Below are 121,896 nucleotides of genomic sequence, written 5' to 3'. Positions count from 1 at the left end.
ATCGGAGTTCCAAAATTGAAGCGCTTATCTTGTGACAAATTGTACTAGTTTCATTTAGTCGCACCTGGGCAAGCGAGAAATGTGCACATGTTAACGAGCTCCCGGAAAGAGAAAGAGGCAAGTTCATGTTTAACGACAAAGATGAATGGAATGCGAATATTAATCAAAAATAACAGATTTCTTTGTAGGTATAGAAATAAATAGGGAAGTATTTTTTGTGCTCCTTATGTATGAGTATAACTTATCTATAGTAAGATAGTGTTATGATTGCTAACTAGTCTCTTATGATATGTTGACATTTATTTACTGTGTGTATAAAATGCGACACAATTTTGCACGCCAATAAATGGCTGAATGTAAATGGAAACCCGAATAATCACCCTAACATCTTGTAACCTATGTACCTACATTCTTGCAAATAAACATTTATCTTATCTTATCTTATCTTATCTAGTTATCTTATGTTATCAGCTGTCAAAGTTGACCCGGGTATAGGTGAAGAAAATTTAAAAATAATTTATTGTCATAAAAGTTAATAATTATTGATAAGGTTTGCGTTTGATTTAGAAGCATTCTACTAAGTAAAACATACTGCCTACAATCGTTATATCTCTTTGACAGCCCGAAACCATTAAAAAAACGGATTGCAGAGGTTTTGTTCCGCAAAAGAGAATCGTCAGAATTTTGCCAATTTTCCCGCAACCCGGAAATATTGATGGTAATGATGATATATAGTTTATACTGCGGTTACGTGCAGGGATATCAAATTATCAACGTAACCCCCCCCCCGTAAATGTTGACGTTTTGTGTATGCACCATGGGTTCCAACGAAAAGAAGGAAGGACTCGAGAAATCTTTAGCGCTTTAGTTGGTGTTTTTATGTCTGTATTTTATCTAGTTGGTCGTGCCTCATTATTTTATTTGCCCTGTCAAACTAAGTAGGCAAAATAAAAGGTACAATGTTTGCAAGGAGTAAAAATGATTCTTATATGGGAAAAAGAAACGAACATCAATCAAAATCCAAGTTTTGGAAGACATATAGCGACTACAGGCTTATTCTGTGGATGTGGATGCTAGGAGACACAGCGGTGATGTGGGCACCAGCCGAGCTGGCCCACAACGGATTCTATCTACATTCGATAATGTACTTATTAGTTATTATCGTCGTCGCTACGCCCCTGCTTTTCTCCGAAATCTGCTTGGCCCAATATACTAACTGTGATGTAATCACAATATGGAATTTTCTCCCCCTTTTTCGGTGCTTTGGCTACGGTACTATTTACCTGGTGACGATGAAAGTTGTGTACATGCTGGTGCTTACTTCGTGGTCACTCGTGTATGCGGTGCACTCGGCTATGTCACCCGCGCCCTGGAACACCTGCGATGATTACGATGGAAATTCAACAACGAAATTCTGTATGGTTAAACGAAAGAACACTTCGGTTTTTCAAAACTGTCTCGAAGCTCAAAGCATGTACGGAGGAGATTGTGGTATGAAAACGGCTAGTCGCTGTTTTTTCGAAGTTCAAATCGGAAATTACGTGACATCGGCGGTGTGGCCCTATTGCACTCCGCACTATAAAGAAAATATAGCTCTATGGTGCATTGCATTCGCTTTGTTTGTTTTGACATTAAAACGAAAGTTCCTGAGAATAGGTGTAAAACTGGCGCTGGGTTACGTGGGACTGGGAACGTTTGTGCTGGTATGTATAGCGCTGGGAACGGGAGGCACATGGTTCTCGTCGAGTGTGTCGTTGGGGTGGGCAAGCATATACAGTATGGATTGGACTGTACTGGACGCACAGTGGTGTGTAGTGCTGCGAAAGGCCTTCCTAGCTGTGGGCGCGGGTTGTGGCATGGCAAGCGGCTGGACAAGCGGCGCGGAGTTCCGTAGTCCTGCCTGCATGACAGCCGTGGCCGCGCCACTGCTCGCCGTACTAGCCTCATTAATGCTTAGCCTTGTCACCCACAGCGGTATCAAAACAATGTCTTTCTACCACGGCGATGAGGAAAACATCGTTGAGCTAGGCAACAACTTCTTTTTTACCCCGTTTGCCTCGATGACAGAAACTCTTAGCTATTTCGACGAATATAACCTTTCAGGATTTATTTGGTTCTCAGTAACATTTGTTTGTATGTTTGTGAATACCTGGCTCTTGTTTAGTTATTTGAAGGACTATCTGATAAATAACTTGACCTTCGCCCGGAGACACCACAAGAGTAGCTCCATGTCCCTTGTGGTATCGCTGGTGCTGCTGTCGTACCCGTGCTTCTGCTCGGATCTGACACCTGCACTGCTGGATGCGGCTGAAACAGTGCAGATTTTCACTAGTTTAATATTCTCAATAACCATTTATTGGATTTACGGCTATTATAATCACAGTGTAGACATTATTTTTATGATCGGTGTAAAGACTAGTTACTTTTGGAAGTTTTGTTGGGTTTTAAACCCAGTATTTATTTGTTTTATATTGGTCACAAAATGCACATACTTAGCACTTAGCGAACATGGAGAAAACTCACATGAAATTGAATCACTCGGAACAACTGTTGATTTCTTGCTATATATAGTTTTACTAGGAATTTATGCTCTTATTTTACTTTTCCCACTTGTCGTACAGTTACTAATATACATAGCAAATGGAGATTGGAAAGGTCTGTTTACACCATGCGGTGACTGGGGACCAAAGGATGATATTTTGTTCAAAAGTCGAAAAATGTTTGTGCCCGAAATTATGACAACTGAGTTTTTGTACCGGCAAGTTAAAAAACATGGATACAGCAAGAGGAAAAATGTTAATGTAAAGAAGGAGCTTTCCATAGAATCTGAAGCGAGTCACTGCCTGCAGCCCACGGAGTGGAGCGTACTGACATCGAATTAAGCTTGATTTTTTATATAAAATTAAATTAAACCTTGATTCGTCCTTTTTTTTTTTATTTCCACGCCAAAAAGAACCGTATCAATAATTAAAAAAAAATATTTAATAAAAAAATATTTGAATAATTTATGTATTTTATATTGTAACTAATAATAAAATATACATTATAATTAGCATCATGCATGATTTTTTAATTTTTTTAAAGTCTTTATTTATATCGGTTGAAATATTTTGAGCGGTTGAAACGCTCAAAATTTTTGACGCGAATTCTACAGTGCCGATGACGTCACAGTTCGGACACTCCGGACACAACTGACGTTTGTTACTAATGTTGTTCGTGTATTTCAGCTACTCGACACTAATAATTCGTTTTATTATTTTTAAATACCATGGATGAACCTGATAACCATTCTATAGGCATTATCTATTACCAAAGCATACAAAGAAATACAAGTGCAGCACTCAATATTTTTTCCAATAAAAATTAAATCGAAGTATACAAGAGTAAACTAATTTTGTTCGTAGATGTCAATCGATCTGGTAACAAACTACTTCTTACCTATTGGGCTGGACCATAAGTTATTAGTAGGTGAAGCCTGTATATCCATTTATTTTAAGCAATTAAATGATAACTTTATAACGGAAATTATTTTGTACCTAACATCCTATAACGATAACACTCTTCCGAATAAAAATTATTTGGTTCAATTTTAATCATCATGCATGAGGCTAATTAAATATAGGCTAACTAAATTAACTCTGATAAAATAAGATAAGAAAAGAAGGAAAAAATACCCACCTACGAAAGGTCCCCCAAGGTCTCCTCCCCAAGGATTCCCCGGACTACACACTCATGAGGCTGGCTACATTCCCCCACTGGAAGGCTATGTCACCCATTGACATAGATGTACTACGTACTAGACACGCTATCGAGAACAACTTGTGTCCGCCATTTTCGGCGTTTGACGTCTGTTACTAAGCTTAAGAATAATAGCTAGTCAGAAGCGAAACTGTTATGACAACTTTTCATTTTCTGCCTAAATACGTACTGTAAAGAAACCAGATAATATTTATTTATTTTCATTAAAGTGTACTGATTTTTGTTTCTTTTGTGACGCCGATATTAAAATTTACAAAAATAGTCTTAAAACCTTTTGTATTTGATTCTCGTACTCGTAGCAATTTTGATAAAATCGCGCTTATAATATTTTCTTTAAATATAATAAAAAGACTTCAAAAAATTACAAGATAACAATTAATTTATCATTTTTGTGGATATATTCTACAAACAATAAGGTAGATTATCATTAGTACCTCCATGTTATATCTGCGAAATGTAATCTATGCGCCAAAGAAAATTGCGTACCACTCCGAGTGTTTAAAGTGACGTTTAAAACTAATCAAAATAAGCTTAAAACAAAACATTTTACGCAGTGGATTGTTATTATATTGCTTTTATTATGTTTCTAGATATTATTAGAATACATTTTCATAAGGCATAAAGGCATTTTCGTATTTTTATTATTTTTAAAAAATTTCGTTTCATGTGTGGCATCTCGCCAGTAGTCGGAGTCAATGAGGCGTGGAATCATTTTGTTGGAGATGCCGACTCTATACTGTACCTGAATGATGTCACCCAACGTCTCACGTAGTTTTTGTATTGTATTTTAAGATTGATTTGATTTTTTTTTTACTGTGGGACTTAGTCAATTTGTGTAATAATGTCCTATAATATTTATTTATTTATTTATTTTATTTATTTGAATATTTTTCTGCTATGCTATCAATGCTTATTGTGTTAATTATTAAGTGTCTAAATAGAGGCAGTGACTTTATAGATAACATCTAGAAATTATTTAAATAATTATAGTACATTGTGCAACGAGTAGGGTAAGTGAAATTTTGCAAACGAGGTATTTAGATGCACGATAGCCCCAAGCTGGAGTGCATTAAAGACTCGAGTTCTTTTCTTACCCCCGGAGTTGCATTGCGCACAATGTTTTTCATCACACTTGCGAAAAAAAAAATTCAAGGGAAATAATTGTTCATATTATTATTTTTTTATTAGGAAATAAATGACTGAATACTGAATACATTTCAAACATCATTCATCCGATATATTGTCTTTCTTTGACAGGTTAGGCGTCGAAGGCACAGACCTATCCGGCATTGAGCCACGATTCAAAATTCTGTAAAAATATTTTAAACAGCTTTTAAATTGTACAAATTAAATATTTTGTAATATAAAAAAAATATATAAACATCAGTATTTAAATATACTACACTGTACCAAAGGCGAACTTAATGCTATAAGGCATTCTGTGCCAATCAATCTTTATGCAATGCAGATAAGTTATTATTTGCCTTCCTAAGTATCGGTTGTATGGTTCGCGAGGCATCCATTTATTTTCGACGTGACGTTGGCTCATCAATTTCACTTTTGCCCTCCCACGCTCGGCTGGGAATGAACGTCTGTATTGTAAGTTCAAAGATCTGAGTCCGTTTTGACATTCAATGCGTAGCTATTATTGGAATACGTTATTAATAATGGATTACGAATTTCATCAATGTTGTATTAATTAAATTCTATAATTTAAATTGTATTGCACCAACGACAAATATGCGACGAATTTTTGACCCCATGGGTGACTGGTACAGAATGACAGAGGCCAGGATTCTCGTGGTAGTTTGAATTTTTTATTAAGAACTTCTCATTTATCGACTTTCATCAATATACCTATATTTTGAGTAGTTCAAAATGCAGAATAGAGATGTTTATTTAATATTAGTTTGGTACATTGTTTTGTAAAATTCAAATTAAATAAATATTGTCTGAAATATTTAATTTTTGGCTCTAATTAGTACCTGCGGAGTGACGATTGCCAAAAACTCATTATGTTGATTAAATGAAAAACCTATGTGATAGGTGAGCTAATTATAGCTAACCTATCACATTGTTCATTAACCATAATGTATCAAGTAGTAATGACAATTTAATTACATCAAAATATCTCATAGCTTGGATCATTATTTTTCTTCCATTCCCTCAAAACCTCCGCTTCTCTCGCTACCCTAAATTTCTAAAATGGAAAACAGCGAGACGACCGCCCGCCAAAACTTTCCTCCGTAACTGTCAAACTTGGCGCGCTGAAGCCTCCCTGGCCTGCTATTCTTACTACCTACCGAATTCCTCTGCCCCGATTGGCCATTAAAACCAGTATAACGCACTCTTCCTTGGTAAGAAACTGAAGGTCACAGCTACTCTAGCGTTCAAGTCGCCTGTGTTCGGTGAGCTAAGACAATGAGAATTATGCGCGCGCATTATCTCTCCTCTCTTTTGCTCACACGTTATGAGGTATCTATCGTCTCGTTCTGTTTCTGCGGGTCGCGGCTAACCCTCGGCGCGAGGTCTGCGGCGGCAAAAATGTGTGTTTTGGTGTGCCGATAGCGGGGCGCCGCAGCCCTCAGCCCCGCCTCTGCTAACGCGTCTTCGGCCACTTAGTCGCTAAGACGTCGCGCACACTGCGAACTTTCAGCGTCTTTGTTCTTTGACTTGCTTAGGAATGATGTGGGATTAAATATTTTGGTGTATCTACTAGAATTTATGTTTACGCTTTACAGATTGACTTGGAAGGATATTTTAGATTCTGATATGGCTAGGTGGATGTTCCTTATGGACTTTGGGCTATTTTATATTCTGTTGAGGGCTTAATGTTTAAAACGGTTTTAACCTTTGGGACACTTCTTAGAAGTTATTGTGAGATGTTCACATATTTCTGTATTTTTAATTTATGTTGCTGATTTCTTGTTTTTGGTTAGCTATGTTAGATTATTTTTCTGGAGATGTTTGAGGCTTTGAGGTATACATAGGTTTAATATTTTAGAAACGGATTTTTGGTGTATCTTTTCCAAGGCAATTTAGAAAATCATCAACTGCCAAGCTACGGGGATAGCACTACGTCGTAGGTGATTCGTAGGTTTGCTGATGTGTACCGAAAATGCTTCGTAGAGATGATGACGAACGATAAAGTCCAGAGGAACGTGTGTGGAAGTGTTTAAGTTAGTAGAGGCAGTAATCAAAAAGCAATAAATTACGTTGTATTTGAACTAAGTATCTGTGAACGCTGTCTTATTTTCCGGCCAGATATGGAGCCGCGAGCTGTCAAAATGGAGTGGGAAAAAAGGCGGGAATGTGGCTCCGCTTTATGTGAAGCTCGTCATTGCGGGATAGAGAGAGTTGCAGGCCAGGCGCCAAGTTAGAGCGGGACGTCGAACACAACGTGGTTTATAAGAAAACCCAAGACGTTGGGCGTGTTTGGCGGGTGGGCGTGTGGTTCCTCGCGCCTGTGTGTGTAATGTAATCATTTGCGGTGGAGGTGTGGGTGAGGTGGGCTCGCTCATCCTTTTGTCAACGATACAGCGCTATATCGGCTTGGCTTTAGTTATTAAAGTGCGCACTTAAATTTTATGACGGTATAAAATTTCCATTTTCGGGTTTTAGGGGTTGTAAAGTTTTTTTCATAACGTGGAAACACTCGAGTTTGGGATTGGGCGTTTTAAATTTTGAATGACTTCTGCTCGTGCCTTCTAATAGATTAAAGAAGTAAATATTTATATATCTGTATAATTCACATTGAGGAAACGTGGGAGAAATTTGTCTATGGATATCTTCAGTGACTACTAAACGGTGTTCTTGTTAACTACCACGAATATAGGTATTATTAAATAAGTTGCAAATTTCATTTAGCGTTAGAACTTCTGACGAGTTTCTTTTTTCCAAGACATTCCCCGACAAAGAAATGGTTATTTATGAGTTTAGTTATTAGATATATTTAGAGGCATTGATTATTTTTTGTTATTAAAATTATTATTTTTTTCACGAAATAATGTAAGTGTTAGACTTACACCACAAACCACGTTTTCTTATTTATCTTTAATTAAATACGTGATCTGTGAACGTTGGATTTTACAAACATATTCACATATTTTGCAATAGTATATGTTTAATAAATTTATTTTATTTTATTGTACATTAAAATTGCTATCAGTATCGACTTCTTTCTAAATATTGCATATCATATAATTTTCATAGTTATAATACGTCACATTTATAAAACATACGAAAATTGTAGGTTAAAAGATAATTATCATCCGGTTAACCGGTTGTAAGCGAGAGCGTAACCGCAAAGGTCGGGTGTAGCCGCGCGTAGCTCTTACCGCTACAGACCCGCTACGACGAGCTACGCCAAGGAAATACTGTTTAGGAATTTTGAGATAGTTTTAGACATTGAGAAATATTTTATGAATGTCTTGTAGAAAGTTATTTGGAATAGAAATATGATGAGAATGGTTTTTTGAGTTGCATTTATTTTTAAAATTGTTGAATGTTTCGTTATGAAAAGTATTTATTTCAACATTTTTGCTTTGTTTCTATTTTGGAATATTATTTTACGTTATGTTATGTAAAATACTTATTTCTTAAAAAAATTAAACAGTGCTCTAATTGGTAACTATGTAGGTACTCTTAAAGACGGATATTCTAAACGCCAATATTAATAGGTTTTGGTATTAATTTGGATTTTGATCTATGAAACTCAAATTTTCAGTTTTTTATTTTAATGTTATAAAGTCAAATAAAACATTATGCTGATTTTGTTTACTCTAATATTTTTTAGTTGTTATTGGCTCAAATGATCTGCATTTACCCCAGCCATATCATTAACAATGAACTAACCATTTTAACTAATAGAACATGAGCCCAATTCTAATTCTGAATTCTTATTCTGAAACGGTTATGGATTTGATCTGTCGTTTCTGGTCTAGAATAAAATTAGTCTAAAATAACATTTCTAGACGAGGAATGTCACTGTTGACCGCTGACAGATCAAATCCAATACTGTTTCAGAAAAATAAATTTGAATCTAAATGATTTATACAGTTCTGGCAACTCGTAGAAATAAACTGCCCGATTCGAAGAATGAGATACGATAACGATAAATTCTGGTTTAGATAAGTTCTTATTTAGATATCGTTTGCGTGTCGTATAATTGACAGAAGAATGAGATATGATAACGATAAGTTCTGATTTAGATAAGTTCTCATTTAGATATCGTTTGTATGTCGTATAATTGACAGAAGCAGCTCGATTCGGGCAATCAATCTCACGTTAACGTTAGGAATATCGTAGATAGATCCTATTGGGATCACTTAAATCGTTATCGATCTTTCCAACATCATAATCGTGTCTTAATCATTGTTCGACTCGGGCCGAAAGGCAAAAACGCAAAGCCAAGACAACCGTAGCTATGTGGCGTAACCAGCTACGAACTCGCTACGACTTTCAACTATGCGGGAGGAAATTGAATTTAGATGAATTGGTGAATATTAGCGTTTGTTCCATATTGTGTTGTCACCATTGCGCTAAAATATGTTAGTATAGCACACAATATACAAGATGCTCTAGTCTAGAATTTATTTGTGAAATAAGTAGGGTTAACTTATAACTAATGCTTTTCCTAAATAATTTGCTCTTTCAATCTTGTTTCCTCTTCTTGTGTAATTCCAGGCCAAAAACTGTACTTTTTAAACTGTAGTTTACCCATCTTGTTTTTATAATTAACTGTAAATATTAGATTAGAGCCAGTAACTAAATATTGGCTTACGGCCCGATTCGAACTTTAAGATGCGTCAAATATTAGGTCTGGTTACGATATGGATTGGATATGTCAGTGTCGAAAGTGACTTTTGTTTGGATAAACGTCACTTTTGAAAGTAATTGACGTATTTTAAATTTCAAATCGGGCCGTGAATCATCCTTTAAAGTTGGTTTTTATCCCGTTACGCGGGTGTTATTGTGCCGTAAGTTTAAATAATTCTTTTGAGTTACTACGTAGTTTCAAAGCAAAATCTTCGAAATAATTAGGTATTCCAATTTAACGATTTTTAATGGATTAGTCATCAAATTATTAAATTATATACCGGGTGTGGCCTGTAACAGGAGCAAAAAATTTAACTGTAGGCAGTACCCCTCAAACTGACCAACATTTGTTCAGCGACTTTTAAAAATGCACTTTTATTTTGATTTTTAGAACACTTTAAAGTTTATTCTGAGACGCAATGTATTGCGAATTTTGCTATGTTTAAAGCGTGACAATCAACGTCAATTACACTGATGATAGCTTACATTTAAGATAATATTTAATTAGTATGAAAAATGGGAAGTTAAAAGACCTCATAATTTTCAAAAATCGCTGAACAAATGTTGGTAAGTTTGAGGAGTACAGCCTACACTTAAACTTATTGCTCGTGTTACAGCCACACCCGGGACAAATTATTATTTTGATCTGGATTTGTTATTGATATGATCTGTCAGTATCAGTAACGTTTCTGTAAAAAAAATGTCACTTTGACAAGGACACACCATATCCAATACAAATCCAGATCAAAATCATAACCTGTTATTATAATCAGAATATGCCTCACGTAGACATTAAGACATCATCATATAGTTCGTGTCATCCACGACGACGCACAGATTTGTCAAATCTAACCTTTAATTACATGACTATGCTAGTCAAGGCACGCGTCTTCGTGAATGACACGATCTATAGCAACTGGCGATTTTAGAGAGTGAACAGAGGCTTATCGCATTTATTGCATGGTCTCTCTTCTCTTCGCCTCTTTCTCCGTTTTTTTCTAAAGGTGCATTCACAACGCAGTTAACCTTTGTAGAGTAACATCGTGTAACATTAGGCAGTTTACCTAGTTACGTACTTACTGCTCCACCGTGTTGCTCCAAAATTGCTCCACAAAAAAAAATGCGGTGTGGATTCACTTTTACTATATGATTCTGAACTACGTCATAACATGTGCTTGATAAAAAGTATATACGCTGCAGGCGTACAGGGAAGTTTTCGTATTTATTTTTTATTTTCCTTTTTAGTGTTTTTTTCTATAAGTATAATAGTATTTTTACTGTCCAATGTCATTTTATATATTTGGAGCTATTACATTTAGTCGTAATAAACCGATATTTTTTTGAAAATTTCTATGCAATTGGAAGTTATATCAAAATTTACTTTTATACTACTTCTTTACTACTAACGTTCGTTAGTTTAAAAAAAAAAGATCTAAAATATTAAAAGCAATTACGAACTTGATTATTTTCAGTGTTCCTTTGATAACGTACGTACAGTCAACGTCATAAGTATCAGTACTTGTGTAATTTATTCATAGTGAAGTTCCTAAAGTGTATAGATATCTATGCTACCAAGTGTACGCACGGCATCATGTGCAAGGTACGTCTTGCCCAACTATCTCTTTTAATACTTATTTCTATCCTACCCCACGCACACAGGCGCACCGTCCCCCCGTCTTGCCGTGTACACTACGTCTGTGTGGGTGGACTTCTTTCGGGGTGGCTCTGTGTGCGAATTTCTTTCGAGACGTAATAAGGGGACCGTTTCTTTCCCGCTAAGGTTTTAATGTCGACCACGGTTCGGCGGCGGACGCGCGCCTTCGCGGTTGCAACCTTTTTGCAGTGCTTGTGTTTTGTGGCTAAGGATTTTCTGATCCAGGTAAATTAAAATTAAAAAAAAGTTTTAAAATACATGTTTTCTTGTAAGTTGTGTTCGACTGTAAGAGTATTAATTGTAAAGTTTGCAAGTGTTGGAAGTTGGGTAAGGCGCGCGACCGCAGGCTCATTAGCCCGGGCGCACACTGGCGATTAAACTTCGCAGATAAGGCACACGTGATAAACCACTTTCTCTAAGTAATTACAACTTTAATTTGTAAGTGATTATGTTTAATTTTACTTTAAGTGTATTTTAATGAGTAGTGTTGTGTAATAAATCTAAATCGGATTTATAAAATAACTTTTCTAGTTTTTTTGGATGTATGAAATTGATGATATTGACTTATTATTATTTATTATTATGAGCTCATATTGTCCCACTGCTGGGCAAAGGCCTCCCTCTTATTCTTCCACGTGATATTGAATTGTTCTATTTTAAATTTTTATTAAGTTAATAGTTATGAATCTTTATGACTGCTTACAGACTTAAACCAAATTCTTATATTATTTAAACACCCTTAAAAGTGTACTATGAGTTTTAAATATTTAATTCATTTTACTTGTGAAAAAAAGTTTAATGCCTATTAAGAATTTAAAATGGTTCATCTTTCTGATTAAACTAAGAAATCTATAAATTTGCATGCAAATCCTGGCCGAATCTCTCTAATTAAAAAAAACATACTTTTATATAAAAGTCGTAAACGCAAATATTAAGTAACAAGGTTGAAAACAAATCGTAACTCAGAAAACAGCTCCACGGAGCGGACCTTGGCGGGAAGTTGTTAAAAAGCGACACAACTGCCATTAAGGGCAACTTTACCTGTAATTGTCGCGAAACAATGTGGGCGCCGCTTAAAACGACGAAGAAAATGTTCTTGGTTTATACGATAAAAATAGAATAATAAATTATTATACTACTATGATATAAAAAAACTGTTTAATAAATATAATGTATATCAATTTATAATTAATTTTACAGTTCAATATTTGTGTGATATTTTTATATGCAGGTATTGATAATCGATTATGTCATTATTGTAAAAATAGTTTAATTATAATAAATTTAAAAAATCTTACTTGTAGTAATATAATTTTGAAAACCAAGCCATCGATATACTTTGTTTCATTAATTAATGTAAAAAATGGTATATTTAACATTTTATTACCTATATGTAAAACCTAAGCTTTAAACAACTCTAAAAATATGTATTAAACATTGACGATTTCGCTAACATCATATACAATTCAGGAAACACAACAAGTCATGCAACACTAATAATAAACCTGTCAATCCGATCTAAAATCAATAACGCGATTTAATTTTAATTCGCACTGTGATAACGACGGAGGGGAGGCCGTGTAAGATAATTCCTTCATCGGGTTCACATTTTACCGTTTCAACTGTATCTGCCTTAAGTACACTTGAAAAATCATTTAATTATACACCTTATACTATGAAAATACGGTGCGTAATTAAATGGTTTAACAAGAGGCCGTTATTACAAATTTGATTCGCGCGGCAGCATTGTTCAGGCGCCCCGACTTGTTTTCGCGACGTTTGAATTTCGAACATTCAATGTTTTGAATTTGGAAGTCAGTAGAAGATAAATGAAGAAGCTGATGTCTACACACCTTTATTTATAGGTACAGTCATACGAAAAACACGAGCAAAAGGACTTTGAAACTTAGCCTAGAGTGTTAAATTTTAGCAGTAAATATCATGATCCAATAAAATAAGCTTTCGTGAAAAAATAATGTTTAACCCATTCAGCGCTAACCACGACACGTTGTCGTTTTGTTTCTACGAAGCATTTTCGCTATATACCGGGAATACCATGTTATCGGCTACGACGCAGCGCTACGACCGTAGTTCAGCGGTGAATATGTTAACACAGTAGGTCTTATTGCTGACTTTATCCATTCAAATACTAACAAGTACCTCGCCTGTCAGCGTATTGTCAGCGAAAGTTTCAAGATCCTTGGTATAGTTATCGTTAATATTAAAACACAAATATACAATTTTAAACATCACGTACTTAGACCCCGCGTGTGTTTAAGAGTGCTTTACCCTAATGCAGTGTTATTAACTATTAAACTGAAATGCAAAGACCTGCATGTACTGAACTAATATTTAGAGTTCACTTTTATCAGAATTCAAGACCGTTCAAACTAAAACGTCATTATTTATACATATAGGTATTTTATAAATTATTAATATTTATGAGGCCTCCTTTGAAACGTTTTTTAATGTTGTAGTCTGTAATTTATTTACTTTCAAACATTATCTCGTCTAACTTAACTCGTATAGCGCCAATCACGACACGTTGTCGATTTGACACAGTGGGGTCGCGAAATGCATCGCAGCTATAGTGTGTGTTTTAGTTTTTAAGATATATTTTATAATATGGATGCTAGTTTTGAGGTATTTATCTATGGGCCCATAGTTTCCTGAAAATAAAAGATTATTCATTTATTTGCCTTTATTAAGTATTTTCGCTACCTACACACTGAAAAAATATCGCGGTATTTTATTTATTCGGGTATTTTTTTTGTATTAATTAACCCTTTTCCAGGCATAGTACAATTTTTGGAATATATTTGGAGTTTTTGAGAAAACATTGTAGATTGGTGCGGCCTGGAAAAGGGTTAAGGTTATACTTCTTGTAGTTGATAGTATCATAAAATTGAATAATTGTGTTGCTTAATCCAAAAAATAATGAGGTAAGTGTTTATCCCATTGTCGGTCTAGGTGTGAGACTGTGTTAATAAATACGTACCGAGAATGCCCTTAAACGAATTAGGTACCTACTAGTATTTTTGGTACATCACATACTTTATTATTAAGATATAAAAATAAATAACAAAAAGTAACAAAACTGAAATGCTAAAGTTAAGCAAAGAGACCATCTAATCGGGCCATGGCAAGAATAGTTACCACACAGTCAAACTCTAGCCAGGCAATGAGATAGCGTCATACCACATCCTAATTCTGGTCATATTATAAGGATGCAGGAGTATTTGGCAAAATATCTGATTACATTACATTACAACAATTAAAATAATGAAAATATCAAAAAATGCTTCGATATACCTGCTTGTATTTTTCTGAAATTTAGTGTAGTGTTCGGATTTGTAAACAAACCACTAACATTACTGGTCAAGTGGATTTAAACGGCTGCCAAAGATACATTATTGGATTTAGAAGCGTGCCGTCAATGAAGATCATAAAATAATGTTTTCAGGGATTGATATAATGTTTCGTAGGAGATATGGAGTTAAAACTTGACTATGATAACCTATATAAGATGTGGGAGGAATATATCCCTTCGCCTGATCAAAAATATAATAACACAAAATCGAGTTCATTACTTAGACAGGCGATGGGATCACCGTAGCCCACATTTTTATTTCTGGTTTAAAGGAACATCTCCGACTTTCGTAAATACATTTTTTACACATGGTTCTTCACGGCCTGGTAAAAGGTTAAAATCAGAATACGGCTGTGTTAAAGTGACAGCACCATATTATCTAAGTTTGAATGGCAATGTTATCTGTAGTACCTAGTTGTACATATACTGATGTCGTTGCGCGTTAGCAGATTTATGCGTATTATGAAGATGCGCTTTACGGGCTTATAGCGGCAGTGGAAGGGTTAGGGGAGCTGGGATGTGCTTTTTATACCTCTACTTTAATTATGTTGATGGCTTATGTTTTTAATTGGCTAATTGATATCGTTTAGAAGAGGAAGTCTTCTACTGAATTTATCATTTTAGTGGATATAGTAGTCACGTACCTACTCAATTAAAGTAAGTTTTATTTATTTAATTGATTGGATGACGTTTTGATAAATTTATATTAATGGTCAATAGAAAGTTGCGTATAGTGTAGCACGAGAAATGTTATATTAACATCTACCTACTGTATTTTGGCAAATATTTACATATAAAGATTGTTTTGAAAAAAGTTTTATATTACTAATTACAAATATGGAAGAGCACTAAATAGTAGATTGTTAACCAAGAGATGAAAGGCACCCATCTCTGTCGAGGTAGCTTGGCGCTTGAGAGCGCCAATAGTTCGAGACTGAAGACCCGAGTGAAACACCCTACTTTTCATTTTGAATACGAGGCAAGTAAAATACATGTGCATAAAAAAAAAACACAGCTATAGACTTCAGTAGTATTTCTTAAAAGTACGTTCAATTAACAATTTAGGTAAAATATCATTATTTATAGAATGGGGAGTGAATCAAAAGAATGGAAATTGTACAACAAATCCATTTAAAACCAAAATTTTAATGCTTATCGTAAAAACAAGACAACTTAGAAAGTACAGTGTTCTAGAGCAGTAACGTATTATTTTCTGCACACTTTTTAGAACAACAACGACCTACTTTCAGAGCATGAGAAATGAAAAAGTAATAAAACGCACATCCTTATATTTTGAAAGTCGGTTGATGAAGTGTTTTAGCAAATTGTAATTATGGCTTTGGGTTCTAAATGACAAAAGCCAAAATTTCAAGATAGGTAGTACCATGCGACACTGTAAATATGAGAGTTAATTTATGTTATCATCATTAAAGATAAGTTTCCTCTAAAAACTTCGTTGTTCATCACTTTGGATGGTTTCAGCCAGCAGTTACAGCGAAATGTTGTTGAGTGTTTCCATTTCTTCTGTGATGCTTTATTTGAGGGATCCTCTAAAATTTTGGTACCAGGCCTATCCGCTATCAATATTCCTGCGTGTTTGCTTCACTGTCACTTGCCCTAGGCGAACACTCGCAGTGATGAGAATACTTCCTGAAATGTAAAACCACTAGCTTCGGGTAGGGTAGCTTCTAATAAATGACGTCGCCCGCATTCCTTGCATTCTTATTTAACTGGCTGATTGTGCGATCTTGTTTATGTGTCGGGGTGTTTTTAAGATTAAAAGTTTTAATCTATGGTTAGGGGAGTGCCTTATTGTTTTTTATACGGTCGATTAAATAAATCCACCAGTAAACTGGTATCCATAGGAATGGAATTTTTCAACGAAAACGTTAAGTACCACAAACTTTTCAATTCAATTCGATTCAAATGATTTATTTGTAAACATAGGAAACAGTGTTGGTAAGTACAAAAAGTACGTGTGAACGCTTTATTTCGCCGACAGGCATACAAATTTGAAATTAAGTATACACCATACACCATACCAATTAAAATACATTGTTGCATGCAATTATACTTAACTAAATAAAAAATATATATTAATCAATTTTACAATAATATTCATAATTGTGAAACGTAGTTGTATACTTAGTTCATAATTGCGCGTATTACAAATTCATAATTATTTATTAAATTTTATTCATATTTTTATGTCAATAAGACATGCATAATATATACAATACAATTACTTACAGGCTAATTTAAAGTGTCAACGAATAACTCTGGCAACGAATAATAGCACTGAGAAAATAATAATTTATTTAAGTCATTTTTAAACAGGTACAATGGTTTCATTCTTAGAGCTATAGGAATTTTGTTAAAAATCTTACTCGCCAGACAAAGGTTGTGAGCGCGGTTAAGAGGTCTGTTAAGAGGTCTCTTTTTGGGAGGTTTATTGCTTATACCGTGTATGATACACGACTTTAGCAAAGTTCTACTCGGTAATACCTAATTTCACAATATGTCACGTCTTCAAACAAAAGATACTACATTGTCGCATGCTATAAGGACGCGCTGACGGGTTATTCGTTTAAAGATATAAGCAAATTTCGTCCTTAAGCGACAATTTTCATTAAGAATGTCACATTATTATTTAAAAAATATATTATGAGGCAAGTTACATAACCACATAACCTGGACAGCCTAGTCTATGCTGCACTAAGCCTGCAGTTGGCTGCAGTTTTATCCTGATACACAGTTCTCCCCTATTTCCTCAGATAAAGTAACCAGCCCTACGCGGCGTCAAGCACACTCCGAATTCAGATCGTGTCCCACAATCAGGACATCCGGCGTCCGTCTTGTGTCCAAGACGCCATTTGAATATCACCTAGGGTCGGACGGTCGGATATTACATTTGCTAACCCATTTGTAACCGTCACTGGCCGTACGATCATTATCCTTGTATCCCTGGGGACGAGGCCCTTAGGAATTTGTCCCTTTGCACCATTGATTCCCTTCTCTTTAAAATTGGTCCGATAATCGATGTTATTGGGAATGGCAGGGCGGAATTTTTTATTAGTCGTGCAGATGTGACGCGAATGTGTGATTGACTAAATCAGGGGCTCACGATGTATTTTGAGTCGAGCCTTCATTGAAAAATATTGGTATTCTCTTTAATTCTTCTGGTGGTACAATCCCAAGAAAATCTGCAACTCTTTTTTACTTATAAGGGACTATGCCTTGCCATCTCAGAATTTCAACCTTGGGGGCATTTTAGAAAGCGAGTGAGTCGTGAAATTGGTTTTGAAGAATCAAACCTTCTCAAAGGCCTAAAGTTACAAGTACTAGATATAATAATATACGTTTTCACTTCACCTATTCGGAAAAGGACTTTCTTCCCTGCTAGGAGGGATCAAAATGGCACTTTTTTCCCTGCTAGGAGGGATCAAAATGACAATTTTCTGTTCTAGGACACTATTTTACTTTTTTCATAGAGTTTTTGTTAAGCTTAAAATATTATCGCTGCGCGCGTGGTTCATTTATAAAATCCTTTGATTCGTTCACGAAATGTACGCCTACGCAGTAAATATATCATTTTGGTCCCTTGTGACACAATCTACTATTTCTATCTTCATGGTTTGAAGCAAAACGAAGTTGTTATTGTTTATTCTATTTCTCATTATTAAGTTTAGTGCGAATCTTTACTTTTTTGAACCAGTTGTTGTATTGGTTATCTAATCGAATTTCCGTTTTATCAGAAAGAGTACTTTCATCAAAACCCCGATCTACTCAACTGTACGGACATCAAGACAGACATGTAACAGCCAGTAAAGGGTGTAACGAGCTCTTGTACTCGCACGATGGCAACCCCGCAACCCTACAAGCTTTATTATTTACGACTGAGCCCTTTATATGTTTTACGCTAAGATTTTATTGCGATCGTATTCATGAGCCCAATGTTCACCGGAATCACGACTGTGTTTTGTTTTTGAATTGTTTTGATTTTCTAAATGTTGTAGGGATGTGAAAAGTTTAATTTTGGTGTTAGGCATATATACTAACGTAACTGTCAATATATGTAAAATTAATTATAGCTACGGGAATCATCGGTTTAGAGTATTCTACTTAAATATGTACGCAGTAAAAAAACCGGACAAGTGCGAGTCGGACTCGCCCAACGAGGGTTCCGTACTTTTTAGTTGTTATAGCGGCAACAGAAATATATCATCTGTGAAAATTTCAACTGCTAGACAGTTCATGAGATACAACCTGGTGACAGACAGACAGCCAGACTGGCAGCGAAGTACGGAACCCTACAAAACATCACTGCTGTCAGATAACATATAATTATATAAACCAAAAACCTGTAGGTTTATGTAGACAATAACAAAAATCAGTAAAATAAAAAATAAAAACAGTTAAAATATTTGTTGCAACGTAACAGTCGTGACTTCATAACCCGTCTGTAGCTAAGATTAAAATCTCCCTCATAACTTATCAATAAAAACGGCGGCATTATAAACAAATTGTCTATACATTTACGACAAAGAGTAACCACGGCGACATGTTACCCTGGCGGAATTAGGTTTAACATCACGATCGACATATCGACAACCACTATTACAAAACGTCTTATCCTCTAAATATGATGCTATTGTTCCTATACTTATGTTGCTTCGCTTCAGAAACACCAGCATAGATGTGGCGTAGGGATCTGCAACAACAATGGATATTCAGAGATCACTTATAAAATGGTTAGAATAAGACTGTAGTCGCTTGCGTTAGACGCTTTGGGAACTTAAGACATTCTCAAAAGGAGTATGTTATCGACAACTGCATTTGAAAGAGGAAGTGCCTATAAAGTGGGTTGTGGGGAGTTACGGCGTTTTAGATGCGAGAGATAAAGCGCTGTAACGGCCTATTTGCGCCCCCGGCAAGGGGTGTAAGTATTATCGCCGGTGTGTTAACCTTAGTCTTAGGAAATACGAGTACGTATCCATTTTATTTGGACTTGTGAGAATGAGTTATTTACGTTTATTTTTTTGGCCTCAATGCAAAAAGTAAATAGAACCACTAGGAGTGTTTTTTTTTCATTTTTTTTCTGTCTAATTTTAAATTTCGATTGTTAAATGTACAGTAAAGATATCAATGCGCACAATTTGGCAATAAGGCCGTGTATTTATACATGTTTGTGCCAAATTTTTCGCATTTATATTCTAGACTATGAATATAGTGAGTGCGGCAGACAGTTTAGGGGATGATGATGAATATGACCGCCAATATACACCGTGTTGTTTTTTGATTTCCATTAATTACAAGGGCGCATTCCTGAGTTTAAATTAAGTAACTTTCTCAAAGACACCGGTATTCTAATTAACTCCATTTCGGATATAATCAATAATTTATTTTTATCTTATGTTTACTCTATTATTGTGAATTATTGAATTTTAGTAAGGAAAACGTATTTTTATTACAACATGACTTTATTGACTGACGTTTTATATTTCATCAAATAAACCAAAGAGTACATTTGACATATAACTTCAAAGAGGCTGAACATACCGCCCACCAAAATACTTATTTTATACTACCTATCTATGCTTGACTGTAACAAAAAATACATTAACATAAAAATGGCAACTGTTGTCACAAATCCTAATTTAATAAAATATTAAACGTAACACACATTACATGCACAATAACAGCATTTATAATATCATTATTTACTAATATCACTGTTCAATATTAGTCAGCAAACACAAATAAAGTACCTAACTTAAGTGAAATATAATTCAATCAGCCTGTCAAACGAAAACAATAAATACCTTCCTGTGACATTGCAAAGTTAACCGCCCACCATGAACCTATAGCGCTCTATGTCATTTTACTTGGCAATAAAATTAATTTGGATAATGGTCTTTTAATGACATTATCACCCTTACACTGAAGAGTAACAACTCGGACTAAATTGTCCGCCCCGGGATGTAGCTCCTTAATTTTACCCAATAGCCATTTGGTTGGAGGCATGTCATCTTCTTTGACAATAACAATATCTCCAATACAGGGAGACTTCACAGTGTCGTGCCACTTATATCGTTGTTGTAAAGTGTTAAGATACTCCACTTTCCACCTACGCCAGAAATCTTGCATTCTATTTTGTATGAACTGCCATCTAGTAAGCAAATTCACATTTCTTTCTTCATAGTTTATCTCAGGAACGTTGATTAAGGGTTCGCCAATTAGAAAATGACCAGGTGTTAATGGACTTAACGTTGCTAATGTTTCGTCCATTTTACACAAAGGTCGAGAATTTAAGCACGCTTCAATTTGAGCCAATAATGTCGATATTTCTTCATATGTCATTTTTGTATTACTACTTACTCTACTTACTTTTTTCATTGATCGCACACCAGCCTCCCACAAACCACCAAAATTTGGTGCTCTTGGTGGAATGAAGTGCCAGGTAGTTCCATCGTTAGCTAGTAGCTCTGCTATTTCACTCGCTATGTTTATTTTACCTTTGGAAAACATGTCCTTTAATTCTTTGGCCGCTCCTGTAAAATTTGTACCGTTATCGCTCCAAAGGTGAGCACAATGACCTCGCCTGGCAACAAACCTTCTAAATGCTGCAATAAATCCTTGTGCTGTAAGATCTGTAACCGCTTCTAAATGAATAGCTCTCGTGGACATACAAACGAATAGGCAGATGTATCCTTTCGTAGTCTTATAACCTCTCCCTTTGGAAGTCTTCAACTGTATAGGTCCAGCGTAGTCGACACCACTATTCAAGAAGGCGCGATGAGATGTAACCCTTGAAGCAGGAAGCTGGCCCATTAATTGTTGTTGTGTTCTTGCTTTGTCTATTATACAGATTTTGCAATTTCTTGTTACTTGTCTGACAGCTGATTTCAAACTTATTATCCAGTACTTGCTGCGAACGTATGTCATCATCTGTTGTATGTCACCATGTAATGTTTTTATGTGAGCTTCATTTACTAATAATCTTGTAATGTGTTGTTTGCAAGGAATAATGATAGGGTGCTTCTCATCTTCTGATATTTGTGCATTACTAAGCCGCCCTCCAACTCTTAATAAGTTATTTTCGTCTAAATAAGGTCCAAGACTAATCAAGGAGCTCTTGTTCTTTATTTTACCGTTTTCTTTCAGATCTTCTATTTCTTGGTCATAAACCAGGCATTGATAATATTGGATGCATCTGTTTTCGATGTTATTGAGTTCCGCTGCTGTTAAATACCTTTCTCTATTTGAGTTACCAGTATGATTTCGAAATCTAAAACACCATGCTAAGACTCTCTTCAATTTGGACATAGATGAGAATGTTTCCCAAACTGGATTATCATCTAATCTTACATGAAATATCTTCTTTATCTCGAGGTCAGTGTATGGTATTTTGGTTCTTTCAAAATCTATTTTTTCACATTTAAGCCATTTAGGTCCCGTCCACCATATATCACTGTCGGCCATGTCTCTTGAACTTACACCCCTTGAAGCGAGATCCGCTGGGTTGTCTGTTGACGGAACATGTCTCCATTTGTCGTGGTCGATGAGTTGGATGATGTCTGATACTCTATTACCGACAAACAACTGCCATCGACTTGGTTGAGACTGTAGCCAAGACAACACTACCATTGAATCCGTCCAAGCATATATATTGTCCATCGAAACCTGTAACAAATCTGACATTTCTCTTAGAAGTTTCGCTGTCAATACTGCAGCACATAACTCTAATCTCGGTATAGTCAATTGTTTCAAAGGTGCTACCTTTGTTTTTGCTGCAAGCATACTAATATGTACAGTATCATTTTCATCTATCACTCGAAGGTAGACTACACCTGCATATGCAACAGAAGATGCATCCGCAAAACCATGAAGTTGAATATTCTTGCTACGAGAAGTTATTTTGATCCAGCGTGGTATCTGTATTGATTGAAGTTCGTTTAACTTTTCACGGTAATTTCGCCACTCCTCGACAACTTCAGGTGGCAGTTGATCATCCCAGCTCAGATTATATAGCCATAGTCGTTGAATCATCACCTTAGCTGTTATTATTACAGGAGCTAACCATCCGAATGGGTCGAAGAGACTTGCGACTTCTGATATTATCTGTCTTTTCGTTGTCGGGATTCTAGATTGTGGTAAGTTTACTGTAATTTTGAAAACATCTTTCTTTCTGTCCCACGTAAGTCCCAATATCTTTATAACCCTGTCTAATTTAATTTCAATTTTGTTTTCAGGTTCTTCACATGTTCTCCCTTGTTGGAGAAACTCGAGGAGCTCTTCAGAGTTACTTGACCATTTCTGCATTTCAAACCCGCCTGCCTTTAACAGACAGTTAATCTCTTGGCAAAGTTTCTTAATTTCAAACTTATCCTCATGTCCGGTCATCAAATCGTCCATGTAGAAACTGTTTTTTACTACCGATGCCGCACTTGGGTAAGTGTGTGCTTCATCCTCGGCCAATTGATTGAGTGTCCGAACAGCGAGATAAGGTGCAGCAGCAGTTCCAAATGTAACAGTAAGTAATTTGTAGCTCTCCATTTTTTCGGAAGGTGTATCTCTCCAAACGATCCGCTGTAAGTCTGTGTGTTTGTCCGTCATCCACACCTGTCGATACATCTTAACAATGTCTCCAATTACACATATTCTATGAGCTCTCCAGCGAATTACTAGACTTCGTAAGCCCGGCTGCAGTGTGGGCCCTATCATCATAGCGTTGTTTAATGAGACGCCATGAGAACCTTTTGCTGAAGCGTCAAAAACAACACGAACCTTCGTAGTGTCTCTAGTCTCCTTGATAACAGCATGATGTGGAAGGTACACTGCTGCATCATCGTCTTCCACTTCAGTTCTCTTCATGTGACCTAATTCCAGGTACTCATGTATGACTTTTGCGTATTCCTTCTTCAAATGATCATTTTTCTCAAACTTCCTTTCCAGCTGTTTGAATCTCAAGGTTGCTTGCTGTTTGGTCTCTCCGCATGACTTCACAGTATCCTCCACGCTTTCTTTCAACGGTAGGTGTACTATATATCTTCCAGTGTCATCTCTTTTTGTAGTTGTTTTGTAAATATCTTCGCATAATTCTTCTTCCTTTGACCATCCCTTCATGTTTGTATAACCTTCTGTTTCAACCTCCCAAAATTTCTTCAAAAGATTGTTGTCTTCCTCTACTTGGCGGAGAACATGAAAGCTCGCGTGTTTGTTAGGTCTGGAAGAAGTTGTATTAGTGTCCCCTGTCACAATCCAACCTAAGCGTGTATATTGTGCTACTAAATAGCCCGATCCCTTCATTAGCCCAGATTCCAGAATTTTGCCATAGACCTCTGCACCGAGAAGAATATCAACTCTACCCGGAATATTAAAGGTGGGGTCAGCTAACTTTAACTTTGCATCATCAAGTTGAGGCCACGGTTTACAATTTACTTCCCTAGCTGGTAAGCTACGAGTAATAGATTTTAGTACATATGCATTTACCTTGACGACGAAATCGGGCTCATACCTCGACGAGATTTGTAGTTCCACCTTATTTTTTATGCACACGTTACCTTCTTCAATTCCTGAGACTACTCCGCTAATTGTCGTTTTCTTCAAGTTTAACATCTCGACAACTCGAGCTGTGACGAAGGATATTTCAGATCCCGGGTCAATGAACGCTCGACACACTTGCGACGGTCCACACTTCGATGCTACATCTACTAACGCTGTAGCTAACATAATGTTTTTCTCAGTTGCTTCTTTATTTGGTCTAACGTGCGCAACTACCTTTGAGTCATCTAAGGTCATGTCAACTTTATTGTTTTCTTGCATTTCTTCAGCCGGTTTTGAATCTCGATGCAGTAATGAATGGTGACGTCTCTTGCACACTTGGCACGATGACTTCTGTCTACATCGCCACACTGCATGATTGGGTATGAGGCAGTTAAAGCAGAGATTGTTTTCTCGAACAAAGTTGTATCTGTCATCTAATGGTTGCTTCGCGAATTGTTTACAGTTGAAAATGTAGTGATCTTCTTTACAAAATGCACATTGTATCTCTAAACAAGCATCATTGGCTGTGACATGGAACGTCCTTGAGGCGGCTGGTTTCCAACTCTTATTATCTGGTTCTACCATTTCTAAAGTTCTGAACCGAGTTTCTAGGAAAGACTTCAATCTTTCGAAAGTTGGAAATATTGATGAATCTTCTCCATTTATTAACTCTTCCCAATATTTATGGCTATCAGTATCCAATTTTGAAACAATGATGTAAATTACAATGGCATCCCATTGAGATATGGGTAAACCGAGATTTTTGAGAGAGTTCAGACATTCGACAGACGTGTCGAGCAGTTGTTTCAAAGCGGTGGCTGATTCTTTGACAATTGTCTTCTGGCCAAAAAACCTTTTAAAATGGCAATTTGCGATGTACCTTTTATTATCGTACCTTTTCTTCAAAATAGTCCATGCTTGTTTGTAATTTTCGGCGGTAATTGAAAATTGTCTTAATAGGTATTCCGCGTCACCTTTCAGGTTAACTTTGAGGTAGTGCATGCGTTGCACATCATCTAGCGAGTTATTTTTATGAATTAAGGTGTTAAACAAATCGTGGAAGGATTGCCACTCCGTGTACTCACCGCTGAAAGTCGGAATAGTAATACGGGGTAATTTTATATCACTGCTTGACGCTTGATTGCCTGAACTATTTTCTGTAATTTGGCTGTCTCTTGTTTCGGCATTAAACTTCAGCAAAACTGTCTTTAATTCACCCTTATATATATAATAACGTTCTTCAAACGTGTCGTATAGATCTTCCGTAAAATAGGATAATTTGCATTTATCTTCCTTTGAAACGGCGGTTATCAACTTTTGATGGATGGATTTGAATTCCTTGTAGTTATTTTCCAATGTTTCTAGCCGCCCTTGTACGTATCCTACAGTAATTCTTTCCTTTGGCGACTTTTTGAAATTAACGTGGGCCTTTTCTGTTGTTTCTAAGCTGTCTTGTTGAAGTGTTATAAGACTTATAAGTTTCTCGGCTGTTGACATATTCAATATGAATTTCGAAAATTTTATCTAAAGTACGTAAATGTAACGTGCACTCTTTTTACACAACTTTACTATTCTGTTTATTTCAACTATCCGGTTCGGTTTTGGACCATGTTTACTCTATTATTGTGAATTATTGAATTTTAGTAAGGAAAACGTATTTTTATTACAACATGACTTTATTGACTGACGTTTTATATTTCATCAAATAAACCAAAGAGTACATTTGACATATAACTTCAAAGAGGCTGAACATCTTATAAGGCTCCAACGAGCGTGTACACTTGCCTTAGGGCCTGTTTACATATTGATTAGTGTTTAGTACGAGTGTGTACATTTGCTACTAAACGTAAGTAGTATCTCGGACGCTTGATGTTCGAAATGACATTGATATATCACAGTTTTCAATTGTTTGGTTGAATTAAATGTAATAGCCGTGTTACAACAACGCTATATGCTACATTTAATTACTTTTTATAAAAAAAAGAAAAAAAAACTATACCATTTAGTTTCCTTAAACGTACTTACCCATACCCCGGAGTTAACGGAATTCAATAAAAACAAGGTGTATAGGTATTTTTCTATAATTTTGATTTATCTTAAAACAGACAAACATCAAAGAGGCATATAGAATAAAGTTTCACCTAACCAACCGTGGCGAAGGGAGCACTACTTATTTCCATAAACGACTGAAATGCGTCGAGTAAACTTAAATTGGTACAAAAGGTTGTCGATACATGTTATTCATGTATGATGTCTCGTACATACATTCGTTGCTATTTTTTTTCAAATCTATAAAAGAGAAAAACGAAGCATGTGTACAAGTACTTACAATACGACGTATTAATCTACATACTACTTAAATCTAAAAACACACTCAGACCATTATAATCATTTTTGTTACTTATTTCTGCTGAGTGTACAACTACTTCATATAAATATTTCTAGACTAGAATTAAGAATTTTCCTAAATAGGCTTTCAGATTTCAGATTTCAGATTTTTATTCATAAAACATAGTATTTTACATGTCAAAATTAGGTTGGTACATAAAACAATTTCTTTACAGAAAATTAGACACATAAGTTAAGTAGGCGTTTAACAGGTACATACATATTATTTTTAATGCCTGCAAGTATTATTTTCTAAGTATTAGGTACAAAAAAAAAACAGGTTTAGTTTAAAATTTATAATTTCGGGTCGCTACACGTCTCGACAAATTCGTCAATAGTATAGCAAGCAAGATTTGTTAATAACGTTTTTAGACGATTTGCAAACGAGATATCGCTTCGTACTAGTTTTAACTCGACTGGTAGTGAGTTATATAATTTTGCACCCATGACACCAAGCGACCCTCGAGTCTTTGCGAATCTGCAACGCGGCACGATTAAAAAATTACTTCGACGGGTACTGGAGTGAGTGGTGTATGTGTTCAGGTTTGCTCTCACATATTTGCAGGCGTTTAATATATATACGCTAGGCAGGGTGATGATCTTCGACTCCTTAAACAGATCCTTAGCGGGAATGTCGTACGCCTTTCTCATTATAATTCGAACAGCTCGTTTCTGCATTCTAAAGGCCCTGTCTCGATCGGCCGCGGTGGCCCATAAGTCGACACCTTGGATTAGTAAAGCATGGAAATATCCATAGTATGCCTTTTTAATATTTTTGAATGACAAACTTGGTGCAAGTCTCGAGAGCGCATAGCATGCTGACGATAACTTTTCACATAAGAGGTCAATGTGAGAGGACCATTTTAGTCCGGAATCTATAGTGAAGCCTAAATATTTTGCCGTATCAACCTGAGGTACGCTGGTATTGCTGGGTTCCGGGGCTGCGATCGCTTTACCAGTAAAAAAAACAAGTACTTTCATAAAATAACGTGCTTTTCATATTCTCTTTCCCTACTAGTATGTAGGTAAGCAAATAATGCGTATAGATATTGCGTACTGTGTATACAGTAACAATCCCGCGCGGAAGTGGGCCCGGCTAGTTCGATTGTCAAAGCAAATTGCGCTTCAAAACGCGTTCACTTTCATGTTTTCCCTTTTTCATGCGATGTCTGTGAAAAATGGAATAGTTAGGGACGTATGCGACCGGGAGGAATGCAGCATTGTTTAAGTAACACGTTTTTAGACACCATGTCACAAAATGTGCTTCGTTTTTTAACTTGAAACTATCAATAAATAAACTTACCCTGTATAGTACATACATATTTCATTCAGTTTTCATTTTCATATCTAAATATACATGGTGTTACATGAGGAAACCGAAAGATTTTAAACACGCACTTCTAGAGGCCAAAAGAAGGAAAAAATTTTATATGAGTTTAAGTGAATTGGGCCTCAGAAGTGCGTGGTTAAAATCTTTCGGGTTTCTCGTGTTACACCGTGTATACATTTTGCTTATATATAGTCTAACGTTACATGCTATGGTAACCACTTACAATTCAGATGAAAACATCGAATATTAGCTAAAGGTATATGATATAGAATATTTTACTTTAGGCATCTCCCGATATATCCCATCTCATATATCCTTAGTATAACTAATTTAGACATAGCGTTTTCCTCATTTCTGATAATAAATTCTAATTCAAGACATTTTATTACAGGTCTGGCCATTTAAAATGTCTGCGTCATCGATACTACACCGGCAAACTGAAGCCGAATTCAGCACGAGGTTTTTTACATCGGACATGTGACAGACCATGTGTTCATAGACAAGTGAATGTGCAGAACAATAAAGTGTTTAGACGATGCATTTATCGAGTGAAGTGACGTCGACTACAAGCGGGTTGGGGCATGAAGCGCCGTCGTCTAGTTATGGGGCGTTACCAAGCCAGCCGTTGACGGCTGAGCTGCTAGCTGAGCGGACTCTGGAAGGCCTGCTGGCTGATCATCCAGGCGAGCTGGTTAAAACTGGCAGTCCACATGTGGTAAGTTATGTGACATCCTGTGCTTAGATTATTAATTTATGAAGCAAAGTGATGTCGAAGATGCTGGTTAGGGCATATGTAAGGCGCCATTTTCTAGTTATGGGGCATTACCGAGTGGGCAGTTGTGATAGCTGAGCTGCTAGCTGACCGGACGCTGGAAGGCCTGCTGTCTGATCATCCAGGTGAGCTGGTCAAGACTGGAAGTCCACATGTGGTAAGTTCTGTAGCTAGGCAATTAATTTAAGGAAGCAAATTGATGTTGAAGAAGGTCTGGTTGGGGCTTAAGGCGTCATCTTCTAGTTATGGTGCGTTACCGATGCAGCAGTTGAAAGCTGAGCTACTAGCTGAGCGGGAGTTTGCTTGCTGTCCATCCAGGCCAATCCACAAAATATTGAAAGCACTTTTTGATTTATCCTTTATGGGTTTGTTAAGCGAATTGGGTTACTTATCTTGCTTTTCAGTGGGATTTAAAAAGAAAATGAATACAAATGTAATAAGTACCTGACTGAATGTCTACTTAAATATTCTATTGTCAATCTATGTAAGAACACTGAGAACCCTTGTGTGATAAGCGCAATAAGCGCATGCTCTATGCCTCTTCTGATGTTTTACTAACTTACCATTCTCTTTTCCCAGGTTTGCACAGTCCTACCTCCACACTGGCGCTCCAACAAGACCCTCCCCGTAGCCTTCAAGGTAGTGGCCCTTGGCGACGTGGGCGACGGCACCCTGGTCACAGTACGAGCAGGGAACGATGAGAACTGCTCCGCGGAGCTGCGGAACTGCACTGCGGTGATGAAGAACCAGGTCGCCAAGTTTAATGACCTGAGGTTCGTTGGGAGGAGTGGGAGGGGTGAGTCAGAATATGTTTATTGTGTACTAGAAGCATTATTATTTTTACTGACCATTTTTCATATCCATAATGACAAAATAAAAACAGTAGACATTTTCGCAAAATGCTTCAGTAGTAGTTTTGTTAGTGAGCCCTTGAGATGGCGACGGTATCATGAAGACAGTGCAAACTATTAGAACTGCTTCGCAGCTGGACGAGGAACTATGGCATGGCAGTTATATGCACCTAGTCGCTAAGTTCTCAATAATCAGAATGATTGGAATGGTAGTCGCGAGCTAGACTTACTTTAGTGATTTATCTAATGAGTCAACCGCGGAAGAAAAGTCGTGTATGATTTGCAGGTATATTTATTTGTTTGAAAAATGGTTTCTTATTTTAACCAAGGTTAAAAAGGTTTAGCGACAAATAACCTCGTAGGCACTTTGTTTGGCATACCGAATTTAAAATCCTCTTATATCATAAAGGAAGCTATGGCACACCTGTTATAAATAATTACCTACTTACTCTTTGAGCAACCTCATCCATCAAGCTCTTTACAGATTTATCTCAGATCAATTACCCCATTGACTTAATATCGCGCAAAGAGAGCCCGTTCAAATATTCACCAGCCTGGCGCTCCGGGCTTTGTCTTGAGTGCTTACTTAGGGGAGGTTTTTTATGAGTATGTCTGAATTATCGTAAACATTCATATTTGTTTGTATAGGAACCGGGTTTAAGATGTGGAAAAGTCTCTTGTGTTTAAAATAGTTGAATTTACTGGAAACTTCGTTAACATTAAATAAGTAGTTAAACTTAGTAGTTTCTCCAAAGCTCTATAATTTATGAATGACATATATGTAAGTAAAAAGTTATTATTTTGCTTCTCTTTTTATATATATTTGATCTTCGAGGTCAAGATGCTGAACTTCAGTTTCAAAATTAACGAATCTTTTATGAATAATCTTAAAATATTAGGAAAGTGCAGAAAAATAAAATAACGGAGGAGATGGCTACTTACAGTAATAATATATACTAATCTATGACTGCCGTTTTTATGTAAGTTTTCTAGACAAATGTATCATCTTGGTTGGCTTGGTACTTAGGTTGTCAATAATTATGATTTCTAAACGATAGTGTAGTATATTTTGACATAGGTTCAACAGCAACACTCATTTCTGATTATTGGTGGACCTTATGTTTTTACTATAAGCCTTACGAATTGTCAGTTCAAAGCATAGAGAACTCTTATAAAACTATTCTATGTCAATTACTGCCTTCGGAAAGTTACCAAAACTGTGATATTTCCACATGAAAAATCAGAAACTTCTCTCATTTTTGGATTGGATTTGAAATTTTCCATTACCAAAATGAAAGTTTGCCTTATTTCCTGTGAAATTTTCCAAAAAATTCCGGGATACTTCTAGCTTTTTGGAAACTTCCCGCGACTTACACATCTGTAATGTCAATGGTTCACAGTCTAGGCGATACCTCTACCTACCAGCTAATATACTGTGACACAATGCCTTGGGGTTAATGCGCGGTCAACCGCCCCGGCGTGACGCGAGTCGCGGCACTTCTAGTGATTCCCGACGGCTAAGACTTGGAGACAGCTACCGTTTAACTCATTGCTCTAAGACACGTCAACAATTTTCTAAAGATACGAAACTGATTGTCAAATGTGAAGACGTTTTTGATTGTAGAAACATCAGTTTGGACACTGACATATCTAATCCATATCGTATCATTAGAATCTTTAGCTAATGTTTGATGTATCTTGAAGTTCGAATCCAGTCGTTAAACATTAGGTAGTTGGGGCAGGTTTTCTAGTTGAAGATTGGTACTAAATCTAGTTTAAAATTTGACCCCCGTATTCATAAAACTTTACAAGCCTCAATTACCTAAATTAGGTTTTATGTCTTTCTTAAAAACACATTGTCAAAATGACAGAAAGGGAGCGTGCATGAACTGTAGGAGGCAGCACAGGAGCCGTCAGATTTTTGGCGCGAGGCGTAAATATGATGTTTATTGTTCCGATGTAGCCCACAAGATGGCAGAACCTACTATGCACAAGAAAACACTTGACGTGTAAATGTACATGTTTTTGGTTCCGATTCAGGCCACAAGATGGCAGACCCTCCAATGCGCACGGTCCCTATAAATAACGCCAAAATAGTAATGTTTACTGCAACTGGGAAAATAGAATTGAATGCAGCCGAAACTCAAACCATATGAACATTATGAACTTCTTGGTTCTCACCAACACTCCTCGAATTGAATGGTATACTTACCTAATAATTCTTTGTACATAATTATGGGTCCCAAATTATTAAAGATGCTTCGATTTAGTGCTCTCAACTATTTTGTCTATTTTTTACTTCTTATGGCTTCTCTTTCTCTTTTAAACTTATATTTGTTCAATTCTACAAATAGAAGAGATTAATTCATACAGAAATTAGACTAGTATAAAACTCAAAGTCTGAACGATTTAACCAGCGAATTGTGAGGTTTGATTAATTTCGGATGCCACTCAAGAAAAATATTAATGTCTTTAAGGGTTCCGTACCTCAAAAGGAAAACACGGAATCATTATAGGATCACTCGTGTGTCTGTCTGTCAGTCCGTCGTCTATTCCAGCCGATTTGCTCCAAAACTACGTGTAGGACTTTAAATTATGTATCAACATCAGTCGGTGACCCAAAAACAAGCGAGTAATGTAAATCATGAATTTTAAACATGGCGACCATTTGCTGAGAATAAGTAAATAAAAAGTTTGAGTCGAAAAATAAAATACATTTAGAAAAAGTCCGGTGCTGGTTGGGCTACCCTTTGCTATACGCACTGATATGTGTAATGTTGCTAACCGTTGTGCAATTGGTATAATCGCCATAATCGGTTGAGTCGAGTGAAGTGCGGTCAATTGCCCCTTGCATTTGTACTGCTTCGCAGACGGATCACTATATACGACTGTAAGCCGTGCCTACTTTAGCGACAAATTTATTACTGTTATATTATAAGTATACGCAATGTTTTAAAGCCAGGCATACTGGTAAGTATGGTTAGGCTTGTCGCATCGATAACGACGATAGAATTTGTGACAAAGCGAAACAGTAACAGAAGTGTGTCATTTAGATTTCTTTATCAGTAAATCTTAGAGCGTTTTCAAGGTGTTATCCTATATCGGACGTATGATTGTAGTACATCCATATCAGCTGCGGGGGGGGGGGGGGGGGGGGGTCTGAAATTATCGGAAGTGTCTGTCTGATATCGGATGTCGGAAGGTCCATATGCGAAAGACAGATGTGAGAGTGCCCAGTGGTCAGTCTTTTATGAGTGGACATATTTGTTTGCCATGCACACACACAGATTTCTTAAATAAATACAGAAAAAAACATACGTTATACATTTTACTTCTATCCGATATCGGACCGGAAAATATAAAAACTTTGATAGGATGTGCAACCGGCACTATGGCACGACACAATTAATCTTGAACAAAATTGAGTCGATCCGCATTAAATAAAAGATTTCAGGGTCAACTCATATTTGACTAAAACTGACCACATTACCAAGATTGTTGTCACAGAGAAAGGGGTTATATAGGGGCACGTAGGTTTTCGTAATGTTCAGTAATGTTTGCAAATAAACCAATAAATTTTCGAGTTGTCAGAATAAGCCTCTTCGAGTGCGATGGGTATACGATTCAAAAACAGTTTCCCTGCATTCAATAATTTAGAATAGAATAGAAAAACGTTTATTGCAAAACCATCTACAAACAGCACCACATTAGTAAAAAAAAAAGCGAAAGAACGAAGATCTAATACTCTAAACAGTTATAACTACTTGTAACATAGGTTAGTATAGACTAACATGCAATAGTTACAGTGATGATGCTGCAATAGAGGCTACAAATGGACACCACTCAGCATATGCTCTAACATATATATGCTTCAGCGCTGGTCTTCCGTGGAGCCCAGGGCAAGAAGATAGCTCAGAACAGTAAAGGCAGTATCAGACAGTGATTTAGCAAGTAATATTTAATACAAGTTAGAAACTAATGCATGGAAAAAATTCAAAGCGGAAGTGAGTGGTTTGGAGCAGAATTACGGAGATTTTCGCAGTGTCCTAATACTTAACAAAACGCTGTGTAACTCGGTAGAAATAAGAAACTCTTGTTTCAGCCGAGATAATTCTCTCACTACGACTAGCATTACCTCGTCGCGCCCATCGATCAATCCAGAACAACGGAAAGCGCAAACTGAAACTTTAGGGTCGCAAACAGCCGAACTCATATTCAAATAGTGCACTAACGAAGGGGCAAGTTGTAAGAAATACTCAGATGGGGGCAGGTTGTCTGTTATTACAAGCTAGCGAGCGTGGGTGTGGGTAATACCAGAGTATTGTGATCTTGAAAGACACGGTGATTTCAGTGATTTGATTATGTTTGACCATTCTGTTAGGGGTGAATATGTAGATCATACTGATTTTTAGGGTTCCGTAGCCAAATGGCAAAAAACGGAACCCTTATAGATTCGTCATGTCCGTCTGTCTGTCCGATTATGTCACAGCCACTTTTTTCCGAAACTATAAGAGCTATACTGTTAAAACTTGGTAAGTAGATGTATTCTATGAACCGCATTAAGATTTTTACACAAAAATAAAAATAAAATAAATAAATTTTGGGGGTTCCCCATACTTAGAACTGAAACTCAAATTTTTTTTTTCATCAAACCCATACGTGTGGGGTATCTATGGGTAGGTCTTCAAAAATGATATTTAGGTTCCTAATATCATTTTTTTCTAAACTGAATAGTTTGCGCGAGAGACACTTCCAAAGTGAAAAAAATTGTGTCCCCCCCCCTGTAACTTCTAAAATAACAGAATGAAAAATCTAAAAAAAATATATGATTACCATGCAAACTTCCACCGAAAATTGGTTTGAACGAGATCTAGTAAGTAGTTTTTTTTAATACGTCATAAATGGTACGGAACCCTTCATGGGCGAGTCCGACTCGCACTTGGCCGCTTTTTTTTTACTGTAGGGCCAAAAATCGCAATAAATAAAGCTGGTGTAAAAATACAAAACGTTGAGATGGTACCATTTCGGTGTTGGCCCCATAGTAAAGTTGTTCAGTATGACCTATATATCCACCCCTCAGAATATGGTCAAATTTAACAAAAGCAGCCGTATCACTCACTTCGGCCACCATCATCAACCTTGTCGAGGGCGTCCTCTGATGACCTTAGTATTCTTGCATCTCATTCCGAGCGGGTTTAACTACTATGCTGGGTTTTGCTTGTCGCTTGTGACTTATCCCTACTTTTAGTTCGAAGATCAGCATAGTTGGTGATGCTATGCCGTTGAATATAGTTTTTTGTTAGACAATTGAACGTATATGTAGGTATTAGTTGCAGTGACTGCAATCAGAGAGCGCACTTACGCTGTACCGTCTGTAGATCTGGAGATTCACCCAACATCCCTGGTCGCTCGCCCCAATATACGAGTATAATTATGTACAGTCGCCATCAGATAAATCGGAGCGGCCGAGGTGCTCAAAAATATCTACACACGCACTCTAACGCCTTGACAATAGAGGGGTGTTCAGATATTTGTGAGCATCTTGGCCGCTCTGATATATCTGATGGCGACTGTTCAAATGAGATGCACTGCGAATGATAATAATAAAAATTCATTTGTTAAGTTGATCCATAGAGAAATAAGTAGTGCTCACTCCATGCATCAGTTTCCTTAATAAATAAATTGTATGGGATGCATTGTAAAGCATATTTATTAAAGAAGTTTAAAATTCGCTTATTTTTTATACTTATTAAGCTTAAATCTTTTTACAAATAAGGTTTGACAAATCTAGCTACATAAATGCAATTAATAGCAAAAGTAAAAGAAAAGCTTCTGAATAAAAGTTATATTCTCATATATTTAGATGATAAGTTTTAAGTGACATACAATATTGGTAGCTATGCCCTTGTTGGGGCATGAGGATGTTTGATTTATATGTTATTTAAAACCTATATTGTACAACATGAATGCAAATAAAGAAATTTGAACTTTGAGCTTACTTAAAACTTATTACAAATGGGTTCTTATCTATGTATGGCATGAGCACTCTAAGCTTACTAATATCTCTATGGTTGGGTTAATCCCTCCACTCCTGAGTTCTCGGTAAGCATTTGGAATGTCACCCAAAATGTTAGTTTAGGCGTGCTATCACAATTAGGGATCTCGTCAGTTTAACTTGTAATCTTAAGTGATGTACGCAGTTATGTAAAGTGGGATTGCTGTTTTGTTGAAATTAGAAACTAAGTTTATCCTATTGAAAAATTGTAGCCAAAGAATAGCTGCTGATTTCATGAGAAATTAAAAATAGGTTAGACATATTTTACAAATGAGAACGCATGTCAGTTAATGACCACATTTGTTAGGTATCTCTGACAGATGAGTCAGATGACATACCCACGTGTAGGTATATATTTTTTATCACGGTGTATTTACAGTCAAGTGTAAATATATGAGTCTACACATCTTACTCAAAAATATGTCCCATAGCATCTTATTCCATTGTAATAAGAGCGTAGTACCATATTTATGAGACGACTCTCTCGATACATATTTATGCAGCTGACTGTACTGCCATTACTTTTTAGCTCCCAATCACGATCTTCTAACATAGGCGATACCACGTTACAGTTATTGTATTTCGAAATTCTCCAGTTGGATTTTAAATTATTCTCACGTCTTACTTCAATTTCATTAATTTTTTGGCTCTCTGTGAAACACGAGACTTGAAAGAAACTGGTGAGAGTGCACAAAAAATGTTTAATTGTGATCGACACGTGCCAGAAAAAACACCGGCTCCCCAGGCAACATAATAAAAATGCTCATTAACATTTCCTTAAACAAACAAAAGCTTTCTGGTAGCACACGGAAAAAACCAATATAGCCCAGAGCGGCTAAAGTGGAAAAGAAGTTAAGAGGTGTCTATTTGTCACGTTCCTTCCTGAATAACGCTCTGCTTTCCAATTAAGGGTAAGCGCTCTCTTTGTTTATCTTAAATTGCGAGAAAATCTCACTCAAATTATCGAGTGAAAAGACAAAGGGGAGATCGGTGCCCCGCGAACATAACTTTTGTTTCGTTCCGGGATAAAAAGTTGGCTATCTGATGCCGAGGGACGGGGCGCGGGGAATTTTTAATAAGCGAAAAATTTAATGAGGGCCCCCAACGTTTTTTGCTCCGGTTTGCCGTGTCAGCGGGGAGCGGGCAGCCTTCACTTTCATTTAGCTAGGAATTATTAATTACAGAAAAGTTTCCATTGTAACAAACCGAATTGATGATTTAAAATAATAGGCTAAGTTGGGGCAAGTTCAAGGGAAAATTTATTTTATCTTTTCTTAAACGCGAGTAATTTTTTTTTCGTATTGTCGAATGATTGAAAATTCGCTTTTAATTCATTAGATGCAAGTTGCTCGTAGGTACTTTAATTTAAGTAACAAGTATGTAAAAATATCCTAAACTAGAGAGACTTGATTACTCAATCAATGTGGAATTCTACAAAACTCGTAATATTATACGTCGTCACTGTCATTCCAGTTTTGTCCATTACACGACCTAATAAAAATTCCAAATACCTATTCAATTGAATGAATCAAAGATTGAAAATTTAATTTCGCATTTAACTAACGATCCATCCTGCCTTATTATGCCTCCGTGCAGTAAGAGCCCAATTTACCGCACCAGTAGTCAAGGAGTGACATCTGCTAATCGATTGATTGACCCCCGCCTTCGAGTCGCGATAAAAAATACACCCTCACTCTGCCCCCACACGCGCGTCTTTAATTGGCTGACATTCAATTTAAAGTGTACTTTTTAATGTTTCTTAAAACTCTACATGTATGCAATAAATGACAATAAACATCACATATCAAGGTCGCGTTTTATGTAGCTAAGGCATCGTCCTAATACAACGCGACTACACGATTATCGGAAGTTCGCGCGAATTTTACGCGATCAAACATATTTATCTTGAATAGGTGTCCTAATTGGTCGCGCGATTGTCAATTCGGACACCTATTCGAGTTCAATAATGTTTGATCGCGCGTTCGCACGAGTAATCTTTGTGCGAACTTGCGATATTTGCGTAGTCGCGTTGTATTAGGACGACACCTAACAATAAAATAATGTTTTCAAGTGTAAAATGTATTTTAACACGCTTTTAGCTAAGGTTGCTGCGGCTTTAGACTGATTTTGCTGACTTTTTTATGGCTTGTGGCTCGGAGATTATCAACCTGTACACATACTTACTGCTGTTATTAAGGTTGGTCATTGTTTTATGCATATCCTACATAAACCAATTAAACATACTTCAAACTCTTGGAGCAAAGATTAAGTTGTAACACCTTTATGATACCTGCGCTAAACTAGACGTATCCGGTGATAAAAAGTTATAAGATTTTCTTTTAACTTCGCCTACAGTTTTCTATTCACTACCTATAGTTTTATCTAGTTATTAGTACCTAGTTGTTACTTGGTAACTCTTTGCATGTGAAAAAACGGGTTATTACTTTTTGTATTACTTGTGAAATCAAAGATTTTATAAAAATCTTCACTACATTTTACACGCATCGTCTAAAACCAGCACAATACCTCCTCTACGTATTTTTAAAGATATGAAGCTGCTTACCAAATACATCATACACCTCAACGCTCCTTATTTGTAAAGGCGGAGAGTTCAAAACTCTTTAGTTTACGTGCAATTTGCATCTGTGTCTGTGCCCTCCCTTGAAGGTGAAATTATTTTTGTAAAAGCCGTGGCGAAAAAGATCTCCGCCTCACCTTTCGTTATTAACTGGAGCCCCTTTGATACAGTTCACTCGGCCCTTCGCTCAACTAATGATTTTAAATTAGCCTTGTTATTTCAAAACATCTCGGCGGATATGTTGTGGGGTGTTTTTGTACTTTTGGAAGCTATTATATTGAGAGATGTTATATTGTTATACTTATTTGATAACTTTTTCATTTAAAAAGCTAGATTATACATTAACTCCACTCAGACGCTTCCTAGAACTATTGTATTTTTTTAATACTACGTCGGTAGCAAACAAGCATACAGCCCGCCCGATGGTAAGCAGTCTCCGTAGCCTATGTACGCCTGCAACTCCGGAGGAGTTACATACGCGTTGCCGACCCTAAACCTGATGTAAGTTTTCGATCTCTCTTACTTTCATGCCTGGGCCACACTAGCTGGGAACACCGTTGATTATCGCGATAACCCCAGTATGGCCGTATGAAAAACGTCCATTATCGTGATAATCAACGGTGTTTCTCGTTAGTGAGGCTCCGGTATCAGAGTAGATATCTAATAGTCGATTTGTAAATAACTATTGCTGGTTTCAATACAGTTTTGGTATTTTAAGCGAAAGAAATTAGCGATGAATGTAAATTATAGAAAACATTGCTGGTGACTGGTGCAAGATCAGACGATGTGATCTGCTTTGCGTCTATCCGCCTATTTATATAAGATATACCTACCTACTTTTCTTTAAAGCGGAAGACAGGCCAAAACATTCATTACAATTTTAATAAATTTAAAAGAGGAACTATGGGGGTGCAAAAATTCATAAGGCAAATTGAGATGAGCGAAACGGAAGCACTCACTTAGCCAACATCAGAGAGGGACAAACTCACTTTCTTTACAGTTTAGCTCGTCTTTTTCGGGTTGTTCTCTTTCCGTTTTTAATTATTGAACCACTCATTCCTAATTATTGTTATTAGCGCTAGGGAGAGTGGCGAAAATTGAGGGTCTCGGTAATATTGACCGCTTGGCTTGAGGTGCTTCCCTGGAGACGTTATTAATTGCGCTCGCTTTTGACTTTCTTGTTCTTTTGACGCGTCAATAAACTTGGATTTTATGACGCTGCTTGTATTGGCCACGTTTTATTGTGGAGGGGACTTTAGGCTGAAAATTGCGCGTATGTGTGAGTCATATGCGCATGTGTAGTCAATTGGTTAATATCCCTAATGCGTATCGGGCTGTTTTATATCCAAATTGGCGCTCTCGCAAATCCCCAATAAGCCCGTGAAACCCAGATCAAAGGAGCTGGCAGCCATTACGATTGCGGCTCATTTTTTATTTAGCGGACGGGACTCTTATCTTAACGCTCCTCCTGCTTTATGATGGCATAAAGCTGATTTTTAATCTGACGCACCCACCCGGAAACTCTTGAGAATAATGTGTTTTCTTTTCACTGGCGTAATTATATCTTTTTATAAATTTAGACCAAGTAATTTTTGATTTTGATAGCAGTTGATGATGAACACTTTTAAGAAGTATGTGTACTTATTTGCAATTCCGTTCAGTTAGTTACAATTAAATAAAAAATAGTTACATGACGGATTCACTGCAGGTTTTTGTTTTTTGATTGGCTTTTTTATAAAAAAATCGGTTTAACATTTTTTTTTACCTATTCATTTAAATGTAGGATATTAAAAAATATTAAAAACCGTTCAATAATTAACGACGATGCGTTTAGAACTGAAACCACCTCTCTTAACGCTCTTCAAAACTTATTAGTTCCACATGCGCTTGCTAGATGGCGCCACGCGTCCCATTATGAGCAAAATTCACTCAAACAGAACTAAGCAATAACTGCAACTTATTTATTCAGTCACAATATTTGTATGAGCCCGTGTAGGTACATTGTGGCGCCCCCTAGGGGATCAATATCAGCAGTTTATGAAGTATGTCGCACGTGCAAACTGCAATATGTTCGCGAGGGGGCAGACGAAAGCCTTTTTATGAATAACTCAGTGATTTATGTAGAAGGCGGCGAATGCCTTCATTTTTTCCCTTAACGTTCCCTTTGACATGTATGGGTTGGTAGAGCATATTATATTTGCTATCTACATATCTGTAGTATATAAGTACCCATAAGTGAAGTGTTTATATGTATATAGTATGCTTCGCGTATTGTAGCGTTCCGATATCTTTAGGTATGTGTTTTCAAAGGCATCTTAAACATATCTTCCTAATGCTAGCTTAAGTACCTAATAGGTACGTAGAAGCTTTACGTTACCGTAAATATTGCCGCGCTGTCCCTATAGGCTATAGTTGCCACCTTCATTTTAATTGCAAGGAATAGGGGCTTTTGACGCGCTGCTGTCAACTATTACAATTAGGTTGTTAAAAGACTAGGACAACAATATCATTAACTTTATCTTATTTATATAGGTAGTCTAAGAGTCCTCTTCAAAAAAACGTTTGTATTTTTACTGACTGTTCTGAAAATGCTATTTTCATCTTTAAACCCTGATTAAGATTTTATTTGTCTTCATGTAATAAAAATTGTATTAAGAGAGAGAAAGATTCCGATCCATTGCAAACTACTGTATAACACAAGTTTGGGAGCATACATTCGATGTGTATTATATGACCTGTTTTTTTTTTTTTAATTCTTTCAAATATTTTTTTAGGTAATGAATATTATTAGGTATGTAGATAGACGATATTATATGTACACCAAAGCATTTAACAAAGGTAGGTACATATATATAAGAAAATGGAGACCAAACAAGAAGAGTCGACAAGACTGCCTCATTCCCCGCAACTCACGAAATTGCTTATTTTGGCGAAAATTGGAGCTGAAAAACAATTTCTTGGTCTCTCTTAAGTTCGCGTTCACTTTATGTGGGTTTTATGAAAATAAGTGGGAGGCCGCTCATTTCGGGTCGGAGGGGGGTTGGGTGCGGTCGGAGGGGGGGTGTTTATGTCGTTTTCATGGCCCGAAGGACCACGGCTGCTGGCATACAGCCAGACGCTGGGAATGTAACACCCTCCTTTGTTTTGAACGCTTTGCGGAATTTTTATCTTGCGATTCGTTCAGACGTAATTAGGATTCGAATGTGTTCAATGTTGTAGTAATTAGTTATAGCAAGATTAGTTATTAACAGTGCCAACTTTGCGCTAGTACCTAGGTATTATTCCGTTTTTCTAGACATAAAAATAATCTGTGCAATCTGAAGGCGCTTATTTTGCAAAACTTTAACAAGTTACACCTACTTTTCCCTATCCGTTTTCAACGCACTTAGGGAGGCTTTCTCAGAAAAGACATAAGTTGTAAATGTATGATTGTGGCCAAAGGCAGCCAAGGGAAATATGATATATTTACTATATATTATATAGTCGCATCGGGCGTTGGGGCAGACCGCGCGACCCGCACTCGCGGTATCTTGAGCCCGCAAGAAAATTATACTCTCATTTCATATTATAACAGAGATGTGCCTAATTACTGCTTAAAATTTACTACTATCATGACACATTTTCGGTTGTCAATAAAGCGATAAATAATACTGTGCAAATTAAAAATCGTCATCAGTCCGACATTTGGATAGATTGTACATAGGTACATACATTTTATTGAAACCATCACAATTAGAAAAACGTTAATAAAAATTGTGACACTCTCACATTTGCACCGGCAATCCTCTTGTTGTTGGGTTGCGTTGCGTTATTTACTTCTATCTCACCAATTAATATATCAATCGAAAGTGACACAGCATCTAGCTTGGCTATCGCTTAATCATAGCATTTAGGTATCTGTTACAAAGCGCTGTAAAAGAGACGAATGTCGTATAGACACGATTGTGGCCAAACTCAGCAAACCGAGCAATGGGAGCGCGTTGGGGTCAGGGTAGACCACGCAACCCGCCGCCGCGCTCGCGGTGTGTCTTGTGCCCGCAAATGTTATTATTTCATATTCCTTACATAAATGTGTTTTATTACACCGTAAAATGACAAATGAAAAAAAAAAACGTTTTCCTCTAATGAATATGGACCGGTAAATTTTGAATTATGGAAAATTCTAAGATACTTATTACAAGCTGAAGGCCACACGTCTTATCGCTAACCTTATTTTTTTAATTATACATTGTTTAATGTATTACATAATTTATATGTTTTATTTGTTGTATGTTCTGAGTCATGGGTGTTTTCTATGTATTTAAGTATTTATAAATATTTATATATTATATATATCGTTGTCTAAGTACCCTCAACACAAGCCTTATTGAGCTTACTGTGGGACTTAGTCAATTTGTGTAATAATGTCCTATAATATTTATTTATTTATTCAAATGTTATAAGGGGCTGGGCATGTGGTTGAATATTTTTCACAACTACTACGCAAATTAAGTTACGGGTGCAGGATCCACGATGACCCCCAGACTTGTCAAATCTGACCTTTAATAACACGGCATTACGAGTCAAGGCACGTGTCTTCGTGATTGACACAGGCACACGTGATTGAATACAACCTCAAGGTCGATAAGTGAAACATTCCGCATGTTAGTGGGCTGCGTGGTTTGTGGCGCGGTTCGTTATAAGTACTCGTACTTTGGCACCGTTATTGGTGGGTTTTATAGCATTGCACCGTGAAATGCAATAGGTATCGGTTACCAATTGTTCTTAATTAAATAAATTGATTGGGTTTAGCAGTAGTAATAAGTGAACAATGTGTTTGCGGACTGTGGTTGCTCGTGGGTCGTGACATAGTGGCACGCGGTTTATTATACTTGTTATTTTTAACCCTTAGGTATTAATAATGGAATTATGGAATAACAGTGTATTTTAAAAGTGGCACATTGAAAACTTACAACGACATTTTAGTAGGTATCGATTAGCATTTGTAAACATATATAGATTAACAAATTCACAAGTAAAATATCTACCTATTTTGAATCACAGTAACATGCCAGAGTGAAGCAAAACAACTGTTTTATCAACGGTTCAGCGCTTCTAAAGTCAAATTTTGCTACAAAAACGACTCTGTCTTATAGGTTAATTATTTAACGGAACGGAAGTATTCAAACCCGAGAGTAGACGGAAAAATCAAATTATCTTACCGCCTAGCAAGTTTGTCATGGTTAAAAATGGTCCCTTCTATCGATATGTCCAAATAATGCAAAAAATTCCCGATACTGTTAAACAATTCAGCGACATTAAGTTATTTAAAAATAAATTAAGGAGGATACTTATTGAGAAATGTTATTATACCATAGACGAATTTTTTAAGGATCAATCTTTAGCGAACATGACATAAAACATTTAATTTTATATTTACTGAGAATGAATTGAATTTATCTACATATTTTCTCTAATGTAAAACATTGGCATATACGTAATTATGTTGACATGCACGACTTGTTATAATTATAAACTAACCTACTAAATTGCTCTCATGTTTAAATTTAGTTTAAACCAAGTGTTGCATGATAATTTTATTAGTGTAATTTTTATTTAGGATTAAGTAACATGTCCCATATTGTATGCCCTAACAGGGTATCATGTACCTACTAAGTCTAAAAATAAGATCTTTATGTACTGATGAACATGATAAAACAATGGATTAAATGAAATGAAAAATGAAAAAAGGTATGAACTTATAGTATAACCAAAGGTATAATCTTTATATTGCACTGAAACAATCCCACAACCCTTTCCGCAAGGGGTCACGTAGCTGCGCGCAACCACGTCGCGAGATCATCTCGCACCGAAGCTGTCGGCGGCTGATTTGTGGTGCGGCCCGCGTGCCAACGCGACCCAGTCGATTGACACGACAAAATGTTTACTTCCACTTTTAAATCCTGTAGTAATTTTTTAACCCTTAGGGTGGTAGCATTCGCAGACTTTTTGTAACCATTAAGTAGTGATGCAGAATCGTGTTTACGTGTGCGAGGGATTCCCTTTAATGTAATTTACATTGACATATGATCAACAGCATCGCGACTGGCTCTCATCTTACTCATCGAATATAGAACGGTAGAAAGTGGTAGAAACGTGAAATAACAACTTATCATTTCATTAGAATCATCATCAAGACGTATCGAATAACTCCTTTTACTTTACAACCCCTTAAGCCGTTTATGTTACATAACGTGCAAAAAAATAGACATTCAAATAACTAGACTTGTATTTTGGGCTTTCGCCAATAGGTTCCAATTTCAAAGTCGTTTTTACTGTACTGTTCTCGTCTAATAAGTATGTAACATACTTACCCGAATCTCCAGACTATGGTACTTAATAAATTAACAACGTTTGTAATTTGTACTACGTTTGTATTGTGTTTGATAAAATAATACGTCATGGTGTATGCTAGGCGGCTAGATTATTTGCCATCTTGCGCCTAACAGCTCTCGTAAATTTACTGGCGATTTTATAATTTGCCCAAGGAGTTATGTATATAACACTGCGTCAAACAAAACTACCGGCCCGATTCGAAGAATGATTAAAACAAGTTTAAGATCTTGGAGAGATCTTAGAAGATCGATAACTAAAGGACATGTCAAAATTGACGTTTATTTCGATTCCGCTGTGATCCCAATAAGATCTATCTACTATATTTCTAACGTCAAAGTGACCTTGGTTGGCTGAATCGAGCTGCTTCTGTCAATTATACGACATATAAACGATATCTAAATGAGAACTTATCTAAACCAGAACTTATGTTTATCGTATCTCATTCTTCGAATCGGGATACGTCTTTGCATACGAGTTTTCAACGTAGGTAGTTATGACGTAAATAGCAACTGTTTTAATGTCAATATCTTTGCAGGTAAATCCTTCACGCTGACAATAATGCTGGCTACGTCACCGCCGCAAGTGGTGACGTATCAGAAAGCCATCAAGGTGACGGTCGACGGGCCGCGTGAGCCGCGATCCAAGACCCGCCATCATGGCTTCCATCCCTTCCACTTCGGGCCGCGGTTCGCTCCGGACCCACTGATGGGATCACTACCGTTCAAACTATCAGGTAACTAGGTTTGTCTCCTTTACTTATTGGTGATACTTACTATGACGCCATCATAACTGACGGACAAAAAGTTTCCAAATGTCGCAACTCGGAACACATCTTTTTTTATATGGTAACAAAGGTGTGTTACGATGTATTTAGCCACTTTCATTGTCACTATTTATTAGATGCTAATAGCGAGTTCTAAGACCCGTCATATTGACTTATAGCTCTTCCATCTTGGCTCGTGGTTCGCGGCACCACAAGTTCAGAAAGCCATCATTTAATTGCCTAAGTATTTATGAGCAAAGTGATTCGTTCTCACATCAACGTTTAAAGAGAATCGACTGACATAAAAAGACATTGCTTGTAACAGCCACATAATCTTGGTTAAGCCGTACCGCATCAGTAAAGTCCAACACACTGCAGTAACATAGTATAACTTATAACTTCACAGTAAGGTTTAATTTCATTTATGATACAGCACACATAGCTACAGAGGTGAGAATAGGTGTGCAGCGTTGCAGGCGCGAAGTTAGTCACGGAGACGGCTCCCCGTTGCGTCGCTTTGCAAATGATAAACAAGTGACAAGCGACTAGCGGTTTTTTTGAAGTTGATGGTTGTTGTCTTAGAACTTGAAGGCCTTTTACAGTAGTTCCATGGAACTTATTATTTTTATTCTAAAATACAACATCTTTATTTTGAAGGAGTTTAGAGTTTTTAATGGCTAAACAGGCCGCTTTTAATGATTAAAGATAATTAAGGACGGATGAAATGTATGAAATGTAAAGTTTTCAGAACTTCTTTCTATTCGGTCATCAAACACTTCTATAAGAGGTATTCAAAAATATAAATATGGTATGTTAGCATAACCATTTAAGTAGTTTATATAGTTCACAAGATAAAAGGTTGAATCCGCTGAATATGGTTATATGTAGTAATAATAAGTTTTTGGTAAAAAAATAATTTTTGGTACAAGCTTTTATCGCTGACTGTACTTTTCTTTCCACAGGACACTAATACTCATCGAGCCAATTCTAAAAACCCCAATCACAATTAGGTTGCGTTGTTTTATCACAGAGTTCATATGCCCACCTCCTGTTTCCATCATCAAATCAGCTCGATGGTACCATAATATTGCATTGTCATATGTACATATGTATGCAAATTTTTAGCTTCATCGGAAACCTTAAAGTTGGTCAAATTTAACGTGCAAGATTTGACCCGTACATACATAGGTACATTGCAATGCAAGTTAATAAAAAGCTTGTAAAATTAGTACTGTATGTTTCCCCTCATTTTTCGGCTCGTATAATAAATAGTAAAAGAGGTTAAATGAGTCATGAATTGTGATAAGGACCCCGCTACATTATGCTTTAATAAATCGGACCACTAACCAAATCGGCTTGGCACGTAGTGTTATGCGACTATTGGGGAATACACCATTTTATGCTACGCACTTTGTGCTATTGTGCATATGAAAGTAGTCAGGAAAGTCAGATTTAAAGTTTAGAAACCATAAATAGCACTAGGTGATAGATTTTAAAGGTAAAATAATAATAAAATGGCTCCCTCAACGAATACGGTATGGCCGTCTTGAATATTTACTAGTTTCTGCCGCTACCGCATATGCCTTAGACCGTCACAAACGTAGGACGAGGCAGGGTCGACGTTTCTATCCGGCAGATATTAAATTGTCACCGTGGACCTTTGTCAGTCCGCGGCGTCCGACGCCTCAAAAGGGATTTAATTTGCTCCAGAAGTTTTGCGAAACAATTAATTATCAATTTGGAACCCTTCTTTTGACACCAGACTGCCTCATTATTTTACCTTTGTGAAGTTTGTTATACAGCTATTTCTATAAATATATAGGGTCTGATGGACTGCGGCTTTTCTGTGGTTTCATATTGTCATCTAGATACTAGATATTGCTGTACTTAGTTAGGTAATGAAGTCATTTCACAGAAAAACAAAAGTTGCCTTCGATATTAACTATGTGAACTATGTTGTATAGCGATATTAACGACTCCAGGAATACCTACCTACCAGTGGCGGATCGTTCAAAGAACTCGATTCCCACCGGCTTGTCTAATTTCAGCCCGTTGAATACTTTCACGATCGGTTCATGGAGAAAAGGAAAGCAAAATTAGCTTCGGATTCCCTACGAATATCGCCACTGATCATCCATCGGATTGCCTACACAGTTATGGCCGGTTTTATTAGTTTAGTAGCCAGTTGATTCACCGCAAATTTTGGGAACACAGAATATAAATTAAAATGTAATATTCCATTCTTACGTAAGTATACTACGCTTAAGTTTACGTAACTCTGTTATTTTTTTTCCCTGGGCTCTTCATCCTCACATATTGATATCAAGAGAAGAACAAGCTCAGACTACAGGTAGAGTTAGTGCTACACGTATAGTTGCTACCCGGAAATCCCTGGCAAATTAATCGGCGTAATAAGTGGCGACGCGCGTGGGGCGTCGCTAGGCACCTGGTTTTTCGCTTGCAAGCGGATTCTCGTATTACCACCTACCTATATTTAGGTAGCATAGGGTGTTAAATTTCAATAAAGTATGGCATTGCTATTAGGACTTTTCATTTTAAACTGTAGACAATTAGACATGTGTATTACGCATACATACCGTCAGCGCTATCATTACCATAAAAGAGTTAAAAGAGAGTCTCTTACTACATGTATACTTCCTTCCAAAGTACCTAATGGCCTTCTGACCTTAAGCTACAACCGCATATTGAAAGTGAAATAAACTGAAAGGTGATGAAAATCTTAATATTCGTAATTATGTGTCAAACCTACTAAAAATCCACCTGCACATAAGTTTCTGAAAGCAATTCCATTATCTTTTCTTTCCATTAGATTTATCAAACGAAATATCCACCTGTCCATAAGCATTGGTCTTAAGCTGTACCCACACAAACCATAGTCAAACTACCGTTGCCTTTGTATTGCGCAGAGGCGAGGCAAACCTCGTTAAGGCGGGTGTCAAAGGGCCCTAACCTAATTACACACCTCGCGCTCCTGCGCCCAAGATCCTGCCGGAATTAATGCATGCTAATATACTTTAGCTTTTAAGCTGGACGTATATTGAGTTTGGAATAAGTTTTGTTTCGAAGGGTTTCGGCGAAGCGATAATTATGTTTGGAAGTTGGAAAGAAGTAAATGAGTGACTTATTTCACGAGATACGTAATGCAATATGGTGTTTGAATTGAAGTTTATTTCACAAACCTACAAAGTAAGCTTATAAGGATAATTAGATAGCATTGTTTGAATAATTTATTTTTTATATAAGTATACTGCAGTAGGGTTAAATAATATGCATATAACATTTAGTTAACCCCTTTTTATTTGCACAAAATTATGGTCTTACAAGAAAACAAAAAATTAAAATAGCTACACCCAGATGATTCATTTGAAGACGAGTCACTTTGCGAGAATTTTAATTGTAATGATATGTATGTACGTATGTAGCTGATAATTCTTACAATTCCTCTAAAATAAATTAAAATAAATTATTAACTAAACGGGAGTGCTAAAATAATTGACCCATTAGTAATGATAGGCACTTTTTTGTCCTAATCGGACTTAAAGTGTTATTAAATTAGTAATTAATTACCGATACTGACCTGTTTTGTGGATTTGAATTAGGTCGAATTAAAATCATGTTAACCGTCCATAGCTTTTATTCTATAGCGTACGTGTATTTGTAAACATCTCCCGTCAACTACCAACAAACAAGCTACAAGTAGCTCCCTCCGAGTCTTCTTTCAACGCTCTCATTCGCTTTGTTCCTCAGAAACAATTTAGCCCACTTCAATATGTAAATTCCCAAACACCGTCTCTGCCCTCTTAACTGTAGTAACCCCGTAATTATAAACAGGTCTTATGTGCTGTTCCATTGCCTACACCGTTAACTGTCAACTCGTAAACCTTATTGCGATGGGATAAGGTCCATCTAGGGTCAGGTAAGAGTGTTGGTGTTAGTACAGTTGTACCGTTCACTTACGGCGTTTGAGCGTGGAGCGGTATTGAAACACCAATAACCCCGCGAAATCATGATAAATTATCCACATTCGCACGGCAACTTCAACATGGAAAGGTGTGGATGAGGCATCATAATTGCTTTGCTAATTGACGAGCACTTCAATGAAATGTTAAAAGGAAAATGTCTTCTGTTAAAATTCTTTCATAATATCATCCAAAGGCAGATTTGCTGAAGATACATTTCTTATAATCTTCGCAAAAAAATTCTGTGGCTCATAACTAAAGAACTCAAGATGTTTTTTATTGTTGATTAGGATAGTCTTAGAGGATGAAGGATAAGTATAAAAGTGTCTATTTAACGTCAGAGACATTAAATACCACCAAATTATTAGGTACCTAAATTAACAAACGTTCTTTAACTCCTCTAAAGTTGGACTTATTATTTTGCAGATAAACTGCCTAGAAAATATTTTTTAGTACCTTTTAAACATAATGTTTGTGAATTTAATTATTGAGGGATTATTTCTTAACATTCGAAAATGTATCTTCATGAACTTGAGTATACATATCTAAATTAATTAAGACCTGGTTTCACGACCAGTATCAAGCCTAGCTCCAAGAAGACAAAACTTAAACAATTACACAGCTGAATTACAGCACCTGTCACCTCAAAATTACCTTAATTACCAATTTATACCCGAATTAATGCACGTCACTCAGTACGCCGCGGTACGTTTCTTCCACGCGGCCGTATGAGCACCACTTTAAGTCGCAGCTCGCATTATTAATGAGGGAGCCTTAGAGAAAATTAAATATAGCATTAGGCCCGGAAGCCCCGGATCGTGGGGGAGGGGGGAAGAAAGGTTAGGGGGTTAACCCTTCCGCCGCCCGCTCGCGACAATGCGGGTGCATAATTACGCATTTGTAAATTTTAAATGTTCCACCCACCTCATACAGCCTTTTGTATGGCGCGATTCGAGCTTTTACTGCGCATTCGAATAAATTCGAGATGATGACGCGGGCCCCATTAACTGGTAATGCGCGTAATTTTCATATGTCTATAGGCACATGTATGTGTGTGAAAAGGTGTGTAGTAATCCATTAATCCTTTCAGAAACATAAGTTCTCGTTGATTTAAATATTGTATTGTACGAATGCATGGAATTCTGTTTCGAAGATATTGTATGTCATATCATATGCATTTTCCATTCATACATAGTTAAAAAAATACGTATTTGATAATTGTCTTATGCCGTAGTTCGTAGCCCGTTACAGTACGCATGTAGTGATAATCATCCGTAGGTATACCTAGTAGTACATGTTTATCTATAATATCGAATATTTTCTATGATAAGCGTTGCGTATGCAGAAAAAAGTTCTATCAATTTTTCCCTATAAATTTCGCGTTCTATAAAGTTCGGTTTATTATATTGATTAAAGGTTGGATTAACTCGTTTTACAGTCCAGCGAAATTGCACAAAATGAACGAACGCTCCCATAAAGATCACTATTTCATTAGATGCATCTGGAGACGCAAACTTTTTACTTAAGGCGAATTAGCATTTTAGATACCATTCGGATAACGTGGATGGTGAAAGTGTTAGACAAAAGCTTATAAAAATAAACAACCATAGTTAAGCACAATAAGTATAAAGTTAACCTTCAGTCTCCCTTGTTCAAAACCAAAGGTTAATTAAGCAAAACAAAAAGGGGTTAAACAAAATCAATAGACACAAATTCATTAAGCGCTAAGTAGATTGAAATCCAACATGGCTGCCAAAGATGGCGGCGGGCGGGTTAAGGCGCGTTGACAAAGCGTAGTCGTTAGTTCGCGAGCCCTCTTATTAACCTTATGATGTACGGGGGATATCCGTCTTGTTAGCCCATGCTGTGACGTAGCCGCCACTAATGCTGAACAACTCAGTGTATGGTGATTGGCGAGCATTGTTACCATGCTTGAACGTTTTTCTTTATGTCTTGTAGTACTTAGCCTCGAATTTGAACTTTATTGTAAGTATTTATTACGCGTTCTCCTTTTTCAGATTTTCCTCGAAATCAGGACTAAATAAATCTCGTAGTTGCTAAGAACAGTTCGTTGTATGCATACCTATATAGCTTTTGCTATTATGTCGGACTGTTCCCTGAATGATTACTTTCAATTTATAATAGGCAAGGGTTTCCGTTGCCGAATCAAACTCCTGTCAAGGCGCATGTGCCCATCATTTCTCATAAGTTTCTACCATTACTCCAACCACCGACTTTGAAACGAATGTTGTAATTGCCACGCGTGACGCCTAAGAACTTTACGAAAATTAATTAAACTTATAAACTTATGCTCAGAAATAATTAAATGTTAACACTTTAGCAACTAGCGCACTCGAGCCCTGACTCGTCTTTTGAGAGTAAATATTTGCTAAATATTTTAACTTAGCTTTGCATGATAGTCTACACCGGTTTTCATTAAGCTACGATTATTATCTACGTTCTAAACAACTTGGATACCTTTTAAAGCCGTGCAAAGGGAGGCGAAATCGCTGGCGCGTTAGCACTTCAATGATGTTCGAAGAAATGTAAAATAATTACTCGAAAGTGCTTCCAACCCTTTCTCTAATCACCGCGAGGGTTCGGAGAGCCGTTAAAAAATTCCTCCCTAATCTGGGACATCGGAATCACACTAAAAACGTAAATACTTTTATCCCTGTAATCCCGGTCTTCTTCGCGGATTAGCGCTGTAGCGGGGAAAGAAAAATGCAAGACGCAATCTAGCAAATGGCATTAAAATGTTTGGGTTCAACCCTCTCGCGGCGGCGCGATTTTTCAAAGTCGGAAAAAACCCCTTCGTCTGAGGCAATGTAGCGGACGGGCACGTCTTCGAATGCGGCCGGCACACTATTGCCGACGAGCCGCTCTTGATAGGTACTTGTTTCTGGTTAAGGTTTGTTTCTTAGTTTCAATTTAGAATATTTTCATACGAATCTCCTTGATTGTTTTCCTTCAACATATGTACATCTAAGTATATACATTTGCTACAAACTATAAATTGGCCGGATAGTAACGAATATGGGTCAAGGTTACACATCTAATGATGGTCGATAGCGGTACCTGTGTAAATTCTTGTAACTTGTCAGGCGTAACTGTTAGAGATCAAATTGATCACCTATTTTGTATTAAGTAATACATTTATTTTTATTTTAGAATGATTTTTTATGTTACTATTGTAAAGAGAATTAGCAATTTATGTACTTTTTGAAAATAATTATTTGAAAACAAGTATTTATTTATAAAGAAATAAAAGAAAAACAATACCAAACAAATTTATTTGATTAAATTGGTTTGTAACATGATCTTAAAATATCAAAATCGATAGGGCGCAGCGACGCTTCCACATTGTGCACAGCACACAAACACGAAGTATTCCACATTTTTAACGAATGCAAATCGTCTGTAGCTGCCCTTTCTTTTGCAACTTTGATCAAGGAGCACAAAACGAAAATGCCTCCTCGTTTTTCTTGTAACGAGTTCCGCGAAAGTTGAGCTATGATATCGAAATGGGTGCACATGAAGTTTGAATAAACTTTCTAATGGGTTAGTTCAAAGGGATAGAAGTAAAATTTTACTAAATTAATGTAACTAAGTACATACTATATTATACTTTCTTTACTACGTTCACTCCGAATTGTATCTGTTATAGTGAAAATGTATTATTGGTTAATGAGAGTGTGTAAATTCAATACGGGCAAACCTTCAAACGGTGGTTAACATAGGACCTAAGAAGTATATTGAGATAACTTTTGCTTAGAAGTACAATGAAAATATGAATTAACCATACATAATAATTCGGCCGGCAATGTAAGACAAGTTACGACATAAGAGCTTTTGACAGTTACGTCAGTTACTATAAAAAGCTCGTATCTTGTAATGTCATGTTATGTCTCGCAATGTTTGCAGTACATTGCTGCTCGGTAAATTAAAAAATAATAATTACGGGTGTAACTTCAAAAAACTCCTTAACCCACGATAACACGGGTAAATTCCATTGCTGTTTGTATACATTTGTAAATGTAGAAGTACTTAGGTAAAGTATCATCTAAAGCCTAGTTGGACTAACATAAGGATATATTTTAGTTTGACAATCTGACATGTCAAGACTAAATGTAAAGAATAAGATTATATTTTTACAACGCAATCAAATCTAAATAGTTAACGGTGAGATGATCAAAAATGTATTAAAAGTAGGTACACGCAAAACACTGATATATTATGTCATTTCAATAATGTGCAACCAGATACAACTTGTCGTATAAGTGTTTTACTGAATAGTGTACCTAATGAAGCTACTTTCGGGTCCGAGTGTACGCTGCACTTCGACTTTTGAGTGGTAGTAGAACAAAGCCGGGTAATCTTGAGTTCTGCCGGTATTTTTTGCGTCTCGCGTCCGTGGATATTGTCTAAGCCGCTGCAGTATACATATCTTATGCAGTATCTCCGCCGTGCTACGCTAAGAGGGCTTATGACCAAAGATGGGTAAAAAAATAACAACGTATGTGAAACAATCGAATGAATTATGTCTTGTTTTTATCTTAGTATCATCTGCTATGTCTTTTACTTTTTACTTACAATGTAGAGAACACTAAAAGTCAAATATAGTATGTTTACATTTTTCGTAAATTTTTCGATTATTACAAAGGAGTAAGGTTTAAAGAGTAAGGAATAAGGTAAATTATTAATATTATTATTATACCAATCAATCAGCAATACCTATACCTACGCGATTTGTCTTCTAATTTCTGACCATACTTTTTACTTACGTACGGTTTAACACGTTCACAGTCCAATGCCCCATATATGGGTCACGCTGAACTATCTCTACACGTCCGTGCCCCACATATGGGTCAAGATGATACGACCAGGTACGCACTTAGATTAGTAACTTCATACTGTGAGATAATATAGGGATAATTCTTATATAATAATAGTTGGTTACTTAGACCAACAGCATATAGAAGGTTATTGTTTTAATTCGAGTGCGTGCTTGTTTTTTTTTCTTAGTGACCCATAGGTAGAGCATGGACGTGTGATTGAAGTAATTTGCTTGGACGTACGAGGACATGCATACTTGTGGTATGGGGACTGTTAACGTGTTAAAAATTGAAAAGCTGTACAACAATTTAATATTTCATATAATCTGCTTCTAAACTAAAATCTAAAACTGTGGAAAGGGTTTCTTTTTAATATATTGTGCCTCTTGCTTTTTAGCATAGCTAGTTGAAGTCGTGTCGCGTATCGTGATCTTTGCAGACTTTGTGATATTGTTCCACGGTGTTGGCGTTCTCCGTTGGTCATATTAGGTGATGCGTACTATGTCGGTTATCTCAATAATTGATAATTATATTACTTATATTACTGTAAGAATAGCTGTGTGCTGACCTGAATGCTCTTAGCTGAAGAAAGGCGGCCCTGAATAGCGACCACCCGCCTTGGCTACTCGTACACTTATTAAAATACAATAGAAATTCCTGCACAATCTGCTCTTTATTAAACCAGCATTTAAGATAATCGATATTTTATATACATTATATTTTAATAAGTATTCCGATCCTTAAAATTGTTACCAAATTGTTTGGTGAGTAAGGTTAGCAGAGCTCAACGAGGGGGTTAGGGTCGGCAACGCGCATGTAACTCCTCTGGAGTTGCAGGCGTACATAGGCTACGGAAACTGCTTACCATCAGGCAGGCCGTATGCTTGTTTGCCACCGTTGTAGTATATAAAAAAAGTCACGTTTTTACGTCACCTTTCTTGCATGCAGCCTGTCAAAATTGGATTTACAATGATACGGGATTTGGATTTTTCCTCTGTCAAAGAGTTATTGCCATTTCCATCACTAATAAACATATAAAGTTCATAATACATACATCAATAAAGTCACAAATATAAAACAATGCCACGATTTGCGTGTGCTTAACGCTAGTATGCCATTTAGAATTGTAACGAAATTTAGTTGTAAAAATATACCTAATCATTAATTTGACGACGTGCTCATAAAACGATTAATCAGCTCAAAGGGTTAGATTGACGTTTTAATCCGATATGGATGGTCTATTACTGAGAAACAACTTAATCTTCAGACTTTCCCCAATACCGAGCAGCGGCCATTAGTTAAATTGTCAACGGTGAACTTTCTTTAATTTTTCTCCCCAAAAATGTGAGCAGATTTCCTTCGTTTTTCGAACTAGAGCATAAAAATGTGGAAGCAAAGTAACTACCTAATTTAACGAGGCAAGTTGTGGAAGGTAATAAATTTTGCAGATGCAACGGTTCAAATCGAGTCGTAAACATTTGTAAATATTTAATCTAAAAATGGCATGAGCTTTATTACGAGTATCTAGATATTAGACGTTGAATATATCATGTTATATTCAACGTCTAATATGTAGATAGTAAAGCTCATGCCATTTTTAGATGTATAAACATATATGCCAAGTGAGGATGATAATAAAGCTCATGTCAGTTTTAGATGTATAAACATATATGCCAAGTGAGGATGATAATAAAGCTCATGTCAGTTTTAGATGTATAAACATATATGCCAAGTGAGGATGATAATAAAGCTCATGTCAGTTTTAGATGTATAAACATATATGCCAAGTAAGGATGATAATAAAGCTCATGCCATTTTTAGATGTATAAACATATATGCCAAGTGAGGATGATAATAAAGCTCATGTCAGTTTTAGATGTATAAACATATATGCCAAGTGAGGATGATAATAAAGCTCATGTCAGTTTTAGATGTATAAACATATATGCCAAGTGAGGATGATAATAAAGCTCATGTCAGTTTTAGATGTATAAACATATATGCCAAGTGAGGATGATAATAAAGCTCATGTCAGTTTTAGATGTATAAACATATATGCCAAGTGAGGATGATAATAAAGCTCATGTCAGTTTTAGATGTATAAACATATATGCCAAGTAAGGATGATAATAAAGCTCATGCCATTTTTAGATGTATAAACATATATGCCAAGTGAGGATGATAATAAAGCTCATGTCAGTTTTAGATGTATAAACATATATGCCAAGTGAGGATGATAATAAAGCTCATGTCAGTTTTAGATGTATAAACATATATGCCAAGTGAGGATGATAATAAAGCTCATGTCAGTTTTAGATGTATAAACATATATGCCAAGTGAGGATCTATTGATTTATTGGAATTTCAGTTTTTAAGGTTCCGCACCTCAAAAGGAAAAAAATGGAACCAGATCACTTTGTTGTCTGTATGTCTGTCAAGACCCTTTATCTGGCGAAAGCGTGAAAGTTTTATTTAAAGCCATATACTCAGGTCATGGGTGTTTTCTATGTAGGTATATAAGTATGTATTTATCTATTTAATTATGTATATCGTTGCCTATAGTACCCAGAGTACAAGCTTTGTTTAGTTTGGAGCTAGGTCGATCGGTGTAAGATTGTCCCCCAATAATTATTTATTTTTTGTTACTTGTAATTAAATTATTCCTGAGCTATTTATAATATGCACCTACCTACAAAATGGTACGGAACCCCCAATGGGCGAGTTCGACTAGCACTTGTCCGGTTTTTTTTAATTCGGTTAGATAAATAAAGCCAATACATTATCCCATGAAATCATCGTTTTGTATTTTTTTCTTGTACATAATTTTTTGGACTATGAGACTTGAATAGAGAATTGTTTTCAGTCTTGCCCTTTAAAGGTATAATTAAACATAGGATGATTTGTAAGGCGTCATCAGGAACGACCTTAATCAACGCAGTAAAATAATATAAAATACCTATTTTATTGTTTTTCAGTAAAATTCTTATTTTTTATGTAATAATTTAAAATATTTACTTTAGACTGATACCGATTATTTTTTTAATAATTGGGCTTAGAGAGAGAGAGAGAAAGGGAACGGTCCATTCGGACACATTTTGTAGACACTGGCGGAGGGACATGAACTCAGCGGAACCCAAACATAGGCCATTCAAAGCACCTTCCTTATGTCTACGTAAAAAGGCTTTCGTCTAATTGCAACAAGAACTATAAAGATTAAGCGGCCGGATTGAAAATAATGCGTTTTACATTTTCGCAGCGCCGGTATCTGTGACATAAAGCGGCCTGTAATTTATTCTATTGCTGAAAGGGTCGGGTAGGGTGGGAATTACCCAAGGTGGGTGCTAAAGGGTTAAGCCGAATGTACGGGGTCGCGCCGGCAACTTTGTTAATTTATGCGCTTAAAAATGTCAACTGTGAATTATGACGCCAAAACAAATTTCCTATGTATAAATACTTTGCGATCATCGCGCTTCTATTTTATATTGAGATAGACTACTATTATAGGTACGATGTAAGATTGATATATAATATTTATAATAATGGAATACCAGTTCGTAATCGTTGATAACTTAATTAACTATTATTTAGCTGTTAGTCTTGTCTATCTAGAAATATTTGATTTACAGCTGTATTTTATTTGTCATAATATTGTGTCTTTATTGTTACGTAATTGTTTTACCTCTACCCTTAAGATTTATAACGTGTACTGTTTTTATTTTTTATTTTGAGGGGGGCAATGTTACGAGTAGATCTTGAAGCTGTTTTAGGGTTCCGTACTCAACTAAGAACCACCATGTTTGTCTGTCTATCCGTCCGGGGATTTCCTTCGTGATCGTTAGTGCTAGAAAGCTGCAATTTGGCATGGATACATAAATCATGCATGGCGACAAAACGGTACAAACGGTAAAAAAGTACAAACAAAACAATCTTTAGCCCAATGGTGTGGAGTTGTTGGATAGATCTTTCAAAACGAATACGGGTCTCTAACAAGTATTTTTGCATACAGTGAATATTTTTGGAAATAATTGTCGAAAGAAAAAAAAAATGCCTTTTAACTTTTGAACCTGAAAATACTTTAATGAAAAGTATAAAAACTATAGCGGACATGATCGGTCTAGCCGTTTTTGAGTTATTATTAAAAGTCTTCTCGTCTTACTAAAAAAAACGTACAAAGCGCTGCGAACTCTGCGAAGGCACTCCCTTATGCTTGTAATGTACATGATAGGTAAGGCTATTAGTAAAGTATTACTGGGCTATTAGTAAGTACCTATCATGTACATTCAGCCTATTCTGACAGAATAGTAACTACGGAACCCTACACTGAGCGTGGCCTGACATGCTATGGCCGATTTTTAAAAAATATCGTTCAACTTTGTTTACGCTTTCGTTCACTTGCGGCTGAATGGATTACCTAATTTGGTAATCTGAATGCCACAAAAAATAATAGTAATCAACATATAATATTTTCGTTAGCTATAAAATGATACGTACCTACCTATACAGGGTGATTTTTGGGTCGTGATCCAAAACCGTTTTTTCTGACTCTGTAAATGATCCACATTATCATATAGTAGTATTTGGTTAAAAGATAAGTAGTTTAATTTTATTTTTCAAGTTAAATTAATTTTATACTAAGAAATCATGGTCACTCTATGACTTTTAACATACGCTGTATGGAAAACGACAAGACGTCACATTGAATAGGGTGACCACATTGTACAAAAGTGTTTTTTTCTACTTTTCATCTGAAACGTAATCATCATTATTGGTGATAATAAATAATTACCAACATCATTAAGCTTATCTTTGAATTCTGTATGATGTCTTGTTCTCTTGCTCCACGACCCAGAAATCATTCTGTATACAACGTGACCTTAGGCTTTGAACAAACAGGCCAATTCGAATGTATACAGTCAAAGAATTTAATTTCCGAACCATTTCATAACCTGTCACAGTGACAATTAATATGAAAGTCGCTAAACATCTCATACTATTGTTACCGTGACAAGCTACAAAATGAGTCGGGAATTAAATTCTATGACTATACACTGATATTAGAATTATGTCTCGCTCACGCTCACGGTCAGTGAGAGTGAGAGAAGAACCTGAACTTACGACGCCTTAATATATACAATCACTACAAAGTCGCGGGAAACCGTTGGTTGAGGGCAGCGAATAACCGTTCGTTGTGGAGATCCTTGGGGGAGGCCTTTGTCCAGCAGTGGACGTCATTCGGCTGAGATGATGACTACAAACTCAAACAATATACACGAAAATACACAATGGAGGTTCATAAAATTAACTACTTTTTAACGTAAGATCATATAATTTAAATTTATTCTTATATTACTTACAAATATCTTAATAAATTTAGAGATTGAAACCTTCAATTCGCATAACCTTCAGAGGACAGGAACAAACAAGTTGTATAAAAGACTTATTTACGCATCTCCGCTAACGAACACTTAGGTACGTTACTCTCAAAAGACACTCGAGTAACTTGACAAACACATATAGGCACATATAACCTACTTAAAACCCGTCTTATTTTGATTCCCGATCCGCGCATTTCAAACTTGTCAGAGCTAACAATTGAGGAGTGCCGCGACGGAGATAAGGCGCGAATTGAAACAAGCTTGTGGGGGAGCGAGGGATTGTCTCTCATTATTTAAATATCCACAGCTACCTTCTAAACCTCTTATCTTATTAGTCACATTAATGAAAATACCATCTTAACATATGCAGCATAGAGTTCATAATTTAAAATAGGGTTGAGATCATAAATTGTTCGAAAGGATAGGACTTGTATGCTGGCTGCGTTAAGCGTTATACGCCAGTTGTTAAAAGCAGTTGTAATTGTTCACGTTATCAATAGTAGGTAATATGAAGTTGACTCATCAAGAAAGCTTCTTTAAAGGGTTGCATCAACGATTCCAGTAATCAGTAATCGATTAGATAACGTAGATAATGACGCAGTCAGCTGGCATTTGTCATACAAAATTTGTATTTTCAAATGTTACGTCTAGGAATTACGTATTGTCATTTCCATCAGGCTATGGAGTGTATGGATTTCAAAGGAGTGACATCTCTTATGGTAGAACTGTTGCAAGTGTCAGCTGTAAATAATAGTTCCAAATCTCTCCAGAGTAGTGCTAGAGTAGCTAAGAACCTAGGCGTTATTGACGGAGTGAAGTGCGCTGTCTATGATTTGATTTTTTGTCAAGTATTCTAGGTATTGTACCGCCACCTATTTAAGGTTTTTTGGCGACACTTTTTGGTACATGGAGATTTTATTCCTTATCTCCACCTTTCATAACCCAGGCCTTGAAAGTAACACTTAACTTATAAGCCTAACATTAAGTACCTATATTAAAAGTTATTTTCTTGTTGCCAGGCATAGCTCATCAGTTGGCCGGCCTTCCGAATGGCGAGTGGGGGGCGTTAGCGCGGCATTACCCCCCTCCTCTGCTACCACCACACGCACATTTCACCCCGCATGTGCTACCACCCCATGCGCCTGGGCACCCTCCACAAGCACATGAAACTGGTGAGCATCATCTTATTGTACTAGCTCTTCACGTTTAAGCGGCAGGCGGAATTATACCTGGGACATTTCGTTTTTAATCTTTGGGAGCATTTGACATAACTATGATTAATTATTACTCGTATTTTGGTGGACAGTTGGATACTGATGATATTAGTTCTAAGGGGACTAATATCTTAGAGAAATACATGTCTAGTCAAGGTGACGGATGGTCAACATTTTACAATCATTCTTTTAAATTATTTCTAGTGTGTATGGTTTATACTAGTGTTGAAACAATGTTATGTTTCACAGATGTGACATCCGAGAACCCTACAACAGTGCACGCGCACAGCACGACGAGCCCCGCCAACTCGCGGCCGAGCTCTCCGCAGAGCGACGATATCTCCGTCACGGCATCCATCAGCCCGCCACCCGACGACCGTCCAGGAGCCTTCACCTCCGTCACCAGAACCAGGAAACCCCTCCAGCCTCTACCAGCACCTTCCAGTCTATTCCACAGCGCGTTAGCTGCACAACTGTTCCTAAATTCCCCTTTACTACCGACGCCGCCGGCGTGGCTTTATTCTCAACTTTACGGTGGCTACGATTGGTGGCTTAGACCACCACCCCCTCAAGAAGATTCCAACTCTAGTCCGGACAGAGAAGAAGAAGCGAACTCTACTCCATCCAGTGGTGGAAAAAAAAGACCCGCTTCTCCGGAATGGACGGAACAAGGGGTCAGAACGCGCAGCAAAGCAATGACTACTTCCGAACGAAGACCGGTCGATGTGTGGCGTCCGTATTAGACAATTTTTATCTAAAGACTCGTGACAAATACAGGAAGACTTTAGTGTTCGGCTCGCTAACCGTCCGGAGTGATACTCGTAAGTGTGTGGACAACCGGTTATAGATGTTAACGGTGGCTAAATATAGTGATTACTGTCGATAGATGGTGTTTTACGTTAGATAAATGAATGTGAACTTCAATTGCAATGTTTAACAAAATTGTTGACTGTATTATAAGATAATGCAAAAATGTGTAAATAAAGTTATTGAAATTTTAACTGTTTATTTAATTAAGTGGCGTAATTGGGTTTCTGATAAATAATTGCAGCTCATTTCGATGGCCGCGCGAGAGGCAAATACTGTTTTGGATCGGACCTATTATTATTCAAACCGCAGGGAATACGTCGTTTGGCCACCGGGTCACAATATTTTATAGAAAATTTGTATGTAACAAAATTGAAACATTTAAATTGCAGGAGAACCTTTTTACAGCATGATGAAAATAACGATCCGGAGCGAGAAAAAAAAAGAGTTCTTCGTTTTTTTGTTTTACATAAAGGAATTATACAAATTATTGATTGATCAATAGATTATTATTAATATATTTAAGTTCAAAAAAGTCGTCATAAAAACTCCAGATGAAAGATATTTTGTATACAACTAATACTACTTTATAGGTAGGTCGATATAGTCGCCATCAAAAATATGTATTTTACATTGTTCAGACATATCTGAACAAGCACTAGGTCTAACTCCTTAACCCTATCAATCTTCATTACCATTTCAGTCCATAAAATTCTGCATAAGAAATGAAATAGAAAATATGATAGTGCAGCTAGGGTGATAATATTTGCCTTACAAAATACATTGTGTCTTCTAGCTTACGTACATATAAGATTAATTAGTAACGCATTCAATGCAAGCAGCCCGCCAGGCGGGCGTTCTGTCTGTAGACGCATTTCGCAACATACGGGTTTTCACATGTTATCGCCTACGCTCGTAGCGCGTACGATTCGCTGGCACTGAATGTGTTAAACTGGGTTGAGATATTTGTAGTATCTTGTTTACTCAAATAATATTGGTAGAGGAGTTCATGACGTGATTTTTGTAGTTATTCGAGTGCATCAGATTAAAGGGAGCCTCGATTGTCAGCTTTTGGGAATAACTGACAGGCCGATATCGTCCGGCGAACTAGTAATCAGTGTTCCCCTTAAGACATGAGTGATATCTTGCTACCCCGTGGAGGCTACCTTAACCACGTTTAGCCGTCTATGTTGATCCGTTGGTTGGTGGATGGTTCTACAAATCGTTAAGCAGATTGTGGATTTGGTCAGTTCAGTCTAAATTAAGTCTATAATTGTGCTATTACTAATCTGCACGTATGACTACGCATTTTCTTAATCTGATGATTACAATGTGAAAATCGGGCGTCTAAGTTGTGCTCGTCAAATGCGAAATGCGTACAAATAGTTGTCATATTAAGTTATAGAAAAATCATAGCATTAACTACGAACAAAATGACCAAATCCATATTATAAATACTTTACGATTCCTTTAACCCTCCACCAACTCCACGAAAAAAAATATTGTCGACACTTTCATGCTCGCTGGAATAGAAAACTTTATATAACCTTTTTTTCTTCCTATCATCAAATCTTTCAATTCCAATAGGTCTCTACGACGCTCGAGTAACTACACATTTAGCATCGCCGACTGCCCAGCTATATCAGACCGCTTAGTATGACTGTGCCGCACGCGATTCCCTAACTTGTAGTCGCGCTTGACATATGGAGTCGCGCGCGATAACGTAAGTCATGCTAAGCGGTCCAATTAAAACTGTGCGTGGTACGCGCTGCTTTAGAAAAATGAAAGGCAAATGTTGTAAATATAAGAATTTTATTTCAATTTGTTGAATCTTATAAAGATATAAAGAAATACAAAAATGAACAGAGTTTCTCACGTGATTACTGGGACTTTATTCGAGGGATTATAAATTAATAATCTAATTATATTTGAATACGAGATCATTTCAGATAGTTTGCAAGAATTAAAGTAACCAAATAAAGATTAATTAGCAGCTTGCGGTACCCGAAAGTTTTAAGAGGAAAGGGGACGGCCGCTTCTCCATACAAACGCAGTCCCCATTTTCCTCTTCGAAGTCATTTTTCTCTCTGGATATTGATATAATAGAAAGTATTTTTTACATAATTTGATGTATAGCTATGTCCGTTTGACTTATTTCGATATTTTGATTGCCTGTTGTAAAAATTAGGAGGGGAAAACAGGTTTGATATAATTTTTTAAAAACTCTTATAATGATTAAAAATTCAAACAAAATTAAACAGTTGTTAATAGGCATAGTTGTGGTTATTATACAACTATTTGTGTCAAAATCTTTTCAATAATGTTAATAACCAGAGAGGAAAATAAGGACTATACTACGTTTATATGAAAAAGCGATTACGCGCGGGTGGTCCACTTTTTTCTTAATGAGAAATAATCTCACTATACAAATTCGTACCTAATTCAAAACATGACAAAGGAGTACACTTGCTAATAATCCAGCCCTTAAACGCAAGACTAGTGCTATAATTTACTGTTAACAGAAGTAGCCGACGTTCCTTTGCATCTCTTGTCGACGAATTGCATTAACTCTATCACTCCACATAAGATTTCTTTTGCTGTGGGAATAATCTGTTCCTTGGGTAGGAGGAACCGGTGTTGCTTGCTTGGTAGTTCGATCATGTAGGAGTAGGGGATGTTGGCGACGCCGTAGCTCCAATCTACGCTGGTGCCCGCTGAGTAGTACATGATGTCCTTGGTACTTCCGACCTTGTATGTGCGCCCGTTTACAGCGTGCAATGCCTGGGGATACGTATATTTTAAATTAGAATCATACGCAGCTTTACGGTTATCCTACAAATATGTGTCTGCGTCTATGAACGAATCACAAAGTGGACGAACTCCGTAATGATGAATCGTGAAATTGACGAACTCCATTAGTAACGAATCGCGAAGTGGACGAAATGCGGAGTGACAAATCGCGAAATGGATGAACTGCGTATTACTAATCGCGAAATAGATGCATCATTATGGACGAACTGCGTAGTTGAAGAATGGACGAAATACGATTTGGACGTACTGCGTATTGGACGATTATTAGATTAAGACAAATTGCTGGACCCAATTGTGTAATTTTCGGATTTTAAAGTGTACATAATTTTATCTGTTGTTTTTGTTTTGTTGTTCTTATCATTATCTTTCTATCTTATTTATTTCATCTTCTTGACCTGTGTATGCGTGCTTTATGGAATAAATGTCTTTTTTTTTCAGTCTTTCTATTAATATTATTTATCCACGAACTGTCAAGTCGTATGGGTTTTCATGAAAACACACTAATAATATTAGACTAATACCGTTCAATAAATGGCCCCTCGTCCCTTTTTCTAGTAAACGATAAATAAAAAGAGTTACTGGCGTTCTATAAGTACCATCGCAGTACATACATTACTAAAATTATGTGTAAAAAAATGGGGAAGGCGATACAATTAGCCTACTTGTAATGTTAGGTGCAATATTAACGAAGGTCCTTCTAAGAGATTGGAGTATATTTTAAATGGTAAACTTTGCAGCTTAGGCTACGTCAGCGTTAGGATAGGAAAAGGTTAGAAATTAAAGATTTCTTCACACATACCCTAGCCATAACCGTGCCTCCCTCAAGTAGTTCCACGTAGGTCGGACAGGGCTCGCTAGTATAGCCCCAAGGAAAAATAATCACTTCACCGTAGCAATGGAACGAAAGGAACGCCTTGAAGTCGGCTTTAGACTCGAGAATCGCCCTCTGAAAATTATAAAACATTTGTAGAGTCTGTTTAATCGGCCAATTCCAACAATATCATGTGATACTAATCTAACATGGTTCTGATATCTTTTCAATATGAGATGGTTCCAATCTCCTTTAGAGGACCTGCTGAATTGCGCATTATGTCAGCCTTCAACCAAAATCACTTTTGACACTGGCAGATCTGTATCAGCTCGCGTAGGCAACGTACTAATCGTCAACGTTCCGTAGTGTACTGTAATCATCTCTCTCTATCACTCTTCCATATTAGTATGACAGTGACAGTTGTCTTTCGTTCGCTACGGAGCGATAAACATTGGCATGTTGGCTACGCGGGCAAATCGGTATTATATCAGTATCATATTGGAATGAGATTTAATAACTAAAACTCGATTTGAACCCTGCGCTGGCTCTGCAAGCGACAGAGAGTGGGAATCTAACCGTCAAATTGCCTATAACCTTGACCCTTTCGTTGCCAAGTAGGTATAGAATTACCTTAGATGGACTTTAGATTAGCTTTCGGCAATTGCTAATGACGATGAATAACTCGTTGCAATCTAATGTCATTAAAATAAGAAAATTATTTTTAATCAATCACCTTTACTGCAGCGGTCTCTGGCTCTGAGAAAGGCTTTGGTCCACGGTAGAAAATGCTGCCAGGGTCTTCAGATGAACCGTCTTCACCTGCCTCTCCCCAGCCGTAGCTATTGAAATGAAATAATACAATTTATAATCCCTCTAAAAGAAATATACTTCTCCAAACTAAATAACTATAAATGAAAACTTTTGACTACGAGTATTAGATATTTTACAATTAAAAAATCAGGATTCATGATCAGTTCTATGAAAATCCTGAAATTCCACGGAAACCACAAACAAGTTACGATTCCCTACAAAATTATGGAAGATAAAAGATATACACAAACTAAATCCAACCTGAAGTTCCTATTTAGATCGACTCCCATGCACTGTCCGTATTTCGCTCTATTTTTGCGCCACATTCGATCCGTGGTGTGAGTGTACACATACCCGTCAGGGTTCAACACTGGCAGTATATACCTGAAAACAAGCACACACTTTACCAACAATTTTTTATATTTATTTTCTGTTGTATAGTCACTAACATATATATCGGAGCGGCCGAGGTGCTCAATTATATCTGAACAGGCACTCTAGCGCTTTGACAATAGAGGCGTGTTCAGATATTTGTGAGCATCATGGCCGCTCCGATATATCTGATGGCAACAGGTCCTTCTAACCGTATAAGGCTGTGGTTATTTGAATGAATGTCTGTTACTGGCGTAGGCGTAGATGTGTTTGTGTCTGTCTAACCAGGGGCCTTTATTGCCTGGGTTCATTTCCAGTGGGAACTTACCAGTCCTTGTTGGTGACGCTCTCGGGCATCTTGTGGAAGTTTTTGACGATTTCATTTGAGATGTATGTGGTCACGGAGACACCGACCCACTCGCGCGCGTGGATGCCTCCGTCCAACCAGACGCCTTTATTGTCAGGGTTACCATTTGATATCTTCAGGAGCTGAAATATAAGTGGAAAGGGTTTTTGCTGGTACTGTCAGTATTAGACATTCGGTATACAAGCGTTTATTTTAATGTTTGACTGAAGTGCATAATCTGGTTTTCACAGCTGAAACTCAATATTATCGTTTTTTATCGAATCTAATTTACCGCACTAGTGCGATAATTAGCACATTACATAACTATGTCGAAAAGAAAATTGAATGGGTTATATGTACTGTAAAATGTTGTGCGATACATGTGCGAAAAGGCAATTTGCAACTCATGTTACTAACACACTAGTATGGCAAAGTAGCAACATATTTAATGTGAATATAATTTTATTATGTGTTGCCGATACAAGTGCGAAAAATAAGAAATTCGAAACGAGCGGCGATAAAATCGATAAATTAAAACACGACCGAAGGGAGTGTTTTAAATCGACACGATTTACTAATTACCTATTCGCACATGTATCGTACAACGTTTTACAGTACATATTGCCCTTTAAGTTTTCGACATAGTTACGTAATGTGCTATATATTGCACTAGTGCGGTAAAGTAGCGCCATATGTACTCTAAAATCATTTGTATGACCAAGATAATAGCGGACGTGTACCGTAAAACTGTCGAGATTCGTGCCTATAAAATAAAAGTATTTTTAACTAGGGACCTACCTTGATATCTCTTCCTTCGCAAGTCTTCCCGATGACAAAGGTATTGCACAAGTACGGGTGTGTCTCCGCGAGTTTGTCCATAAAAGCATAAATCGTACGCAGGCCGTGGTAGGTGCTCCAATTCATACATTCGCCTGGAAGTTCCATTTTCACGGGTAAACAACAATGAACCACTGGCAGAAACTCGTAGTTTTTTGAAGAATCTGCAACTTGACTTTATGCAACCAAGTAAAACAAATAGAATGACCTCACTCTGGTAGAGTTGTAGAAGATATGAGCAGACAATATTGACTTACTTTGTTTAAATAGCTGTTCTCTAACACACAACCGCTAATTAGCGTAAGTTGTTATCTATTGTTCCTACTCTATTTAATGCCTGTGTGGCCCTTTTAAAATGGGATTTTATGCAGACGAACACTTAATGTCACAATAAAAGCTAAATCTTACGTTTAATATATTAAGGTTGAGATTACTGCAACATTTTGCGATCTTAACTATCAGTTTGATTATTGTTTGGCTCTGAACACGCCCGTCGTGCTGACGCCGTAATTGTAGACTGTGTCATTCACGACGACGCGTATCTTGACTCGTATTATCATGTTATTAAAGGTTAGATTTGACAAATCTGCGCGTCATCGTGGATGACTGCAATGTGTATGTTCGAAGTCTAGGAACCTTATATGTTTGCATTACCAGTTTTAATATTTACAATGTATCTTTACAAATTCTTACACGACGACTGATTAGGATGCACAGCAGCACTGAAGTTGCTAATGATAGTGGAACCCTGATCTAATATTTTATACGGACGGAAAAGGGGCCTCTCTTGAAAAACTACCGCCACTTGGTCTTATTATCGTACTCAAATTACAAAGCACAATGTTAAATGCTTACATGGAGACTGATTTTCCGATTGACCAGGCCGCTCAGTCGCGCTGACGTTGACAGTGATTGTGGAACCCTGCTCACGACACTTCAACTCATCCACGTCTCTGATGGAGACAGAGAATAGTATGCCTCTTTCGTGCAGCATGGAAGCCACTTGGGCAACCCGCGGCTTGTCTACGAAGAAGTCCATCGTGCTACGTTCTTCCTTCCATATGTTTATCGCTAGAAAGTTGATACGACGTTTTAACGTGCGATGAAGACAATTAACACAAGTGCCTCTTTTTAGATATAGGTACTACGTATTTTTGGTTCTACGTGTCAAAAAGCAAAACGTGTTTTATCGCGTTATTACCACGTATCAAACGCAATAACATACGTTACATACGTCTTTCTACTCCGGTAACGAATAATACAAAAATTCATATGCATTTACAAGTACGGCAGATTCTTGGCTCTAGGTTGCTTAATTTCTAATAAAGACATAATTTACTATTCCATGACTGGCTTAATTATATCAACTGATGTTTAGCATAAATCTATTGTCTAGTTAAATATTGCTACAAATGGGGAACGGATTACCAGAACTGTTAATCCTAGTGTGTAAGTACCTCCTCCTCTAATTGGTTTAAGCTACTTTAATGATCAGAACAATTTACGTACCTCATTATCATTAACAAAGTATGAAAAGAAATAATGTACTTAAACATACTTACTGTAATGTAAGTATCTAATCCAAATTATTATTTTTTTTAGTTTTCGCCACTTTATTAACCATTCTTCAGGTGTTCGGTCAAAATCACCTATTTAAGTAGATTTGTTAGGTACGAAATGATGAATTTACAAAAATTTGGATACACATGCTGGCATGTGGCTCTCGTAAGGCATCTAGCCTTACAAGAGCCACACAATGAAATACGTTTTTTAAACCGATTGTGACTGCCGAAAATATGGATGAACAAAATGGACAGTAGAACAGTTTTACGTACTCTTTGTCGTCTACCTAGAACTTTGTCTAGCCAAAAAGAGGAATTGACGTTTCGGTGAGTTACTTACATTACATTGTAATTTCCTTTTATATATTTGTCGTTGACTTGCTTTGCTTATTGATAACAGTTTTTGCCGCGTTTTAACGGTAGTCCCACTGCTTTGACCCACAGGGGGTCCACGGGTATTTCTTTTACCCGTTATTCTACCGTTCTTAACAGTGTTTGCCAGTGGGTCTACGGGTAATTTATTTTTACCTTGGTACCACCGCACTAAGTGGTAAACATTCATTAGAAACTATAGCTAAGTAATAATAATAATAATAATTCAACTTATATACGTCCCACTGCTGGGCACAGACCATGCGTGAGAGGGCTCGGGCTATAGTCCCCAGGCTAGCCCAATGCGGATTAGGGACTTCACATACACCTTTGAATTTCTTCGCAGATGTATGCAGGTTTCCTCACGATGTTTTCCTTCACCGAAAAGCTAAAGTGGTAAATATCAAATGAAATTTGTACATAAGTTCCGAGTAACTCAATGGTACGAGACAGGATTTGAACCCACGACCTCCGGATTGAAAGTCGGACGTCATATCCACTCGGCCACCACCAGCTAAGTATTTGGAGAAAAAAGCGACTTGGGTTTTCATGTGTAATAAAACGTAGTACTCTGAAAATAAGCCAATGCTCGTTAATTTTGCTAATAAATTCAACACTTAAGCTATAGTTTGTAATGACTGTTTACCACTTAGAGCGGTGAGACCATGGTAAAAATAAATTACCCGTAGACCTTCTGGAGAACACTGTTTAGAACGCTAGGACAGCGGGTAAACAAAACACTAGTGGACCCACCAGGCGGACATGTTGGTGGGACCAGGGGTAATAGTTACACCGTTTTTGGCAGTAAAAATCCTAGGGTCGGCCTACGCTAAGGTTTCATGCCAAATACTACGCTAAGTAGCTTATAGGGATGTACAGAGGTATACAATCTTACTGCCAAGTTCGTACAAAGTTCGTCAGAGTCTAGTACTAGTCGTCAGTAAGGAAAAAACAACAACAATGGAACTGTTGACCTACCACCGCATGTGTCAAGTGACCTCACGAAACATTTTTGGCCTTCGTCAGTGAACCTCACTGCCCATACTTGTGGTAGTGGCGGCGCCACTTTGATGTCCAAATTAAACGATACTTTTAAAATGACAAATTTTTATCACTGGAAATTTGGAGCCTAAATTCCTAATGTTTTTTCTTTCCAATTACATTGATTTTGATAAAGACAGTAGTTGTTTTAGTGACTTGTTCATAGTGACAACTTTTGACTTGTCATAATTTACTAGAGGTTTAAACTTTTTTTAATAGTTTAATAAAAAGTCTGAATAAGAAAAGTTATATTTATAATTAAATTACAAACAATGATCATTTTTGGACAACCATTGAAATTCTTTAAACTTATGTACAAAATATAATTGATTTACCAATCATTTTTGAGCGAAGGAAAAAATAACTATTTTACAGATAATTTTAGGTTTCGGTTTGGTAACCCTCGTTATTTTTTTTACGACGATACTTGGGATCAAAATGTAATAAGTTATACGATCTCGGCAAACGTTTTCAGCGGTGGCATGATGGTTCCATTTTTATCACTTGTCACTATGGTCGTCACTTTCGCGCTTACATACTTGTTAGAACGTGACAGGCATGGTGACAAATGATAAAGAGCCGACCATCTTAGTCCTACAGGACAAAATAATTTAGTTTTTAAAACTTTGTTTCAGTTAAAAATGACAACTTAGAGTTTCCGATAATTTTTATAGTGTATTTTCACCACATCAGCTCGTTACAGACCCTTTTGATACCTTAAAAACGGACGAGAAAGTTTCATTTGTTCACAAGAGTGGCTAAGTAATTAAATGCAAATTTTAAGTTGTTTCCCCATTTTGGCTGGTGGAATTATCTTTTCAGTGATGATTTTGCATGCTTAATATATAAACACAAACATCACTCATACTCCAAGATCCCGGGCGCAAGGGAGCTAATGTAAACCTTACTTGAATGTGTGAAAATTACATTGACAGCGTCCATGGCGCTGTGGGCACGACTAATAACTACTAGATGTTCTTGGCGTTCAAAAGGTAAATAGCGTCTATTTGGATTTGTTTTATAATGTTTTACAGTTAACGTCCCTCGCGTCCCTAACGTCCCCCAAAAGTCCCTCGCGTTGGTAGGGTGAAAATTTTCGTGTTTCACGCGGTGGTAATGTTTGTTCTTAAATCTCATGCTTTGAAACCGTCGCAACGCTTGAGATTCCATTTTCGAACAAATTTCAAATTTGAGATGTTTCGCTTGCTCGTGTATCAAACAACAACTTTGCCCCCTTGTAAAACAAATAATAAATACATGATAATGGTATACTGACTAAAAATAACTTTACTGACTTTATTAATTACGTATTCATATTGTCGGGTTTTCAATAAAGTTACCATCCAAGTCATAATTATCTACAAACTTCATCAACGCCATAATACAACTCAGAATTTCTTTGCCTGTCTCTTCTATTTCTATCTGTGGCAATCTAAACTTGTGTTTCTTGCTTCTAAGCTCTAGAAGGTAGCAGAAAGGTATCTTGGCTTGTCCGTAGCTCCAGTCACAGCTGGTGCCGGCGGCACCGTACATGACATCCCGAGAAATGCCAACTTTGTATATGTTTCCACTTGTCGCATAGATAGCCTGTGAACATGGGAATCGAGCATGACATTTGTACACCAAGCTGCAAAGTTGCATGGCATGAATTCATTCATAATGTGTCCCTGTAATTGTGCAGCTCGTTGTATGTTTTAAGAGTAATTGATTTAGTATATGAGTATAGTGTCAAAATAATTATAAAAAAAACTGCATGGAAATTGTTTGAGACTGCGCCAACTACGTTAGCCGGCGCTAAGCTTCTCGTGGAGTATCAACGCGTACAGAATACGTTGCTGAAGGTAACATATTTGGAATTTTTACGACTATGTGGGCTGTAACAAGACTGGGCATGATTATTTTAAATACGTATGGATACCTTAGACATAACAGTGGCCCCTTCTAATAGACGGACGTAGTCTGGGCAGAGCTCATCTCGATAAGCAAACGGAAATAAGATAACTTCTCCGAAGCTGTGTAATGTTATGTATACTTTGAATTTAATTCCGGATGATTGTAACATATCCTGAAATAGATGTAAGAATTGTCAATTTGTTCGGGATAAAACATGCACAAGCCGACTTATTTTAACTAACAATACTCTTCTAAACAACTGTCAGGTCCAGATCACGCAAGGCTTTTGGCGGTCGGAGCCCGGGAAGCCGGCTACTGGCTACATGCCCATCCTTCACCTAATACTGGTACTTTCTTGGATCTAACCTCCCTAAGACTGGCGACTGATTTGCGATTCGATATGTACGCCACATATATGCTCTTGTGGCTCGGACGTGGACTGACTGGGACACCATGGATTATCTTGACAAAAAAGTGCAGGTCGTTTTCCAGACATGCGTCGCTTAATGACATAAGCCGTCGATCTCTTGCTACCATCAATGTGCCTGCTCTTATTAAGCCGACTGGCATTATTAGGGATGATGGCAAGAGGCCTGATGGGGTGTCCTTAGTTCCTTCGAGCTTGGGCTGGATGTTAGTGTGGGACGCTACCTGCGTAGACACACTGGCTCCGTCCCACCTCCAACGGACTAATGTAAAAGCGGGCGCGGCGGAAAGCGCAGAAATTTTGAAACATAATAAATATAAGAGAAAATATAGTATTGCGATGGGCGGCGGTGTTCGCCGTATTTGAGTATATCGCTACGCAAATAAGCGAGGAATTGCAACATTGAATTATTTAATGCGTAATATAAAACAGGTGCAGCATCAGCGGGCAAATCCTGTTTGTCGTTTAATCTCCGCGCCGTCCGGCGCCGACACGAACCGGTATCGGACGCTTAATTGTGTCCACTTTACCATTATAATGTGTTTCTATTGCTGTGAAAACTACTTGAATATCAAGTATTTGTTTCGGTGCTCTCTGAATTGGATCCATGGAAAGGTAGAGTACGCAACGTGGTATTTATCATTGCATAAACTCGGCCACGTGGGAATGGGAAGTGCACAGTTGTTTAAAGTTCTAATTATTTGACTAATGTCTCATCAAATCAGAGATATATTTTTTCATTACACTATTAAGTTTAATCATGGGCAAATTGTCAAGTCACTGTATAGGTGCTAAAAATATCTACATATCCATAAATTACTACTAGCCCCAACAACCCCCAAGAAGATGATTTGGAATATTGTTCTGTATCTGTAGGTTGTATTATTATCCAGTGTGAAACTAAATATTGTACACTATAAGGTCAGTATGGGTAAGTGTAGCTACGGGGCAAATGTAGCTGACCTTCATATTACGTAAACCAATTGAGTTATTGATACTGCTATGATCTCTTGTCATGAGTAAATAAACGATTAATTGAAATTTATTACTAAAGGTAACATTGTCAAGCAATTTTGAGACTATCGTCATTTTAAAATCGCACTTTTTTTAATACGAGTTGCAGTGCAGTCCACACGAGGCATTTCGCTCTATGATATGATTTCTTTTAAATAAAGGAAAATAAGAAATTAATGTGCATTTAAAAACGTAGCCTAAAAAATGAGTGACTGGGAAAGTGTGTCTAACTCACTTGAGGCAAGTGTGACTGTATGTAACACTTGTCCCGTATCAGAGATCGTAAACAATTATTTCTTGTATTATCAATGACTAGCTTTTGCCCGCGACTTCGTTTGCGTGGACTTATTAATTTACGTCCCTATCTTATTTTTCATCTCACGCCAACTTATGCTACCAAAATCGAGAAACTGACAAGTCAAGATAGAAATTTGTGACACGCGACTGTTGTTTCTCGCGGCGCGAGTTATCCCGCGTGTAATCTTGTGCTAGCCGTGCAGTATGTATTATGTTTTAAAAAAGCGGTGGTGGCCTAGCGGTAAGAGCGTGTGACTTTCAATCCGGAGGTCGCGGGTTCAAATCCAGCTCGTACCAATAACGTACGAAATATCATTTGATATTTAGCAGTCGCTTTTCGGTGAAGGAAAACATCGTGAAAGATAGTTCCAATAAGGCCTAATTTACCCTCTGGGTTGGAAGGTCAGATGGCAGTCTTTTTCGTAAAAACTAGTGCCAACGCCAATTATGGGGATTAGTTGTCAAGCGGACCCCAGGCTCCCATGAGCCGTGGCAAAATGCCGGGACGACGCGAGGAAGAAGAAGCTATGTATTATGTTTTATCTAATAACCGTATTTCGCCGGCTGAGACAACGAACGCTACGCTACGCCACAGCGCTATAGAAGTGTGTTTGTTCTTATAGTCCGAAAGTACCGCGACGCGTATGTGTATAGACACAATAATAGTTATTATATTAGATATAGAAGGTAATTCTTGTTTTCTTTACATATTTTTTTTCAAAGCTCTAGAACGATTTTTCTTTAAAGTGCATTTTTCACTAAAAAAGGTTTTCCACCGCAGATTGGAACACATATGCCACAGTTACCCCGGATTATATTTTATCATTAAATGATGATAACTAACTAAGTATATAGTATAGATCAAAATGAATAAATTTTCATCGTTACGTATCATGGTTGTTGCGTTTTAATATTAAAAATTATTGTCTAGCGTGCACTAACAATGTAGTCACACTTACCTCATTTTGCTGGAGAAGTGTGACTCTGACTCTACTTTCATTAAAGATCTTCAATACCATCTATAAATCATCAAACTAACATAAAACACATTGTTTTCATCTAATGTTGTACCTTAGGGCACAGTTCGAAATCTAACTGTATGATATTGATTTATGTGTTCAAAGTTAACTATGACAAAAGTATGTCACACTTACCCATATTGACCTTAAGTTTGTGTATTCTAGTGATCATATTCAGACAACTTACTCTTACAGCTCTTGATTCCGGTTCTGAGAATGGGCGAGGACCATGGTAAAAGGGACTCTTTGGCTCGTCTGATGAGCCTTTACCGCCCCAGCCAAAACTAAAAAATATTAAGAACATTTCCTCATCAGAACATGCATTTATTTCCATCCCTCGGCAACAATGTACTGACGTAGAACATGAGGGTCTTATAGTTAGATTATTACATAAGTGAAATAAGTCAGATCAGGCATACCTAAAATTCCTGTTAAGATCAACGCCCAAGCATTCCCTGCCGTGCCATGCTTTGTTTTTGCGCCACATTCGATAGTTAGTGTGAGAAAATTCGTAGCCGTCTGGATTCATTACTGGGAGAAAATACCTAAAACAAGCCAAAGGGACATATTTCACACAGGTACTTTAAAAAAAGTTATATTGTGTGTTTCTCTCTAAAAGCATTGATAATAGTGGTTTCCCATACTTTTGTCATTGATTAATCTGAGATCGTAGCAATGAGTTCCTCGGTGCCACAAATTGCCATTTGATATTCACTTATTGTTCTCAGTTGAAGAAAATATGGTGAATAAACCTGCATATCTGCGAGAAATACTGCATGCGTGTGAAGTACATAGGTATGCTCTATTGTATACTAACATGGCCCCATGTTACATATAACCGTTTTGTAAGATTGAGTACAACTTGTTTCTTTTATGTACGTAGTCGTTTAGCTGGGGCAAAGCAAAAACCGATAGACACTCGCCAATCCTTGTTCGCCATGTAGTCGGGTAGCTCATCAAAGTTTTGGACGACGTAGTTTATGATATACGTGTTGACGGCGGGCGCGATCCACTCACGCGCATGTATGCCGGCGTCGATCCACACGCTTGCGTTCCCGACGTTACTGTTGGACACTTTCAGAACCTGTAACCACAGTCTTGTCAAATAGGGATTCTTCAAATAGGTTTATTCGTTATCTAATAAATTTTGTGTTGAAATTACTGTCTTTACTTATTTTCCCGCTTTTAACAAGCAAATTGCAATTTACTTTCCTATAGCTCCAAATCACATTGTTAGGAAAACTACAATTAGGTACGTATGTGTGGAACCCCCTATATGTGTAGTAGGTAGGTAAGTAATAGTTCATTATGCAAAGCGAGGGGTAAGTGAAATTTTTCAAACGACGTCTTTAGATGCACGACAGCCATAGGCTGGATTGCATTAAAGACTCGAGTTTGCAATAATGTTATCCCCGGAGTTACACGCAATATTTTTCATCACCCTTGCTCGAAAAAGATCTTATTTCATGCAGGTAAAGGTACTGAAGGACCAAAGAATTTATTTTTCCCGCGTGAGTTATGCATTGTGAAAAAATTAAATCTATAGATCCCGAACTTTTTATAACTCTTTTTTTAAATTGTGTCACTAATTCAAGCGAACCAAGTAGGTATAAATGAGTTTTACTTTTAAAATACTGACGTTTATAACTAATTTTTGTTGTTTATGTTAAAAAATATTGAATTTGATTAAACGAATCATCAATCAATCATGAAGCTGTTTCAAAAGTTTTCTGTACTGTTTATTTCACGGATGGAAAATAAATAACAAATTACACAGAATATAAAAATTAGGCAGCGATAGGCGATCTTATTTTGGGACATACATATTTTGCTCCAGAATAAGATGGATGATACTATTAAATATTTTTTGGTATGTGTTGATTATCTTTAGTAATGAAAAGTAATAATTGACCAACTAATTCCATCTATGCATTGTAAGAGAATGGTAAACGTACCTTAAGATCCCGGTTTTCTAGCGACGATCCGATGACACCGGTAGTGCAAATAGAAGGACGACTGTATTGCATGTCATCCAAAAACTTGTGTATTGTGTTCAATCGATGGTAATCTTTCCAGTCGAGTTGAGAAGCTTTTATTGGATCTAGAAAGTAATGGTTTTAAAATAACTCCAAAGGACTATGCGTCAAAATGGTCCAAAAGTCAACAGAGTTGAGAGGTCATTAGATAAGTATTTCTATGAACTTTTTTTTTTTTTTTTTTCGTTCTATGGGCACCAATCGGAATTCCATTGCAGAACTGAGATATTGGCATTTTAGTCAAAATGTCATAAGTAAAATAATTGCTATCTAACGACCTAACTCTCATTTCTGTTGGTTTTTGGGACCAGGCTCCATACAAAGTTGCCCATGGTCCTTTACTATATAAGGTATATTAGGATGACTTCGATAATGGGGTAATACTGAAAGTTTGGCAACACTCATACTTCTGCAACGCTAACCAAGGCGTCGTGCTTACTGTCGCAACAGTAGAAGTTTAGTAGATACTAGCGATTTTTAGAATCATCCGGCTTTCGAAGCAGTGCCAAAGTAAGTAACCTAACTATAACTACGACCTTGGGGATAGTTTTAGGTTTAGATGCTATCGACCTAAAGAGAGTTGACCAGAAACGAATTGTTATATTACTAGTGCATACTATTTTTTTAAATATAATATTCGGTTAAAATGATGACGATATGTAGGTATCATAGTTATATTAAGTACCTGCTTTTATTACTTCAGACGATCGGTCTTTTTCCCAGTCCATATACCGTGATTTGATTACATTAGTTCTGGGCGTATCATTCGTCTTGCTAGTAGGACACTGATCACTTAAATCTGTTTCGGTAGCTTCGTGTGGACAATTGTAGTGTGGATTTGAATCAGATGCATCTAAACTATATTCGCCAGCAGCCGATTCTTTTCTTTCATTTTGATTTTTGTAGTAAAAATCCATGTAACGAGATTTTATAGGTATGTCCTTCCAAGTTTTTCTTTCCAAGTCTACATCCATATCATCGTTCTCCTCATATTGACATTGATGGTTAAAATCCGTGCAACGAGGTTTCGCGGAAAGATTATCTTTAAACTCTTCTTCACTACAGGAATGTGTCGGTGAAACACACTTAGCTAATTCTTTCTTCTCATCTTGATTTTGGTGGTTAAAATTCATGTAACGAGGTTTCACGGAAAGGTTTTCTTTAAACTCTTCTTCACCACAAGAATGTGTGGGTGAAACACACTTAGTTAATTCTTTCTTCTCATCTTGACTTTGATGGTTAAAATTCATGTAACGAGATTGCATGGAAGGACTTTCTTTCAAGTCTTCTTCTTCTTCATAATGGGTTGGCAGCTGTTTCATCGGATAGTCTTGATCCATAATGTAGTTGAATAATCTTGATCGCCTGTCTGGATCGTCATAGTACAGAGTTTGTGCACGTGGGCTTATGACGTAACAAGCATTTTTGTTTTCTTTGCTGTAATTACCCTGGTCCTTCCTACTTCTATATACAGGAATAGTATTGAAGCTTTCATAATATGAGTATTTTGGTGTCTGGATTTTGTATCTTATTTCTTCCATCGGTTCATTTTTATTCTTAAGATAATCCATATACCGTGACTTCGTATCGTTTCGCTTGTGTTTCACGGTCGTCTCCTGAACAGGACTTTGATCTTCACCGAAGGATATTGGTATTGGAGTTGATTCACATGATGCCCAGTTTTGGTTTATCATATTTGAATAAGCAAAATGCGGGCAACAATCGCAAGTTGCCGATTGTTCTCTTTCGTATAGATTTTTGTAGTAAAAGTCCAAATATCGTGATTTTATTTTATGCTTCTTTTCTGCCATGTTGACTTCTTCATAGTAAGAATGTGTTGGCGAATGGTGGGTTGGGCAATAATATTGATCAATAATAGAGTTGTATACTTTTGGTTGGGTGTCCAGAAGTAGCTTATGGTATCGGTATGGTGCAGGGGGGTTGGTCAAGACATAACAAGCGTGGGGAGTCTTTTTGTTCCTTCTAAACAGTGAAATTGTGCTTTGGTCCTCTTCTAAGTATTCACCTTGTTTCTCCATTTTGTAATTTTTATCGTTTTTCTGATATGGTGTAATGGATGAATGAGAATTATTGTTCGGTATTGATTATTTATGGTAGACTATTTCATGTTAGTTTTTCTAGGAGTTATAACTTAACACAAAACAATAAAGAAAATGGCTTGGTGTTAAGTTATTTTGTAATTTTATGGCTTCATGTTGTCGCGAATGGAAGGTGGTTGGCATTATCCATGGCGGATTTTTAATAATATTGTGCGTTTGATAAATAATAACGAAGCAATTTTAATATGTTCGATGTAAACATGAGTAAATGACATTCAAAGAGTATATTAATCATATAATAATGATGACATTGACAAAATATTACTGTCAAATGATTTCAACTCAACGTGTGTATAAAGGTGGCATATATATAACATAAAATATAGTAAAATGAAAAATCGAAAAGCGTTAGGTCCTGATGAAATTCCTGCCGATCTTTGGAAGGCTCTGGGACCATTGGCAGTAGAGTGGCTCACTAAACTTTTTAACATAATACTGGAAAGCAAATCTATTCCTGAGGCCTGGCGGCAAAGCTACCTTGTTCCATTTTACAAGAACAAAGGGGAGATAACTCACTGCTGCAACTATAGGGGGATTAAACTAACCTCACATACTCTTAAACTGTGGGAGCGCATACTAAACAAACGCCTTCTGGACATCTGCGTGATAACACCGAACCAATTTGGCTTCACCCCATCAAAATCGACCACAGACGCAATACAGACCATGAGAATACTGACGGAAAAACATCGCATAAATAAGGAGGACTTGCACTTTATATTCATAGACCTCGAAAAGGCGTTCGATCGGGTACCGAGAAGACTTGTGTGGCAATCAATGAGGGAACATCTAATACCAGAGGACTACATACGCTCGGTTCAGAACACGTATTCCAACATCCGCACGAAAGTCAAAAGCCCTGCCGGATTTCGCAGTCGAAGTGGGAGTCCACCAGGGATCAGCCCTAAGCCCCCAACTATTTAATATAGTCATGGATTATATTACAAAACCCATTCAGCAGGAATTACCTTGGAACCTCCTATATGCCGACGACATTGCGCTTGTTTCCAAATGTGCCGAAGACCTACAAACAACTCTAACCAAATGGGTCACTACTTTAGAAAATGCGGGACTCCGAGTAAGTAGATCGAAAACCGAACATCTTGAATGCAACTATAGCAATGTGGCAAACAGATGCAATCTCTACTACCCGGATGGAAAACAAGTACCAAAAGCTAGCCAATTTAAATATCTAGGCTCGGTTATATTATAACAAATGACGCGAATGTAGAAGTAGACGTTTCCCATAGAATCAATGTCGCATGGCAAAAATGGCGGATACTCACCGGAGTTCTTTGTGATCCACGAATGTCCATACGTACAAAGGGCAAGGTATACAAAACTGCAGTGCGACCAGTAATGCTGTATGGGGCTGAATGCTGGCCCGTCAAAGAAACGCACGTCAAAAAGTTACATGTGGCTGAAATGAAAATGCTTAGATGGTCAGGTGGCGTTACAAGAATAGACAAGATACGAAACGAACTTATTAGAGGCAGTTTCAAGGTCACCCTCATCTCCGAGAAACTTACAGAAACCCGCCTAAGGTGGTACGGCCGTGTTATGCGGAGAGACGACGGCCATGTCGTGCAAAAAGCGTTGGCTCTGCCAGAAGGCAAAAAACGAGGAGGACGGCCCCATCTGACATGGTGAACGAGTATGGCCAAACTATTGGAAAAAGCCCAACTACCCAACCCGACAACTCAGGACAGATCGTCTTGGCGCCGAAGGAGAGCCGACCCCACCTACTTAATGTGGGATAAGGCAAAGCAAAAGAAGATATATATATATATATAACATAAAAAATAGTCGTATAAGCTCCATGCTGACTTGTATAGCACTTGGCATGAACTTTAGTGTCGGACCAAACTAACTCTGCAACACCCGCAAAGTTTTTGCTGTGTCAGTCACAGGCTGGGAGTGTCAACATAAATGTCAAGTGTGAACAGAAATAAAAATATGACATTTAGAATGGCAGTTTCACACTTTGTCGTGTTAAACCCGGTGCAGATTTAGCTTAGATCATTAGATAAACTACATATACCCACCCACTTTTATGCTCTCAAGAGTCAAGACTATACACAGTGACCACGTTAAGTTTTCAAGCCAAGTGTTACGTCAAGTATGGAGATTATTGCTTTATGTATGCATGCTTACTGCAAAGTTAGCGTGGTCAGAGTCTAATAAAATAAGAATGACACTTTCGTATTTTATAATTATTATGAATGTAATTGTGTATGCAGTCGTGTTTTGTTCTAGATTTAATACGTAATCCTTTTCAACCTGTATCTACACCTAGGTTTAGTGTCTTACCAATTATTAAAAAAATGTTGTAATCATTTGATTTCTGAAGGATTTCTCTCATCTGATTGAAGCTATCGGTATAAAATAATGTAGATATAGGAGTCTTCCTTTTAAACGACGGTTTTGTGTTAACGCCAAGAATGCTATTAAGTTGGCAGTTAGGCTCTCGACTATGCAACGCGACAAGCTATAAGCGCCTAATGAAAAACAAAGCAGGGGTTTGCCACCCCTGACCCCACGCATCGACAACTAATAACCTCTTACAGCTAAATCAAGAAATTTTATGCTTTGTTCCTAGGGAGCAAGAGCGACACAAGGTGTTTGTTCGATTTGTGAGTTGCGCATTCTTAGCGTAAATTTTGTTTGATGCTTCGATTGATAGATATAGATACCTAGGTACTTTATAGCTTGCAGGAGTCGTCAAACATCAGTGTTCATTGTCCTCAAAACAAATTGCATATTGAAACTCGTCGAAATAAAAAATGCAAGTTTTATCGTATTTGAAACTTGTTATTGTGTTTCAATTCAGTTTTATTTAATAAAAGATCTTCGATTGAAAAAACTGAAGCGTAGTCTAATCGTACACTTATTGTTTTGCACTTAACTATATGTAATATACCCAAAGTGGATTTCAATACAAAACACAAATAATGTAAACAAACCAATTTACCTTCACTTCTTCGTAATCTCGCACTTTTTGCGGATAGCCATGATTTGATCAGCAGCTTATAAATAAAAGTTTTAAGTAAGTATATACTTACTTAAAACTTTTATTTATATCAATCACAGGTATAATGTTAAATTATTAATATTTAAATGAAAACAACCATCGTAAAACTTTTAGGTTATACGTCAAATGCTAACAAAATCTGTCATATTTGTTTACATTACTTTACATTATTTGTCTTTTCTATTGAACTCCACTTTAGCTTAGTTATACGTAAAAAACTTAAGTAAGTCACCTTTTGTATGTAGTTGTGACGTGTTCGAATAGACAATACATGTTTAAAAGACACACACAAACAAAACAAATGTCTTCAAAAAGCTTCTTCTTCAAAACTTAAGTTTTTTACCTATAGTGTACTTGTATGTTGTTTGATTATACATGCACTTAGTTTTATCTATGTAATATTCAAAGTAAAGGCAGGCAACTTTAACGATTAATACCAGACAACTTTCGTAAAACTTGTCAGAGACGCTAAATTCAGATTTAGCCAATTATCTAATGGGCAAGTTATGAGTGTGTGCGATAAATCTAACAAGTTACCAGGTTGCCTCAATTAAAAAGACAAACGTGTAAGACGGGCGACGGCGGGAGGGGACCGGGCCGACGCTGGTTAGCGGGTAACCAGGGAATTGCGTTAGGTACTTTGATTTCTCGACAGTATTTTTAATTCATAATTTTAGAATACCAATTGAGACATTTTTTTTCTCAGTATTTTCTTTCTGATATCTAAAGAAAACTAAAAGCAAATTTTCGTGTTATTTGTAGAGGTGTTTGTGGTTCATAAATACGAGTAATAGTGGCGATAAAAAGTGAACCATTAGATTTTTTTAAATTTGATTTTATCTACACGTTACTGTCCTATTAAGCCATGAGAAGGAAGATAAAATGTAATTAACATTTATTTATCCTAGAACATAGTTTCAAAATTCGCATTAGTGGAGCAAGTAAGCACCATGCGAGCACATTTTTTGGATATCGAAACAAACTTAAATAGCGAAGTTTCTCTTGTTGTAGAAAAAAACAACATTGCCAGTGGATACAATTCTCTGCTGTTCTGCAAATCAAATTTAATTGTAATTTTATATTTCTCTATAAATGTCGTTCAACGTTCAATATAAAGGTACTAAATTTAAACCAATAACTATACCTTGCTTTTTTTCAATTCGCATTTGTGAAGTTTTCGAACAAAACTCACGTCCTAACTCAAAGCCAATAGTAACCCGGTTTCATTAGGAGGGGTTGATAGCGCGGCGAGAAGACGTTTACTGAAAATAATATATATATCTGATTAAATAAAAGTATAGAATTTAAAACCTTTAGCAAACTATCTAAAATTCAAAGTTAAGTCTTTGATTTACAGTGTATACAGTGTGGACAAGATTAATGGACCCTGCAGGGAAATTGTCTGAAAAACATTAGTTAGCTCATTTTACTTAAAGGAAACATTATTTTATTAATAAAAATAAACAACTACACTCATAGATTTTTTAATTCGCATGTCTCGTCTAGGAATCAAATCGACTAAAAATTGTTAGCAGTTTGTACCTACCTGCAGTCAAAGATTTATATATACAATTTTCTTTGCTACAGTACATACACTACACATTACCGTCACTAACTACACGCTGGCAATATTTTAGCCCTAAGTTTTAAGAATATTAAAGTCAACTCTTTTTTTGCTTGTGAATATATTGTCTCTGTAATTTTTTACCTAAGCAACTACCTAGGACGACATAAAATATTATTATTGGGTTTGATAAAATGGTCTAGAAACTTTAGGTTTACATACTTGTTAAAAAATAAACAACTTGAATATTCTTGAAATGTCACAAGTTGTTGCTAAAGCTATTACTGATGGTTTGTAGTGCTTATGCATTTGATTTTGTGAACTCTTTTGATATTTGTTTATGATTAATTACGATTTTCTTTGTCTATGAATCGTTTGTTTATTTTCACAAGTTTCAGTAAGCCACGACTTTGACATTTGTGCTCAACGACATTTTAATGAAAAACATGTTATAATATAAAAAATATTACAAAACTACTAAAACCCTACACTAACCACATGTTATATCCAAATTATAGCTAAAATTTCTTCAAAGTGGCCAAAAGATTCGGAATATATCAAATATGGGACGTAAAAACTGTGAAAGATGGACAAAAGATGTTTTTAAAAAACTTAGAAAGCAAAGGTGGTGAGTACCAATACACATATTATAATTAAAGATTGATAGTGGTACCTATTGCCCACCTATGTAAGAAATATTCCTATCACGTTATACCTTCTTTCCTTTATACACTACACGATAGCAGTATCTAATTTATCGTTAATGAGTACGATAAGTGACATTATTTCTACACTAATCTCTTGAGTCCAATAAATTTATTGTCAATTTGGGATTTAGTTACAATGCCTACCTACATGTAAACTACGATGAACGAATCTTTCACCAAAATAAGTTCGACAATCAGTAGTAGTAATATTTAGACTTAGGTACTTTTATAATTGTGTTACGTAACTTCTCGACAACGTTCCTCACTTTTTTCAGTTTTTTTAGTTTTTCCTATGCCAAGAAGTCTCTGGCCATTTTTTTAAAGAAGTCCAATTCGTCTCGTCAGTTTCAAAGTCATCATGTATAAATTATTTCTAGAATCCTAGAAGAAAATTAAAATAAGTGAATTCTCTAATAGTGTCTGTCTATGTTAAGTTTTCACAGACTTGGTAGTGACAATATCTGGCAGTGTCATACTTGACGTAGAACTACGTCGTTTCCACGTCAAATATAGAGCTATAAGTATATATGCAAGTATGGCGGTATACTTGAACCAGCACTTAGCGTGCAGACGACATACTTAGTGCTACGTCAAGACATAGGTGATTCTACCAAATTAATGAAATGTTATACAGCCATAAACATTATCCGGGAGAATGAAGACAGTATGGAGCTGATGGTAGATGGAAATCGCAAGGTGCAGCTGGGGAAGCTCTTGCAGTCGAGAAGTATTACCTACGTAGTGTCCTCGGACCGAACGCCCCCGCCATACTACCCGCCGACACCGAAGATGAATTCTCGACACAATAGTCCCAAGACAAGACCGATTTCACCTTACTGCAGACTTTCATATGATTCAAGCAATTTTAACAGTTATGTATTCTGGTTTTTATTTTTGTAGTCTTTACTAGCCCTGAAAATTTAATAAATCTGGAATAGTTAGTATAACAATACATGACAGGATAAGTTTCAAAATAAACTTAAAATGAATAACTATACATAAACTTAAAACCTTTGAAATAAAACACGTTCTCCAAGTCGCTGCTGATGGGCAGTGTGGCCGGCTGGAAGGCTGGCCGCGTTGCTACGTTGAATGATAATACTTTTGCGTTGAGCAAAATACCGGCCAGCTTTCTGGTCACCTGTGGGGTCTATATGGCGCATCGCTATACTCTTGTAGAAATTGAATTAGAAAAACAGATGAACATGATATTTCATGTCAAGATTTTGTTTCCAATAATATACCTGAATCCATAACCATATTTTTTTATAATTTAATGAATTGACAAACTTTGTACTTCTCTTATTTCAGAACGTGTTCTGGATTGGAGAGATTTTTACCCGCTGCACTTCATCAATGATTTCATGATTAGTTTGGAAAAGCAATATCCGTCAACCTGCACTGTTATATCATTAGGTAAAACAGTGGAAGGTAGAGACATAAAGGTTGGTACTGGTCTCTCTCGCTATAGGTATCGTGCATATTAAGAGCTAGGTTCTTGTCAGTGGGGCGATTTCCTAGTGTTTTTATCCAGTGTCTTTTCTTTGATCGCCTGATACGACACAACATTTATTTTATCTTTTTTTTGTTCATTTTTTGTCAATTTGTTTTTCTTCTTTGTATTCTTGTATGTATGTAGTAATCGATTATTACTATTCTTATTCATATTTCCGATCTCTAACCTGTTCTCAGGTGCTCAAAGTATCAAACAGCGACGCTGGTAACTCTGGAGTCTGGGTAGACGGGGCTATACATGCGCGGGAGTGGATCAGCGCGTCCGTCGTCACCTACATCGCCAACCACGTCGCTAGACACTTCACTAAGAGCTCCAAACACATCACCAACAAAGACTGGTATACATACTCTGGATGTTTTAATTCAGCAATTTCAAATTTATAAGGAATACTTAGTTATACTATGTTTAAAAAGCCTTTTTACAATCGTCGTTTTTCACATATATTTTCTTGTTCATGCTTTCCTGGCTCTTGCACTGTAATATTTTCGTCATATTAAATGAAAAACTAAACTGAAGAGTAGGTACTTACACTAGAAACTTTATCATTATCACGTTAGATATTTTGTGTCTCTTTTGATAAAATGCGTAATTTTTATTTGAAGGTATTTTGCCCCTGTTCTGAATCCCGATGGCTACGAATACTCTCATTCCACTGACCGCATGTGGCGTAAAAATCGAAGTCGCTTAGGAAATAAGATCGTTGGAGTCGATCTCAATAGAAATTTCGGGTAAGCATAATTATTAATTAGTAAATTGGATATAATAAGTACTTACAAGTAGATTACATCTGCAACTGACTTAGAAATATACTCAATTTTATAATTAAACTTTATTTACAGAAATACGTGGACGTTCGCATCTCAATCTTGTGATCCAACCCACCAAAATTATCCAGGCACTCAACCATTTTCAGAACCAGAATGTGCTGCTGTTAAGGTTGACGTTGAAATATTTTTGTATGTGTACTTTGCTAATGCATAGTTAATGTATTCTTAACTTTTATAATATTTTTAGGACCTGATACTGTATTCTGGTATACGGTTCAAGATATTCCTCACATTCCACGCTTACAGTGAGCTCATATCTTTCCCCTGGTGCTTCACAAATGTACCATGCCCAGACTACGTAACCTTGCTTGAAGGGGCCACCGTCATCACAAAGGTTATTATTAACAACGCCTTTGTAAATATTTTTTATATCAATGAATTTGATCACTATTAGTAATTATTGTTTTATTTCTTTATAGGCTATGTACGATGCCACCGGCCGCATGTACAAAGTTGGAAACTTTAGAGATCTCATGTACCATGCAGAAGGTACGAGCATCGACTGGAGTTATGGAGTAGCAAACATACCTTTTTCATACCTCGTTGAATTGAGGAGTAAAGAACACAAATTTTTGCTACCCAAGGAACAAATTCTCGACTGTTGTAAAGAATCATTGAATGGTGTTTTGGCTTTAGTCGAGTTTGTTGACAAAAAAAAGTACTGAAACGTTTGCTGTCTTACATAGCCTTCTGTGAATAGTATTTTTTAGACAGTTTACGTCCATGTATGTATTGTGTATTTAAGAAATATACGTGTATGGTTTTAAACTGGAAATCTAAGTTATCAATTGAAACAAAATCCTTATGTAATATTATTTTAACTTTATTACTCGTCACTTAACATTACAAAAGAGTACAAACACGATGGTATACGTCATAATCTGCCGGCTGAAAATCTTGTCTTCATTTTAATTTCCTGCTGGATTGGTACTCTAGAACTTTTAAAAATATGACACTTGGGCTGTGAAAATGATAACCTGCGAAAGTAATGATATCATTTGGTGCTTTTCCTTTCTGTCCTAGGCTTATGCAATTGATATAAAGGATTATCAACGTATTCCATTAGACTTTTGACTGCACTCCACGTCTCCATGCATGTGTCAAATATTTGGTCTTTCGGCAGTTTGAACTTATACTTCCTGCTTCTGAGTTCTATCATGAAAGAGTATGGGATATTCGCGATGGCGTAGCTCCAGTCTATTGACGTCCCACAAGCGTAGTACGTCAAGTCCTTTGTGCAACCGACTTTGTATGTCATCCCACTGTAGTCGTAGATTGCCTAAAAGGTAAAAAGTAAGCATTACTTATGTATAAATACTTAGGTATATGAAAAATTGTTTTTTTTTTTAAATACCATTCTGATTAACAATTTAATTGCCTAACAGTGTGGTAACTCCTGTGGAATTTAGAAATTTAGAGTTCACATATTTCCATCACAATGGTGTAGTATTTTCTTTAAAAGCTTCCAACATGTAACGCATATTTTGAGACATATGAAAATGTGCCTACTTTCGCCATCCGCATCCCCGCTTCCATTTGGTTTAAGTAGTCTGGGCAAGGATCCTTTTTGAAACCCCATGGGAATATTATCATCTCGAAATAGCTATGAAATGACAGGAATACTTCAAATCGGTTTGGTGATCCTAGGATGTAATCCTGTAGAAAGGAGAAAATTTAGGTTACTCTATTATTATCATGTTAAAAGGATTTTCGGAGATTTCGATAAATACTCTGACAGCGGCAGTTTCTGGCTCCGAAAACGGCGCTGGTCCTCTGTAGAATATATTTTCTGGTGCCTCAGATGATCCTTCTTCTCCATTATGACCCCAACCGTAACTGCAGAAAATAGTATTATAAGTGCGAAATCAAGTAAAAACAACCACTTTTCTTTCCGTTATTAAATTTACAGTGAACATCAATTAGATTGTAATAATCAAAGTACATCCAAATATATTGAAACACCTTTTTGTTGCTATAGGAATTAGAATATGTTTAGACATATTTAGCCATTTTGTTGTCACTAGCTACCTATGTGATACAGATGGTACAAAGATCAAAGCACAAACATTTCACTAGCAAAATATGGCAAAATTAGCTAGGAATCGAGTTATCTCTCGAAGTTATCTCTGCATTATCAATTCAATCATTGTCCTTAAACCATTGACATTTTTCAATAACATCCCAGTTATGGAGTGTGGATTTAAAAGGAGTGAAATCTCTTATGGTAGAACTGTTGCAAAAGTGTTCAGCTGTCAACTATATAATAATAGTTCCAAATGTCTCCAGAGTAGCGCTGAGTAGCTAAGAACCTAAGCGTCATTGACGGAGTGACGTGCGCTGTCTATGATTTGTTTTTTTTTTCAAGTATTCTAGGTATTGTAGCGCTATTTAAGGTTTTTTTTTATGACACTTTTGACACTGGTACATGGAGATTTAATTCCTTACCTCCATCTTCCATAATCCCAATATGTGTCTTTGTACCGACCAGCTGGTTATGTAATAATAGTAATAAACTTATTAAGCCCAGCAGAACATTTGAAAGCATACCTAAAATTTCTATTCAGATCAACTCCTACACAATTTCCACCATAAAGAGCTCTGTTTTTTCTCCACATGCGATCTTTTGTGTGTGAGTATTCATAGCCGTCTGGATTTAATACCGGAACAATGTGCCTGGAACGTCTCAATAGTGAGAAATAGCAATATACTTAGATAGTTTTATATTATATAAATTGGAAACGAAAAGTAGTAGCAGCGGATTGTAGAAATATTTTTTTTGGTTTTAAGACAAACGAGGATACTCGTACTTATAAAGAAACCAATTTGCACGAACATCGGGTTAAAAAAAGTCTGCATTATCTATATACACCGTGGGCCAATTAAACCCGACAGATTTTAACCACGCATTCCTGAGGTCATAAGGAGCAAAAAATGTTATAAGAATTTTGACTAAATTCGCCAAAAAAATTTTTTGTTTGCTGAAATAAAATATTTCCTTTTGCGTTTTCTGCACACGACACGTTATTTATTTTTACACCTTGGTGAAAAAGAATCATTACAACGAATAAGTAAAGTTTTTTTTATTTACAGACGAAAATTGCGAGTTTACTTTAAAACTTTAATATCTGTCAGTAGGTATGTCTAAACCAAGTCACATAGTGGCAGCGTCACAGCTAAAAAGGCGTTTTTGACTAAGTTATAAAAGAAAGAAATTTTCACTGAAATTGTCATTATCTCTAAAACAAGACCGATTTCAGAAAACATTGTATGACATTTTATTCTCTAAATGCGGTCAAGAATACACCTTTGAAATCTGTCGGGTTTAATTGGCCCACGGTGTATATTTGACAGTTGATACTGTTATAAGTATCAATATCAACTGACAAATATATATGAATATGAAGTATAAAATTTTTAGTTTTTTTTTAATACCACCACGGTGGCAAACAAGCATACGGCCCGCTTGATGGTAAGCAGTCACCGCAGCTTATGGACGCCTGCAACTCCAGAGGTGTTACATGCGCGTTGCCGACCCTTTCGTTGGGAAGACCGGTTGAAATTTTTAGTTGGATATCTAAATACGTACTTCACTCAGACACGGCCAGAAGGGAAGAGCTTCGCACCTTCTTCTCTTCCGACCTTTTCTGTAGTATGTGGAGTATTATAGGTAGAAGAGCAAGAGTTAGAAAAGATAAAAGAGCTCTTAGTAGAATGTTGAACTTGACAGACGGTCTTTCTAGCATTGACCCTTATTTATTTGATTTTGTCATATTTCTGTTTATGTGGCGCTCTTTATGATACACTAGTGATACTCACCAGTCCTTATTAGTTATGGATGTGGAGAGATTATTAAACGATTTAACAATATTTTCGGCCATGAACGTGACGACAGCAGTGGTAATCCATTCGCGGGGGTGTATCGCGCCGTCCAGCCATACGGAGGAGTTGTTAGCGTCACTGTTTGATATCTTCAACATCTGATAAGAGAGACAACAAGAAATTTATGTATACAGGAATTATTAGAATTATTTTGTTCATGTTTCATATATATCGCTTCAATTGTATATCACTATATACATAATTTTATATCATATAATGCAATGATGTTAGTTCATTACGTGTGATATTGCATTACGTGTGATCGTAGTAGTGTAGGTACGTCCAGAGAGCCTAGCCAAGGTGACAATCGTGGATAGAAAACGCCAATTGAAACTTAAATAATACCTAAGGTAGAAGTACTAGTGCTCGACGCTGCACTAGTCACCGACATGGGCACTTTATTTCATGGTAATATAGGTTAAATTTGAACAACGACGATTTTTCTGTATTATTCGAACTTAATCCTTGTCACTTTGACATAGAATGCCCATGTCGAGTACTAGTGCAGCGTCGAGCACTAGGACTTCTACCTTATATAGAAATATTCACGTCTGTCATTTCGATAGGTATATTTTTTATTTTCTTTTGGCCTTTGTCGATGAACGATTGCCATCTAGGTTAGGTCTTCTGGGTCTTATAATTGTAGTATTTTTGCCCGTTTTAAATTAAATTTTAAATATTGAAAAGTATACGTGCGTAAATACGGTGTAATAACTATCGCGCGTTGGGGTAAGTCAGAACGGATTTTTGATGAGGTGAGCAGTGTTGCATGGAATACGGTGAGGTGCGTTGGAAGAAATTGAAAACAAGCACAAGACAAAGTCTCCGTTACATGCAACTTGTTGTGTTGAATAATTGTCTATTAAGGGGTAAGATTCAATAATAGAACGTGATCCGGAATTACGGAGACTTCGTCTTACGCTTGTTTTCAACTTCTCCCAACGCACCTCACCTCATTCCTATTAACATGTACAATTAAAACTGAACTTAAGTACATCTAAAAAGGATTTATGTTAATCTTAATAGGTACCTTAATATCCCTTCCTTCGATTGATTTCCCAATAACATATACCGTGCATATTGCTGGATAATCTTTTTCCAAGTCATCAATGAACGCATAAATTACGCTTAATTTGTGATACCTTTTCCAATCCATATATTTAACTGGAAATTATTATTAAATAAAATTTATGTAGGTAGCTCACAAGGGATTATCAGAAACGTTACATCCCCAAATCTGCAGGGTGGTGAATCTTTTGTAGACTCAATCGGCATTTTTGAGCATAATGATAGTTTATTACTTTATATATTCTGAATATTTATGAGGTAATATTTAAAAAAAAATGCACGATTTAAATTAAGCAGGTTCAAGTTGTTAAGTACTTGCCTTTTTTCCGTTTGACTTTAGGACGAGGAATTAGCTGTTTCATGTTATTCGGATAAGCAATCGGTTTGCTGTTAGCTGCAACATTGTATGTAATGTAAAAACAAATCTTAACTATAAAAATATTAGTAGGAAAATTTTAATGAAAGGAGAAGCTAGTTATAATAGGTATAAGTATAATAAAAATGCGAATTTCAATTTTGTGGTGAGCGTTCTGACTGAACGTTTAGCGACCTTCTTAAAGGAGGAGTTTTGGTCGAATGGTGTCAAATTTCGGCGGTTCCGCGGCCGGCTCCCTAACAGCGGAGTTGCGAAATGCTTCGCAGCCATAGTGCGTGTTTTAGTTTTTAAGATATATTGTGTAATATGTATGCTAGTTTCAAGGTTTCTATGGGCCCATAGTTGAAAATAAAGGATTTTCATTCATTTTCATAATTATAACCAAGATCGCACAGGTAGGTACATGTTCTTGATAGAATATGTTTTAGATCTCTACAAAGATTTTTATTTGTTTAATGAAAGTTTTTTTTGCCTTCGAAGAAGAGAAATGGAGTTGAAAGTTTTTGAAGAACTGAGCTCATCAACTTACATTGTCGCATTGCGGTGTTCTGTGTCTGTGTGCTATTTTCAGCAGAAATGCTTTTGGATGTTGAGATGGATAACACTTCATCACTATAATTTGTGTTTGGCTTTTTGCGTGCAGGAGAACACTGTCGCACGCTTGAATTTCCTCTTAAATTCATTGTAGCATTGACTTGACCTAAAAAAATGCACGTATAGGTAAGTATATTAGGTAAAAAGAAAATAAGAAGGCGATGACGTCGACGATAGTGTAATACCACGTAACAAATGCAGTAAGGTCCTATTTCCTTGATACATTTATTTGATTTACTAAGCTATCGACCTAGGTAGTTGCGCGGTACTGCACCATCCCCGAGGACATTTAGTCCTATGAAACACGAGTAGTTAAAGATTTTTGCCATAATCCTTTCATCTATAACATTGAGCTTGAAAGAAAATGAATAATAAATACCTTGTTTGTTAGTTGAGGTAATTGGAGAGTTTATCACTATAATTTGATAGTATTTACCATCAAACTCATTAGAGAATTTTGACAGATTTGATATCTTTACTAGATCACATTTTGCATACGCTTGTGATCTAGCATGATTATTAACTAAAATTTAGTTTAATCATGAAATATAGTTGTTATTATTCCTAAATAAACGCCTTAACATAAAATGACATTGACATATTATATGACATGTATATTTGACACTGACAGACGTGAAATAGTTCAGTCATAGAGATTAATGCATTAGGGTAGACTATTTTTAATGATAGAGGAGGCAAACGAGCAGATGGATCTCCTGATGGTAAGTGATTACCGCTGCCCATGATGGACACCTACAACACCAGAGGGGTTGTAAGTGCGTTGTCGCCATTTAAGATGGGAATACGCTCTTTTCTTGAAGGTTTGAAGGGTAGGGATAGATTAGTCAAATGAGTTTACGAACTGTCAAAATGATAAGCCACTATGGGATATCCGTGTCCTTATTAAATTTGTGCCAAAAATAACTATTATCTCCATTTTTACAATAATTTCCTAGTACAAGTGACAAGAATCACGGCTGCCTTTTAGGCAAGATTATTTATCGTTTCAATTTTTAACAATTTTCCTTTGAGTAAAGCGATATTATTATCAGGAGACAAAATACCAGTTGGCTATCGAAGCTATACAAACATTTATAATATATTTAAAAAACCCAAAATAGCCTGTTACATAAAGCAACTATTTAAAATTACATGTATATAGGTAAAAATCAAGTAAAAATAGTCTGGGTTGCGGCGATCTGTGGTATAAAGTAAAACCTCTAGAAAGTAGAGTTTGACCCGCGAGTCGTCTCACAAGCTATTTTTATAAATTATTTATATGGCAACTTTTATCCTATCAAGCTATAAGTTATGGAAGGTAGAGGCAATGCCTCTACCTTCCATACTATAAGTTCTATAAGTTTTAAGCTCTCAGTTTCAAGCTGTCATTTAATTTCATAGCTATTTTATTGCCAGGTGTTCATAAGATTCATATACTAGCCGTGTTTTATCCAACCTCGACATTGGCAGAATCATCAGACCTTGATGGAGCCATAACACGAAAAATTGATTGATATCGCCAGGCGCGGCTTGTATTGAAATTATCACATTTTTTGTGACACGTCTCGCTGGTTAAACTTTAGTAAATTTACTATCAATTTTGACGTTGGCCACCATCATGTCTATGTACCTATTTAATTAGGAGTAGAGCTGTAAATTGTAACGCATGCGTATGCTTAAAAAAGCCTAGTGTCGAAAATGCGGAACATTTCGTACCGAGATTAGAAAACCGCGGCGCGACCGCGTTCCGGCGACCCGACGCGGGCGTCGCGGCGCGCGACGCGACCACGCAATTCTGGACAATTGTCTCGGTTGTGGACAAGTTTGTGTTAGTGTGACTAGAAAATGGGTTCAAAAACTCAAGCTCATGCAGAAAAAAATGCTGAATATGTAAGTAGGTAGTACCTACTAGGTACCTACATAATTATTTACTAAGTTCGCAGGAAAGTCAACATCAACCGGAAAAGTTTACACAAACAAGCATGTTATCATCAGCCAACATGGTTAACGTAATATTTACATACAACAAAACTCGAACTATATAGTTTGCAACATTGCTTGAAGTGGGTTTCATGAACTTTTTGTGCAACATCTACGTATTCTTTATACACTTTTTTTTCCGCTACCTCAACTGAAGGAAGAGATCGCTTCCTAGCGATAAGACCGCCTTTTGTACGCTTATATCTACATTCAATTGTTTCTCTGTGTCTTTTCTGAGATATGCAATACAAAGTAATTATTATATCTTTGTAAGCGCCAAGTAACTTCTACCGTCCTTGTACCTGGTTTAACTTCATCGGTTTGAGCACTTACATTATACGTTGCTCTTGAAAAATCGAGTCTTTGGTTCGACGACGTATCATGCCATGCCACCACCGGCGCCAAAAATAATACATCTTGAGAGTTCCTTTTTTCGATTTTCTATATGTTTTTTTTTTTTATCCAGACTTTGGAGAGCTTTTTCAGACTTTACTTCTCTATTATAGTAAAAAATACACGAAAACTATAACTCTTTGCTACAGATAAAAGTCAATGTAATCAAAACATCCTGAATTATAGAATAACTTCTCCATCGTACACACTAAAGTCGCTGTTCTCAAGCATTTTAACAATGACCAAACTTTTAGTATCAGAGAGCATCAGAATAACACGCCCCAACTAGCACGCTCGGCTTCTCGCCATGTTATATAGACGGACACTAATTGCAGACAAATGAGATTGATACGGACGCGGACGGACACCATGTCCGTTTGTCCGCTTTTTACACTTCTAATCTTCTTAATTTGACACGGGAAAAGTGGTGAAGAAATGGAAGTGAAATGTTTCACTTTGGCGCGGCTTTTTGGTTATTTGCGCATGCGTATGCTTTTGTATTCCGTGTCCTTTTTATATAGGTAAGTGTATATGTTAATGGGATACTTTAATTAATGTTGATATTGTTCTTACGTTGTTGTTGTACTATGCCGACACATGTTTGTACGAACGCCCGGTCTAGTATTTAGATACTACAAACAATTGTAAATCGATCAGAAAATATCGATCTTTACTTATTGCTTAGAAAAATAATTGCTTAGGAAGGTTTACCAACACTGTCTTAGTTAGGTACATGATTTTGTCTTGTGCGAAGAAAGTCCTTATTTTATTCACTAATTCTCATTTTTACTTACTTATAAAAAGTAATTTCTGAATTGCTAAAACCTGCTGCCTTTTTACTCTAAGTTCCTGCCTATGGCGATTTTAAATAGGATATTACTTTTATACCATTCAAAAAGCTGTTGGGTAATTCTTCCATCAATTAAACTTCATTAGCTCACACTAGACCTAGACATATCGCAGTTCACGCCGCCCCAAGGAAGGGTAGTGGCTCCGATTATCGTCACGGCACGATAATTAACGCGATTACGAAGATAGTGCGAACCCGCCCTAATTGAAATGTAGGGTGTCTCGGCTCCTGGGCCCTTATTCAATAACTAACAGAGCTCGGGTGGGTCGAAGACGAAATCAACCAGTCTATGTAAGCTCTCCGATTACGCATAGCTGTTACTTATCTCGAGGACTCAATACTCTGGTTTGTCTGGAAGTTTGAATTGTCTGCGTTTGCAATTTAGTTGGCCTGTTTATGGTACCGCCTGTATCGTAAATAACTTGAACTAACATTGATTGAGAATTTGTTTAGTTTTGGGCTAGCGTGTGTTAGTTAAACTACTATTCTATATACTTATTTCAGTTGGCCCTACAAGCCTTTCTGGTTCTTGGCTTCTCCAATTGTCACGATCCTTGTAAATTTTGAAAAATAAATATTTAACAAGTTTTTAAGCGCTGGTAGCCTAGCGGTAAGAGCGTGCGACTTGCAATCCGGAGGTCGCGGGTTCAAACCCCGGCTCGTACCAATGAGTTTTTCGGAATATATGTACGAAATATCATTTGATATTTACCAGTCGCTTTTCGATGAAGGAAAACATCGTGAGGAAACCGGACTAATCCCCACAAGGCCTAATTTTACCCTCTGGGTTGGAAGGTCAGATGGCAGTCGCTTTCGTAAAAACTAGTGCCTACGCCAAATCTTGGGATTAGTTGTCAAGCGGACCCCAGGCTCCCATGAGCCGTGGCAATATGCCGGGACAACGCGAGGAAGGAGGAGGAGAGAGAGAGATATTTAACAAGTTTTTTATATGTATACGACGTCGGTGACAAACAAGCAGTCACCGCAGCATCTAGACACTTGCAACACTAGAGGTGTTACATGCGCGTTGCCGACTCTAACACTCCGCATCCTTGTTGAGCTCTGGCAATCTTACTCACCGACAGGAACACAACAGTATGAGTAGGCTCTAGAGTTATTTGGCTGCGGTTTACTTTAAGGTACGACGTACTTCCTCAGTTAGGCTCTCCTCTAGATCTGGGATAACACCTGCTGTGCTGCCCCTCTAGTTCCCCCTTGATGTAAAATACGCTCATGAATGCGCTGGTACCAATACCACCATATAATGCGAGAGGGGTGTTAGCATATATCTACCTCCTGCCTATCCCCGTACTGCTTTCCTATGCAAAATCAGTCCAGGAACTGGAAATTCTCGGTTTTCGCCATAGAACTTCTTTCCCTACCACGTATGCACCAGTTTATTCTCGGGATTTCAACGGTTATCAGTTATCACACTTGCGCCGCATCCGGAGACCGCATCAAATTGACAACCGCCTTAGTTAAGGAAACAATTCATTCATCTATGGAAAAAATTCAATGGGTATGTGTTAAATTTTCAATAGGTAAGGTTAGCATAGGGGCTATCACCCAAGCCTGAATTGTCTAAATTAGATGTTAGTGGAGTGAACTGAGACTCCTGACCTAGAATAGCTGCTGATCAGCTCAGAGTGACGGATTCCAACTCGGTTAATTGGTCTGATCCCGCAACGTGGTCGCGTGTGCCACGAATACAGGCCCCGATACAAATGAAATGGATAGTGTGGACGAGCTTTTCAACCGCTCAGTAATAGGTATTTTGCTATCTTAGAAACGTACACTATCCGCGTACCAAACTAGTTAAAGACGAAGCGAATATATCCTTTTCGGTTTCCGGGTTGGTCGTCAGTTTGATTTGCTGAATAATTACTGCTTTTTTTATAGGTACTGTGAAGGAAACCTTAACCTTATAAGATATAATTATATTTATTTCGAGCGTTTACATTCCCCACCTCAGATAGACCGTCCCCTTTTACAGTACTGACTTACCGGTGGCAGTAAAGGGTCTTCGAAAGAGAAATATTTTTATTAGTATTACACAGACAGTAAATTAACATATGTAGGTATAAGAAAAACATAAAAAGACTAAAGTGCCCCGAAATGGGTTCATCTTAGCATGTTGCTGGCGACTTCCAGCGCTGATCTTCCGATGAGGCCATTAAGTGAGAAAAATCAAGGAAGTTAACAACACAAAAAGAAAAAAAACATAATATAAGCCGAAATAAAATACACCGAGTAGACAAATGGTTAATGAGTGATAAGGAAGCATATACAGAAAAGAGATACAATATGACGACATACATAAAACTATGTTAAAAGTTAAAATTAAAATGACACAGGTGAGGCGATCGAACGGCATTACGCGTGCATATGTAACTAGCGTCAACGGTAGCTACATGAACTAATTTCAATGATAGAATTTAAGATCATGATAACAATAAAACAATGCTATAAAATTGTATTTATCGCTACTCGTTTCGCGCATATTGTCGGTAGTGGGACAGCCGCTTAAAAAGCATTTAGCGTAAACATATTTATTAAACACATAGTTTACTATCGAGTTCTTAGATTTTAATATTAAACGTATTTTAAACACCTCATAATTAGAAAGACTGAGCTCGCACTGTTAAACATTTATTTTCAACTACTTACAAATAACATTGAGGTTGAAACGCCCGACTGCATTGAAAAGTCACAAATGAACACAAACACAAATTGTATCCGTAATTGTTCAAAGAGGTGACTTTGTCATTAGCTTGCGGTTAGGTCAGATGTGTAGATTCATTGGGAATTAAAACAAAAAATATTACTTTGCTAATCCGCGAAAAAAAAAGGTGCTAGTCAATCAGTGCTAACCCGTCATACCTACTTACTTGCGTATTTTTAACATGCAATTACGATTAATTACGATTAACTTTGATGACGAACTTACTTTCAGAAGAAAAGGTTTTAGGTACGGCCGCGTTGCAAGCAAATATCATAACAAAAAATAATTAAACGATCTATCAAATGCCTAAAGTAGCACAGGTATGGTATTTCTATAATGTTTTATCTGACGGTTTTTACCGTCGGTTAAAAATATCGTGGATAGAATGGAATTGACATCTTTGAAATTGTAGAAAAGGGTGGTCGGCTTATCTGTATTCTGTATGTATGCTTTATGTAACTGCTTGAGTACAACGAAACGCGCCTACTTTGCACTTTTATACATATTTACTGAAATGATTTTTGTATATGTGTTATATATGTACCCAATGGTCCTAGATTAGAATCCAGATAAGGGCATTTATTTGTGTGATGAGCACAGATATTTGTTCTTGAGTCGTAGATGATTTCTATGTATTAGTATTTGTACCTATATTATATGTATATATCGTTACCGGAGTACCGACAACACAAGCCTTCATGAACTTGGATGTAGTCAATTTGTGTAAGAATGTCCGTATAATATTTATTTATATGTATGAAGATATCGAGGCAATACATCTCCTAAAGGATTTTATCTCATGGCATTTTGAATAATCTAACCTGATAAGTGCACAGTGACATACGTATATTATAAATGTCTAGCTGTATCAAACAATTTATATATGGGATACTTTCATAGGTCATCGAAATTAATTCTGTCAATAAAAGATGTTTTCCAAGAAAACCATCAACCGATGCCGCTGACACTTAAAAAATGACCCACGAAACCAATCTCCCCTTCTCAGCGAAATATTTTTCACCATCGTCCAATCACTCCTAGCCCCATGCTGATGTACTATGACCAAAAAGGCGTAAGTGTTCTTTGTTGTAGATCATATAAGACGTTTTGGAATGTGAAGGTTCCATTGTCTGGGTAATGCGAACAAATGAGCGACGGCTACGAACCAAATTAGATTCTCGCCGGACCGACGTCGCGCCACTTGCTCGCTCGTGTTCTTGTGGGTTGCGCGAGTAAGGGCATGCCAACTTAACCAATGCACGGGCAATCCACGAGAAAGTCGCTTATGAAATATTCTTCTAATACTTCTGAAATGCTGAAAAATCAGTATTTGGTCTGGTAATAATTTATACGTTGGCTAACAAATTTGCAGCAGGTATATTCTACCCGTTTGATTGAAGTATTGAAGCATTTAGTAAGTGACATTTTCATCGAATACTTATGTAAACATCGAGAATATCGAGAGTCGAAGGAAAGCGTACTTTAACCCCGGTTGCAACATATTAACCATCTGTGGTAGCTCTTTATCAAATATATTTTTGTAATGGAACCTTTAAAGGACAGAGAGCTGCTACTTCGGCTGAAAAACTTTTAAATTCTTCAGGTCACTCGTGAATCTAATCTAAAGAAAATTGAGAACTCAATTTTCGGCATACCTACTCGTTGGAGTCTAAAAACCAGGAATCCACACACTCGAGCCTCCCCCCTTATTCTTAAAACTTAGCAAATAGGGAGATTATTAGGGAGAAGTAGAAGAGGGAGCTGGAAAGGGTAGACCACGGCGGACTTTCTCTAATCAAATCGGGGAAATCCTGAAGAAAGGCCATGTCAAGAGCACCCTAAACCGACGAGCGTGTATGAGGAACGTTATAAAAGTGAAGGAAGCGAAAGAGGTAGGTCAGGATCATAGCAAGTGGAAATCCGTGGTCTCTGCCTACCCCTCCGGGAAATAGGCGGGATTATATGTATGTAATGTACTTAGCAAATGTTGCCCCCTTTCTAACAAACATAAATGTCAAAATCACGAATAAGGACAAACGATTATCAAGGGTTTGTTGGACTTGACAAGCATTTGTGAAAAACGTCATTAACTAATACTGATTCGTGATTTGCAAGCGATTGAAATGGTTTTGGCCACTACTTCAAAATTCTTATGGACTGCCTCGTTTGCTTACAACCAGTTTGACAGGGAACTCCGGTATTTAACATTTTTGTGATGTGACAAATCGCAAGGTTACGCTTATGCTAGTTTTTCTCGCTTCGCTCTTTGGAATAACGGTCCTGTTTGGGCGACTTATCGACGGCACAACACTAAATTGGGAGCAGTTTGTACCAAGTTATTGACGCGGTACAACACTAAATTGGGGATGGAAATCCAATTTAAGAAAATTCTTGAGAGGTTTCTTTTTCAGAATTTGTTTACGGCAGTTTTGTGCGAATTAACATGATACATTGTTGTGACATTTTTGTTTGTGAGAGTATTCAACTCCTCATTAGTAGTAAATAAACAGTTATAGCGATAGTAAATTAAAAATGCCTTAAGGCTTAAGTATTTTATTTTATTTTTTTATCGGTGCGACCATTCGTTTAAATTATATCGTATCAAATAATCGCATAAAATTAGATAAATTATAGAGAGATTATAGAAAACTTTGAAGTTGGTGATAATGAAAGTATTCTATCTATGTATGCAGGTTTTGATATATTATGCTCTGATATCAAACTTCTAGCCCAAGTAAACTTCTTTTCTAACTATAAATAATAATCATAACCCGTGCATATTTTATTATGTTAATGTAGCATTCCTTTATAATCATAATAAGCATAATCCATTTATTGTTTTTTATGGGTTTTATAAGATTTTAAAGTTTTTACATGTTCCAGCATAAACCCCGTTGTTTTAAAAATCCCCGTTATATAAAATCTCAACTAAAATATGAAGAAGATCAGGTTCAAATCGTGTCACTCTTGTCAGACGGTTTTTTTAAATCAGTATTGACCGAATGCAAATAAATGCCCTGTTATCCGGTGTTTAAACATTGTACCTACGACCCCTCCGGCTCCTAATCAAAAAATTGAACTTTCAATAAAGGGCATCATTAATTCTACTTAGGGAGGGATCCCATAAGATTCTAACGAACTCCGCAAGAATTCAGAAATGTTTTTTAAGGAATAATTATTTGGGAGTGTAGGGAGGTATCGGTTGGAAGTTTTGCTTGTTAATAGCATGTTTAATAGAAACAGTGGTTGCTGTATTATAAGTACACCAATGTTTTATCTAGGTACTTAGGATTAGCTTTAACTTTTCGTCATAAAAATCGTGTTAACCTTGGTTGTGCTGTAGGTACCTATTGAGCCGAAAAATCGTTATTGAAAAAAATGGTTAAAAATGACTAGGTATTTATAATTCGGTCAGGATCGATCCTTATCATACACACAAGAGGTGAAGGCATTAAGTCCACTTTTTGTAGCCTTTTGTGTCAGTTTAAGTAACATGTTAGACAATGCTCAATTTTTGAGAATGCTTTTATGCATAAGGTTTTTTTTTAACTTGACGCGGCCATTGTATTGCCAGCAGTCAGTTCGTTACTAAAGAAAATCTGAAGGAACTTATCTTATTAATTCTGTTTCTGTAGATATGTAAAGTAAGAAAGTAAGTAAAGTGTACCCATGCATGCGCTGTGTATGTATTATCAATAGCTTGCGGTAACCGGTAAGGTTAATTTATCACATTTGGGTCATACGCATTTTATAGCATGCTTAACTTGTTCGCGTCTTTCTTATGTAGACATTGCGAAGTTAAGGAAATCTTAACCTATTTTTTATGCAGCTAGACAGGCACGATACATTTTGTCAGTACTTTAGACTCAAATAAGAGAAATAGTATATACATGTATCATAATAGTTAACTTTTATTGTATTGTCTGCAAAAGTGACCTTTTTCTAAAATGTGTTTGACTCATTTATACGTTTTAAGTGACTATATGAGAGATGATTGGGCGAAATGATTTAAAATTCCTAATACATGATATTAATAGTAATCTCGTACCCACTAAGGCCACTCAGCAAGCTTCGTGGTCTTAACACGGTAGGTATTCGACTGAAAAGCTCTCCATTATATCAACGATTGTATAAAACACTATTAATATTATGTAATAAATAGTCCCTACTTACGTTTTATGATTAAGATGTAAAACTACAAATGCTATTATAAGATACACTTGTCCGCTTCGATATGTTCTTCAGACAATCGCTATTGATCGGTTATTTTTGCAGACGCCGCCAAGTGCCGTCGCCGACGAAAATTAACGACGTACTTTGTAAAGGGCATAATCAAGGTTAGTTATTAAATAACTATAATAAAATTATAAAATAATTATTAAACACTGGCAACATTTTACCATAAACGAGAGTCATAGAACTGTTTATGTTTGTTTTTTCTCTGTGACTCTAATTACGTCTTAGTGAGAGTAAAAGAGAAGGGTCCCCGCAATTAGCGAATTTCGGTTTTCGCGATAGGCCCTCTGACCCGAACCGTCCTAGCGCGAGGCCGCGAGTCATCCTTAACCCTTTACCGCATATGCAACCATATATGGTAGTACTACGGAAGGTGGAGATAAGGAACGAAACCTCCATGTACCAAAAAGAGTCATCAAAAAACTTTAAATAGGCGGCGCTACAATACCTAGTGTACTTGAACAAAAAAATCAAATCATAGACAGCGCAATTCACTCCGTCAATAACGCCTAGGATCTTAGCTACTCTAGCGCTACTCTGGATTTGGAACTATTATTGACGGCCACTTTTGCAACAGTTCTACCATAAGAGATGCCACTCCTCTTAATTCTACACTCCATATATTCAACTCTATTAACAGCTATTAAAGTTTAAAAAAAAAAAGACGTGTCAAGGAGTTAAATGTAAGTACACTCCATAATATGTTCCGTGCATCTATCTATATAAAGTACGGTACACAACAAAACTTTTAAAAAGCGCTTCTTAACAAAAATGCTTCTTGCAATTCTTCCTCTAAAACTCCTAAAGCCTTGAATTGATTAATGATTTCCGTTTTTCACACATATCTGTGCTCATCAAAGGCGACAAGGGCGGAAGATCGCGTTTGAGAAGAATGGCCCGGAAGGGAGGGAGCCAGTGTAAATAGGTCAGGTTGGGCTGTATGGAACTGCCCTTAGCTTATCATTGCAGCAGTGTTTTAAAATAAACATATATTTGTTTTATTTTAATTTATTTGGGGTATCAACAGCAATACAAATAAAATAATACACAACACTTATATAGTAAATACCCCTATACCGGCACCAGTAATGGAATGGTAAAGACAAATCCTGTAAAACAAGTATTTACATCAGTTTTTAATCGCTGGCAACATTTTACCATAAACAAGAGACAAACAGCTGCATAAGTTTAATTTTTCATTGATTTGTTTGTTTGAAAATGAATGGCGCCATACATCCCATGACTGGAGCAAAAAACCACAGTTTTAATTGGTTAATTATATTGAAACCAATTGCAGTAGCTTTCATTAAATACATAGAAAACATAAATGACGAATTGGACATTCAACTTTTAAAGCGTAAAGCGGTAGAAATTTCACAGGTGTCGGTGAAATATCAAAAATACTCCAAATTTTCTCTTAAATGTCCCATGATTGGTGCCGTTAACATAGCCAATAAAATGTCTCCATAAATACATTAAATACATTTTTATTAGATTTAGTAATACCTAGGAATTTTGCAATAAAATGTAAATTTAGTCTTTATGTTATTAATAAAAAAAGCTATGTAAAAACGATGCTCGCGAATCAACAAAGTGATACGTAGGTTGTGAGCTAGTTTATAAGAGAGTAAGACTCATAATGCCAAGAAAATGATAGTGTCATGATTTATATATGTTCACATTTAAGATAGCAGTTGAATAATAATTGGACTGTGACAACATTGTTATGTTGCCCCGATTGATACAGGGGTGGTTGGGAAAATAACGTTATGCTGTTGGCAACACGGTAGTTTTAGCAAGTGGTGGGGACACGGTAAATGTTGGACAGGCTCGTTCACTTGGATTGGGGAAGTCAAAGAGACGACATATTGATGGTAACGGGTTGAGCAAAGTAAAGAGGCACTTCCATTTTATAATTAGAGCAATGGGATATATTTATAATATTTCAGAAGTGTTAACGTACCACTAACCCACATTAGGATTTTTAGATTCGGTCGGTAGATTAAAAACGTAAGTTGTCTTTATTTCATTAGTAAGTACCTACTTGATATGAATCTTGAGTGATTTATGTGTTTCGAATGCAGTTTGTTTAGCCGTAAGAAGCTTAGAGTTTCATTATATTGTTGCTTTGTCGTGATGTTTTAAACTATCAAGAAAAAAAAGGGTAGTTTTATAATTCGTGAGTGATAGTGTTATTCAATTTTATCATCAAGGACCAAGTAAACTTTACAACATTCAATTGTAAAAGTATTGAATTCAGTTTGGTTTATTTTGATGAAGGTAGTTTCAATCATTGTTACAATTAAATGAACTTAAGTTTTTAGTGATGACACTTGTCATTTTACATTGATGTCACAGGCGCATATAGCAGTGCTAAGTAGTATACTGGAATCTTATGTTACTGTATAAATACAACATAAAACCTGAAACCTGATAATATTGAAACTGAAACTTTTGCTAAAATAGTTGGCATCCTTTGAAATTACAAGGCACAAAATTTAATTACCTCAAGGACACTTTAGTATCACTTATAATATTAGTATGCACCACGAATCTAGTTGTTTTGTATCTAGGTGCATGCAAAATGTTACTGTATTCTATTTTGTCTTAATATTAGTTTAGAGTTATTTCAGTAACGAAATTTCTAGAGAAATCCCGCCATCCGAACTTCCTTGCAGATGTACTTAACCACGTGTAAGGCGTGTGCAGACTGGAGGCACGGACGGTAATAAGGCTGGCAGGTGTCGTTCACGCTTCGCGCGTCGCCTCACGGGCGTTGCTATGCGACGGACCTGCTTTCCTAGTGCCCGAGACAAATTCATAATAAAGACTGATGGGGTATGAGTTTATTAATAAACGTTTTTCAAATTGAAATCTAACAATCTGTTGATAATCCGCCATTATGACATTGCTGTTTGTTAGAAAGTGACAATACTTAACAAAGGCCCTCTAGTCATCATTGTTAATATTGTTATCTTGTAAAATTTACATATGAATTCTACCAGTTCATTTTTAAGGCCATTTTGTATTTATAGTGAAGACCACACCTAATAATTAACTAATATACACACCTTAACTACATCTTACGGAAATCAATTTGCATTTTAGCAATCAATAGGTCGATAATCGCCGTTTGCGCAAAAAAAAAAACTGTATAAATACAACAAATTATCGCTGGCTTTTCTTCTTGGCTCTTAAGTAATTTTCTAGTAAGAATGAACAGAAAACAAGTAATTTTTGTGTAGTTAATCTCTCAACAACTTAGGTCAAATAAATCAATTCATATAAAGTTGAAGATATATAAAACGATTAAACTATCCATGCATAGTTCCACTTCAGGGACCCAGCTTAACTCCCACATCCCCAGATCCACTTAATCCAAACAACTTGAATGTCCCCATAAAACTACCAACTAATATAATTGTCATCCGTACCAATATTCATCAAACCTAAAACGACTCTTGTTATAGTTAAACTTTTCATACTAGTTATCTCCAACTTTCTCGATATCCGTACTAACATAACAAGATGTGTTTCATGCACCAGCCAGTGAGATCCATTGATACGTCTACGTTATCACAGTAGATTTATATAAAGTAAATCATCTTCAGATAAATTTATATGCTTAGTTTATAATTATGCAACAATATAAATGCTAGAATGCTACTAAAGGGCTACAGCTCGCTTGCGTCTATAGAAATGTGACAGACGCTGCATCCGAGATTTTAACATCCAACGTGAATTTCCGAATGTGAAAGAAAGTTTACTGTATTCTTCCCTATACTAGAGGGTTACTCTCTTCGTGGAAGTAACTTGTTATCTTTATATAGAACCTCGGAGGTCTAGTTAGGGTTGTCACGAGATTCAGTGGTAATGCGCTAGGGGTGTGTTTTTGCTTTATGTCCCGTGAAATTTTATTGTCGTGAGCCGGCGGCGCGCCAGTGGCCGAAGCTACGGATGCCAGATATTACGGCCCAGCTTGTTATGAGTGTTGCGAAAATACGGGAGTAATGTGGAAACTGGTGGAAAGTAATTGAAGCGAAATAGGATTACAATGTATGGCGACTGGAGGAGAAGGGTAATTGTCTGAGTGCCAGTAATAGGATAACTAGTGGCTCTGTGAGCGGTACACTTCGTGAGACTCCGTGGCTCTGCCATTTTGAATAATTACTAAAACTGTTTCGTTAATAGAATCTATGTAATTATCGAATTTCCTCGCCTCTCGTTTGGGAAATGTGACCTGCAGAGGAAAACAGCTAGACAGGCATACAAAATAATTTCGTTTGTGTTGTTAATTTTGTCTGTTCTGGTTCCGTCATAATATTAATTTTCTTTAAAAAAAGCACTTAATTAATCAAAGGCTTTTTTTTTGTTATGATGTAAGAACCTAGAAATGTGACGGTATAAAAAAGTAATCTTTTTAAATGATCAAATATCGTGGATTTGATAATGTTATACCAATACGAACTTCTAAAAACATTACTTATTCAAAACCGGGTCGTCCATGTTTGCGCACCATTACCCGAACGAGACATAAGGCGTTACACAAATGAGAAGAGACGGTACAAATGAGACTGAAGGGCTTTGTCCACGTCTAACTCGCTAAATGAGAATGTACTGAGAAAACAGCGTACTATTTACGTACTGGTGTATATTCCAGTGTTCATAGATTATTCTAGACGTAGATTCAGGCGGGTCTTTTTGATTTGTGAATGTTTTATGATCTAATAAGCTATATATTTAGGACTGGAAGACAGGGAACATACAGATTTACTTACGTTTAGGTACCCATAGTTACATTTTCTTGCTTTGTAACTTACAAAGGCAGGTACTTAGTGAAAATCGTACATAGTACAAAAATACAAACGGTGATCCCTTTTATCGTTTAGCAGTCAAAATCTCAAGTGCTGAAGAATAAGAAATGAAAAAAGTAGTAAGAAAATAACAGATACAATAGAAAATGTAGAAGGGAAGTTTATCTCACGAGCGAGATACTGTCGCTGTGCTCCTGTGGCCCACTGCTTCCATATTATTTTTATTTTTACTACGTCGGTAGCAAACAAATATTCGGCCCGTCTGATGGTTAGCAGTCTCCATAGCCTATGTACGCCTGCAACTCCACAGGAGTTACATGCGCGTTGCCGACCCTAAAACTCCGCAAGTCAGCACCCTAGTTGAGCTCTGGCAACCTTACTCACTGGCAGGAACTCAACACTACGATTATGAGTAGGGTGGGGAGTAGGGTGAGCACTAGTTAAAAACACTAGTTATTTGTCTGCGGTTTTCTGGTATCTTAAGGTTTTAAACGAAATTTATTAGAAATATCAAATTATCAGGTGTAAATAGCTCATAAAGAATATAATTATAAAATTCCAAGTCACGCTATGCCCTAGAGGCGCTCGATCACAGTCATGGAGGACGGCAAACCCTTGACGGATCGCGCCTTGTCGGAATTAAATCTCATTGTTGACGTGATCGAAGGAATGACGCGGGAAAATTGCTTTCAAAGTGCAAGTGTTACCGGGTGATCGGGTTTTTAAGGAAACTCATTCAGTTTATCAGTGAATCAGTTAATTGCTAAGGAAATAAAGATGACCGGAATCTATCTCGTATCGTTATGGACGGACTAATCTTAGTATTTACATTCCGGATCCTAAAATAATTCTGATTGCCTCATTGAGTCCGCACGATCTAACATTTTAGTATAGTTAAGGTATTAAATACCAACACGGTCAAAGTGCCTATAGCTACATATTTCTTTTACGAGGGGGCAAAGTTGTTGTTTAACAGCCGTGTCAATATTTACATTTGAGCAAGCGAAAGATCCCAAAATTGAATCTTGAGCGTAGCGAGGGTTTCAAGGCACGAAGGGTTAAACAGATTTTGCCACTGAGTGAAATTGTATTTCACTCAGTGGCAAAATCTGACACTAAACAAAAATTTCACACTAAACAAAACCAAGTGAAATCCAAATGAACCTAATTAAATATATATCATTCAAAATCATCATTTAAAAGTCAATTCTACTAGTCAACATAAGGAAACTACTCAAAATTACATCAAATTACTTTGCCACACATGTGGATAAAATGCCACTTTCTCATCCGTTTTCGAACCATCAAGAGAGAATTTACCAGCTGGTGTGATGAAAATATATGTACACTGCCTAAATGTACCTACATAATGTATTCCGTTTGCAGTTAATTACTTCTAGCAGCTTCTGTACCAAAACTCCTGGAGCAGTTAGCACTAGCACCGTCTCCCCCTAGCATGAGCCTCTTTCCCTGCCTGGGAAGATAGTGACCTGTTCAAGTTGGGTTCCAACCCCGTCACGGGCTGGGTGCCTTCAGGGTGCAGGTACAACTCCGATCTTAAGCATAAGAGCCCTGTGCGGTTCGGCTTAAAAGCTCATTTAAAAAAATGTATTTATATTTTAACTGTAGTGTGGCTAACTGGCTACCACCAGTTCGGCATTGACATAAACGCTATCGAGTACGTAATTTACTTTCTAAGCATCTCGCTCGTACTCGCATATAAGTGCGAGCGAGATGTATAGAAAGAAAATTTCGATCTCGATAGCGTATATGTCAGTTTTGACACTGTCAGTGACTCATGGTACGGGTACTGGTGTCACCAAAAGATACTTATATTTACCTACTAACTAGGTATCTCTTAATAATGAACTCTAGCTGTCTACAGGCCTTTCAGAACAACTATGACATCACTTCTTTTTTCGGACGCAGTCCCTAAAAACTAAATCAAAAGTCTTGTCATACAAACGGGCAAGCGGCTTCAGGCCGTTAATCCCCATCATAAAAGTGCGCAGTAAATGTCTGGTCACCCTAACTCCAAACAGTCAAAACTACGCCAGTTTTAAGCACTCGTAAGCCCTTTTGGAGGTGACTGGACGGTAATACCGGGCCTTGACCACGCAATGACGCGAGAATGGGATGAGAGTACTTAGATTTATGGGAGAAGAAAAAGAGGGCAGTATATATTAATGTTATTGGCCATTTTAGTGATTATCGGATTACAGATGGATTGACGATCAGTGTTGAGGAATATAATATGTTTAAGAATAACTTAAATAGTGGTATGTTTTTACCAACTTATTGCTAGATAGATATGGAGTGATGGACGGATTTGTTTTTATTAAGTACTCTACTTTTTCTTCTCTCCATATTTCCTAAAACATAGGGGTACCAATTAGTATACCTAAACCAAACCTACTACTTATAGAGCACTATACGTGAAAAATCGGGATTTTAATTTTGTCTGTTCGTCCTCCTCCAAAATAAAACTTGTCATAAGAAAAAAATTGAAACTATATCAAAAGGAAATATTCCGTATCAACTATCAGACGTATTTTTTGATTTGCAGTTTGCATAGGTTTCTGTTTGCGTCCTATTTGGGTGATACTCGTGTTGGACAATGTTTATCCTAGCACTCATAAAAACAACAAATCCAAAAAAAGAGATATATGATTTTTTTTCTTGCTAATGTTATTCATGAGGCTATTAATATTAACGAACTCTGCTACAACGAGTAATCCTATAAGTTATTCTTTACAAGTTTAAGCTTAAGACAAATGGAAACCCGTGTCCACTTCCCCTATGAGCACACAAGTACATATCTGCATACGATCCTTCATCCCAACACGCATCACCGAAGTTTTCAAACTTGCATTAGTTCCCATGGGGACAAGACTTTACTAAATTTACGCAACCTCTCATCTACACCAATTGCGCTATTGTAAAAACAACCTTAACTAAACTCTGTAAGGTTTGAATCAGAATGAACGCCTATAATGGTTAAAGAAGGTTTGAAGGTTGATTGTTAAAGAGTTGTAACTCAAAATAGATGTTTCCTCACAAGAAGGGTCCAAGGCGGATGTCTTAAGTGAGCCAAAGGGCTCGGGGCAGGATATTTATATTCCCAATATATCCGAGTTGCTAACTCCTGTTTGAGATAGTTGAGGCTTGTCGCACTTGTGATGAGTATTTGTACCTAGTAGGGCTTAGGTATTATTGGCATCGGTAGGTCTATAAATTCCCCCTTGAGATGTAATTTTATGATCTGATTTGCTGTGACTGAACATTTTAAAATATTGTTAAACATACTTTTAGTACATTCTTACCTAAACTAGCTACATTTGCTTAACATTTCATAGGCTAGGTTCACACGGCTTATTTTTCCTGTATACCGTATGCGAGATTTTATCAAATATAGTAATGACATCAACATTTGTACGGCAACGTTCAAAATCGTTCACACGAATCACACGGCTAGACGGCTTTCCCGCATAGAAGACGCCGTGTTGCTGTCAACGATATTCGTATACGGTATATAAAATCTCGTATACGGTATACGGGAAAAATTAACGCCGTGTGTTCCTTGCCTTACCATTCCTAACATTGTCAAAAAATGTATACTATCATTTTTCCCATTATTCGAAGTTACGTGTAAACAGCCAATCATATTTTAAGCCAGGCAATGTTTGGAATGGTAGACAATGAAGTTTTTCGTATTACAATAATCGATTTATTATTATCGCAGGGGCCCATGACAGCCCGATATTTGGCCACTGGGCGATATCTCACGCACCACATGTCAACTATGACAAGTAATAATTTTAATAGTATTTAATTGATAATTTAAATTTAATTTAATTTAATTTAATTGATAATTTTAATGTAATTTAATTGATAATTTTGATTTTATTTAATGAATAATGTTAATATAATTTAATTCTTATTTTTAATTAAATTTAATTAATATTTTATTTTATGTAATTTATATAAAAATATTTTAATTGTTTGTTGTTTTGTGTTTTTGTGTATGGATCTTGTCCGAAATAAATGGTTTTATTATTTTATTTATTATATCTTGTCTCGTTTCTAGACTTTCTAGTTCTACACGTGTGGGTACCTATGGTAAGCTCCTCTTCTAGTAGGAACTGACTAACTGACATCACTCCAGAAGTCTCATTAAACAAAAAATATTTAAAGCATTTGAAATAATTACATTAATTAAGGTAAGCTACGTAGGGTAAGACAAACATTTGTACGTTAACAGAAATACTTGATATTAATAACTAAAATAAATGATAATAATTTAAATAAAACTAATTCAAAATAAAATTACGTAGAAGTACTTTTCGTCACTTTCCTCACTCTTACGATTTCTCTTGCCCCAAGCAAAATAAACGATGTTTCTCGTACCTCATGACCTTCCATTATATTAATTGGACGCTATTTATCACTTTGAGAAATATATATTTCTCCTATTGTTATTAATCTGCCGTTCTTTTGTTACTGATATTATACATCACTAATAAGCATTTAATTCAATAAGAGGATTGCTCAATTGTAAAAGATTGGATAAGGCATTTCTATTATTACTAATGAACGAATGAAAGTTAGAACTAAGTGTTGTTCGACTGACAAAATCACAGATATGCTGAAATTGTACCATATTTTTTATTTATTCATATGTTTTCTCCGTTCTTTACTGTACATTCGTCATTTCATAGTTCATTGAAATATCTGGTTTTAATTATTGGGTATTATATGGACTGTCGACCACTAGGACTTTTATTTATTTATTTAAACTTTATTGCACAATTTTACAAAAAAAATCTAATGGCGGACACACACCTACTTATATACAGATTCCATAAAATTTACGAGCTCAATTAGTTTTTTAACATCCAAAAAAGTGTCCTTTTCAAAACCCATGCTCTGCTCTACATTATGGCTTAAAGAGTGTCGCACAAACAAAAAAGTTTGCACAAACTATAAAATTTTGACATATTTTCACGAATTTTTTGCCACATTGAAAACAATATGATTCCCGCTCAAGGGAGAAAAATCTTACGCTGTTTACGCTGATTGAATAAGTTTCGATGGCAGCGTTCTTGTGCGAAATTAGCCCCCGACGGACTTCGGCCTTTCGGATTAACGCCAATACCGAGCACTAGCAGTTTAGACAGGATGGCCCAATAATACGTGTTCAAAAACGATTGCTTCTCCACTTAGGTTGCTAAACTAAGCTACTGTTTTTTTTGTTGACAAAATGACAAAAATGTTTCTTGATATATCTGAAAGAAAAAACATATGTGGGACACAACTCACCACAGCTACCACAAGTAGGTAAGTACTTTTGGTATTTCTCTGGTATGCATTATTTTATTTTATTTTATTGTTTTTAAGGGATAACAAACAACTATACAAATACAATCTACAAATGGTGTTACATTATAAGTGTTGTTTTTATGTACAGCCAACAACGTTATCCACAAGTTATTTATACACATAAAGTTGAAGAAGGTAGGACAGATATACAATTTTACTATGCTAATAATAGTTTAAATGTATCTCTGGCTAAACACGGCATATCATGCATTTCAGCTTAGAGAAAGAAAAACATGGCAATATAAGGCGTTAATACGAACTAGCAAACTATTACTCAATACTTCTGTAACCTTATACGAAAACTGCACAGACTATCTACTTTACAGCGTCCACGATGACCCTTTGAAATGCGATTCGTTTTTCCTACACATACCAGTATTTATATTCACTTAACTAGTCTTTTATTCTGAGGGGTTAAGATTGAAATTGACTTAGATGGTAGGTAAGAGGGACGGGCTGGTAATATTGGCGTGATCACGAGGTTGACACGTGGGACGAGCGGGCAAACTTTGGCGACGGCGGGGCTGCCATTACTCGAATAATGGAAGGAAGTAGGTACTGTTGAAATATTTAGCAATAGTAGAGTATGTATTTATTTGTATGTATGTACATAAGTATATAACAAATTATTATTTTTACCTACTTACAAAAACAGTTAAACATAAAAACTTAAATGTACAAAACGATCTACGAAATAGGTCATCAACCCCTCATTTTGGATAGTAAAAAAAGTTAGATAAAAAAACAGAATGTTAATCTGATTTTTTTAGAATGGAGGATTACTTCTCTGAGCTTCTGATACATGAGTACTTGGGACCATTAAATAAAAAAAAATACGTCTAAGTGACTGAAGCTATATTTATAAAAATTTTAGCCCAGAAATTGACCCAAGAGGTCAAATACTATGTATTTAAGTATTTATAAATATTTATATATTATATATATCGTTGTCTAAGTACCTTCAACACAAGCCTTATTGAGCTTACTGTGGGACTTAGTCAATTTGTGTAATAATGTCCTATAATATTTGTCCTATATAATATTTAAATACGTAACTTTGCAAGGTAAATATAGCATGTGTTTTATAATCTCATTGAATATCTATAGTAGACTTTTTTAAACAAAACTTTTAGACTTTGACAAAACCATTTGCACATAGTCTATTTAGGTAATAACTTATTTATATCTTTTACCACGTGCGTGCTCTAACAAATTTTATTAATAGTTCGAAGCAGACACCCTGCTTACTAGAAAACGCTAAGGGCCTGTTTCACAATGTCCAAGTAAAATCCTGAATAAGCTACTTGCCACTTATCTGACGAATAAAATTATCGTTGGGTGGCGTTTCACAAGCTTTAAATAAGCTTTACTGGTAGATAAAGTGCTGAGTTTTGTTGGAAGTTTTATCTAGCAGTTAATTTATTTGTTAATTAGCTATCCAATACATTACTTCCCATAATACAACATCATTCCCCGCAGGTGTGCCCCGCATTCCACGCGCACCGCGCACCCTTCGCTCGTATATTGACTCCTGTCAATTTCATGATCGCGTCAAAAATGCGCCATATACAGCTAATGACACGTTGTTCATTCATGAAAGTGCTATGTTACGGGGAATCTCGAACATCTCTGTTTGTTCGGAATGTTTACATTGGAAGGGTAACTTGAAATTCAGGGTCATATTTCAGCAAATCAAACACCTAGGGGGCCTAGTCAAGATGATAATCGTTTCTCGATAAACGACAATTGAAAGTAAAAATGAATCGGGATGACAGATGCGAACGAAAAGTGACGTGATTGTTTTCATGCTTTATTTAAGTGTTTGTTTGCTACAAACGAGCGCGAGCGTCGCATGACTAAGACCCCAGATGATGTAAGTTTCGCGTCATTGTGTGTTGCAAAATGAAAAGTTCTGTCTTAAATCCTATTTTTAACGAGTTTTGTTTGATCTGAACTATTCTGCACTCATTGATCCACAAGAGTGAGCCGTATGACGTATATGTTATTGTATTTTAATATGTTATAAGTATTTTATGACGAAAATGAGAAAAGCTAAATAAACATGTCAATTGTCTACCCCTGGGACAAAAAGCAGTAGGTATCTTACAAGCAGTTGCTTACAATAGTTCCAATGCAAAAAAGTTCGTAAGATCTTGAAGTAAAATTTATCGATGAAATTGTAAACGACTGATCTCAAGCATTGAATATTCCATATTATAGCGACACATAACAACATCATTTCCCACAGGTGAACCCCCGAATTCCATGCACGCCCTTCGCGCGTGTTTTGACTCGTGTCGATTTCATGAACCTGCTCAAATAGAGGTATACTTATTAATGTGCTTAAATAATACTTTTCTTGGCAAAATAAAAAAAATTACGACCAAAACACGAAGAAATATATTCCAGTGTTACCTATTAATAATACGAATAAAACTACTAAGGTATTTTAAACTCTTAAATACAGGCATTTTCAAGCGTGTCTAAGATTGCTATTCAATTCGAACCGCCATAAATCATTGTATCTCCAGTTTACAAATTTTACTTGGAAGACATTGATATAGGTACATACACTTGAATCACTGATAATAATAACATTTATTTCTTGGTATTCAAAGAGGTTACTAGTATTATCATCTTCTGGCTCAGTGCTTATAATATTTATAAGATATATGATATGAACAAAACTATTATGACCTTAGGTAGACAAAGGACAATCGTTTTAGTCAACAAGAAAAAATAATGGGTAAGTACCTATATGTTTATTATGTCCACTCATGTTGAATACGACATTGATAGTTTTACGGGGAATTTACCGGTAACAAACAAGAAGTACCTACTTCTCAGCAGTTACTGCATAGCCTTATGAGATCTTCAAGGCGAGCTTAGCTGAAATTTGTCCTCACAAAATATGCAGGCCATCGCCGTAAAGCGGCAAGTGTGATGGTCACCTTTGCACCCTGTACAGCTAGCGGAGGTATTTTTGAATAAGACACTATACTTAGCATAGTTTATTAATTAAGTATTTAAGTTTTATTTTTATGATTGTATAGCTTTAAATTTGGATTGAATAAAAACATTTTTTTAATTACATATTTACAAGTGAATACAATATACATAATTATATGCAGTTTAAAGGGTCCTTATGCTCATATGGACTCTTTAGGCAGGGAACGCTACATATTCATATTTATAAGTTATTACAGAAATAATGAAGAAAAGTAAAAGTTATAGTTTAATACAAGGCCAGCCGATAAATAAAATAAATTTCTCAGCAATAATATTCTGACTAAGACTTTATGATGACACCATACCCATACCAATTTGATAAAGAACAATAGGTCAAGATGTTATCTATATAAGCCAGCACATATTCTAGGTACATCTACACAGTTCACTTTTAAATTTGACGCGAATATATTGTCTCAACTGATTTCCATAATGAAGCTAACTATATTTTCTATGTGTTGTTCAGTATTAGCAATTAATTTAGTGGACGGCGGGGTGGTCAAAGAAGATATAAAGCATTTAGATGTGAATCAAATTTGGGGAGTTTACAGTGATGACACCAATAAAGCTAATCGAGATATTAATGCAGCCAATAACGGAGTACCTTTAGTGACACAAGGAAACTCAAAAGTAACTGAAACAACTCCGATTTATACACCGACCACGTTGGAATCAAAAGTTGACCAAGAAACAACTACTGAAAAAGGAAGAGAGAATTTCAAAGGAGGTTGTCAGACTGGCTACAAGCGAACCGCTGATGGCAGATGCATGCCGGTTGCGTGAACAATAAGAAATCTGCTCTTAAACGATATCAAGAATCACTGTAAAAGTTAAACCGTAATGTAAAAAATATAATCACATTAAATTGAAAGTGCTAAATATGTGTTTATTTTATTACGGAGTGTTGTTCATAATGTATTTAGGGTTGATACCTGTGCGATACGTTGCAATCGGTGTACGAGCTACGAGCCCGATGTTTATGTTCTCGTCAAGTCAGACTGTACACTGTCAATGTAGGTACTGACAATTTTGCTCCGAGCCCTTGCATGCAAAAGTGTTGTAGGAGAGGACAACATGATATGAACCACTTTGTTTTTTAGATTATTTTTTCAACAATAACAGTTTCGTGCAACATTATTATACGATCAAAATCTAAACTACTTAGATTAAACATTATTAGCTATTACGGTTTTCTTTACTGGGTCGTTTAAATACATACATATTCGGGGACAATCTTACACAGATCGATTTAGTCCCAAACTAAGCAAAGCTTGTATTATGATTGACTTAAATCGACCGGGATATGGACCGTGATTACCTTTTAAATTGTTTTCGAGCTCTAATATTTTGATGCAGTTACAATGCATCTTGTTCACGGGTAACAAGACGGGTAACATATCCATATCCCAATCGATTTAGGTCCTGAGTAACAATTTAAATAGAGCGAGAATGTCGATGTCGTACCCAAAGGGTCAAACGAGACCCTATTACTGAGACTTCGCCGTCCGTCCGTCCGTCTGTCACCAGGCTGTATCTCATGAACCGTGATAGCTAGACAGTTGAGTTTTTCACAGATGATGTATTTATGTTGCCGCTATAACAACAAATACTAAAAACAGAATAAAATAAATATTTAAGGGGGGCTCCCATACAACAAACATATTTTTTGCCGTGCGCGAGTCCGACTCGCACTTGCCCGGTTTTTTTAAATTACTATTCATGTTTTTTTAAATTTTTTAACTATCTATTTGAGCGAGAGATTTATTTGAACTAGTTTTAATATTTATTTTTATGATGTTTTTTTTTGATATATTTTTTTGAATGCATGTGTTTAAAATGATAATGATGATGATGATTTCTACGTATTTTTTAATTACGCAGGATCATTGAGAGAGTGGTACAGTAACGCACAATTACATACACATATACAATTACGAATACGAATAGGTCTCCGTACATAACAATGCGCCCACCGTACTCAAGCTAACATAGTTATCATTAATCAGAATTGTATTGTATTCAGATAGGTAATTTACGTGTGGCATATCTTCTTCGGTCCCTAAACATTCAAATTTCAATGTTACTCACTTTAAGATAAAGTTAGTATTGAAATGTTCATGTTAATAGGAAGGCAGTAGCAATCATTGGTGACAACCCGTAATGCTTGTTGATGGTAGGTAAATACGGCATTAATTAGACTAAGACGATTATTGCTTGATTTACAGCTTCGGTGCAGTGTTGACTTTGATTGAGTCGGCTAACAATCGTGGCCTTTGTATAATCAAGGGGTTGGCATAAACTGAGGTGTTAATTGTAAGCCCGGACAGGTGAGATGCTGTAACAGTTGCCTACAAAGGAGGTAGAGATCTAACAACAGCCATAGTAGGTATCGCATGAATTACGAGAAAAAAGGGTTCCTTATAGGATCACTTTGATGGCCGTCCATCCGTCGTTCGTCCGTCCTTCCATCTGTCCGTCCGTCCGTGTGACTGTCTGTCAAGACCCTTTATCTTGGGAACGCGTGGAGGTACCGAGTTGAAATTAAAACCATATACCGGTCTACAGTTTCTTGAAGCTGTAAAAAAATCAAACTTCTAAGTTAACGTACAAAAAAGATACTACCGTTTTTGCCAGAAAAAGCATATCTTTTGACACTCTCAAGGGAATCACAATTCATAGGATACTTCCCGTTGACCTAGGACTATGAAATTTGGCAAGTAATATCTTCTTACCTGCATTAGAAATACAGAAAATCTCAAAACTATAAATTTGAAAAAAAAAAAAGTTAAATTTGTACGGAACCCTCGGTGGGCGAGTCCGAGTTGAACTACAGATAATGCCATTGTGACATTTATGTTAGATACGAGTATCTATGACTCATTGCGATAGGTCAAGTTAACTAATGAGGACCAAGTCATACTGAATAAAGTTAAATACTTATTCTTACTCTAGATGAAGTTACTCAAACCCAGCCACGTTGTATAAGCTAGGTCCTAGGATGGGGCTAGATTAGGCTAGACGAACGTGGGTATGCTATCGATAATGTCTACGTAAACTTGGCCGCGGAATATTATTTCTTCATCATATTTATATTCATTTATTTCGTACACGAGAACACATTTTAAAGGTAAGATTGAGACTTATTATTAATACATTTTCGACCATTGTTAATAAGGAAAATACATATAACACCTCAGCGTCACAGCGCAGACCACACAATCTTTCGTAGAATCGTTATGCCACGCAGATCTGTGTTGTACTTATCGTCCTGTATACTTACTTATACGTAGGTATTAAAACTGCGGTAACTTCACAGAGCAATGTTACTAATATATCGTAAATATATCTCATCAAGGTTCATTCTATTGAATTGAGTTTAGCATTTGTAACGATGTAGTGTCACCTCACTCTAGCGTCTCCCGAGCGTCGGCGCCTAGCCAACTATGTCTGCATGCTGCTCGACGCAACGCTGGCGCAACTGCGCAGCGACGCCATTTTCCAAAGCGCTGACTACACGCCGACGCCTAAAAGACGCCAGTATGTGTAAATCTTTAGGCATTTGATTTACATAGACGAGACAAGACCTAACATAACACTGTCTCCTGCTGCTCTAATCCAGTGTCTCAGTTGGGTACAACGGTATTTGCCAACATAAGTAGACCAATAACCATGCAATAATTATGCAAATGGCTGGAGTACCGCGGGGCGGTGGAATTGGCGCATGCCTGTCGTGCCGCGCGACGCCGCTATTTAAGATATGCGGACGGCTGCGATCTAGGAATGTATCTACCGACACGTCAATGCCTAGGTGTGGGCACAGATCGTACCAACAACCTTTGTATTGGGTTTGGAAATTTCCCTTCTTATTCGGAAAACCCTGAAAAGTGTATCTGGACTATGATAATTAAAACAAGCAACATCAAGTCGTGGCAAAATTCATTTGAATGAAAAATATGCCTTGCTGTCTGAAAAGCATGTATGGTAAGAATTGGGACAGAATAGGTAAGATGCAGAAAAAATATTTCATCAAAGAGGCTTTTTTTAAGCACTAAGGACATAGTGTGCGAGCAGGAAGATATCTACATAAGGTAGTTAGTACACGTAATTCTATGCCGGCTTGATTACTGCTCGACGGATAAAGAAATTGCGACAAAATATTGTTTTTTTTTTTTTTTTAAATAGGTAACTATTTAGCCATCTTTTGATAATTTCGTATGTGTCAAAAAGTCATAATATTTACATTTGAGCGAACGAACACTAAAGTACACAGCCGCTTTTGCGAGTTTTCAATTGCAATTGTTATATTAGTTATGTTTTTTTCAGTAAATCATCACTTCTAGCTTCGATATTATGCTTAGTGCCTAACTTATAGTTATTAACTTTTCGCAAAGTCGGTTAAAACAGTTATAACTCGGAAATAGAACAAGATGTAATTCGTATAATGTAATAATATTTTAATTATATTTGTAAATTACATTCATACTTACAACCTAAAATTCTTCTAAGCTTAATTTTTTTTACCAGGTTAGGTTTTGCGATAGCATGTCGAGCTCTGCTAATATATAAATTAATAATGAAATGCTATTTCTGGGCTTTTGGTTGCCACTGAACATAAATATAATTAATATCTTTATTGGTTGTTTTGGCGAATTATTTTTATTTCGCAGCATCGAAGTTGATCACTAAAGCATCTCCGTCCACGGAGACCGATATATCTTGGTGGACAAAGAAATGATAAATAGCCGTGCGTGTACCTTATGATTTACTGACGTAGGGGTGGGCCGATGAAATTATTATTAGATACACATACGATTGTTTTGGACCTGTTTGATAAGCTATATTGCTTTATGGCGACTACTATAATATTTTTCATACTGGAAGGGTATGTCGCAAAATTGTATTGAATTGACATCTATCAGCGTACCCTTCCAGTTTGGAAAATACTATACCTACATTTGATATTTACATTTCTCTGTATGCAAGTACAGAAATCTTCGGTCGACTCAGGTTTGGCATTTAAAATTAGATTTGTTTACGTCTTTTAGGAAAATATTCAGACATTAGTACAAAGCTATTTTCTATCTGTCTAGGACGTTGACATAGCTCAAAAAGTTTTCATACTTACTTAAGAGGCGGAGCGTGGGTGTGCCGCTCATAGTCCTAGGGGTGTACAGCCCCGAAATTCAGTAAAATGCTGCAAATGGTGTTAAAAGTGTGAAAATCGGTACGATTGATCTTTCCCCCAACGACTTACCCGTCAGATAAGGGCAGCGCACAAACGGTCTTTGCGGTCTTTAGGCCTTTGCCCTGGAGTAGGCTTCTTGGGGCTGGCATGGTGATGATGACGTCAAATCTATGGACTGCGAGATATTTATAGCTATATGTGAATGAAAACAAAACTGTAAGGCCTTCAGCACTCGGAGCGTAAGAGACGCGTAAGCGTATCGTAATACGCGCGTAGAACGAGAGCGCTACGAGTACGTATACAAGTTTAAAGAAGTCCGCACACAAAGCGTCGTCGTAGCGTAGCGTATTAGATTTGTGTTGTCATTACGACAGGCGTAGCGTAATACAGGTGTATAAAACAAAACTTCTGACATAATCAAACAATAAAAAAATGCTCATCTGTCAAGAAAGTAGGATACATCCGCCGAAGACATCTAACGCCAGTGACGACATGATTTCAACAAATGAGATTTCACTTATAAAACGAT

General features: G+C 36.6%; 7 protein-coding genes across 9 annotated transcripts; 4 read left to right on the top strand and 3 right to left on the bottom strand.

Annotated features, from left to right (window-relative positions):
- Window positions 1-882: 882 nt before the first annotated feature.
- Window positions 883-2,924, top strand: LOC133526725 (sodium-dependent noradrenaline transporter-like). Its single transcript, XM_061863449.1, has one exon. It carries the CDS (start codon window positions 960-962, stop codon window positions 2,880-2,882), a length of 1,923 nt encoding a protein of 640 aa, XP_061719433.1. The 5' UTR covers window positions 883-959; the 3' UTR covers window positions 2,883-2,924.
- Window positions 2,925-10,760: 7,836 nt separating this feature from the next.
- On the top strand, window positions 10,761-61,663 carry LOC133526279 (runt-related transcription factor 1). Its single transcript, XM_061862830.1, has 6 exons — window positions 10,761-11,455; window positions 28,256-28,579; window positions 29,216-29,432; window positions 45,031-45,228; window positions 60,468-60,620; window positions 60,912-61,663. Exons 2-6 carry the CDS (start codon window positions 28,400-28,402, stop codon window positions 61,403-61,405), a joined length of 1,242 nt encoding a protein of 413 aa, XP_061718814.1. The 5' UTR covers window positions 10,761-11,455; window positions 28,256-28,399; the 3' UTR covers window positions 61,406-61,663.
- A 1,601-nt stretch (window positions 61,664-63,264) lies between these two features.
- Window positions 63,265-70,624, bottom strand: LOC133526259 (carboxypeptidase B-like). Of its 2 annotated transcripts, XM_061862801.1 has the most exons (9): window positions 70,369-70,483; window positions 69,019-69,105; window positions 68,312-68,527; window positions 67,418-67,551; window positions 66,602-66,762; window positions 66,163-66,285; window positions 65,825-65,930; window positions 65,080-65,226; window positions 63,265-64,250 (listed from the first exon to the last, which is right to left on the bottom strand). In XM_061862801.1, the coding sequence occupies exons 3-9, from the start codon at window positions 68,493-68,495 to the stop codon at window positions 63,972-63,974; spliced, it is 1,134 nt and encodes a 377-aa protein (XP_061718785.1). In that variant the 5' UTR covers window positions 68,496-68,527; window positions 69,019-69,105; window positions 70,369-70,483; the 3' UTR covers window positions 63,265-63,971. The 2 variants fall into 2 exon arrangements, with proteins under 2 accessions (XP_061718785.1, XP_061718784.1); XM_061862800.1 differs by lacking the exon at window positions 69,019-69,105 and having other exon boundaries at window positions 70,369-70,624.
- Window positions 70,625-71,692: 1,068 nt separating this feature from the next.
- Window positions 71,693-79,482, bottom strand: LOC133526258 (uncharacterized). Its single transcript, XM_061862799.1, has 7 exons — window positions 77,803-79,482; window positions 77,037-77,182; window positions 76,005-76,165; window positions 75,501-75,626; window positions 75,269-75,365; window positions 72,350-72,496; window positions 71,693-72,018 (listed from the first exon to the last, which is right to left on the bottom strand). The coding sequence occupies exons 1-7, from the start codon at window positions 79,154-79,156 to the stop codon at window positions 71,743-71,745; spliced, it is 2,307 nt and encodes a 768-aa protein (XP_061718783.1). The 5' UTR covers window positions 79,157-79,482; the 3' UTR covers window positions 71,693-71,742.
- Window positions 79,483-84,225: 4,743 nt separating this feature from the next.
- LOC133526376 (carboxypeptidase B-like) lies at window positions 84,226-87,657 on the top strand. Its single transcript, XM_061862975.1, has 8 exons — window positions 84,226-84,460; window positions 85,174-85,410; window positions 85,851-85,984; window positions 86,232-86,392; window positions 86,658-86,783; window positions 86,895-86,991; window positions 87,070-87,216; window positions 87,302-87,657. The coding sequence occupies exons 1-8, from the start codon at window positions 84,430-84,432 to the stop codon at window positions 87,545-87,547; spliced, it is 1,179 nt and encodes a 392-aa protein (XP_061718959.1). The 5' UTR covers window positions 84,226-84,429; the 3' UTR covers window positions 87,548-87,657.
- A 27-nt stretch (window positions 87,658-87,684) lies between these two features.
- Window positions 87,685-93,407, bottom strand: LOC133526375 (carboxypeptidase B-like). 2 transcript variants are annotated; one of them, XM_061862974.1, is made up of 9 exons: window positions 93,179-93,407; window positions 92,735-92,905; window positions 92,149-92,223; window positions 91,792-91,925; window positions 90,699-90,859; window positions 89,430-89,555; window positions 88,619-88,718; window positions 88,392-88,538; window positions 87,685-88,161 (listed from the first exon to the last, which is right to left on the bottom strand). In XM_061862974.1, the coding sequence occupies exons 2-9, from the start codon at window positions 92,886-92,888 to the stop codon at window positions 87,877-87,879; spliced, it is 1,182 nt and encodes a 393-aa protein (XP_061718958.1). In that variant the 5' UTR covers window positions 92,889-92,905; window positions 93,179-93,407; the 3' UTR covers window positions 87,685-87,876. The 2 variants fall into 2 exon arrangements, with proteins under 2 accessions (XP_061718958.1, XP_061718956.1); XM_061862972.1 differs by having other exon boundaries at window positions 88,613-88,718; window positions 93,179-93,405.
- Window positions 93,408-116,557: 23,150 nt separating this feature from the next.
- LOC133526557 (growth-blocking peptide, long form-like) lies at window positions 116,558-117,063 on the top strand. The gene has a single exon (XM_061863231.1). The coding sequence runs from the start codon at window positions 116,615-116,617 to the stop codon at window positions 116,963-116,965; it is 351 nt and encodes a 116-aa protein (XP_061719215.1). The 5' UTR covers window positions 116,558-116,614; the 3' UTR covers window positions 116,966-117,063.
- The last annotated feature ends 4,833 nt before the right edge of the window (window positions 117,064-121,896 follow it).

The sequence above is a fragment of the Cydia pomonella genome, chromosome 16 (genome assembly GCF_033807575.1).
Source record: "Cydia pomonella isolate Wapato2018A chromosome 16, ilCydPomo1, whole genome shotgun sequence".
Taxonomy (NCBI): domain Eukaryota; kingdom Metazoa; phylum Arthropoda; class Insecta; order Lepidoptera; family Tortricidae; genus Cydia; species Cydia pomonella.
Note: the sequence above shows the minus strand (reverse complement) of the source record. Positions and strands in the feature narration are given on the sequence as shown.

Excerpts from the sequence above, each read along its gene's own strand:
- LOC133526259 (XM_061862800.1), bottom strand. The coding sequence starts at position 68,495 with ATGGACTTCTTCGTAGACAAGCCGCGGGTTGCCCAAGTGGCTTCCATG. Across the intron at positions 66,763-67,417 it reads GCGAAGGAAGAGATATCAAG|CTCCTGAAGATATCAAATGG; the intron begins GTAGGTCCCTAG and ends CTTATATTTCAG. Across the intron at positions 65,931-66,162 it reads GATCTAAATAGGAACTTCAG|CTACGGCTGGGGAGAGGCAG; the intron begins GTTGGATTTAGT and ends TCATTTCAATAG.
- LOC133526376 (XM_061862975.1), top strand. The coding sequence starts at position 84,430 with ATGTTTTTAAAAAACTTAGAAAGCAAAGGTG. Across the intron at positions 86,784-86,894 it reads GATCTCAATAGAAATTTCGG|AAATACGTGGACGTTCGCAT; the intron begins GTAAGCATAATT and ends CTTTATTTACAG. Across the intron at positions 87,217-87,301 it reads GGGCCACCGTCATCACAAAG|GCTATGTACGATGCCACCGG; the intron begins GTTATTATTAAC and ends ATTTCTTTATAG.
- LOC133526279 (XM_061862830.1), top strand. The coding sequence starts at position 28,400 with ATGCATTTATCGAGTGAAGTGACGTCGACTACAAGCGGGTTGGGGCAT. Across the intron at positions 28,580-29,215 it reads AAACTGGCAGTCCACATGTG|GTTTGCACAGTCCTACCTCC; the intron begins GTAAGTTATGTG and ends CTCTTTTCCCAG. Across the intron at positions 45,229-60,467 it reads ACTACCGTTCAAACTATCAG|GCATAGCTCATCAGTTGGCC; the intron begins GTAACTAGGTTT and ends TCTTGTTGCCAG.
- LOC133526725 (XM_061863449.1), top strand. The coding sequence starts at position 960 with ATGTTTGCAAGGAGTAAAAATGATTCTTATATGGGAAAAAGAAACGAA.
- LOC133526258 (XM_061862799.1), bottom strand. The coding sequence starts at position 79,156 with ATGGAGAAACAAGGTGAATACTTAGAAGAGGACCAAAGCACAATTTCA. Across the intron at positions 75,366-75,500 it reads GATCTTAACAGGAATTTTAG|TTTTGGCTGGGGCGGTAAAG; the intron begins GTATGCCTGATC and ends AATATTTTTTAG. Across the intron at positions 72,019-72,349 it reads GGGCCACTGTTATGTCTAAG|GCTATCTATGCGACAAGTGG; the intron begins GTATCCATACGT and ends CCATGTTCACAG.
- LOC133526557 (XM_061863231.1), top strand. The coding sequence starts at position 116,615 with ATGAAGCTAACTATATTTTCTATGTGTTGTTCAGTATTAGCAATTAAT.
- LOC133526375 (XM_061862972.1), bottom strand. The coding sequence starts at position 92,888 with ATGAATTTAAGAGGAAATTCAAGCGTGCGACAGTGTTCTCCTGCACGC. Across the intron at positions 92,224-92,734 it reads GAACACCGCAATGCGACAAT|CTAACAGCAAACCGATTGCT; the intron begins GTAAGTTGATGA and ends ACAATGTTGCAG. Across the intron at positions 91,926-92,148 it reads TAAAGTCAAACGGAAAAAAG|TTAAATATATGGATTGGAAA; the intron begins GCAAGTACTTAA and ends AATAATTTCCAG.